At 40.7% G+C, this 144179-nt stretch overlaps 4 protein-coding genes and 2 pseudogenes across 6 annotated transcripts; 3 read left to right on the top strand and 3 right to left on the bottom strand.

The window, feature by feature from the left end:
* Nucleotides 1-12403: 12403 nt before the first annotated feature.
* LOC101830299 (gastrula zinc finger protein XlCGF52.1-like) lies at nucleotides 12404-15593 on the top strand. Its single transcript, XM_013125639.2, has 3 exons — nucleotides 12404-12430; nucleotides 12731-12857; nucleotides 14452-15593. Exons 1-3 carry the CDS (start codon nucleotides 12404-12406, stop codon nucleotides 15591-15593), a joined length of 1296 nt encoding a protein of 431 aa, XP_012981093.2.
* Nucleotides 15594-20663: 5070 nt separating this feature from the next.
* LOC101826327 lies at nucleotides 20664-28910 on the bottom strand (annotated as a pseudogene).
* A 43591-nt stretch (nucleotides 28911-72501) lies between these two features.
* Nucleotides 72502-81591, bottom strand: LOC121135370 (zinc finger protein 54-like). Its single transcript, XM_040734051.1, has 5 exons — nucleotides 80281-81591; nucleotides 79602-80155; nucleotides 78152-78296; nucleotides 77097-77223; nucleotides 72502-75436 (listed from the first exon to the last, which is right to left on the bottom strand). The coding sequence occupies exons 3-5, from the start codon at nucleotides 78155-78157 to the stop codon at nucleotides 73830-73832; spliced, it is 1740 nt and encodes a 579-aa protein (XP_040589985.1). The 5' UTR covers nucleotides 78158-78296; nucleotides 79602-80155; nucleotides 80281-81591; the 3' UTR covers nucleotides 72502-73829.
* A 148-nt stretch (nucleotides 81592-81739) lies between these two features.
* On the top strand, nucleotides 81740-93541 carry LOC110339386 (zinc finger protein 54-like). 3 transcript variants are annotated; one of them, XM_040734053.1, is made up of 5 exons: nucleotides 81740-82005; nucleotides 83642-83726; nucleotides 83821-83933; nucleotides 89061-89187; nucleotides 91762-93541. In XM_040734053.1, exons 4-5 carry the CDS (start codon nucleotides 89064-89066, stop codon nucleotides 93348-93350), a joined length of 1713 nt encoding a protein of 570 aa, XP_040589987.1. In that variant the 5' UTR covers nucleotides 81740-82005; nucleotides 83642-83726; nucleotides 83821-83933; nucleotides 89061-89063; the 3' UTR covers nucleotides 93351-93541. The 3 variants fall into 3 exon arrangements, with proteins under 3 accessions (XP_040589987.1, XP_040589986.1, XP_040589988.1); XM_040734052.1 differs by lacking the exons at nucleotides 83642-83726; nucleotides 83821-83933; XM_040734054.1 differs by lacking the exons at nucleotides 81740-82005; nucleotides 83642-83726; nucleotides 83821-83933 and adding an exon at nucleotides 85386-86183.
* Nucleotides 93542-108662: 15121 nt separating this feature from the next.
* Nucleotides 108663-121413, top strand: LOC110339393 (annotated as a pseudogene).
* Nucleotides 121414-131907: 10494 nt separating this feature from the next.
* On the bottom strand, nucleotides 131908-137208 carry LOC106020734 (zinc finger protein 54-like). The gene is made up of 2 exons (XM_040734050.1): nucleotides 136951-137208; nucleotides 131908-135093 (listed from the first exon to the last, which is right to left on the bottom strand). The coding sequence occupies exons 1-2, from the start codon at nucleotides 137201-137203 to the stop codon at nucleotides 133595-133597; spliced, it is 1752 nt and encodes a 583-aa protein (XP_040589984.1). The 5' UTR covers nucleotides 137204-137208; the 3' UTR covers nucleotides 131908-133594.
* Nucleotides 137209-144179: the final 6971 nt, after the last annotated feature.

Raw genomic sequence — 144179 nt, 5'->3', positions numbered from 1 at the left:
GACTGGTTGGAGAGAGGAATATAAGGCAGAAGGAGACAGGAGCAGTGCAGTGCAGTCTGAGGTTTGGTGGAGAGCATTGCAGTGTGAGTATTCCTTGAGACAGGATTGCCCATTTTGCTGAGATAGAGGTAAGAGCTAAGGGCTGGTCTCTTCAGTTTTCACATACATTACTTGTTTTCTGCATCTGGTAGGGCCACAAGTCTTGGCATTCGTTGAGGGGTTGTTGGGGATAGAGTGTGTGTTGAGGAGGGGGTGTCTAGGCACCTTAGCATCAGCCACAGAAGACAAACATGCTTTAGACTTAGAAAGATGTTAAGACCACCATCTGCTGGTGACAGCAGTACAGTGCAGAATGAACTCAGATCTGGGCTATTAGCAAGGGCTGACCACTGACTTTTAGAGACATGTATTTTGGGAGGGTGGGGGTGGGGGGATGGGTTTGAGGCAGGGTTTCTCTTTGGCTTTGGAGGCTATCCTAAAACAATCTCTTGGAGCTGGTCTCAAACTCACAGATATCTGCCTGTATCTACCTCCCAAGTGTGCACCAGCTTTTTTTCTTTTCTGTTCCTTGTTTTGATTTTTTGAGACAGGGTTACTCTGTTTTACTTTGGAACCTTTCCTGGAACATGCTCTGTAGATCAGGCCGGCTTCAAACTCACCAAGATCCGACTAGTTCTGGAAATGTCTCTCCCCAAGTCACAATTGCAATTCTTGGTTTTGGCTTGTTGGGTTTCTGTTAGAGATGGGATGCTGGCATCAGAAATTAGTTTGTTTTTGATTGATCTGAATTGAAGCTCTAATTTTGACAGTTAAATTGAGGTGAGGTTACCAGATTTTATCTGAAGGGCTCAGACTCACTGTGTGGGACAGATACCTCGATACAGAATCCTACATTCAGTTCTGCTCTAGGCTGGCAGCACGCACATAGATAGGCTGTGTCGAGCCAGTCTCAGGCATCCTGAAATTACCTGTGTGGAAGGCAACCCGAGACAGTGGGAGGGACTGGTGAATGTGACAGGACCACTCAGCTGTAAAGAGAAGTTGGGAGGGGTTATACTTTAGATGTTTGAAGAGAATGACTGCAGATTGGAAGAGTATATCGAGTGAGTGAGGAGTGCAAAGGTGCACTGTGAAGATGAAGAGTTAAGTGTGAAAGTCCATGTCCCAGATAGAACTTCCAGACCTGTGATGTGGGGAATTCCTGGTGCAGGCCTGGGTGCTGGCATCCAGTTATGCAGCACCATTTGGTGAAGATGCTTTCCTTTTTCCTTTAGCTTTTTTGTCAAAAATCAGGTGATCATAGGTGTGTGGATTAATATCCGGGTTTTCAATTAGATCCCATTGTTCTATCTGTCAGTTTTTGTTCCCATACCAAGCTGTTTTCATTACTCTACCTCTGTAGTAGAGCTTGAAGTCAGGGATGGTGATCTCTCGAGAACTTCCTTGATTTCATAGGGTTGTTTTGGCTATCCCAGGCTTTTTGTTTTTCCATATAAAGTTGAGTATTATTCTTTCAAGGTCGGTGAAGAATTGTGCTGGGTTTTGTCGGGAATTGCATGTGTAGATTGCTTTTTGTAATATTTTCATTTTTATTATGTTGATCTTACATATCCAAGAGCATGGGAAACTTTTCCATTTTGTGGTATCTTCTTAAATTTATTTCTTTTGAAGACTCAAAGTTCTTGTCATAAAGGTCTTTCACTTGTTTGATTAGGGTTACTCCAAGATATTTTATGTTGATTTTGGCTATTATGAAGGGTGATATTTCTCTGATTTCTTTCTCAGCCCCTTTATCCTCTATATATAGGAGGATTACTGATTTTATTGAGCTAATCTTGTGTCCTGCCAAGTTGCTAAATGTGTTTATCAGCTGTAGGTGTTTCTGGGTAGCATTTTTTGTGTCTCTTAGGTAAAGAACCATATCATCTGAAAATAGTGAATGGTACCCTTATTACTTTCCAATTTATATTTGATCTAAATTTCTAGTCTTATTGCTTTAGGTAGAAATTCAAGTACAGTATTGAAGAGCTAAGGTAGAAGAGGACATCCTTGTTTTGTTTCCACTTTTAGAAGAATTGCATTGATTTTTCTCTCCATTTAGTATAATGTTGGCAATTAGTTTGCTGTATATTGCTTTTATTATGATGAGATTGATACTGTTAACACTGGTCTCTCCAAGACATTTTTCATGAAGGGATATTGGATTTTGTCGAATGTTTATTCAGCATCTGTTGAGATGATCATGTGATTTTTCTCTGGGATGATTCAACATATCAAAATCTGCAAATGTAATCAACTGTATAAACAATCTGAAAAAGAAAAACTACAAAATATTCTTTTAGAATGACCTAGGAGAATATTTGTATTTATGTGTTGATATTTGCCAACAATTCTGTTGTTTTCCATTAGAAAGGAAAAAGTTCTTCAACTTAACAGTCATCCATGCTCACTTCCATTTTAAACTGCTGTCCTCTTCAAGGGAGTGGCACATAAACCTAGGGATTTGGCATTCCCAATCTCTAAATATAATTGAATCCAAAATTTTGTTTGGGTTCTACACAGAGGGTTTAAACACTGACATTTAAAAGTTAAATTTTTACCCACCATTAATATTCCATCTGAGACATTGGTAGTCTGTTATGTAATTACAGCACTCTAAAAAGTATCTTTGACAGCTTGGGAACAATCACCTTTAACATTGCCACTGCTGAGGGAAAGACAGGTGGATTTCAGTGAGTTGTAGGCGAGGCTGATCTTAGTAGTGTGTTCTATTACAGCCAGTGCTTCATGGTAAAAACTTGTCTCAGACAAAAAAGAAAAAAGAAATGTGTCTTCTCTGGTTAGCCCTTAATTTTGCAACTTAGAGCCTGGAAAAACATAATATGAGGTTTCATGGTATCAGATCACATTCCTTTCACAGTTAGAAACAGCATTACAAAACAGATGGTGTTGACACTAGCCTTTAATCCTATGATTTGGGAAGTAGTGGCAAGTAGATCTTGGAGTTCCTTGCCAGCCTGTTATATAGGAGGAGTTTAAGAATAGCTGTGGCTGGGCGTTGGAGGCACACGCCTTTAATTCCAGCATTTGGGAGGCAGAGACAGGCAGATCTCTGTGAGTTCGAGGCCAGGCTGGACTGACAGCCTCCAAAACAGAGAAACCCTGTCTCGTAAAACCAAAAAAAAAAGTGAAAAAAAAGAATAGCTGTGATTAAATAAAGAAACCATGTCTTCAGGGGTGGGGAAGAAGAAAAAAGGAAAGGGTAATATTAGAAAGCATCTTTTGGATAATTACCATAACTCATGTAGATCGGTAAAAATCTCTACAAGAATCTTGTTTTCTTGTTCCAAATATGTAGTCTATTCATGAACACATGACCAAATTGTTCATTTTGGTTCTTGTGTTTGCTGTGTTTGAGAACTGAACTTGTTGTGTTGCTCTGTCTTGCCCAGGACTCACCATGTAGAACAGGTTGTACTGGACCTCAAGAGTTCCATCTCCCTCAGTCTCCCAAGGACTAAGATTAAAGGTGGGCATCTAAACAACTGTTGAAGTTTGGGGGTTGGCAACTTGTAAGCCATAGAGGCCAGGGAGTGGAGGCCTACACCCTTAACCCCAGCCCAAGGGATGAGAAAAGAAGCAGAGAGCAGTTCAAGGCCACCACGCCTACCAGAGATTTAACAAGTCTCAAAATAGATTTCATAACTTTAATACCAGTACTTAGGGATCTCACACCTTAAATCCCAGCATTAGGGAGGTGGAGACAGGAAGAAATTTGGCTGAGCTGAGAGAGGTATATAAGGCAGGAGCATATGTGAGCTCAAGCCATTCAATCTGAGGACTACTAGAAAATGTATCTTACCATTTTCTCCTGAGGATTCAGTAGAGGTAAGAAGTCTCACTAGTGACTATTTTACTTCTCTAATTTTTCAACATTTGGAGCATTATCTGACTCTGGGTTTACTAAGACTAATGAGATTTCTGGCTGCAATGCCTCAACCCATGGGACATTCAAAGTGAGTCTGAGGGACACCTAGGAGAAAGGTGACAGACAAAAGATATCAGGCAGGACACCTGGACAGGGGGTCTGATCAATGTGACAAGCCCTTTAATCTTTCCAATGGGTATTTAAAGGGCTTGGAGGAGGAAGTGAGGAGAGGATGGAATGGCTTTGATGACCTGAGCTGCAAAGAAGCTGTCAGGGGAAAAAGTCAGTGCAAGAGGTAGCCTCCTGTGTTGTCTGGTAACTTAATCTGCAGGACAAAAATTCAGGGGTAGAACCTCCTGTGTTGCTTGGTAATCTTACTGTAGGTTCTTACTTTATCTTTCTCAATCTTTCCCTATTGCCCAAGCCTATCTCCTGGCAGAATTTGGGGCTTTCTGTTGAGCTAATCTTTAAGTGGCAATTTAGCTACAGGCCTGTTTATGGAATTCAGCAGAGGTAGAAGGGTGGTCCCGAGTCATGTCCTCTCTATAAGGATGAACTCATGTCTTCCCTATGAGGACATGTTGCTGCCACAGCTGGCTTAGGGCTGGAGGCCCCTGACACTGCAAAACATCTTTTGTTCTATTTTGTGGTATGTTGAGATCCAGTGGTGTGACTGTGGGCTTCCAGCAGGAGGAGAGTCAATGCCTGCAGCCTTTTTACAGGGCTTTGTACGGAGAATGGATGCTGCCCATTTGCAGAAGTCTGCTTTCTGTGGGCGTGAATAGATTCCTTGCAGTGTCCCTTGTTCCTCCTCAGAGTTTCTTGGAAAATTGCTCTACAAATGTAATTCTCATTGGCAGTTTTAAGACAGTTATCAAATTTGGTCCATGATAATTCATTAACATATATTTGGATGATTTTGTGATCTCAGTCATTCACTTCCATTTTTGCTCCTAACATTTCACTAACAAGTGACTGAAAATGGCATTCAGGTTTCACTCACAGAAAATGAATTCTAGGTATTTTCAGTATTATGACTCTGCATGACAATATCCAATCATTTGTAGAACCTTTCATCTTTATCTACTGAGTACAATACTGAGTTAGAAATCTAGATGCTTTCTGAATGATGTCTCTTTCAAGTGTAAGATAAATAAATGATCACCCAGACCTACTCACCTGTCGAGCCAAACAAAGAGCCCTGGAAAAGGGAGATTGAGGAGACCATAGCTAAAGATATGGTGAGACAAGAACTCAGTTTTGCCACATTCTCTTTCATGAGAAATAATTCTATAGACTTCCACTGAAAAAGATCTCAGGATTGTCATGCTGTAGCTGTGAGAAAACTTTCTACATGAAAATAGATACTAGAAGGCAAATAAATTTTATGTGGAAATAAATGTGAGTCATGTGTTGCAGGATCCTGCCTGGGTCCCAAAGCTGCTTTAGACCCCAAATAACACACAGGACACTATATTAATTATAAACCTGTTGGCTGTTTGCTTGGTTTCTTACTGGCTAGCTCTGACTTAATTATTTAACCTGTACTTGTTAATTTAAGTAGTTCTCTTACTGGAGAAAAGGCTCTGGACCTTCTACTCTGGCAGCCTACATGGTGTCTGACACTGCCTCTCTTTCACAGAATCCTCCTCGACTCCTAGTCCCACCTATCTTGCTTCCCTATTAGTCAGCAGTGCTTTATTCAACAACCAATAAGAGAGACAGATTTACAGAATCTTCCATAATATCCTCTTTCTGTCTAAATTTAAAAAATGTTTTAACTTTAACATAGTCAAATTATATATAACAAAACAGTTATCAAGTAAGAACTATAGTTAAAAATAGTTCATCAACATTTTGTAAGATCTAAAGAAAATATTATCTATCCTATCTTTGTGAGTCTAAAGTCTTATATGTAATTTATCTTTTATTGAAAACTATAATTATAACTGTCTTCAACTCCATCAAAGACCACAGAAGGATAATATATAAACACTAGAATTGACAGAGTCATCTCGCTACCTGGGCAGTTATCTGAATTTCTTCTGTAACATTGGGGCATCCATCTTCAGCCCACAGGCCATAGTGTGTCTGGAAGACTTCTCAGAAAAGCAGGAAATAGCTGGGCTTTGGTGGCGCACGCCTTTAATCCCAGCACTCGGGAGGCAGAGGCAGGCGGATCTCTGTGAGTTCGAGACCAGCCTGGACTACCAAGGGAGTTCCAGGACAGCCTCCAAAGACACAGAGAAACCCTGTCTCGAAAAACCAAAAAAAAAAAGAAAAGCAGGAAATTTCAAACTATCCATCTGCATCAGCAGTCTGTCAGTCATTTTTCTGTGCCCTGCAGAAAGTCTGGCAGACTCTTCCATGAAGCAGGAACCCTTTAAGACTGTCCAAATTTAGTAGTGACTTTTCTGTGGGTCATGCATGTCCAGATTATACAGCAGCAGTCACACAGTATAGGCCAGAGCAGTTTCTTGCCCAAATGGCTAATCTTGTCATGTTGAAAGCAAACTCCATAATGAGTTTCTTTGATGCCCATCTTCCTCTTAGATGTAATTGGTGCTGCCAGAAACAGATATTTCTCATTTTCAAGAAAAACCCTAAACCATTTTAAATGCCATTTTCTGAAGGTCTTTGAAAGGTTTGAAGACTATCTCAAACATATCTCTAAATCTAGACCTAACTAACCTAACTATAAATTCTACTATAAATAACTACCTATAATCTGTGTTTAATTATGCATTACATTTTGAAAGATCATGTTGAGCACGGTACTTAATCAAGAGGAGAAATATACACGTCACAAAATTGACCTTAAATTTGTATCAATAAATGAAAAACCACACCAATACAAAGTATTCATTTCCATACCATAACCCCCTTTTACCTTACAAAGACATTGGTTGTTGTCATTAACCAATAAGCAGCCCCATTTAAGTGAAAAGAAACATTTATAAACAATATGGGAATCTGGACATTGCTCATTCCAAACTGCTTCCTGCCGATAGGGGGTGCTTTTCATACCACTGGGATCATGACAAAACTCAGAAACCTGGCTAAGTCATTGGTTTTGTAAGGTTGTATCATCTTAGCTGTTTTAGATGTTCAACCACTGCTTTTGGGAGTCTTGGTTTATCAAACTACAGAAGCCTGGAAGGAAGTCACAGCTTTTCATTTTCTGTGGAAACAGAAATAAAATATCTTTTCCAAAGTAACATATCCTTATACTTAAATTTTGAAGTCAAGGAATTTTCAAAATATATACGTTGAATTAATTTAGCAGCATTTATAATCAAGTGTATTTTAGCAGTTGTTCCTTCTTTAGCAATCAAAAAAACTGAAAAACACAATAGCATACAGTATCCAGACTCTCTGTGTATTTTTCATCTTTAGGTGGCTTATTTATTTATCTATTATTATTACTCTATTTATTTTACTTTTATTTATTTGTTTATCTTTTATTTATTTCTCTGAGACAGGGTTTCTGTGGAAGTCTGCCTACCTCTGCCTCTGGAGCAAATCCTACCAGCGTGCGGCACCACAGCCAGCTTCTCAATTTTTTTTTTTTACCATTATCCTGTTTCTTTTTCTCTCTCAAGCCTACAAAATTTTTAAACACATGGTAAACCTTTTAGAGGTTTTACTGCATCTGAATCTGACTTTACTATAAAACATTGTTTTTCTGGCTACGTGTCTTATCTGTTAAAACCATGCTGTTTAAACTGTCGTTTTTCCATGATGGTGGGCATAAGTTTACCATACTGACCATGGAAGTCTCTGTTTGTCTCTAGCAAAACACCCAACCTGAGAAAAATGCTGCTAACAAGAAACTGTGCTTCTCTCTGGTCTTTTGTTTGTAAAATCCCTTTTTAAGCTTTTGTTAAGGTTTAAGTGGAAATTCTTAATCCCCACATTGTCGGTGCCATATTGTTGTGGGATCCTGCCTGGGTTCCATTGCTGCTTTAGACCCCAAAATACACAAAGGACACAATATATATATATTGGTTTTTCGAGACAGGGTTTCTCTGTGGCTTTGGAGGCTGTCCAGGAACTCAATTAGTAGTCCAGGCTGGCCTTGAACTCACAGAGATCCGCCTGCCTCTGCCTCTTGAGTGCTGGGATTCAAGGTGTGCACCACCAACGCCTGGCCAAAGGACACTATATTAATGATAAACCTGTTGGGCGTTTGCTTGGTTTTTTACTGGCTAGCTCTAACTTAGTTATTTAACCTATACTTGTTAATCTAAGTAGTTCTCTTACTGGAGAAAAGGCTCTGGACCTCCTAGTCTGGCAGCCTACATGGTGTCTGACACTGCCTCTCTTTCCCAGAATCCTCCTTAACTCCTAGTTCCACCTATCTTGCTTCCCTATTAGTCAACAGTGCTTTATTCAACAACCAATAAGAAAGATAGATTTACAGAATGACATCTTCCTTCAGGTATGCATATTAGTTTTAGGATCTCCTCCCAGATCTATCTTTTACTAAACCCAGAAAAGGTCTAGGTTGCAGTACAAGGCATGATTTCACTGTTGTTGAGAAGGTCTCAAGTCCAAAATGAAGCTGTTGGTTACCACCAATGTATGTGTGCCACTCTTGTACACTTTGTGTTTTTATGTAGAGTAGTGTAGACCGTTGTTATGGTTCATAATTTTCACAGCTGTGTAGGACTGATGGCTCCCTCCTTTAAAAGCTTGCATGTTGCCTTATGATACCATGAAAGCTAGTAACCAGGAAGGAGGGTTAAAATTCTGGTCCATCTCAAGTCCTCTGGTGGTGAGTGTAGCCCATGGCTTCTCCAGCAGTAGGGCCTCAACTGTGGGAGTCAAATGTGGACAACTCCAGTAGCCTGTATTGTTTTTGGAATGTCAAGGGCAGCTGTGACCAAGAACGTCAAAGCAGACTGCTGTGGGTAGTTTGTTAGAAAATCTATGACACTTGTGAGAAGAATCATAAACTTAGATGGGAAATTTTAATTTATACTCTAAATGAACATGCTTGCAGAGACATGTATATTGTTGGCATTTTCGGTAGATGGTAACAGTAAGATTACTTATGACTTTTTCCTGACATCATTACTTCTATTTTACTCACCTGTGTTTGTGTCTCTCCCTTCTCCATACTTCACACACACACACACACACACACACATACACACACACACACACACACACACACTTTATTACATTTCCCGATTTTTTAGATCATTGTTCCCTATTTTTATTGTGTCTATTAATCCATCTATCTATCTAACCCCACAGTGGTCTCATTTGAGTTTTCTGATTCCTAAAATTACTCCATGTTGTGTACTCACATCTAAAGATTTGGAGCTAAGAACTTCCTATAAGAGAGAAGATGCACTCTCTGACTTTCTGGGTCTGCATTTCTCCATTCAATATGATCTTTTCTTAGTCCATACATTCAGCTGAAAAGCTCATGATTTCAATTTTCTTTGGAGTTGAATAGTATTTCATAGTATATGTGTACCAGATTTTCACCATCCATTTGTCCAATCCTGGGACATTTATAATGTTTCCATTTTACAGCTGTTGTAAATAGAGCAGCAATGAATATAGCTGAACAAGTATCTGTGGAGAAGGATGCTAAGTCCTTTGAGAATATGCCAAGGAATGAAAGGGCAGGGATGACTTGCTGAATTTATTTAAGTTGTAGATATATTTACTTGAGGATTTTCCCTATCAATTCCCAGAGTGGCTAGATTATTGGTCATGGCATTTTTTTCTATGCCTTTCTTTTTAAAGTTGTTGCTGCTTTGACTATTAGCAGTATTTTTCTTCCTTCTGTGTGAGAATTAGTGATTTCCTGTCCAGCCCATGGATGATTACCTCCCAGTTCTCTGGGATTTACAATTCCTCACATGAAATTTATTATTTCCAATATAATAATCTTCTATAAATTTTGCCTCTAATTATTGTCTGCAAAGCTGCTTTAGTGGAATCAATTATCTTAACGTGAGAGGATTTTGAAATGCACTTATGTCTCCATTTGTTTTAAGATAGATGTTTTTCTGGATATAGTAACATAGTTGAGACTTATTTTCATTTCAAGCTTTAAATGTCATTCAGGGTTCTCTGAATTTGGGATTATCATCTGGATACCTGGTATTTTGGTTGCTTGGAATTTTTTCATGTGATTTGACATTTTGTCTAATAGCTACCAGTATTAACTTTTTCTGTTTCTTTTTGATCCCTTATATGAAAGGAGAGCAAGCCAACAGTATTCACATTGTTCCTCAAAGAGAAACTCACAGAAGAAAAACAGAAAGAAATGACTGAATCTACAATAACTATGTCCCAGGTCAGTGGACACATCCACTTTTCTAGAAATATTATATGTTCAGATATTGGAAGTCATTAACTTTTTGCTAGTGGTAATATTTTAAATTTTATTATGAAAATTGTTTAAAATAAACAGACAACAAAAAAATCACACACTGCAATTAACCAGAATATTTATATTTAGAAAGAATATTATTGGGTATAGAAACTCTGCAGGCTTACACAGGAGTTTTACACTTTGGTTATTGAATATATATTTATCAAGTAATCCATTAGAAAAAGAAAATAACTGTGATAGAATTAGATGTAGAATAGCATTTAGATATATATTTGGTTTTATAAGTGGTGTTCATTACTTTTATTCAGCCCTACCTCAACCTTGATATTCAATATTTGTTGTTTGCATTCCTCAGTATTCTGGTGTGCCCTCATGCATATTGTTTCTCATATGCACATATTATTGATCAGTTTCTGTGTATGAGGAAAATTTGATTTCTTTTTCAGACATTATGTGACTTCACTTAATAGTACATATTCTGAGTCCATTTTACAGAAAATTTTATTGGCATTTTCTCTTCAACTAAATGATATTCCATTTTATATGAATAGCATCTTAGTATAATTATGTTGATTCTAATACTTTGTTCTGGTGAATGCAGTAGCAGTGAATAAGGTGTGCAACTATTGTAAGTATTGGGATGTGGAGGTCTCTTGTTATGTTCTCAGGAGTAACATTGATGGGTCTATATTTTCTCTTCAATTTTGCCAATAATTTCCAAACTGATTCCCACAATGACTGTATGAGTTTACACTCCTCTACATATACAAACAGTGTGTGTTTCTTTCTCATCTGACTTTTCTAATATTAGTTTTCTGGTTAGTTGATCACATCCATATTTTAAATCATCTTTTGTTTGTGTTTCCATGATGGCATTTTAGGGATCCTGAGCACTTTTGCAATATTTATTAGCCCCTTGTGTATTTGTCTTTCAAGGGTGTCTATTCAATTATTTTCTCTTTTGTTGTTTGGCAGTTTTAGTTCTTTTTATTTAATTTCTGAAATCCTTTTTCAATTTGATGTATAAGCACATATCTGAAGTATTTCTGGAATATATTCTCTCCTTTCAGCTGGGTGTCTGTGATTACTGATCATTGTTTCCATACAGAAACATGTTATATTCATATACTCCCATCTGTTCTCTTCCTGTGCTGTTGGTGTTCTCTCTAATCCATAAGACCTTGCCCAGCCCAAAATCCTGGTGGGTATTCTCTGTTTTCTATATTCATACGTGTTTCTGGATTTAAATAAAGTTTTTTACTTATTTGAATGTTGTACAAATGAAAGAAGAGAATCTAATTAAATTACCAGAATCATTTGTTGATAAGAACACATTTTTGCACTGTACATTTGCCTCCTTTGTTAAACAATAAATATGCTTAGCTCTCTGATTTTCTTTCTTTTTCCTCTACCATATTGTCTCGTCTTCCTTTTTTATGGCCATACAAGCAGCATTTATAACTACAACTATACAATGTAATTCTGTAAAACCACACTTACAGCACTTTTCTCCATTTAGTCGTTCCCAAACTATTTTTCCCTGGAAGGTAAAATCTCTCCTGATCTTTTGACCTCTAAATTTGAAAATGTTTCCATTTTAACACAAAAAATACATGGATGTAATGCCTATTTGCTGTAGAGGATGGAATATAACTTTATGCATTAGTAACCAGGGCCCCTCTGTTTGGGAGCACCGTCCCATTTTCTTGAATCATGATTATAAAGACCACATATTGAAACACATGGGATAGCTGTCACAACATCCTAGCAATAGGGGCAATTAAGAGAGAAACTTTGCCTTTTCTATCTGCATGTTAGTGACTCAAAAATATGTGTAAAAGTAATAACATAGATTACCTGTTCTTATATGTTAATGTTTAAAGTAACAGTATGCAGTGTTATTACACACATAGTTACTGTGAAAAAAAAGAGAAAATTATTTGCCTGTGAACTGAACCATGAATTATACCTTCCATATCTATGATTTTGCTGTGTAATATAAAGGTAAGGGACAGAAGGTTCAAACACACGAAATGAGCATGTTAGAATAGAATCTTGGAAAATCAAAGAATTCACAGAATTGATTGAAGGGCAGTATATTACCATGATCTACAGGTATGGCAATTAAAACAATTTTCCTTACCGTAAGTACTACTTCTGAACCATGTACACGCTGATCCTATGGGACATAATCATAGCATCCATAACAGATACATAACAATGTCCAAACCTTAAATGTCAGTGGTTTTGTGTTTATTGCTTGTGAGCCTGTTGTGTCACACTGTTATTACAGAGGTAGAACATCAATTATACAAGGTGACTATATTAAAATCATCAGTTTGATACTGTCTTCATCATTTACATCCCTAATTTCCTCAATTCTACATATATACAGGAATGCACTCTGTCTAGTAGCACATGGTCAAACAATTCTCTTGTTTCAGGGTCTGTTGACTTTCAAGGATGTGTCTGTGGACTTCGCCCAAGAGGAGTGGCAATGCCTGGACTCTTCTCAGAGGGCTTTGTACATTGATGTGATGTTGGAGAATTACAACAACCTGGTCTATGTGGGTAAGAATATTTTGCTTGTAGAATTGCTAACTAATCCCTTGTATGTATTGGCACTATTGCTTGTAAATTCTATATCAGGTTGCTTTAGATGCAGCAGGAATCCATGGAAATTTTGAAAGAAGAAAATAAGCTTTTCATGTTATTTCAGTTTTTCTTTCCATTTTCCATGTAAAATGTGTCAACCATATCTCATCTTGATTCCATAATGCATTCAGAAAATTAGTATCATATAGCATTTATATTATATATTAAATCTCTGTGTCTAAAGTTTTACCTGGTATGGTTCAATTCTGAGAAAAATTTCAAGATATGCAAACTTTAAATTCCCCTAAATTTGATGAAGATTCTGATAGAAAAAAGCACCTGGAAAACATCCCCACATTCCTCTGCTTTGTGTTCTCTTCATGTGCTAAGCACAGCATTTTGGTAGATGTCTTTATTCTTTCTAAAAATTGCACATGGGCCATGGGCTACTTCTCAGAAGATGTGGATTATTGTATGCATGGTAGGCCTGGTAACCTTTTGGGAGCATATGAGATTCTCCTGGGATATAGAGAGGAGAGAAAGCAGACTGGGCTTGGGAATGAGCGAGACAACAATAATGGTTTCTGGTAAAGGAGAAATGAAGAGCTGAGAATGTTTTTGTCATATTCAATTATACTTGAAAGGATTACTGATCATTAAATTTAGTAACTACTACAACAAGAGCCTATAATACCTGAATTATGATGAGAATACTGGTGCAAAATGCAATTTGAGTTAATGTTCTTGACATCAGATTAGAATAATTTTACAAATTATAAACCTGATGTTGGTACACGAAAAAGAATTAATCTTTATAGCCTTCCTTGATGTCTGTCTTTATATTTGTCCTTCATTTTCTTACTAGTAAAGGATAGACAGGCTTCCTTCTAGAAAATACTCTTAGGAGCTGGTGTACAGAGTAGACTCAAATAATGCCAAGAATAAAGTTAAGAAACATGGCACCACATGGATCTCAGACAGTGGAGAATACAAATCACCCATAGCTGCCCATGACAGCCCTCCGTCAATTGATCTGAGTCCCTGATATCTGGCAGAATACTGCCTATCCTTGTTCTACTTTTGATGAATCTTTTGTGCTTTTCTAGAGAGAAAAATAAACCCTGTGATACATTTCAGTAAGAATTTAATCTTTTATGGAATTTAGTCTTTGAACACAACTTTTCTTTCATATCCCTTAATAAGAATGAGTAGTGTGAGCTTGGAATAAACTGTTCTTCATCAATTTCTGAGAAGAATTATTTAAACACAGAGACATGTATTATAAATTTAATGAGTCAAAGATCTGAATCCCAAAGCTAATTTTGATTCTTCACTTTCCTGATCCATCTTGTACCATCAGACATTTTTAATAAGGATGATATGTCTGTTATGATTCACAAACATTGCAGACTGTCAGTTTGGTTTTGTGAGAACACATTCAGTTATAGGTAAGAAAAGTAGCTAAGTAGTTGCTGGTTGATTTATTTTAAGAGAAATCATAGACAGTCAGTTATCATGGATGTTTAATTTTGGAACAATCCATACTCATATGAAATTTCTTATTTTCCAGAGAACTATTACATGTGTGATCCTATCCATCAACATGGAAAGACTGAAAAGGAGTCTTGTAAGTGTAATCAGTTTGGCAAAATTCTTCATGATCCCTCCACATGTGCACTTTTTCAAATGAGTGAAACATCAGAAAACTCTAATGACTATACATGCAGTAGTCAGAGGGATGCCTTTCTTGACTTTTCAAACACAGATAAACATGAAAGTATGCACAGTGGAGAAGAACCTTGCAATTCTAAAGACTTTGAAAAACCCTTAAATTTGAGTTCCAGAATGACTGATGATCAGAGACTCTACACTAAAAAGAAAGAACACAGGGAGGGAGAATATGATCAATGTTGTGACACTACAAATACTCTTTTGCCACAACCAAAACACATTGGAGAGAAACAACACCAGTGTGGGATTTGTAAGAAATGCTTCAGTAGTGCCAAATACCTCACTGTACATCAAAGAATTCACACAGGAGAGAAGCCTTACACGTGTAAGTACTGTGACAAATCCTTTATTATGAAGTCAAGTCTTACAAAACATGAGAGAATTCATACTGGCGAGAAGCCTTACACATGTAAGGAATGTAACAAGTCCTTCAATGTGAGCTCAAATCTTTCATTGCATAAGAGAATTCATACAGGAAAGAAACCCTACAAATGTAAGGACTGTGACAAATTGTTCACTACAAGTTCGAGTCTTACACTGCATATCAGAATTCATACAGGAGAAAAGCCTTATACATGTAAGGACTGTGACAAATCCTTCAGTACAAGGTCAAGTCTGACACTGCATCACAGAATTCATACAGGAGAAAAGCCTTACAGATGTAAGGAATGTGACAAATCCTTTACTGTGAGGTCAACTCTTACAGAGCATCAAAGAATTCATACAGGAGAGAAACCATACACATGTAATTACTGTGACAAATCCTTTACTGTGAGGTCAACTCTTACAGTGCATCAGAGAATTCATACAGGAAAGAAGCCTTATAAATGCCAAGAATGTGACAAATATTTTATTACAAGCACATGTCTTAGCAACCATCAGAAAATTCATACTGGAGAGAAATCTTACAAATGTGGAAAATGTGGAAAATCTTTCACTACAAGCACATATCTTAGAAAACATAAGAAAATTCATTCTTGAGAGAAACCTTACAAATGTGGAGAATGTGATATGTCCTTTCACCAGAGTTCAAATCTTAGAAAACATCAGATAATCTATACTGGAGAGAAACCATACACATGTCCGCCACTTGAGAAATCCTTTTCCTCCAAGAAAAGTCTTAGTACACATTAGAGAGTCCATACTGGAAAGAAACTGTAAGAAATACCTGCAATGTGACAAATCCTTTGCCTAGATAAAAAATCTTAGAACATCTCAGAGAGTTCACACTGGAGACAGGTATTACTGATGAAATGAATGTAAGAAGATATTGGTAGCTGCTCATATATTGGAGCACATCAGAAAATTCATATCACAGAGAGAAACTTCACAAAAGTTTTGACTGAAGCATGTATTATATCCACCATTCAAATCCTAGATGCCAACAGAAAGTCCATACTGGACAAACACCATTGTAAATAATGTGACTTAGCATTTATACCATGTTCTTGACTTAAACATCCTAGGTATACACAATGAAAACACAAAGATAAGGAACTTCTGAAAAACTTTATATAAGTTTTAAAACTTATAACACAAAATATATATTGAAATAAAATTCTGCCAAAATAATTGTGTGAATTATTTTTAATATGTGTGGATGCCTGGGCTACAAGAATTTCCGTGCACTACCAGTTGTGTGAAGACTGTGATGGACTCAAGAGGTTATTATATCCCTAAAGCTGTACTTAAACACAGTTGTGAACTATGTATCTTATTCAACATCCAAAAACTGAGAATAATGTCATGCAAGATGATATACGCCTTCAATCCCAGGAATTGGTAAGCCAAGGCAAGAAGATCTCTGAATCTGAGGTCACCATGGTCTACATAGTCAGTTCTAGGGCTGTCAGGACTTCATACTCAGTCATCATCATCATCATAATGACAAAATATAGTAAAACAAAAATGTGGCAAAGACATCTAATTGTGCTGTACATTACACAACTCGTATTTTCAAGAACTACATAAAGTTTTGGCATATATAATACCTATGCATCATTATCCATTAGAAGTTGCACCCATCAAACACATTCAATTAGACAAATCCTTTCCCTAGTGTTCAAATTGCTCACAAAAGCAAATCTCACCCTAAACTAAATGTAAAAAAGTGATCTCATCATTTGCTCACTTCAAAATCTTCATAGTTGAACAAAACTTTCAAATAGAAAGAGGGTGAGTGAGTGTAAAGAGAGAAGCCGTCCATATTCGTCCAGCCATTTCTGATGGGAATGTTGAAAATCATGGATCCAGCCCAGCATCTTTACCAAGGTAAAGCAAACCTTAGTTATATGATGCCCTCAACCTGAATTTATCTATCCCTGTTTAGTGAATTCTATATACACAAAGGATCAGCAAAGTCTAACACAGTCCTCCTTTCCAACCTGTCAAGCAAAGGGGTTGCCCATCCCACAAACAGCATATGACATAACAGGCATGCTTGCAAATGGCTTAGAAATATCCAATGACTTTGGCTCAGTGGTGCACAGTGAAAATCTTTTTCAAAATAAAACAAAACAAAAAAAAACTACTTGACACATGCCAAAAAGTAGATTCCTGTGTGGTTTGTCTTTGCCGTATGAGTATGCAGCCTTTGGTTATATTACTGAGTGGAATTGCTGGGTCTTGAGGTAGATAGATTCAACTGAGAAATCAACATACTGTTTTCCAAAGTGACTGTAAAAGTTTAAATTCCCATCAGCAATGGAGCTGATGGAGCAGAAGCAGAGATTCACACCTAACCACTGAGCTGAACTCCTGGACTCCAGTTGTAGAGAGGGAGAAGTGATGAACAAAGGGGAAACCCACAGAAACAGCTGACCTAAGCAACTGGGTGCTTCAGGACTTTAGACTGACAGCTGGGTAATCTGCAGAACACTGAACTAGGCCCCCTGATTGTGGGTGTCACTTGTGGGAGCTTGGGTAGTCTAGAGCCACTGGCAGGGGAACAAGTATTTATCCCTAGTACATGAACAGGTTTTTGGGAGCATTTTCCCTATGAAGGAATAACTTCCTCAGCCAAGATACAACAGGGAGGGCCTTAGTCCTGCCCCAAATAATGGAACAGATTTGATGATTCCCTCATGAAATGTCTCATTCTCTCTGAGGAATGAATGAGGGTAGGATTGGGAGATGGTGGGGCAATTGGGAGGACTGGAGAGAGAGGGATTTAATATTGGTATGTAAATGGGGGTTTTATAATTGTGAAAAATAATGAAATCCCCATGGACACTTGGCTCAGTGGTGCCTAATGTCCAAATTCTGGAGGCAGAAGCAAGTGGATCACTGAGAGTTCAGCCAGTTTCATAGTCCAAGCTCCAAGTCAACTAGATAGACAGAGAACCTAACCTCATATATCAAAACAATAAAAAACTGAAGAAATACTTCACTTGGAAGTAATGAAAAATGGGGAAGTATTTACTCCACAAACATAATAAATGACATGTTTCATTAACTGCCTATAGACCCTCATGGAGGTAAAGGAGACTTGTGGGACCCTCCCTCAGCCAGAAAGAAATCATAACTGCCCTAGTATTACACAGTTTCTAATTCATAGGACTTCTGAACAGTTATGGGTCTTTACATTATCCACTAAATACTGTAAGAGGAGACATCTTTCACCTAGGATGAGAGTAGTAAAAAGCCATAATTCTAAACATGAGTATTTAGATGATAGATTAACAAAAATATCATTAAATAACAGAAGTAGGTTGTCTCCTCTGACATATAAACTCCAAGATTGAATTTTTGATCATTGCATGAATTTCTGTCTATATGTCAGATGTCTAAACTAATCAAGAGAGAGATTGGTTATACCCATAAACAGTCATGCCAGCATTATTGCACCTGTATAAAGAACTTGCCCAGTAGGAAGGTATTGAATGTGCTGGGTTCAGGGGAAAGTAACACAATTGACAATTTCCCTGCCAACAGCCTTTAAAAGGGAGCCAGGAAGGAGAGTTCCCAGGTATATCCAACATTTCTTCTCTCTCTCTCTCTCTCTCTCTCTCTCTCTCTCTCTCTCTCTCTCTCTCTCTCTCTCTCTCTCGTGTGTGTGTGTGTGTGTGTGTGTGTGTATGCCTGTTTCTCTCCCTCTTTGTCCTGCTGTCTCACTCAGGCATTGCACCAACACACAGAGAAACACATAACCTCTTTGGTGTATTTAGCAACACAATGTACTTAGGGTGTTCAAACAAGAGCACTGGCTGTTTTGTTGGGGATGTCTCTTCCTAGCAATTCTTAGGCAGAGAACCAGTACTTGGTACAGAGAGTTACACTGCATACCATTTTTACTGGGAACCTCATGATTTACCCATGTAGGATTCCTCTGTTCAGTGTTTTAAAAATTGTATTTCCTAATAACTTGAATTAAAGTGTGATTTCATGAGGCTTCTTCATAATTCTTACTCTTGGTTATCCCACTTACTAGTCTTCCTTTTTTCTGGCCCCATTCCCAGTTAAACATCAAGCATACATTAGACAGTTCACACACTTTCATAGCACTTGTGTTCTACTATTCTCCTCCGTGTATCTAGGCTGAGAGAGTATCCCTCCATAGGGGATGTGCTCTGAAAGTCCATTCTTGCACTAAAAATAAATACTGGTTTCACTGTCTGAAGCCCCATAGACTGCCCAAGCCCTTCTAAAGACACCCACTCATGCTCAGTGGGCTTGGTACGGCCTCATGCTGGCTCCCCAACTGTCATTCTGGGTCCATGAACTCCCACTTGCTCAGATCCGCTGTTTCCCCAGTATGGTATTGATTCCTTTGTTCATCACTCCTCCCTCTCTATAGCAGGAATTCTGCTCAGTTATTAACTGTGAATCTCTGCTTCTGCTTCCATCAGCTACTAGATGAAGGCTCTATGATGGCATTCAAAGTAGTCATCAATCTCAGTAGAGGAGAAAGGTATTTAAGGCACCCTCTCCACAATTGCTTGGATTTTTAGTTGGGGTTATCATTGTGGATTCATGAACATTTCCCTAGTGCCTAATTTCTGGTTAAGCACATAACTGTTCCCTCTATTAGGGTACATTTTTCCCTGCTGTCTTTCTCTATTCTTCCTCTAACTCAACCTTCCTGATCCCGCATGTTCTCCTTCCCCCTTCTCCTCTCTTCTTTCTCCTATCTCCCTTCCCACCCAGTTTACGCAGGGACTCAATTTTCCCCTTCTTCATGGGTCCATGTATGTGTCTCCTAAGGTTCTCCTTGTTTCCTAGCTTGTCTGGGTTTGTCAATTGTAGGTTGGTTATCCTTTGTTCTTTGTTTAATATGCAATTATGTGAGAATAAATGTCATGTTTTCTTTCTGAGTCTGGGTTACCTCACTCAGGATGGTTTCTTCTACTTCCATCAATTTGCCTGGGAATTATAAGATTTCATGGTTTTTTTCTGCTGAGGAGTATACCATTGTGTAAGTGAACTATATTATCTTTATCCATTCTTTGGTTGAGGGGCATCTAGGTTGCTTCCAGATTCTGGCTATTACAAATAATGCTGCTATAAACATAGTTGAACAAATGTTCTTGTTGTATATACCTATGAGTGGAATTGCTGAATTTTGAGGCAGACTGATTCCCATTTTCCTGAGAAACTGCCACAATGAATTCCAAAGTGGCTGTACAAGTTTTCATTCCTGCCAGTAATGGAGGAGTGTTCGCCTTTCTTCATATCCTCTCCAACATAAACTGTTGTTGATATTTTTGATTTTAGCCATTCTTACAGGTGCAAGTTTGTGTCTCAGAGCTGTTTTGATTAACATTTCCATGATTGCTAAAGATGTTGAGCAATTTCTTAAGTGCCTTTTAGCCATTTGAGCTTCCTCTATTGAGAGGTCTCCATTTCAATCTCTACACCCTTTTTTATAGTTCTCAAATTTATTTTCATTTGGCTGCCATTTTATGAAGAATTCCTTAGATTGTGTTGCCTGACACCCAAGAGTTAGCAGGCATAGCTTGGTTGCTATAAATACTGCTGCTTGGAAGCAGAGCTGCCATGTTGGAGGTGAGACTCTAGAATTTATTACTGCCATCCTATTCCATCTGCATGGCATCAGAAGGTTCTGAACAGCTGGTTTGGAAGGTAGCCAAGGTGCAGGAAAGATGTCTGTGCTTCCTTTTCAGTGCATGGCCAACTCCTGCACAGCAGGTGGCAAGCTATCCACAAGGCCTTTATAGTTCCTACACTCTCTTGCACGTATGTAACTTTCCCATCAAACTCATCCACAGAACTTTTATATCAGGGCTCAACCTAGGAAATGGTGCAGTTCCAGTGCTGTTCTATCTCAGAAAGCAGCTGCATTTCATGGTACCAGATGGTACAGCAGCCACCTTCTTTGGGCCTCATGTCATACCATCCTTTCCCACAGTTGCTGCACACATGATACCAAAACGTTTCTTTTTCTGCTGTCACCAGGGAAATGGCCAGGCCCATCCTTTCAGCTCACCCCTACTCTGCCAAGCTAGTGCATGTAGCTCTGCTTCTCATCAGGCAGGGTGACATTTATTACATACGAACACAGTGGATGTCATTTCCCCTACAAGCTATATCTGTTCAAACAAAGAATCTTATGTCTCTTTTCTTAAATCTTTCCAAGTTCTGCTTTGACTCATTAGGCTTTCTGTCCCTATGAAGACTCACACATGAGAAATGGTATCCTTTTTATCAGATGCACCTACTTGTTGTATAAAATATTGCTCCAAGCTATCACAGTCAACTTTAGTTCTTTGCTTGCTCCACCTGGTGTTCCTTGATTGCATAGACAGCACAGTCCCTGTTAAGTATTTTAATAGCTTCAGACTATATCCCTGGACTGGTATCACCAGCTCTTCTTGTGCTGTCTTTTGCATGCACACAGTCAGTTTGGATGTGGTTCTTCCCAGGCTGTTTCCAGAACTTGTCAGTTATAGGATTTACAGGGATGATTGCTTGGTGCACAGTACCTGGAACAGAATTTTCCCCTTCCAAATCGACCCACCTGGGAAATTGCATTATCTTCTCAGATAGTTTCTTTACAAAGAAAGAATGCAACGTGACAGAGCAAACAATCACTTGAAGATTTTTCCCATCAGAAGTAATCTGAAGAACTGATGGTACATCCGCTTGATAAAGGCAGAATAACCCCAAGAGACAAGCCCATCTGCTTCATCCAGAACTAAGAATCTAACTTGAGAGGGGACCAGCAGGTCTAGGGGACCATAGGAACCAGTGGTTCTGGCAGGTCTAGCAGGACCAGGTAAAACAGGCCCCATATCCAGGCCTGCATTCCAGTGCCTGGGGATTGTCTGGGCTGTCACAGAGTTTCCCATCCAGGCAGGAGCCACACACCCCAGATACCAGGTCTTTTCTTCCAACAAAGGGAACAGGGGACCAGGTGGGAGACTACACACCCCAAATTCCTGGGTTGTTCTCCACCCACAGGACCAGGATTAGGACCAGGAAGAGAAGAACTACCAGGGTATTGGACTTTCTTGCATGAACCGAATGGGAACTCTGGTCCCCTAACTACCAGACTAGTAAGGGACTCTTTCTGCACCCACTAGAAGAAGAGATGGGAAAGAGATAATACAAAAACACACTCAGCAAGGGAAAACAGATATTACACTGCCATATTGTAGAGATTCCACAGCAGCAAGACTCCAACATGCCAATGCAAATGAAGCAGAAGAAAATGGCCTTAAAAACAACTTCATGAAAATGATAGAGGCCCTAAAAGAGGATATAGAAAACTCCCTCAAAGAAAAGGAAGAAAAAGCAAACCAAAAATTGCAAGAAATGGAAGAAAAAAACAACCAAAATTGCAAGAAATGGAAGAAAATACAAATCAAAAAATGCAAGAATGAAAAGAAAAACAAACCCAAAAATTCATAAAATGAAACAAGTGGATGAAAAGACAAAGCAAAAATTGCAAGGAACAATTCAAACAGTGCAAGGGATGAAAACTGAAATAGACACAATAAAAAACACAATCTGAAAGATGGCTGGAAATAGAAAAGCTGGGCAAATGGTCAGGGACTACAGACACAAGCATTACCAACAGAATACAAGAGATGGAAGAGAGAACCTCAGGTGTTGAAGATACACTAGGAAAAGTTGATTCCTCAACCAAAGAAAATCCTAAGTGCAACAAATCCCTAACAGAAAACATCCAGGAAATATGGCACACCATGAAAAGACCAAACCTAAGAATAATAGGTATAAAAGAAGGTGAAAAAAAGCATCTCAAAGGGACAGAAAACATATTCAACAAAATTATAGAAGAAAACTTTCCCAACCTAAAGAAAGACATGCCAATGAAGGTACAAGCAGCTTACAGAACACCAAATAGAGTGGACCAGAAAAACTAGTCCCCTCATCACATAATAATCAAGACCCCAAATATATAGGATAAAGAAAGACTATTAAGAGCAGTTAAGGAAAAAGGCCAAGTAACATATAAAGGCAAACCTATCAGAATTACACCTGACTTCTGCATGGAAACTCTGAAAGCCAGAAAGTCATGGATAGATATTCTACCTACACTAAGAGACCATGGATGCCAGCCCAGAGTACTATACCTGGCAAAGATCTCAATCACTATAGATGGAGAAAACAAGGTATTCTATGACAAAACTATATTCAAGCAATACATATCCACTAACGAAGCCCTACATAAAGTTCTGTAAGGAAAACTCCAACCCAAGGAAATTAACTAAAACCAGAAAAAGATAAGCATTAGATAATACCACATTACCAACAGCCAAAAGAAAAACGGGGTAGAATTCCACACGTAATTCCACCACCAACAACCATTCCAAATCAAAGAAGAATGAGGAATCAATGGTCATTAATATCCCTCAATATTAATGGCCTTAACTCACCCATAAAAAGGCACAGGCTAACAGAATGGATTTGAACACAGAACCCATCCTCCTGATGCATACAAGAAACATACATCAGCATCAAAGACAGACATTACCTCAGAGTTAAAGGTTGGGAAAAGATTTTCCAATCAAATGGACCCAAGAAACAAGTGGGCGTAGCAAACTTAATATCTAACAAATTACACTTTAAAACAAAATCAATCAAAAGAGATGAAGGGGGTCATTACATACTCATCACAGGAGAAATCCACCAAGATGAAGTTTCAATTCTGAATATCTATGGCCCGAATACAAAGGCACCCACATCTGTAATAGAAACATTACTAAAACTCAAATCACATATAAAGCCCCACAGCCTTATAGTGGGAGACTTCAACACACCACTCTCACCACTAGACAGGAATACCAGACAGAAACTCAACAAAGAAGCAAAGAGGATAATAAAAGTTATGGCCCAATTGGTATATATCTATAGAACATTACATCCAAATAAAAAAGAATATACCTTCTTCTCAGCACCATATGGAACCTTCTGAAAAAATCAACCACATACTTGGCACCATATCAAACCTCAGCAGGTACAAAAAAATTGGAATAAATCCATGCATCTTATCAGACTACCGTGCGTTAAAATTAGAGTTCAACAACAACACAAATTGCAGAACTCCTACAAACTAAAGGAAATTGAATAATTCAAAATTGCACCACTCCTGGGTCACATAAGAAATAAAAAAGGAACTTTAAGTCTTCCTAGAATTCGATGAAAATGAAGACACAAGGTACCCAAACCTATGGGACACTTTGAAAGCAGTGCTGCAGGGGAAGTTCATAGCACTAAGTGCCCACATGAAGAAACTGGAGAATAGTTATAGTAGAGAATTAACAGCACAGCTGAAAGCTCTATAACACAAAGAAGCAAACACACCCAGGAGGAGTAGACACCAGTAAATAATCAAACTGAGGGCTGAAATCAATAAAGTAGAAACTAGAAAAACAATGCACAGAATCAATACAACGAAGAATTGGTTCTTTGAAAAAATCAACAAGATAGACAAACCTTTGTCCAAACTTACCAAACAGCAGAGTGTGAACATGTAAATTAACAAAATCAGAAATGAAAAGGTGGACATAACAATGGACTCTGAGGAAACTCAGAGAATCATCAGGTCATACTTGGAAAACCTGTACTCCACAAAATTAAAAAATTTAAAGGAAATGCAAAATTTTCTGGAGAGCTATCACTTGCCAAAATTAAATCAAGAACAGATAAGCAATTTAAATAGACCTATAAACCCTATGTTATTAGAAGCAGTCATCAAAAGTCTCCCAACCAAAAAAACGCCCAGGACCAGGTGGCCTCAGTGCAGAATTCTACCAGAAATTCAAAGAGCACCTTATACTGATTCTTCTCAAAGTATTCCATCCAATAGAAGCAGAAGAGTCTTTGCCAAACTCTTTCTATGAGGCTTCAATAACCTTGATGTCCAAGCCACACAAAGAAACAACTAAGAAAGAGAACTTGAGACCAATATCCCTCATGAACATTGATGCAAAAATACTCAATAAAATACTGGTAATTCGGGTCCAAGAACACATCAAAACAATCATTCATTACGATCAAGTAGGTTTCATCCCAGGGATGCAAGGATGGTTCAACATATGAAAATCCATCAATGTAATCCACCATATAAACAAGCTGAAAAACAAAAATCACATGATCATCTCATTGGATTCAGAAAAAGCCTTTGACAAAATCCAACTCCCCTTCATGATAAAGGTCTCAGAGTGATCTGGGATAACAGGAACATACCTAAACGTAATAAAAGCTATATACAGCAAACCAACAGCCAACATCAAACTAAATGGACAGAAACTCAATGCGATTCCACGAAAATCAGGAACAAGACAAGGCTGTCCACTCTCTCTATACCTTTTCAATATTGTACTTGAAGTTCTAGCTAGAGCCACACGACAACAAAAGGAGATCAAGGGGATACAAATTGGAAAGGAAGAGGTCAAACTTTCATTATTTGCAGATGATATGATAGTTTACATCAATGACCCAAAGAACTCTACCAGGGAACTCTTACAGCTGATTAACACCTTCAGCAAAGTGGCAGGCTACAAGATCAACTCAAGAAAATCAGTAGCCCTACTATATACAGATGATAAAAGGACTGAGAAGGAAAGCAGAGAAACATCACCCTTTACAATTGCCACAAACAACATAAAATACCTTGGGGGTAATGCTAACCAAACAAGTAAAACACCTGTATCGCAAGAACTTTGAATCTTTAAAGAAAGAAATTAAAGAAGCCGTCAGAAAATGGAAAGATCTCCCATGCTCTTAGATACGTAGGATCAATGTAATAAAAATGGCAATCCTGCCAAAAGCAATCTACAGATTCAATGCAATCTCCATTAAAATACCAGCACAATTCTTCACAGACATTGAAAGAACAATAATCAATTTTGTATGGAACAACAAAAGACCCAGGATAGCGAAAACAACCTTACTCAAAAAAACAACATCTGGTGGCATCACCATCTCTGACCTCAAGCTCTATTATAGAGCTGTAGTCCTGAAAATAGTTTGGTATTGGCACAAAAATAGACAGGTGGACCAATGGAATCGAATTGAACAACTTGATATTAACCCATACATGTATGAACATCTGGTCTTCAACAAACAAGCTAAAAATATGCAATGGAAAAAATGATTTTTTCCCCAATGGTGTTGGCATAACTGGATGCTGACATGTAGAAGAATGCAGATAGATCCATGTCTATTGGCATGCACAAAACTTAAGTCCAAATGGATCAAAGACCTCAACATAAATCCAGACATACTTAAGCTTAGAAGAGAAGTGGGTGGTACCCTTGAACGAATTGGTACAGGAGACAGCTTCCTGAAAATAACACCAGTAACACAGACACTGAGATCAACAATTAATACATGGGACCTCCTGAAACTGAGGACCTTCTGTAAGGCAAAAGACACAGTCAGCAAGACAAAAAGGCAGCTCACAGAATGGGAAAAAATATTCACTAACCCCACATCTGACAGCGGGCTGATCTCCGAAGCTTACAAAGAACTCAAGAAGTAAGTCTCCAAAACACCAAAGGATCCAATTAAAAAGTGAGCTACAGAACTAAATAGAAAATTCTCAATAGAGGAGTATAAAATGGTTGGGAGGCACTTAAGAAAGTGCTCAACATCCTTAGCCATCAGAGAAATGCAAATCAAAACAACTCTGAGATACCATCTTTCTCCTGTCTGAATAGCTAAAATCAAAAACACCAAGAACAATTTATGCTGGAGAGGTGGTGATGAAAGGGTAACACTCCTCCACTGCTGGTGGGAGTGCCAACTTGTACAGCCACTTTGGAATTCAGTAGGGAGATTCCTCAGTAAAATAGGAATAAGCCTACTACAAGACCCAGCAACTCCACTCTTAGGCATATATCCAAAAGATACCCATTCATACAAGGATGTCTGTTCCACTATGTTCATAGCATCATTATTTTAAATAGCCAGAACTTGGAAGCAACCTAGGTGACCCTCAACCAAAGATTGGATAGAGAAAATGTGGTACATTTACACAATAGAGTACTATTCAGCAGAAATAAACAATAGAATCCTGAAATTTGCAGGCAAATGGATGGCACTAGAAGAAACCATCCTGAGTGAGGTAACCCAGTCACAAAAAGAGAAACATGGCATGTACTCTCTCATATTTGGATTTTAGACATAGATCTTGGGAGTGCCAGCCTACAATCCCATGGCCAGAGAGTCTGGGAAACAGAACCTTCATTCAGTGGCTAATGGAAGAAGAGGCACACTACTATGTCTAAGCACTTAGCTGTACTCAAGGAATACAGCGACAGAGAGGGAGGACTGATGACCAAAGGGGTTAAGAGTGGGCTGGTTTAACCCCCAGAAACAGCTGACCTGACAGGGGTTAGCTCTTGAATCCCAGATTGATGCCTGGGAACCCAGAATGGGATTGATCAAGACCTCCTGAATGTGGGTATCAGTGAGGAGGCCTATTTAATCTATTGAGCCTTGGATAGTAGATAAGTATTTATCCTGGGTATACAAATGGACTTTGGGCTCCCATCCAACAATGAGGGATGCACTCTCACCCTGGACTCTTGGGGGATGGTCTAGACCCTGCCCTGGATAAAATGACAGACTATGGACATCCTCATGGAGGGCCTCACCCTCCCTGGGGAAATGAGGGGATATTGGAGGGGTTGGTGAGAGGGCATGTGAGGAGGGGACAAAAAGGGAGAGGGACCTGGGATTGACATGTGAAGCAACCTTGTTTCTAATTTAAATTTAAATTTAAAAATAAAAATAAAAAAGAATCTAACTCAAGGGAAGTTGAGCTTTCCAGTTGATACCAAATAAATTAGTCTTCCTGGAGTATCAACAACGTCAACCCCATTACCCGAAACTGATCCCAAGCTGTGACACCTCCAGCTCCTGTAACTTAGGGCTATCGATATTTTCTTGAACTGCTTGACGTTGTTCAACATTTGTTCAGCTGACTTCCAGGAGGGTTCCACAATGAGAGCTTTGGAGCATCAGGGACAAATTTTGTTTGTGACACCTGTGCAAAACCTGTGTGCTGTGACTTAACGCAGTAACTATCTGGGGCCTTGGAAAGACCAACAAAACCATCTTTTGGTGAAAACTTAAATTCTTCTTCACCAAAGTTTAATTTCAATTCAGCGTTCTTCAAAACACAAGCGGGGGAAAAGGGCTTATTTTTTATATGTGCTGGTATTTCAAATTGCAGACCAAGGTCTTTTCCATTCTTAGAGAACTTCATATGCCCTTTCTCTAAGTAGCAGCCAATGGTGTCACACATAGTGAATTCCTCTCTGTGATTATCAAACTGTTTATTATTGGATTTCTTTCTTGTTCCACCAAAGCCAAATCAAAACTTGTCAGTATGTAGGTTTAAGGAGGCCTGCATGGTCGACCACCCAACTCTGCACAGCCCTTGTTCATGACAGGATATCTCGTAATAGTGTTTCCCTTTCAGCAATCCTGTAGTGGCTCTACACCCATGCCATTGCTTCAATTCTCTGCTCTGACATCACGGGCCTTCTGACCCAATTGCAAAACCAGGATCTCTGTCATATCCGTTCATCTGATGTGTGTTGAGCCCCAAAACACCGGTTTCGATAGTCGTTTTCCCTTTCTTTCCTTCCTGTCGGTCTTTCAGGGTCTCACCCACAATGTGGATAACTGGAATACTAAAGGCACCAGTTTTTCCACTTCCTATTTCTGCTGCCATAAGTACATCTCCTCCTCCTAGGATCAGCTGATAGATTCTCCTTGGATATCAGTTGGCAGAAGCCAATCCATCTCTTCCACAGCTTATGCAATCTCAGGCATAACACTTGTCTCAGAGAAGGCCGCCATCTTAGCTCACTCTTTTGCTGCTCACTTGGTCATTGTACACCCCTTTTCACTGAATTATTTCGTGTTTTGGATCTAGAGTCTTAAATCTTTGCATGTTTTTGAGATCTGCCCTCTGTCAGATGAGGGGTTGGTGAATATCTTTTCCCATTCTGTGGGCTGCCATTTTCTGTTGTTGACTGTGTCCTTTGCCTTACAGAAGCTTCTCAGTTTCAGGAGGTCCAATTTGTTAATTGTCAATACCTGTCTTTTCTACTGGTGTTATATTGAGGAAGTCATTTTCTGTACCAATTTGTTTAAGGGTACTTTCCACTTTCTCTTCTAAGAGGTTCAGCGTGACTGAATTTATGTTGAGGTCTTTGATCCATTCGGACTTAAGTGTTGTGTATGGGTGACAGATATGGATCTATCTGCAATCGAGGACCTGCCCCCACTGGGAGAGATAACTTGGGGATAGAACAAACATCCAGAATCTGCCACCATCGGAGTCTGAGACCCTCACCCACCAGGAGATGTAAATTCCTCTCCTGCTCCCATCCTCCCTCATTGGAGGCCCCTGACCCAGGCACATAGTCCTGTCCTACTCACCAAATCCCTCAGAGTCCTGGGGCAGACCAAATCATTCAGGTTTTGCTGCCATTGGAGTCTTGGACCTGTAACTACTAGGAGAGAAACTTGGGCGAAGTCCAAACCATCCAGCATCTGCTCTGTGTCTTAACATTATATTTTCTAATAAGTTGGATGAGAGTCCAATTTTGTGAGGTTTCTTCACACATTATTCTTTTTGTTCAATGCATCCACTAGTCCTTCTTTACTCAGGTCCCATTCCAGTCAATATCACATGCACATTAGTCAATTCCCATACTTTTGAGGCACTCACTTAGATTGTTTTTTCAGCAGCCCACTCTGTTCTCCATGCCTGTACCACATAACAGAAATATTCAGTCCATGCTCTAATATCATATCACCTGTAATTTGCTATCCATTCTATCTTCCTGCATCTTACCACTACAGGCTTAGTTCCGGCTTCCTGGCATCTACATGTAGTGTTACTTTAACTCAGGCAGAAACAAGTTTGAAGTTGCGACAGATGTATGCATTTACCCATGTGTCGTTGATGGGCATCTAAGTTGATTCTATATCCTAGATACTGTCAATAAAATAGTAATGAACATGATGAGTGTTCTCATTGGTGAGATGAGAAGTCCTTTGAATTCATGCCTAAGAGTATTTACTATGTATCAATTCTCTCTAAGGTTAACCCTCTCATTATGTAGAATGCTCATTAAAACACAGGACAATAAAGAGATTTAAGGGAATGGGATGATCCAAGACACTAGACCTCAACCTTCCTAATGTGATACTTTGATAATGTTCCTCATGTTTTCCTGTTTCCCAACTATAAATGACTCTTGTTCTACTTTATGCCTGGAATGTTGCAACTCTCATGACCATACTGTAAATTTGAGATACACAGATATAAGTTAACACAATGAGTCTGACACAAGAGTTGTGTGCCACTGCTCTATGGGAAGGTGAAATAATACACCCAGCAGAGAATCTATTGAAGCTCAGGAATAGAAAACTTAATGGCTCTATTAAATTACAGCCACTGGAATGATTCACCTGTGCCCTCCTGCCTCAAGCATATCTAATCCATAAGGACTGCTACACTCTCAGAGAATCTGAGCTGTACCTCTATGAAGCAGACACCAATCAAGCAGACCACACAAGACAAGACAAGCAGCATGGAGGAAGTAATTAATGACTTGAAAGTCATTTGCTAACTCCCTTTGTGCTGCCTTCAAGCTGCAGTGATTCTTAGGTGTCTAGATTATTTCCATCACCCTCACAGAATGATGCAGTGATCATTGAGTCCTTTGTGCTTCTATTAGTAACAACGCACACACACACACACACACACACACACACACACACACTGTTGCATGTCACCACAATAAAACACATGAGTCCACATAGCTTTACATATGACTCGGTGGATAAGAGCACTGTCTGCTCTTTTAGAAGACTCACTTTGAATTCCAATTACCCTAGAGGGGACTCAGTCAGCAAACTCAGCTCCTGGGTATCCAGTACCCAGCTGCAGCTATACATGCAAGCAAATCACCACTAAAGAAGAAAGCAAACATGATGCTTATTGGTTCACTAGTGAGGTCATTTTGGTTTTCCACCATTTGTTTGTCTTTGATTTCTTATCTATGTATAATAGACATTTGGCATTGTTTCCACAGGAATAGTGTCACTCATCAATGATTAGCAGAGTAGTTTACTTTCTTTCAATTATCCACTGTTTTGGGAACACTAGAGTGATTTTAAAAGTCACTTCTTTATAAATCCCAGAGTATTGTTTGACCACCTTCCCTCACAGGTATGTAATCATTAGTTATCATTTCTATTCCTGAAAGTCAACATTGTAGCATGGGTAGCATGTTAGCTTAAAGGAGCCCTAGTCTGCATTTCTCTACAAGGTATGTTGTCAGAGACCTCTGGCCATCAACCAGGTATGGCTGCCTCACATACTCATAAGATGTGACTCAACCCTCATAGAAAGTAGATGACTCCGGACCACCCTGCTACCTGCCAAATTCCAGAAACAGACCTGCAGCTAATCTAGGGCATAGGCTTAAACAATAGAAGGTGGAATGTGAAAGATAAAGTTAGAGTCTGCAGTTAGGTTACCAGAGGACACAGGATGCCCTACCCATCCCATTGACCTTCATTCCACCAGGTTCATTGCAGCTATAGCACATCCCCCATTCCTTCCCCTCCTCCCTTCCCCTATATAAATCCCTTTGGGATGAATAAATTTGTCACCTTGATCAGACTCTTGTCTTGGTGTCCGTCCTTGTGTCCCCTGCCCCGTATCTTTTTCCTAGGTGTCCACCAGACCCATGATGAGTGTCCTGCGGGTCAGGACAGTATGTAACTTTTGATAGTTGTTTTGTTTAGTTTGGATTTGTTTCTTGTTTTGTTTTGTTTGATTTGTTTTGTTTTGTTTTTTAAACAGAGTTTCTCTGTATTGTTTTGGAGGCTATCCTGGAACTCGCTCTGTAGACCAGGCTGTCCTCGAACTCACAGAGATCTGCCTGCCTCTGCCTCCAGAGTGCTGGGATTAAAGGAGTGTGCCACCAATGCCTGGGTTCGTTTGGATTTGTTAATGTTGTTTGTTATATTATTTTATTTGCTTTTTAACATTTTTTAATTTTGAATTCAATATATAATTAGAATACTTATACTCTTTCTTTCCTTCTGAAAAATTCTCACATATACCTTTCCTGCTTGATTGAAAATCCAAGAATTTTTTCACTATCTGTTATTATACAGCATATAACTAGGTGTATTGTGAAGGATATTCTTGCTTGTCAATTTGAGTATAACTAGAATGAACTACAATCCAGATACAGAGGGCAAAATTGTGATGCAGAACTTCAGTCAAAACAACTACATGGATTTGATCTGGATTTTTTGGATGGATGATCCCCTTTTAATCTGGGCCACGCCTGGCTTGGAAGCCTATATAAGGACAAGGGAAGATGAAATGGAGTGTGTTTATCCTTTCCCTTCTTGCTTCCGTGTTACCAGAATGTGGAATTCTTGATGGCATTGGGGCCTACTTCTTTGGGATTCCAGCATATACAGAAGCCCAAATGAGACACACAACCTCATGGAATTGAGCACATACTAGATTATTGAACTATGCATTCACAACTAGACTATCTGGACTGAAGCCAATATGTCATTCCAATGAAATCATACATATGTATACATACATACAAATATTTGTGTGTCTATGTATGTATGAATGAATGAGATAAAGAGAGAGGTAATTCATCCCAAATATTGAGTGACTCCAGAGAACCCTAACTAATACAGATGTTGATATCACAGTGGTTCCAGGAAAATGGAAGTACAAGGATGTCACTTTGAAGTATCTGTAACAAGTATTTTGAATTCACCAGCACCTTCAAGCTCACCAGCACCTTCATGTTCTGAAGCCACTCCAATCACTCCCTCTCTTGGGAATTTAGAGGGTACTAAAAGCCCATGGTGCAAACTCTATTTCAAACCAGGGGTGCGATCGGTTTCTCTGCTCTTCATCGGGAAGCTGGCTCCCAAATTCTGATGTGAGTGTCTTCTCTTGGTGTGTTTTAGTTCCCATGGAATAAGCCCATTTTTATTTTTCAAATGATCTTCTGACTGCCAAAATATTCTTGTAAAACTAATCTAATCGAATATTTGAATTACCTGTTGATATTTGCAAGCCCCTTTCTCTTTGCTCTTGAAATTTACAATCATCTATTCTGATTTCCATATACAATTCCATACTGTAGGGAAAAGGAGCTAAGACAGGTGTTTAACATATTGTTTTCATAACCATAGTCAAGTGATGTAGCAGCATTCTTTGATAGTGCGAGGCTTTGCCCATAGTTCTGCACTGCCTTTTGAGCTGGTGTCTTTGAACTGTAGCAGCTTTGCCAAGGAAACCCTCTCCTGCCAGAGCAAAACTGCTACACTGGGCAAACATCCCCAGATGGAAGACCCTGTCCAGCCAGAGTGGAGCTGATACACTGGGGAATCCTTTTCCTGAGGGAGGGCTATAAGCTGCTAAGCTTACTGCAACCTGTGGTGGTCCTTGGCTCCTGAGTTCCAGGATACTTTTCACCTGAGCTGTGTAACATTCAGTATTCTGTGACTCCTGAGTGCCAGAATACCTGACCCATCTGGATCTGCCCGAAATGCCTACAGTGCTGCTAGAAAACGAAGAGGGCATTGTAGCAAGCTGCTGGTGTGTTCACAGCTACAGTGCTACCATACTTCACAACTATCCGAGGCTAAGGGCTAAGGATGAAAATAAAGAAAAAGACAGCGGCTAATTCTTACAAGGAGAATGGCATTTATTTTTACAAGGGTAGAACCTTATATACCAAAGTCAGGTATGGTGGAAAAACGCCAAGGTCAGAAGCCTATGTTCCCTGGGCCCTCCCACAAAGGGGTGGGCCAAAAACAGGAATTAGCATTTATACAATAAACAGGAACTTGCATGCAGGCCTTACGGGGAGGAGAGAATGAGAAGTGTTTTGATAAAAGCCCCTAGTAACAAGCAGTCAACAGACCCCCATGGGGGAAGGGTGCAACAAATCCCCCTTTTATATATAATTTAAAAATGAGCATCTGGCTTAGGTTGCCCAGGACATTAACATCTATCTTACCCGTCAATGAGAAGTCTGTCCAGGCCTCACAAACCCTCTGTCTTAGGTTGGTAGATGTCCCCCAGGATGTACTTGTCATTGATAACTCATTGGTCTTGCTGGCTCAACCAGGCCTGCACTGAGGTGTTTTCTGTTGACAAAGAAATCATGATCTGCTTTGTAAGAAAATGGCACTGGGTTTGTGGCCTTTCCATATGGTAAACTAGGGCTAAAGACTGTGTTGCCCAGGGTCATAATACCGAGGGCTAGGGACCCACTCCATTTCTCAAGTAATAGACCTGTCTATTGCAGTCCCGTTAAGAGGGGGTCTCTCAAAAGGGAGGCATCCTGATCTCAGTTAGAATAGCCAATTAAGTCCATTTGTTAATTAAGATTTAATGTGCACAATTGTAATTAGTATAAATTTGGGAATTTAAGGTAGATGCATCCTCCCCTGGGAGTTTATCCAACATGCCTGCCGTGGCAACTGGCTAAGAGATAGGGAAGCCAAAAACTGCAACAGCTGTGATGTCAAAGTCTCTCCAGTGTCGTGTGAGGATGAGATGGTTCTCTCCTGAGTGTTCCACTGGAATAGGCATGACACCTGGGACACAGACCACCAAGGCTGATCAATAGCTTCTCAAGCGGCATTCTGGAGGAGATAATTAAGCATTTCTCCCAAGGGAGTGTTAATGAATATAGCAAATGTCCAAGCAGGCAAAACCCTCCTGAGGGCTGCCTTTCTGATTATCTGACACTGAAGACCTGCCAGCGTCAGGACAGGCAGGTTCCTCATTAAAGCCTAATGAGTCTATGAGCAGCTGATAAGATCAGCAGGAACAGAGCACACACAATGCTCTGGAACCCAAACTGGGTACTCACCATCTTGTGGGAAAACACAAACAGACCTCTGGGCCCAAACCAAAACTGGATCTGGTCCTTCCCAACAAGATCCATTTAACTAGAGGTTTTTGCTGAATGGCAATCTGCTGTGGAGTTGCCAGAAGCATCCACAATTAAAAAATGTAAGATATAGAGGATAAATGATAGAGTAGAGTAGGTAGGTGGCCCTCAAGATCCCCATTTAGTTTAGCTAAAGAGGCTTTTAGAGTGTGATGAGCATGTTTTACAATAGCCTGTCCTTGGGGATTGTAAGGAATTTTAGTTTTGGGGGAGATATCAAAATCTGGACAAAAGTGATTGAAACCTCTGCTAACATAGGTGGGGCCATTATCAGTCTTAATTTGTTTTGGGACCCCATGTAAGCAAAAGATTGTAAACAGTGGCTCATAACATAACATAGACAAACTGTAATTTAGGCAAGAGTACTCAAGGATTAACACCCAAGTGAGGCTCAGGAAGAAATTTTGCACAAAGAGGGCAAGCCTTGACTATTAGAATTGCCTGTTCTTAGGAAATCCCAGTATGAAAGCTCAAAGAACCTGCACTGAGATGAAAGTGCTTATGTAAGGATAATGTTTTAGTGAGCCCTTGTTAACCACACCAATTTGAGCATACCTGTCAGCCATGTGATTTTCTTCCATGAGGGGCCCTGGCAAAGGGGTGTGGGCCCTAAGATGTCCCACAGCATAGGTTCGCTGCATTGCCATAGCAGACCTTTCACTTGTAATAAACTTTCTTGTATCCTAGAGATGGGAGCGACATAGGCAGCAGTCTGTAAGGGTTGGATAATATGAGCAACATATTGACTATCAGTATAAATGTTTAATGCTTCTGTGAGGAAGAGTTGTAGAGCCAAGGCCAGGGCTGAGAGTTCAGCCATTTGGGCAGAAGTTGCAGGAATTCTGGCTGTCTCAATGATCGGATAAGACATGACTACAGCTGTACCTTTAGAGGAACTATCTGTGAAAACCACTTGCCCCTTAGAACTAGCCTGAGAAACTACAATTTTTGGGAAAATTAAAGAATGCATTTTAAAAAAGGAAATCAAACTACTGGATGGGTAGTGATTAACAAAATAACTATGGGTAGCAGAGAGAAAAATGGCACAGTTATAATTATTATTTTGTAGCCATTTTATTTGTTGACAGGACAAAGGCACAACAACCCTATCTGGCTCCCCACCGTAGGCTCGTGAGGCAATCCTCCATGTTCCAAATAGGAGCACAACTATAGCCTGGGGGTAGGACACCACAGATTTAGAAGGGAAGGCTTGAGAAGGAACCCAAAGATTGGGACTCTCTTGTAAAAAAACTCCCATAGGAGCATGAACAGTTTGTACCTTCTCCAGTGTCACCAGTCAGCCAGCCAATCCCAAGGTGGTCTGAAGATCCCCAAAGGCAGATAGTAATAGCTTTTCTTTTGGCCCAGCCAACAGTGAATCATCCATATAAATTTGACACATGGTAGGGCTGTTAGCCATGCTTTGGGGCAAAACTACCCACTGATTTCTATTATAAGGCTCTCTTAAGTTCAAAGATGGAACACTGAAAGCAAAACACTGACAATCAGCAGGGTGTAAAGGAATATTAAAAAAACAATGCTTTAAATCTATCACAGGCAGGTGCCAGTCTTTAGGGATGGCCACAGGGGTTGGCAGCCCTGGATGGGTGGTACCCATGAGCATCATGATTTTATTAACCTGTCTCAGATCTTGTCTCCAAGTGATAGGAATTGGAGGTATTTGAGGCTGTGGAACAATGGCACCCAGTAAAAATGTCCCAATCCTCTCCAGTCTCTAGGAGATCATTGCACTGAGGGTTTCAGATGCAGGCAGGGGATTGCCATGTATACCTTTTCCAGTACCTTTGCCTGGGCAATAGCCTTGCTCCCTAAGCATATGTTGTACAGGGGATGTGGTCAGTAAGGGCCCCATGAACTTTAGGATATCTCTGCCCGAGAGATTGATTGGGATGTGAGGCAAGAAAAGGGCTGAAATATACCAGAGTGTCCCTCATCATCTTTCTTTGGTCTGGACTCCATAGTGGATAACCAACAAGCCATAGGTCCTGTAGATCCAAACCCTCCTTCTCCTCTTACAGGCTTAAGGAATGGATTATTAGTTGTAAATTTAGGGGATAAATTAATTGAGCAATTCTATCTCCTTGGGGTATAACAGTGACTACCTTGTCAGCTTTTACCATTATTTTGATCTCTCCTTCTGTATCTTTATCAATAACTCCTGGAATGACTCTAACTCCCTTAAGTAGAGCACTGCTCCTTCCTAAAATCAACCCAATTGAGCCCGATGGTAAAGGGCTCTTGACTCCCATGTGCAAAGCTTGGGGTCCCATATGAGGAGTCAAAACTGTTCTGGTGGAGGAACAGAGTTCCAGTTCTGTGTTACCTGGGATACCTCCTACAAGGTCCTGGATACAAAAGGGTTCCTCTGAGGTAGGACCTGAATAGGACAGGGAACAGGTGTATCCAGGGCTCCATACACCTGGGAGTAAGGAGTATGGAGGGGACACTGACTCCTGCTTCCTGAAGGTGGCAGAGGGTAACCCTGTACAACAGTCTTAGATCGACAATTTCCGGCCCAATGATATCCTCTTTTACAGAAGGGGCAAAGACCTGGCTCTGAACGAGGGGGTGCAACAGAGTCCTTAGCAGGACAATTTTTCTGAAAGTGGTCTGCTTGCTTGCATCCGAAGCATGTCTTAGGTCTATGCCCCTCACTGAAATTTCTATTTCCTTGCATAGCAGCAGCGATAACTTGTGCCATAATGTGATATTCATCTATATCTCTACAAATGCGAATATAATCATTGAGGCTCCTGGTTTTGTGAGGCAGTAAAGCATCCTTACAGTATTTATTAGCATTTTCAAAAGCTAATTGTCTTACTAAAGGCATAGCATTATCAGTATCCCCAAATATATGACCTGCAAGTTGCAGGAGCCAGTCCACAAACTCAGAATAGGGTTCAGATGGTCACTGTCGGATCTTAGAAAGTTGGTCTCCTGTAGCCTTATGAGGCAAGGCTTTCCATGCAAGGCCAGCAGCTGCTGAGATCTGTGCATAAACAGCTGGGTCGTAAAGAATTTGCCGGCCTAGAGTTACATAGGCTCCTGTGCTGGCAAGCATTTCTAAATTCGTATCAGGAAAACTGGCAGCCGCATTGCTCTGTGCTGTCTGGTTACACAGTTCTTGGTATTCATCCCTCCAGATCAAATAATCTCCCCCAGACAGCATAGCATGACATAATTGTTGCCAATCACTGGGAGTACAATTTAGGGCTGAAAAGGATTCAAAGATGGCCAGAGTGAAAGGGACATGAGGCCCATTTGCCATAACCACCTCCTTTAACTGTCTTATATCCTTAAAGTTGAGAGGGGAATATTCTCTCTGACTCTGGCCTTGAGGATTAACTGTCTCTATAACTGCAAACATCACTCCGCCCTTCTGCTTTTCAGGAGTGGCTGAAGGAAGATGGAGAGAACTGGAATGTTCGGGATTACTGGCAGGGGGACATGGATCAAGGGAGCATTTTTTAAATTTGTAAACATTGGAAGCTTGAATTAATCTAGCAGACTCAAGGTCTTGAGCCTCTGTGAAGGTATCCCTAGTTTTTCCCACCTGTACCTTCATTACCATATTATCACTAATAAGTGCACCCTTAACAAGACGCCACAGAGAAAAGACAAGTTGGTATGGCTTTTGGCCCTTCTTTATGTAATGTTCTTTGTAGGTCCATTCTAACCTGGTTCCAATCAAGGAAATTAAGATCACCAGAGATCAAAAACCAAGGGCTGACTTTATGTATAGTTTTTAAGAAGTCCTTAACTGTCTTATGTCTGATAATTGTGCCCTGGCATTGTAACAATTGTATCAAATGGTCCTCCAAAACAGGGTAGGAACTAGCAGAACCCATACCTAATATACTCACTCCTAACCTAAAGAAGAATGCTGGCTGGCTTTCTGTGGGGGTGGGCTCTCAGGAACTCCCTGATAATTTTGACACCAATGGGTCATGTCAGGGCTGGAGCCTAATTTTAAACTACCCCTCTACGGGGGCTGACCCACCAACTGGGGCCTAACTTCTTAAATCACCCCTCTGCGGGGGCTGATCCACCTTCTAGGGCCTAACTTTTTAAATCACCCCTCTATGGGGTTGACCCACCTAGTAGGGCCTAACTTTTAAAATCACCCCTTTATGGGGGCTGACCCACCTTCTAGGGCCTAACTTTTTAAATCACCCCTCTATGGGGGTTGACCCACCTTCTGGGGCCTAACTTTTAAAATCACCCTTCTATGGGGGCTGACCCACCTTCTAGAGCCTAACCTTTTAAATCACCCCTCTATGGGGGCTGACCCACCATCTGGGACCTAACTCAATACCCTAAACTTGGTACCCCTATCCAAATACACCCTGCTACCTTACTTCCTGGCCAGCATGCAAGTGTAATTCTTTAGCAGTTTTTCTTCTTTTCCAATCTCGGTGGGACCTCCATCTGTAGCGACCTGCCAGTGTGTTCACACCTACAGTGCTACCATACTTCATAATGATCTGAGGTTAAGGGCTAAGGATGAAAATAAAGACAAAGACAGCAGCTGATTCTTACAAGGAGAATGGCGTTTATTTTTACAAGAGTGCAGCCTTACATACCAAAGTCAGGTATAGTGGAAAACACCAAGTTCAGAAGCCTATGTTCCCAGGACCCTCCCACAAAGGGGTGGGCCAAAACCAGCAATTAGCATTTATACAATAAACAGGAACTTGCATGCAGACCTTACTGGGAGGAGGGAATGAGAAGTGTTTTGCTTAAAACCCCTAGTAACAAGCAGTCAACAGACCCCCCCATGGGGGAGGGGTGCAACAGGACATCCCACAAATGACCCAGAGCTGAAGGCAGTGGCATGAAGGGAAGCTGAGGGCACGAATATGATGAATGGGGAATTCCAAACACTGAGGATGCCCTGTGCCCTCATCTCATTCAGACTTCATTATAAGTAACATTTCTTTAGAGAGGGAAATGGGCTTTAGAAGAAAACAAGTCACTCCCTTCAAGTGGTATGTTTAGTAAATAAGATTAAAACTCAAACCCAAGGCAGTCTGATTCTAAACTGGGGTTTTTAACTTTCACACTATGATTGTCTGTGCAGACGTCCAAAATAATCTATGAATGGAATCACTGAGTTCAGCAAGGTTAGTAGACATAAAGTCCACTTACCTAAAAATGCTTGAATTTTTCCAATTTGCAACAACAGCAAGAAAATAAAATTTCTAAAAGGAAATTCAATGATAGTGTGGCACTCAAAAACTGGAGTAAAATTAAATTAAAAACAAGAACAAAAGTTGAGATCTCAATAGAGAGATGTGTCATGTTCATTGTAAATGTAATGTAAATGGCAATTATAAAACAATGCTATTTCTTCTACATGTGGTCCATAGATTCAATGCAACCCTAACCAAAGTCATACCAGGGTTATTTTTCTTTTTGGAAAAATTGGCAAACTGATCCAGACTTTTTATGACCATGGCAAAGGCTGAGAATAGAAAAGGTGATTGGAGTAGGAGAGTGAACATGTGCATGGCCTTCACACTCTACTCTATGCATGTGATAATTAGACAGTGACGTATCAGAACAGGAAAATAGACAGAGATCACTGAAACAATAGCCCAGGAGACACCAGTTCAAAAGGCACGGCAGAACTGTCGCCGAAGCCTTGCACTATCAAGGAATGCTGCTACATCACTTGACAATGATTATGAAAGCAATATGTTAAATACCCATCTTAGCTCCTTTTCCCTGCAGGTACTCTTAGAGAGTGGCACATTTAACTGGACTTGGATTCCCAGAGAGCTTTTAGATTATAGTCAAGGAACGCCGGAAAATTTGTTTGAATCTAAAAGGTTCTCTCCCCCCCCGCGAGTCCCACAGTGTACTAGTGAACTTAAACTTTTAAAAGCTGACTTTTATCCATCAGTAAATTTCCCTCTGAGACATATGAACCCTGTGATGGATATAAAACATTCTGAAAAGTGTCTTTGCCAGGCCTGGTGGAACAGGCCTTCTTTTTTTTGTTGTTGTTGTTTGGTTGATTGGTTGCTTGGGTTTGTTTTTTTTTTTTTTTAGACAGGTTTTCTCTGTAAAGCCCTGGCTGTCCTGTAACTAATTAGGTAGAACAAGCTGGCATCGAATTCACAGATATCCACCTTGTGGTACCTCGGGAGTGCTTTGATTAAAGGTGTGCACCACCATCACCTGCCTTTAAACTCAACACTCAGAAGGGTGAGGCAGGTCATTGCTGTAAGATTGAGGCTGGTAAGGTGCACATGGTGACTTCCAGGACACTTACCACTACACAGGAAGGCCCTGTTTCAGAGGAAAATAGAAAACAGAAAAAGAAATGTAAATGCATTATAGTATGGAATGATGTTAGACAGCATGGTTTGAATAATTAGTATAACTCATCAATATGAGAAAAAATGTAATATTCATTTGCCTCCTCTGTCCATGGACACAAGATGAAACTGTTATGTTTTGGTTGTTGTGTTTGCTGTGTTGAGAAGTGAACTCAAGTGTTGCTCTGTCTGGCCCATACTCACCAGGTAGACTAGACTGGACTGGAAAACACCAAGTTCTACCACCATCTATCTCCCAAGTGCTAGGATTAAAGCTGTGCACCAGCATGAGCATTCAAACTGTTGTGTTTTCTTTTGTGATCTGTTGACATTCAGTGGTGTGATTATGGCCTTCTCCCTGGAGGTGGAGCAATGCCTGGAGCCTCCCATGAGGGCTTTGTACTGGATGTTGCAGAATTACAGCACAATGGTTTCTGTGGCTAAGAATTGTTTGCTTTTAGGGTCCCTTGTTCCTCCTTAGTATTTCTTGACAAACTAATTGGCAAGTGTGTGAGCTTTGTGTGAATGAGTCGCATATCCAACAGGATAAATGAAATCCTCAAAAGAAAACATTCATGAGATGTTTTCCCTTCTTCCTACATGTCCCTTTGGGGTGTATAAGGATCCATTATTATTGGTCCATATTAAATTCAGAACACAACTAGTGTATAATCTTCTCTACCTAATTATTGAGTACCATTTCTGTCCCTGAGTTTTAACTGAACTGTGATTGGAAGTAGGATTCAAGAGATGCTAACAAAAATGCTTCCCAAATATTACCACTATTGTGACATTGTAGGAGAGATAGGAAATCATTTGTACAATCCTGTATTTAGTGCTCTCTTCACCTACTGAGCACAGTACTGTGTGAGAAATCCAGGGGCTTCCTGCACAATCTCATTCTCATGTGCAGGGCTCACTGAGCACCCAGACCTGCTCACCTGTGCAGCAGAACAAAGGGGCCTGGAAGGAGAGAGGAGACAGATGCTAAGGATGCAGGTGTGGGGGAGGGGTTGGTGAGGGAGAGGAAAGGGGTCACTTGAATATGGAAGTGGGGCAGGAAATTTGTTTTGCTGCATTGTGTTTCACTAGCAATAATTCTGGAGACTTCCACTGAGAATAATCTCCTCAGGATTATGCTAATGTGGGCATAAGAACACTTTCTTCAGAAGAATTAATGCTGGAGTCAAATAAAATCTTATTTGACTATGCATGTGAGTGATGCTGTCCTTACCACTGACCATATTTTCATACCATTTTTGAATAATGTTAATTGAAAACATTTTAATGTATTATAAAATGATTGAAAATTAATACCTTTATGTTTATTTATTGTCTTCAGAATTTTGAACATTTGATATTCTAGCACATTCACCACCTTTAATTTTGTGTGTGTGTGTGTCTCCATTCCTGAAAATATTTCCAACCATTTTGATAAGAATATGAAAGTATATTTACAACCACCTACACTCCATCTATACTGTCACATATTGTCTGTTGAAAATTAGGATGACTATGTTCAGTAAAGTAGTGAAAAATTTACAAGTCCAACTCCTAAAACTTTCACTCAAAGCTCAAAACAAGGGAACTGTAAATAATCGAGGGAGCTAAAATCTGAGGGAAACAGGAATTGACTCACACACAATTGCTCCTTTGCGTGTTCTTTATTCTTCCTCTTTTGTTCTCTTTCTCTTTTGCTCTTCTGTTTCTCTAGTTTTTCTATCTCTCCATTTCTTTGTCTTTCGAATCCTTTGTTTACCCCAGTTCTTGGGGAATATAGGTGTATACATGCTTGCAACAATATGAGGCTTGAGTTTCTCAGGGAAGGCAAGGCAGACAAGATTTACACACAGAGCCATAAACTAAAACTTCTAGGAGAAGCGTTTTGCATCAGTTGCTTAGGGCTGGGGGCTGAGGAGATGGTCTAAGTTTAATTTCCACAAGAAACAAAACTTGGAGCCTTCCAGTACTCAGGCCTCAGTGGTGGCACAGGCCTACAAGGTTTACTTTTCCCTGTGGATGAGCAAATGGGCTGATTACCTTTGTCTTTATCTTCTCAGGGGAAACAGGAAGGAGCAGTAAATCTCTGAGATAAAATCTTGAGTTAACAAAACAAGACTTTTGATAATATTTTGGTGCATCATTAGTTTAGGTTATTGCTGCTCTCTGCTAGTGAGGTAAAGTCAAGGGCATGCTTATTTTTTCTATCCATCTAGGCAGCTATGAGTGTACACATAGCTAGGGAATGTAATCAGTAAAACTCCAAATGCATGGGAGAATTTTATTCCCAGTAAAAGATCACATGGTGCTGAACTGTGGGAAGTAAATCCCAAGTTTTAACAGAAAGGAATAAGCTTCAAAAAGAATCTATTGCAAGACAAAGCCAATTCATTCATGAGATTATAATGCCAGGTACAGCTTTGAACTGATTTCATTAAGAATCCTTAATCCTTCTTAGTTATCTCGTGACTCGAAGGCTGTATAGTTACTGTGTGATCTTGCAGTTTGTAGCAGTACAGTAGTGCTTGTAGGTTTTCCTCGAAGAGCCATGCCTTTCCTAGCCCTGGGGAAATGGGTAGGTTTCCAGTACCAGACACATGTTTTCTCTCGTTGAGAGTGTCGTAGTCCAATTAGAATATGTTGGTTACACTGAGGTATGTGTGCCATCCTCGCACACTTAGGGCTGACATGCAATGCGTTGTTTTGGTCCATAGGTGTCATAGCTGAGGAGGACTGTTGCTTGGCTCTGTCCTTTGGATGGTTGCATGTTGCCTTCAGGTACCATGAAAGGTCATTGCCAGGCAGGAAGCCTTAAAATCAGCTTCATCTCGAGTCCTCTAGGATTTGTGTGGGAATTGTGTTACTTCTTCAACACTAGGGACTCAACTTCTTCCTCTGAGAGGCAACCATGGCTAACAGCCATACCCTGTAATGTTTGGAATTCTCCTGGACAATTGTGTCCAACAAGTTCAAAGCAGGCTTCTTACACCTGGTGTTGGTTGTTTTGGTTGAAATTCTGTGGCTTGTGAGGAGAATCATTGCATTTGGGAAATTATCATTTATTGTCTAACTATAGTTGCTTTCAGAGACTTATATGTATCAAAGGCATTTTTTAGTTGATGTGTGGTGATATGGTTATAATCTTGCTTGTACAAATAAAGCCTGTCTGAAGTTCAAAGAATGGAGCTTGCCACTAGCTTAGCTTAGAGGTCTGTAGGTCTGTAGAGACAGACAGGAAGTAAGGTTGCTGGGTGGAAATGGGATATAAGCAGGGAGAAACAGGAGCTCCCTCTCTTGTCTCCTGAGATGCTAAGAGGTAAGGTGTGGCTGTGGCTTGCTCCTTCTCTCTCATCTGTCAGCATTTTCCTCAAAAAAAGATGGGTGCTGGAAAGATGGTTTAGAGGTTTAGAGCACTGGCTGTTCTTCTAGTGCTGCTGAGTTTAAGTCCCAGTAACTGCATGTGGTTTACAACTATCTATAATGAGATCTGGTGCCCCCTCTGAATAGACGAGATTTTTTTTTCTGAGACAGGGTTTCTCTTAGTAGCCCTGGCTGTCCTGGACCTCGCTCTGCAGATCAGGCTGGCTGCTAACTCAGATATCCATCTGCCTCCCTATTGCTAGGATTAAAAGTGTGCACCACCACCACGTAGCTCCATTCTCTGTCCCTCAGACAGGCTTCATCTCTACAAGCAAGCTATCACCACATTGATGGATAATAGACAACGAATAGTTGGATTCCTTATGGATTTTTTCAGACACCCTTACTGTTATTTTACCCTCATTCTTCTGTGTTTATGTCCATCTGTTCTCCATAATTAAATCCTCTCCCCTGTCTCTCCATTTCCCCTTCAGATCACTTGTTCCCTGTTGCTCCCATCTCTGTCAATCCCTCACACCCCACAATGCTGTCTTGTTACTTTTCTGGTGACTGCAGTCTCTCCAGGTTGTGTACTCACATCTGAAGATTTGGAGGTAGGACCTTACTATGAGAGAGAACATGAATTGTCTGTGTTTCTGGGTCTGGGTTACCTCACTCAGTATCCATGATTTCAATTTTCTTTACAGCTGAATAGAATTCCATAGGGTATATGCATTACACTTTCACTGTCCATTCATCCAGTTCAGGGACATTTAGGTGGTTTCAATTTTGTAACTATTGTGAACAGAGAAGCAGTGAACATGGGTGACTAAGTATCTGTGGAGTTCGATGTCAAGTCCTTTGAGGGTTTGTTTATTTAATTGAGGATTCCTTTTTTTTTTTTTTTGATTTTCAGTGTGGCTCAGTTTTTGTTCATGGCCTTTTTATTTCCTGTGGTTTTGTTTTCATGCTGTTGCTGTTGAATTTTTGGTAGTAGTCATCATCTTTCTTTTTGAGAAATAGTGGTTTTCTCTCTTCTTCAGTTCTCCTGTAATTATTTACTCTTCCAGTGAAACTTATTATTTCCCATGTTCTTATGGAAGATTCCTCTGACTCTCCTGTGTATGTTTTGCCTCTAATTTATTATCTGCAGTGCTGTTTTATTGAAGTCAATTGTGTTGTTGGTGACTAGCTGGTCTCCATCAATTTTAAGAGAGTAGTGTTCTTTGTGCAACAAGATACTTGATGGTGATTTTGTTCTTTAAGGTTCAAATGTCTTTCCGTGCTCTCCTGTCTTTAGGATCATATTCTTCTTCCTGGGTCTTTTCATGTGGTTTGACATTGTTCTCTAACAAGTTTCCGTATTACTTGTACATTCTGACCCTTTATCTTGTAAGGAAGTGAGCCATGTGTTCAGTGTCCTTGAAAGAGAATCTCAAAGAAGAGAAACAGGAAGAAATGGCTATTTCTCCGGTAAATATGTCACAGGTCACTGGTCCTTTCCACTCTCTATGTAAATATGTTGTATTTTCATGGATTAAAAGCTTTTAATTTTTGACTTCTGATGTTTTAAAAAATTTTTACTATTATTATTATCATTCATTATCTGCATTCAGTCTCTGATAATTTAACCTTCCTGTTCTCCATTCTCCAAGTTATAGTGTGTCTACATATACATTGTTTCTGTATACATGTGTGATTGGGTAGATAATGCACATGAGCAAATACATGGTGTCTTCTTTCTAAAAGTGTGTGACTGCAATTAATGTTACACATTTTTGATCTGGCCATCTTCCTGCAAATTTTAGTTTTTTCTCTTTAGCTGAATTATACCCAGTTTTATGCAATTTTCATAATACATTCATCTGTTGATAGATAAAGCTTTGATTCTGGTACTTTCCCTTTTGTATTAAAAATAACATTAAAGATGGGATATATATATATATGTATATATATATCTGTAGTGGGGTGTGCTTTTCTCTGGGTATATGACCAAGAGCAAAAGAGCTGGGTCATATGTGAGTTATGTCTTGAAGTTTTTCAGTAATCTCCAAACTGATTCCCACTATAGCTGTATTAATTTACAGCATCCCCCCATTAACAGTGAATAAGGATTCTTTTATCTCCCTATGCCACCTCGCATTTATTTTCAGTTTAGTTGATGACAGTCATTCTGTCTCAGGTGAGGCAGCATTTTTTCCATATACATATATATATTATTTAAATTAGAAACAATCTTATCTTATATGTCAATCCCAATTCCCTTCCATCCTCCCATACCCCCCCTCAACTACCTTCCCATCCCATCCCCAATCCACTCCTCAGGGAGGGTGAGACCTTCCATGAAGGATTATTAAAATCTGTCAAGTTATTTGGCATAGGGCCTAGGCCTTCCCCTGTGTATCTAGGCTAAGAGAGTATCCCTCCATGGAAAATGAACTCCCGAAGTCCATTTGGGCAATAGGGATACATACTGCATGAGGCCTCATAGACTTACCAGTGCTCCAAACTGGCACACACATTCAAGGGGCCTGGTTTGAACTTGTGTTGCTTCCCCAGATGTCAGAATGGGGTCCATGAGTTTCCTCTTGCTCAAGTCAGGTGTTTCTGTGGGTTTTACCAGCGTGGTCTTGACCCCTTTGTTCATGGCTCTTCCCTCTCTGAAGCTGGATTCCAGGAGCTTGGCTCAGTGCTTGGCTGTGAATCTCTGCTTATACTTCCATCAGCTACTGGATGAAGGCTCTAGGATGGCATGTAAAGCAATTATCGTTCTCACTATAGGAGACGGTCATTTAAGTTAGCCTCTCCACTATTGCTTAGGGTACTAGTTGGGTCATTCTTTTGGATGTCTGCATAATTCCCTAGTGCCAGGTTTCTCTTTAAACATATAGTGGCTCCCTCCATTGATATGTCTCTTTTCTTGCTGTCCTCAATTCCTCTCCCCACTCAATCTTCCTGATCCTCTTCTCCCCTCCTCTTGCTCCTACATCCCTCCTCCTCCCCCATACCCTCCATTTGTTCAGTGGCTCTTGTCCCTCTCTGCTTCATGAGGGGACCATGTATGTCTCTTTTAAGGTCTTCCTTCTTTCCTAGCTTCTCTGGAGGTGTGGATTGTAGGCTGGTTATCTTTTTCACTATGTCGGGAATCCATATATGAGTCAGTACATACCATGTTTGTCTTTCTGTGACTGAGTTACCTCACTTAAGATGATTTCTTCTAGTTCCATCTATTTGCCTGCATATTTCAATATTCCAATGTTTTTTTGTGCTGAGTAGTATTCAATTGTGTAAATGTACCATAATTTCTGTATCCGTTCTTCGGTTGAGGGACATCTAGGTTGATTTCAGGTTCTGGTTATTACAAATATGCTGCTATGAACTTCGGTGAACAGATGTCCTTGTTGTATGTATGTGCAGCCTTTGGATATATGCCTAGGAGTGGAATTTCTGAATCTTGTGGTAGGCTGGGCATAGTAGTCTTGGTTGGCATCTGTGTTCTCTTTTTGCCTGCAAAATATCTCATCATGAACTTCTGGTTTTCAGAGTCTCCATCAAGAAGTCATGTGTGTTTTTCATAGATCTGCTTTTATATGTTATTATATATATGTATATATATATATATACTCTTTACACATATGACTCTCAGTTCTCCTTCCCTCCCCCTCCTCCCCAGGCCCCCCATTCCTTCCAACCCCCCATCCCACTTCATCTCCCCTGCTCCCCTGGAGGGTAAGGCCTTCCAAGAGGGATTTTCAGAGTCTGTCATATAATTCCGGGCAGGGCCTACATACTCCCCGATGTGTCCAGGCTAAGAGAGCATCCCTCCTTGTGGAATGGGTTCCCAGAGTCTATTTGTATAACAGGAATAAATACTGATCCACTCTCCAAGGTCCCACGGATTGCCAAGGCCTCTTCTCTGTCACCCAGGTTCAGAGGGTCTGGATCCATCCCATGCTGGCCTTTCAGGCATCAGACTGGGGTCCATGTGTTCCCCCTTGTTTAGGTCAGCTGCCTCTGTGGGTTTTGCCAGCCTGGTCTTGATTCCTGTGCTCATCATTCCTCTTTGCAACTGGGTTCCAGGAGTTCAGCTCGGTTTTAAGCTGCGAGTATCTGCCTCTGCTTCTGTCAGCCACTGGATGAGGGTTCTAGGATGGCATATAAGGTAGTCATTGATCTTGTTATCAGGGGAGGGCATTTAATGTAGCCTTAATGCCAATTGGTGTCATATTTGCACATCTGTGAAGACCTCACTAGTGCCAGATCTCTCCTCCAACTTAAAATGGCTCCCTCTATTATGATATCTCTCATCCTTCTCTCCACTATTCTTGCCTGGCTCAACCTTCCTTCTCTCCCGTGTCCTCCTCTTCCCTCCTCTTCCCCCCCCCTCTTTCTCCTACCTCCCTCTCCCATCCCCTCCCCCCTGCTTCCAATCCAATTAGGAGATTTCCTCCCATAACCCTTCTCTGGTTTACCATGTATATCTCTCTTAGGGTCCTCTCTGCTTCCCAGGCTCTGGTGGCGGAATTGTAGGCTGGCGATGCCCTGCTCCATGTCTAAAATCCATATATGAGAGAGTACATACCACGTTTGTTTTTTTGTGACTGTGTTACCTCAATCAGGATGGTTTCTTCTACTGCTATCCATTTGCCTGCAAATTTCAAGATTCCATTTTTTTTCTGCTGAGTAGTACTCCATTGTGTAGATGTACCACATTTTCTCTATCCACTGTTCAGCTGAGGGGCATCTAGGTTAATTCCAGGTTCTGGTTATTACAAATAATGCTTCTATGAACTAGTTGAGCACATGTCCTTATTGTATGAGTGTATATTTTTGGGTATATGCCTAAGAGTGGAATTGCTGGATCTTGTGGTAGGCTGATTTCCATTTTCCTGAGGAATCCCCATACCAATCTCCACAGTGGCTGCACAAGTTGGCATTCCCACCAGCAGTAGAGGAATGTTCCCCTTTCTCCACATCCTCTACAGCATACATTGTCATTAGTGCTTTAGATTTTAGCCATTCTGATGGGAGTGAGATGGTATCTCAGAGTTGTTTTAATTTGCATTTCCCTGATGGATAAGGATGTTGAGCACTTTCTTAAATGTCTCAGCCATTTTAGACTCCTCTAGTGAGAATTCTCTATTTAGTTCTGTAGCCCACTTTTTAATTGGATCCTTTGGTGTTTTGGAGAATAGCTTCTTGAGTTCTTTGTAAATTTTGGAGATCATCCCTCTGTCAGATGCGGGGTTGGTAAAGATCTTTTCCCATTCTGTGGGCTGTTGTTTTGTCTTATTGACTATGCCCTCTGCCTTTCAGAAGCTTCTCAGTTTCAGGAGGTCCCATTTATTAATTGTCGATCTCAGTGTCTGTGCTACTGGTGTTATGTTCAGAAAGCGGTCTCCTATACCAATTCGTTCAAGGATACCACCCACTTTGTCTTCTAAGAGGTTCAGTGTGGGTGCATTGATTTTGAGGTCTATGATGCACATCCTCTCCAGCATAATTGTCTTCGGTGTTTTTGATTTTAGCCATTCTGACAGGAGTAAGATGGTATCTCAGAGTTGTTTTGATTTGCATTTCCCTGATGGCTAAGGACGTTGAGCACTTTCTTAAGTGTCTCTTGGTCATTTTAGCCTCCTCTATTGAGAATTCTCTGTTTACTTCTGTACCCCACCTTTTGATTGGATCCTTTGGTGTTTTGTAGACTTGCTTCTTGAGTTCTTTGTAAATTTTGGAGATTAGCCCTCTGTCAGATGTGGGGTCAGTGAATATCTTTTCCCATTCTGTGGACTGCCTTTCTGTCTAGTTGACTGTGTCCTTTGCCTTACAGAAGCTTTTTAGTTCCATGAGGTCCCATTTGTTAATTGTTGATCTCAGTGTCTGTGCCACTGGTGTTATGTTCAGGAATTGGTCTCCTGTAACAACTCGTTGAAGGGTATCTCCCACTTTCTCTTCTAAAAGTTTCAGTGTGGCTGGATTTATGTTGAGATCTTTGATCCATTTGGATGTAAGTTTTGTACAGGGCGATAAACAGGGATCTATCTGCAGTCTTATACATACCAGTACCCACTTATGCCAGCACCATTTGTTGAAGATGCTTTCTTTTTTCCATTGTATAGTTTTAGCTACATTGTCAAAAATCAAGTGTTCACAGGTGTGTGGGTTAATATCAGTGTTTTCAATTTAGTTCCATTGGTCTACCGGCCTATTTTTGTGCCAATACCAAGCTGTTTTCAGGACTATAGCTCTATAATAGAGCTTGAAATCAGATATGGTGATGCCTCCTGAAGTTCCTTTATTGTATAGGGTTGTTTAGGCTATCCTGGGCCTTTTGTTTTTCCATATAAAGTTGATTAATGTTCTTTCCAGGTCTGTGAATAATTGTGCCAGAATTTTGATAGGGATTGCATTGAATCTGTAGACTGCTTTTGACAAGATTGACATTTTTATTATGTTGCTCCTACCAATCCAAGAGCATGGGAGATCTTTCCATTTTCTGGTATCTGGTAAAGACTCAAAGTTCTTGATATACAGGTCTTTCACTTCCTTGGTTAACATTATCCCCAGATATTTGATGCTGTTTATGGCTATTGTAAAGGGGGAGGTATAATCTAATTTCTTTCTCAGTTACTTCATCGTCTGTATATAATAGGGCCACTGATTTTTTTTGAGTTTACTTTGTATCCTGACACTTTGCTGAAGGTGTTTATCAGCTCTAGGAGTTCCCTTGCAGAGTTTTTCAGGTCACTTATGTAAACTATCATATCATCTGCAAATAGTGAAAGCTTGAGTTCTTCTTTTCCTGTTTATATCCCTTTTATCTCCTTTTGTTGTCTTATTGCTGTAGCTAGGACTTCAAGTACAATATTGAAGAGATATGGAGAGAGTGGACACCCTTGTCTTTTTCCTGATTTTAGAGGAATTGCTTTGAGTTTCTCTCCATTTAATTTGATGTTAGCTGTTGGTTTACTGTATATTGCTTTTATTATATTCAGGTATGTTCCTGTTATCCCTGATCTCTCTAGGACCTTTATCATGAAGGGGTGCTGGATTGTGTCAAAGGATTTTTCAGTATCTAGTGAGATGTTCATGTGGTTGTTCTTTCGCAGTTTGTTTATATGGTGGATTACATTGATAGATTTTCTAATGTTGAACCATCCCTGCATTCCTGGGATGAAGCCTACTTGATCATGGTGGATGATTTTTCTGATGTGTACTTGAATCCGGTTTGCGAGTATTTTATTGAGTATTTCTGCATTGATGTTCATGAGGGAAATTGGTCTATAGTTTTCTTTCTTAGTTGTGTCTTTGTGTGGCTTGGGTATCAAGGTAATTGTAGCCTCATAAAAAGAGTTTGGCAGTGAGCCTCCTGCTTCTATTGTGTGGAATACTTTGAGGAGTATTGGAGTTAACTCTTCTTTGAATTTCTGGTAGAAATCTGCACTGAAGACATCTGGGCCTGGGCTTTTTTTGTTTGGGAGACTTTGGATGACTGCTTCTATTTCATTAGGGGTTATAGGTCTGTTTAGATTGTTTATCTGCTCTTGATTTAGTTTTGGCAAGTGACATCTATCCAGGAAATCACCCATTTCCTTTAAATTTTCAAATTTTGTGGAGTACAGATTTTCAAAGTATGCCCTGATGATTCTCTGTATTTCCTCAGAGTCCATTGTTATGTCCCCTTTTTCATTTCTGATTTTGTTAATTAGCATGCTTTCTCTCTGTCTTTTGGTTAGTTTGGACAGAGGTTTGTCTTTTTGTTGATTTTCTCAAAGGACCAACTCTTTGTTTCATTGATTCTTCTGAATGTTCTCCTAGTTTCTACTTGATCAATTTCAGCCCTCAATTTGATTATTTCCTGGCGTCTGATCCTCCTGAGTGAGTTTGCTTCTTTTTGTTCTAGAACGTTCAGCTGTGCTATTAATTCTCTAGTATGAATGTTCTCCAGTTTCTTCATGTGGGCACTTAGTGCTATGAACTTTCCTCTTAGCACTGCTTTCAAAGTGTCCCATAGGTTTGGGTATGTAGTGTCTTCATTCTCAATGAATTTCAGGAAGACTTTAATTTCTTTTTATATTTCTTCCTTTACCCAGGGAAAGGAATTGAGCATTGTCCAATTCCCATGAGTTTGTGGGGTTTCTGTGAATTGTGTTATTTTTGAATTCTAATTTTAATGCATGGTGGTCTGAGAGGATACAGGGGGTTATTCCAATTTTTTTTGTATCTGTGGAGATTTGCTATGTTTCCTATTATGTGGTCAATTTTAAAGAAGGTTCCATGTAGTGCCAAGAAGAAGGTATATCCCTTTGTGTTTGGGTGGAATGTTCTATAGATGTCTGTTAAACCCAGTTGGGTCATAACTTCTATCAGTTCCTTTGTTTCTTGTTAAGTTTCTGTCTGGAGGTCCTGTCTAGCGGTGAGAGCAGAGTGTTGAAGTCTACCACTATTAGTGTGTGCAATTTTATGTGCAATTTGAGCCTTAGTAATGTTGCTTTCACAAATGTAGGTGCCTTTGTATTTGGGGCATAGATGTTTAAAATTGAGAGTTCATCTTGATAGACTTTTCCTTCGATGAATATGAAATGTCCTTCTTCATCTCTTTTGATTGATTTTAATTTGAAGTCTAGTTTGTTAGATATTAGGATTGCTATACCCGCTGGTTTCTTGGGTCTGTTTGATTGGAAAATCTTTTCCCAGCCCTTTACCCTGAGATACCGTCTGTCTTTGATGTTGAGATGTGTTTCTTGTATGCAGCAGAAGGATGGGATTTGTCTTCGTATCCATTCTGCTAGTCTGTGTCTTTTTATAGGCAAGTTGAGGCCGTTGCCTTTGAGGGATATCAATGACCATTGATTGATGATTCTTGTTTGTGCTTGATTTATTGGTGGTGAAGTTATTTTTTGTAGTTTCTCCTCCCTTTTTCTTTTGTTGTTATGTAAAGTGGGATTATATTTTGCCTGTGTCTTTGTGAGTATAGTTATCTTCCTTGGATCTAAGTTTTCCTAGCACTTTCTGTAGAGATGGATTCATGGACACGTATTGTTTAAATCTGGCTTTGTCATGGAATATTTTGTTTTCTCCATTTATGGTAATTGAAAGCTTTGCTGGATATAGTAGTCTGGCCTGACATCCTTGTTCCCTTAGCGTTTGTAGGACATCTGTCCAGGATTTTCTGGCTTTCATCGTTTCCATTGAGAAGTCAGGTGTAATTCAGATAGGTCTGCCTTTATATGTTACTTGGCCTTTTTCTTTAGCTGCTCTTAATATTTTCCCTTTATTCTATAGGTTTGATGTTTTGATTATTATATGGTGAGGTGACTTCTTTTTCTGGTCCAGCCTATTTGGTGTTCTGTAAGATTCTTGTATTTTCATAGGCATAACCTTCTTTAGGTTAGGGAAGTTTTCTTCTATGATTTTGGTGAATATGTTTTCTGTGCCTTTGAGCTGTATTTCTTCGCTTTCTTCTATACCTATTATTTTCAGGTTTGGCTTCTTCATGGTGTCCCATATTTCCTGGATATTTTGTGTTAGGGATTTATTGGTTTTGAGGTTTTCTTTGGTTGACAACTGTATATCCTCTAATGAGTCTTCAACACCTGAGATTCTCTCTTCTATCTCTTGTATTCTATTGGTGATACTTGCATCTGTAGTTCCTGATCGTTTACCCAGCTTTTCCATTTCCAGCATCCCCTCGTTCTGTGTTTTCTTTATTGTTTCTATTTCAGCTTTCAATCCTTCAACTGTTTGAGTTGTTTCCTTCATTTGTTTGCTTGTTTTTTCTTGGTACTCTTTAGATTCTTTGAGAGATTTGTTTATTTCTTGAATTTTCCCCCATTTCATGGATTTTTTGTTTGTTTTTCCCTCTATTTCTTTAAGGGATTTCCTCATTTCTTCTTTGAAGGTCTCTATCATCTTCATAAAATGATTTTTAAGGTCTGTCTCCTCTGCTTCATCTATGTAGTGCTTTTCAGGTCTTGCTGGCATTGGCTCCCTAGATTCTGGTGGAGTCATGTTGGTCTTTTGACTGCTGAGTGAGCTCTTATTCTGTCTTCTTCCCATTTCTTCTTCCAGTGGGTACTGGTGGGGTCTTTCTGTCTCCACTGGTCTCCTTCCTTCCTGAAGCTGACTGGGATTGCCGGAGTTTGGGGCCTGGAAGGGCTGATGTCTTTCCTAGCTGGGATTGCCGGAGATTGGGGCCTGGAAGGGCTGATGTCTTTCCTGGCTGGGATCACTGGAGTTTGGGGCCTGGAAGGGCTGATGTCTTTCCTGTGTGGGTGGGTCTTCTGGATGCCAGGAGCAGCCCAGAATATCAAGCAGATGGGGGTCAGGTGGAGGATGGGGAGAGTCCCTCTGGAGACCCAAGCTCACCTCGCTGGGATAGCCAGAGTTGATCCTACCTATCCAAGAGCATGGGAGATCTTTCCATTTCTGGTATCTTCTTTAATTTCTTTCTTTAAAGACTCAAAGTTATTGTTATACAGGTCTTTCACCTGTTTGGTTAGAGTTACCCGAAGATATTTTACATTGTTTGTGGCTATTCTCTGATTCCTTTCTCAGCCCCTTTATTATCTATATATAGTAGGGCTACGGATATTTTTTTGCATTAATCTCCTTTCCTGCTTTGCTGCAGGTGTTTATGAGCTGTAGGAGTTCACTGGTAGAATTTTTTGGGTCACTTACATAGACTATCATATCATCTGCAAATAGGGAAAGTTTGACTTCTTCCTTTCCAGTTTGTATCCCCTTGATCTCCTTTTGTTGTCTTATTGCTCTAGCAAGAACTTCAAGTACAATGTTGAAGAGATATGGAGAGAGTGGGCAACCTTGTCTTGTTCCTTTTTTAGAGGAATAACATTGAGTTTCTGTCCATTTAGTTTGATGTTGGCTGTTGGTTTGCTGTATATAGCTTTTGTTATGTTTAGGTATGTTCCTATTATCCCTGATCTCTCCAAAACCTTTATCATGAAGGGGTGTTGGATTTTGTCAAAGGCTTTTTCAGCATCTAGTGAGATGTTCATGTGGTTTTTCTTTTTCAGATTGTTTATATGGTGGATTACAGTAATGGATTTTGGTATGTTGAACCATCCCTGCATGCCAGGGATGTAGCCTGCTTGATCATGGTGTATGATTTTTCTGATGTGTTCTTAGACTAGATTTGTGAGCATTTTATTATTTTTGCATCAATGTTCATGAGGAAGATTGGTCTGTAATTCCCTATACTTGTTGTGTCTTTGTGTGTGGTTTGAATAGGTAATTGTAGCCTCGTAAAAAGAATTTGGCAGTGATCCTTCTGCTTCTATTGTGTGAAACAATTTGAAAAGTATTGGTATTAATGCTTCCTTGAATTTTTGGTAGAATTCTGCACTGAAGCCATCTTGCCCTGGTTAGAAGTCTGCTTCTATTTCTTTAGTGGTTACAGGTCTGTTTAAATTGTTTATCTCTTCTTGATTTAATTTTGGTAAGTAATATCTAACCAAAAAATCATCCATTTCCTTAAAATTTTCCAATTTAATGGTGTACAGGTTTTCAAAGTATGACCTGATGATTCTTTGGATTTCCCTCGTGTCTGTTGTTATGTCCAACTTTTCCTTTCTGACTTTATTAATTAGCATGTTCTCTGTCTTTTGGTTAGGTTGGATAAGGGTTTGTCTATCTTGTTGATTTTCTCAAAGAACCAACTCTTTGTTTCATTGATTCTTTTTACTGTTTTCTTTGTTTCTACTTTATTGATTTCAGCTCTCAATTTGATAATTTCCTGGTGTCTACTCCTCCTGGGTGAGTTTGCTTCTTTTTGTTCTAGCAGTTTCACGTGCTCTGTTAATTCTCTAGTATGGCAATTTTCAAGTTTCTTCATGTGGGCACTTAGTGATATGAACTCTTGTCTTAGAACTGCTTTCAGAGTATCCCATAAGTTTGGGTATGTTGTGCCTTCACTTTCATTAAATTCTAGGAAGTCTTTGATTTCTTTCTTTATTTCTTCCTTTACCTGGTGTGATGTGATTGAGCATTGTTCAAATTCCATGAGTTTGTGGGGTTTCTGTAATTTGTGTTGATGTTGAATTCTAATTTTAAGCTGAGGTGGTCTGACAAGATACAGGGGATTATCCCAATTGTTTTGTATCTGTTGAGGTTTGCTTTATTGCCAAGTATATGGTCGATTTGAGAATAGGTTCCATGTGTTGCTGAGAAGAAGGTATATTCTTTTTTGTTTGGATGGGATATATTATAGATATCTGTTAAACCCAATTGGATCATAACTTCTGTTAGTTTCATTGTTTCTTTGTTAAGTTTCTGTCTGGTGGACCTGTACAGTGGTGAGAGTGGGGTGTTGAAGTCTCCCACTGTAAGTTGGTTTAATGTGTGAATTGAGCTCAAGTAATGTTTCTTTTATGAATGTGGGTCCCTTTGTATTTGGGGCATAGATGTTCAGAATTGAGACTTCATCCTGATGGACTTTTCCTGTGATGAACATAGAATGAAATTCTTCATCTCTTTTGATTAATTTTAGTTTGAAGTCTATTTTGTTAGATATTAGGGTTGCTACCCCCTCTTGTTTCTTATCACCATTTGATGGGAAAATCTTTTCCCAACCTTTTACCTTGAGGTAATGTCTGTCTTTGAAATTGAGGTGTGTTTCTTGTATACAGCAGAAAGATGGATTCTGTCCTTGTATCCATTATGGTAGCCTGTGTCTTTTTATAGGCGAGTTAAGAACACTGATATTCAGGGATATTAATGACCACTGATAGTTGATTCTTGTTTGCTTTGGATCAGTTTTTGGTGGTGGTTTTGTGTGTGAGTTTTTACCCTATTTCTGACTTTTGGCAAAATAAGATTATCTATTGCCCATGTTATTTTGAGTGTAGGTAACTTCCTTGCATTGGAGTTTTCCTTCTAGAACTTTCTGTCAGGCTGGTTTTGTGGATGCATATTGTGTAAATCTGTTTTTTCCATGGAATATCTTGTTTTTCCATCTATAGTGATTGAGAGTTTTGCTGGGAATAGTAGTCTGGACTGGAATTTGTGGTCTCTTAGTGTTTGATGCTCTTAATAATCTTTCTTTATTCTATAAGTTTGGTGTTTTGATTATTATGTGGTAAGGGGACTTTTTTTGGCCCAGTCTATTTGTTGTTTGGTAAACTTCTTGTACTTTCAGAGGCATCTCCTTCTTCAGGTTGAGAAAGTTTTCCTCTATGATTTTGTTAAATATGTTTTCTGCAGCATTATGCTGGGCTTCTTTGCCTTCTTCAATACCAATTCTTAGGTTTGGTCTTTTCACGGTGTCCTGTATTTCCTGGATATTTTGTGTTAGGGATTTTTGGACTTAAGATTTTCTTTGATTGATGAATCTGTTTCTATCTTCAATGCATGAGATTCTCTCTTCTACCTCTTGTATTCTGTTGGTTATGTTTGCATCTATAGTTCCTGATTTTTCGATGAATCTTTTTCCTCTAGTTTATCTTCAGTTCATGAGATTCTGTCTTACATCTCTTGTATTCTGTTAGTTATGTTAGTTAGTTATGTGTAGAGTTTCCAGACTCTGATGGTGTCTTACTGGTTCTTCTGTTGTTGGCTGTGTTTCTATATTGCCGTCTTCCCATCCCTTCTTCCAGTGGGAGCTCATGGGATTTCTTTCTCTCCTGATGTGTTTGGGTCTAAGGATCTCTTCCAGTGTGCATTCAAGCAGGTCTAATACTCCAATGGGTCTCACAATGGGTACAGGTAGGTCTGAGAAACTGTCAAGCACAGGCGGGGAACAGAGGAGACTGAAGGCTCAAGCATTAGGCACGGGCTGGAGGGGACTGAAGCGGACATTTTCTTTTGCAGCTCTTTTTTTTTTGGTTTTTTTGCTTGGTTATTTGGTTTTTTTGTGTGTTTGTTTCTTTTTTCGAGACAGGGTTTCTCTCTGGCCTTGAACTACAGAGATCCATCTGTGTCTGCCTCCTCTTTTTCAGCTCTTAATACTCTTTATTTATTCTTTAAGTTTGGTGTTTGGTGATTATGTGGTAACGGGATTTTTCTCCTGTTCTAGTGTATTTGGTGTGTTTTCCTTTTTTTAGCTTTTTGTAAATTCATAGGCTTGTCCTTCTTTAGGTTGGGGAAGTTTTCCTCTTTGATTTTATTGTATACATTTTTGGTGCCTTTCAGCTGGATTTGTTCTCCTTCTTCTATCCCTAACATTCTTATATTTGGTCTTCTCATGGTGTCCAAAAATTCTTAGATGTTTTGTGTGAAGAATTTTTTTTGTATTCAACATCTTTTTTGAGTGATGATTATTTCTTCTATTGTATCTTTAACACATGAGATTCTCTCTATCCCCTCTTGTATTCTGCTGGAAATGCTTGCATCTGTATTTCCTGTTCCCCAACCCAGAATTTCCATTTCCAGAATTCCCTTGGTTTGTGTTTCCTTTTGTCTATCTATTCATGTGTTAAAACATCTCCTTCACCTGTTTGTTTTTTGCTTGAATTTCTTTTATGGATTTGTTGTTTTCTTGTTTCTCTTTTCCTCAATTTCTTTAGGGGAATTATCCATGTCCTCTTTAAAGGCCTCTAACAACTTCATGAAGTACTTGTATCATTGTTTGTAGTACTAATTCTATTTGATTTTCATAATAATAACACAGAGTCAGATATAGAAGTTAATTATTAAAGATCAGAGAAGCAGAGCAGTCAGCCACTAATTCTTACCACTTGTGAATCATAAACCAAAGGGGCAATCCTATTCCTATGAATACACAGACTGAAAGCTCTAAGCTCCTGTCTCCTTTGCCTTATATTCCTCTCTCTGCTATGCTATATCACAACAATTATATCACAAGAATCTTGGCATCCCAACTGAACTTGTCAGGAGGTAAATGTTAAACTCTTAGGGGCTGGAACTTTATCTCAGGCAAAACAGAGGGAGAGATGGCTCAAGTGTACAGGATCGGAAGCACAGAGAGGATTATCAAAGCTATATGATGCTAATATTGCAAAGAATTTATGGAGACATAATTTAATATAGCAATGGAATATTCCCCCCAAATTGGAAACCAAACATAGATTAAGATATGGATCTGGAAAATTTGTGAGATGGTAATGTAAAGAACAAGAAACAACCATTCATGTAGTACAAGAAAGGGACAAAATAACTAACCTTCCAAAGATACCAACTCCAACTACCTTTGAAAATGCTGACAGATGAACCTGTATGAGTTGCACAATGGCTTTTTTTCATCTCTATCTTCCTTTTTTATTTTTTATTTATTTTTCAGTTTAAATTTAGCTAAGAAGCAAGGTTGCTTCACAAGTCAGTTCCACATACCTCTCCCTTTCCCTCCCTTCCTCCCGTGCCCTCCCCCCAAACCCCCATTATCCCCTCATTTCCCCAGGGAGGGTGACGCCCTCCATAGGGGTGTCCATAGTCTGTCATTTCATATAGGGCAGGGCCTAGACCCTTCCCCAAGAGTTCAGGGTGAGAGTGCACCTCACATTGTTGGATGGGAGTCCAAAGTCCGTGTGTATACTCGGGATGGGTACTGATCTGCTGCCCAAGGCTCAATAGATTACCTAGGCCTCCTCACTGACACCCACATTCAGGGGGTCTTGATCAGTACCATGCTGGATTCCCAGGCTGATCCCTGGGATTCAAGAGTTAACCTTTCTCAGGTCAGCTGTTTCTGGGCATTAAACAAGTCCAGTCTTAATCACTTTTGTCATCAGTCCTCCCTCTCTGTTACTGGCTTTCTTGAGCTCAGCTCAGTACTTAACCGAGGGAGTCTGCCTCTTCTTCCATCAGCCACTGAATGAAGTTTCTGTTTCCCAGAGTCTCTGGCCATGGGATTGTAGGCTGGCACTCCCCAGATCTATGTCTAAAATGCATATATGAGAGAGTACATGCCATGTTTCTCTTTTTGTGACTGGGTACCTCACTCAGGATGGTTTCTTCTAGTGTCATCCATTTGCCTGCGAATCTCAGGATTCCATTGTTTTTTTTTTCTGCTGAATAGTACTCCATTGTGTAAATGTACCATATTTTCTCTATCCACTCTTCAGTTGAGGGACATCTAGGTTGCTTCCAAGTTCTGGCTATTACAAATAATGCTGCTGTGAACACAGTAGAACAGACGTCCTTATTGTATGAATATGCCTCTTTTGGATATATGCCTAAGAGTGGAAGTGCTGGGTCTTGTGTTAGACTGATTCCCATTTTCCTGAGGACTCTCCATACAGATTTCCAAAGTGGCTGTAAGAGTTGGCACTCCAACCAGTAGTGGAGGAGTGTTCCCCTCTCTCCACATCCTCTCCAGGATAAACTGTCATTGGTGTTTTTGATTTTAGCTATTCTGAGAGGAGTGAGATGGTATCTCAGAGTTCTTTTGATTTGCATTTCCCGGATGGCTAAGGATGTTGAGCACTTTCTCAAGTGCCTCTCAGCCATTTTAGATTCCTCTATTGAAAATTCTCTATTTAGTTCTGCAGCCCATTTTTTAATTGGGTCCTTTGATGTTTTGGAGACTTGCTTCTTGAATTCTTTGTAAATTTTGGAGATCAACCCTCTGTCAGATGTGGGATTAGTGAATATTTTTCCCATTCTGTAGGATGCCTTTTTGTCTTGCTGACTGTGTCCTTTGCCTTACAGAAGCTTCTCAGTGTCAGGAGGTCCCATTTATTAATTGTTGATCTCACTGTCTGTGCTAGTGGTGTTAAGTTCAGGAAGCTGTCTCCTGTACCAATTCGTTCAAGGGTACCACCCACTTTCTCTTCAAAGAGGTTCAGTGTGGCTGGATTTATGTTGAGGTCTTTGATCCATTTGGACTTACGTTTTGTGCATGGCGATAAACATGGATCGATCTGCATTCTTCTATATGCCAGCCTCCAGTTATGCCAGCACAATTTGCTGAAGATGCTTTCTTTATTACATTGTATATTTTTAGGTTCTTTGTCAAAGATCAGATGTTCATATGTGTGTGGGTTAATATCCGGGTTTTCAATTTGATTCCATTGGTTTACCTGTCTATTTTTGTGCCAATACCAAGCTGTTGTCAGGACTATAGCTCTATAATAAAGCTTGAGGTCAGGGATGGTGATACCTCTGGACATTGCCTTGTTGAACAGGGTTGTTTTGACTATCCTGGGTCTTTTGTTGTTCCATACAAAATTGATTATTGTTCTTTCAAGGTCTGTGAAGAATTGTGCTGGGATTTTAATGGGGATTCCTTTGAATATGTAGATTGCTTTTGGCAGGATTGCCATTTTTACTACATTGATCCTACCTATCCAAGAGCATGGGAGATCTTTCCATTTTCTGACGGCTTCTTTAATTTCTTTCTTTAAAGATTCAAAGTTCTTGTGATACAAGTCTTTCACTTGTTTGGTTAGCATTACCCCAAGGTATTTTATGTTGTTTGTGGCAATTGTAAAGGGTGATGTTTCTCTGATTTCATTTTCAGCCCTTTTATCATCTGTATATAGTAGGGCTACTGATTTTCTTGAGTTGATCTTGTAGCCTGCCACTTTGCTGAAGGTGTTAATCAGCTGTAAGAGTTCCCTGGTAGAGTTCTTTGGGTCATTGATGTAAACTATCATATCATCTGCAAACAGTGAAAGGTTGACCTCTTCCTTCCCAATTTGTATCCCCTTGATCCCCCTTTGTTGTCATATGGCAATGGCTAGAACTTCAAGTACCGTGTTGAAAAGGTATGGAGAGAGTGGACAGCCTTGTTTTGCTCCTGATTTTAGAGGAATTGCATTGAGTTTCTGTCCATTTAGTTTGATGTTGGCTGTTGGTTTACTGTATATAGCTTTTCTTATGTTTAAGTATGTCCCTGTTATCCCAGATCTCTCCAAGACCTTTATCATGAAGGGGTGTTGGATTTTGTCAAAGGCTTTTTCAGCATCTAGTGAGATGATCATGTGATTTTTGTTTTTCAGCTTGTTTATATGGTGGATTACGTTGATGGATTTTCTTATGTTGAACCATCCTTGCATCCCTGGGATGAAACCTACTTGATTGTGAATGATTGTTTTGATGTGTTCTTGGATCCTATTTGCCACTATTTTATTGAGTATTATTGCATCAATGTTCATGAGGGATATTGGTCTCAAGTTCTCTTTCTTAGTTGTGTCTTTGTGTGGCTTGGGGATCATGGTTATTGAAGCCTCATAGAAAGAGTTTGGCAAAGACCCTTCTGCTTCTATTGGATGGAATACTTTGAGAAGAATTGGTATAAGCTGTTCTTTGAATTTCTGGTAGAATTCTGCACTGAGGCCATCTGGACCTGGACTTTTTTTGGTTGGGAGACTTTTGATGACTGTTTCTATTTCCATAGGGGTTATAGGTCTATTTAAATTGCTTATCTGTTCTTGATTTAGTTTTGGCAAGTGATAGCTATCCAGGAAGTCATCCATTTCCTTTAAATTTTCAAAATTTGTGTAGTACAGGTTTTCAAAGTATGACCTGATGATTCTCTGTATTTCCTCAGAGTCCGTTGTTATGTCCCCCTTTTCATCTCTGATTTTGTTACTTTGCATGTTCACTCTCTGCTGTTTGGTAAGTTTGGACAAAGGTTTGTCTATCTTGTTGATTTCTTAAAGAACCGACTCTTCATTGCATTGATTCTTTGTATTGTTTTCCTAGTTTCTACCTTATTGATTTCAGCCCTCAATTTGATTATTTCCTGGTGTCTACTCCTCCTCAGGGAGTTTGCTTCTCTGTGTTCTAGAGCTTTCAGCTGTGCTGCTAATTCTCTTGTATAACTGTTCTCCAGTTTCTTCATGTGGGCACTTAGGGCTATGAACTTCCCCCGTAGAACTGCTTTCAAAGTGTCCCATAGGTTTGAGTATGTTGTGTCTTCATTCTCATTGAATTCGAGGAAGTCTTTAATTTCTTTTGTTATTTCTTCTTTGATACAGGGATGTTGCAGTTGAGCATTATTCAATTTCCATGAGTTTGTGGGTTTTCTGCAATTTGTGTTGTTGTTGAATTCTAATTTTAAAGCATGGTGGTCTGATAAGATGCATGGAGTTATTCCAATTTTTTTGTAACTGCTGAGGTTTGATATGTTGCCAACTATGTGATCGATTTTTGAGAAGGTTCCATGTGGTGGTGAGAAGAAGGTATATTCTTTTTTATGTGGATGAAATGTTCTATAGATGCCTGTTAATCCCAGTTGGGTCATTACTTCTATTAGACCCTTTGCTTCTTTGTTGAGTTTCTGTCTGGTATTCCTGTCTAGTGGTGAGAGTGTTGGTTGAAATCTCCCACTATAACTGTGTGTGGCTTTAGATGTGATTTAAATTCTAATAATGTTTCTTTTACGAATGTGGATGCTTTTGTATTGGGGGCATAGATGTTCAGGATAGACACTTCCTCTTGGTGGGTTCCACCTGTGATGAGTATGTAATGACCCCCTTCATCTCTTTTGATTGATTTTATTTTAAAGTCTAGTTTGTTAGATATTAGGATTGTTACCCCTGCTTGTTTCTTGGGTCCATTTGATTGAAAAAAAATTCCCAACCTTTAACTCTCAGGTAATGTCTGTCTTTGAGGGTGAGGTGTGTTTCTTGTATGCAGCAGAAGGAAGGGTTCTGTCTTCGAATCCATTCTGCTAGCCTGTGTCTTTTTATGGGTGAGTTAAGGCCATTAACGTTGAGGGATATTAATGACCATTGATTGCTCATCCTTCTTCGATTTGCAATGGTTGGTGGTGGTTGAATTATGTGTGGAATTTTACCCCTTTGTTCTTTTGTCTGTTGGTAGAGAGGGATTCTCTAATGCCTATGTTTTTCTGGTTGTAGTTAGCTTCCTTGGGTTGGAGATTTCCTTGCAAAATTTTCTGTAGGGCTGGGTTAGTGGGTATGTATTGCTTGAATCTAGTTTTGCCATGGAATATCTTGTTTTCTCCGTCTACAGTGATTGAGAGCTTTGCCGGGTGTAGTAGTCTGGGTTGGCATCCATGGTCTCTTAGTGTTGGTAGAATGTCTATCCAGGACCTTCTGGCTTTCAGAGTTTCCATGGAGAAGTCAGGTGAAATTCTGATAGGTCTGCCTTTATATGTTACTTTACCTCTTTACTTAGCTGTTCTTAATATTCTTTCTTTATTCTGTATATTTGGGGTCTTCATTATTATGTGGCGAGGGGATTTTTTTGTGGTCCACTCTATTTGGTGTTCTGTAAGCTGCTTGTACCTTCATTGGCATGTCTTTCTTTAGGTTGGGAAAGTTTTCTTGTATGATTTTGTTGAATATGTTTTCTGCCCCTTTGAGGTGGTTTTCTTCACCTTCTTCTATACCTATTATTCTTAGGTTTGTTCTTTTCACAGTGTCCCATATTTCCTGGATGTTTTCTGTTAGGGATTTGCTGGACTTAAGATTTTCTTTGGTTAATGAGTCTATTTCTCCTAGTGTATCTTCACCACCTGACATTCTCTCTTCCATTCTGTTGGTTGTGTTTGCATCTGTAGTACCTGACCATTTGCCCAGTTTTTATTTCAAGCATTCCTTCAGAATGTGTTTTTATTGTCTTCATTTTATCTTTCAATCCTTGCATGATTTGCATTTCTTCTGCAAATTTTTCTTTGTCTTTTCCTCCATTTCTTGCATTTTTTGGTTTGTTTTTTCTTCCATCTCTTTAAGCGATTTTCTCATATCCTCTTTGAGGCCCTTTATCATTTTCATGAAGTTGTTTCTAAGGTCATTCTCTTCTTTATTTGCATTGGAATGTTCAAGTCTTGCTGGTGTAGAGTATCTAGACTCTGGCAAATTCATACTGGTTTTTCTGTTGCTGGGTGTGTTTTTCTATTATCTACTTCCCATCCCTTCTTCCAGTGGGATGGGAATCAAGAATCTAGTCACCAAAACACCAAAGGATCCAATTAAAAAGTGGTGTACCGACCTCAATAGAGAATTCTCAATAGAGGAGTGTGAAATGCCTGAGAGACAATTAAGAAAGTGCTCAACATCCTTAGCCATCCGGGAAATACAAATGAAAACAAACCTGAGATACCATCTTACTCCTGTCAGAATAGCTAAAATCAAAAGCACCAATGACAGTTTATCCTGGAGAGGATGTGGAGAGAGGGGAACACTCCTCCACTACTGGTTGGAGTGCCAACTCTTATAGCCACTTTGGAAATCTGTATGGAGATTCCTCAGGAAAATGGGAATCAGTCTAACACAAGACCCAGCACTTCCACTCTTAGGCATATATCCAAAAGAGGCATATTCATACAATAAGGACGTCTGTTCTACTGTGTTCACAGCAGCATTATTTGTAATAGCCAGAACCTGGAATCAACCTAAATGCCCCTCAACTGAAGAGTGGATAGAGAAAATATGTTACATTTACACAGTGGTATACCATTAAGTGGGAAAAATGGAATCTTGAAATTTGCAGGCAAATGGAAGTCACTAGAAGAAACCATCCTGAGTGAGGTAACCCAGTAACAAAAAGACAAGCATGGTATATACTCATTCATATATGGATTTTAGGCATGCTGCAGAAGATTGCCAATCTACAATCCCACTGCCAGAAAGTCTGGGAAACAGGAAGGACCCTAAGAGAGATATTCATGGACCCCAGAGAATGGGAATGAGACAAGATCTCCTGAGTGGAGGGTATAGGGAGCCAGGTAAAAGAGAGGGGGAAGACACGAGGAGAGGAGGACATGGGCTAACAGGAAGGTTGAGTCTGGGGAAGAATAGAAGTGAACAGGATGAAAGATACCATAATAGGTGGAGTCATTATAGGTTTGAGCAGAGATCTGACACTAGTGATATTTCCAGAGATCTACAAGAATGACACCAACTGGCAATCTAAACAATAGTGGAGAGGCTACCTTAACAGCCCATCCCCAATAAGGAGATTAACAACTCCCTTATACACCATCCTAGAGCCTTCATCCAGTGGCTGATGAAAGCAGAAGCAGCCACCCACAGCTAAACACTGAACTGAACTCCTGGAACCCAATGAGAGAGGGAGGAGTGATGAGCAAGTGGGTCAATACAGGCTGGAGAAACCACAAAGACAGCTAACCTGAATACCGGGGAGATCTTGGACCTCAGACTGATGGCTTGGAGGCCAGCATGGGACTGATCCAGAACCCCTGAATGAGGAGGCTTAGGCAATATATAGGGCCTTGGGTAGTAGATCACTTTTTATCCCTGGCATACAAATGGACTTATGGTACCCATCCCAAATTGAGTGATGCTCTCTCAGCCTGGACAAATGGAGAAGGGCCTAGGTCCCGCCTTGGATAAAATGGCAGACTCTGGAGATCCCTCATGGAGGACCTCACCCTCCCTGGGGAAAGGAGTGGGTATTGGGTGGGGGGATGAGGGGAATGGTGGGGAGGCAGGGGAGGAGGGGAAGGAGAGGAAGCTGTGATTGACATGTGAAGCAAGCTTGTTTCTAATTAAATAAATAAAGGTAATCAGGAAAATGGAGAATGGTAACAGATTTAAGAGCTATTAATGAAGTGATGTAGCCAATGGGGCTTTACAATTTGGAATTCCTTTGCTTTCTGTATTGTCTAAAGGATAGCCTCTCATAGTTATTGATTTAAGAGATTATTTCTTTAGTACACCACTACAAGAAAAACACAGAAAAATTTACCTTCACAATGTCTACTTATAATAATTCTCAGCCTTCTAAGAGCTATCAGTGGAAGGTTCTCCCACAGGAAATGTTAAATAGCCCCACTCTGTGCCAATATTTTGTAAGGCAGCCATTAGAAATATTACTTAAGCAATTTCCTCAATCTATAGTTTAACCATTATATGGTTGACATCTTATCATCTGATTCAACTGTAGATAACTTAGAAGGAATGTTTGAGGAAGTAAAGAAAATTTTGCCTTCTTGCAGATTACAAATTGCTCCTGAAAAAAATATGAAGAAGAGATTCTGTTATGTATTTAGGTTATAAAATAGGTGTATAAAAATTAGACCCCAAAAGGTACAAAGTAAGAAAGATCGATTGGGGACTTTAATGGTTTTCAAAGATTGCTAAGAGACATTTCCCATCTATGGCACATTATTGGAATAAATCGTGATTAACTGATTAATATAAACAAATCCTTACATGGTGACAAGAATTCAAATAGTCTCAGAGAATTAACAGTTGAAGCGGTGAGAGAATTGGCATTAGTGGAAGATGAATTACAGGTTGTACATGTGGATCATATAGATACATAACACAGTAGCATAGACACCTAGATTGATGATTAATAAATGAGACCTCATTAAACTGAAAAAGCTTCTGTAAGGCAAATAACATGGTCAATAAGACAAAACACCAACCTACAGAATTGGAAAATACCTTCACCAATGGCACATAGGGCAGTTGACCAATATCCGAAATATATAAAGTACTCAAGAAACTAGACATCAAAATACCAAATAATCCAATTAAAAAAATGAGATGCAGATCTAAACTGAAGTTTCTCAAAAGAAGAATCTCAAATGGTCAGCATACACAAAAAGAATTGTTCAACATCCTTAGTCATCAGGGAAATGCAAATCAAAACAATTATTAAAGCTGTCAGAATGGCTAAGATAAAAAAAATTGATGATAGCTTATGTTGGAGAGATTGTGGAATAAGGGAAACACTCTTCCACTGCTAGTGGGACTGCAAACTTACTTGTACAGCCACTTTGGAAATCAATATGGTGATTTCTCAGAAAAAAATGGGACTCAATCTACCTCAAGATCCAGCAATATAAATCTAAGGCATTTACCCAAAACATACTCAATCATGCCACAAGGACCCTTGTTCAACTACATTCATAGCAGCATTATTTAGAGTATCCAGAACTTGGAAACACCCTAGATAACCCTAAACCGAAGCATACATATGGACAATATGGTAATTTACACATTAGAGTATTATTCAGCTGTAAAAACCAGTGACCACATGAAGTTTACAGCAAATGGTAGGAACTAGAAAAAAGGCATTCTGAGTGAGGTAATCAGAGCCAGAAAGACAACAAGCATGATATGTACTCATTCATAAGTGGATAGCAGAAGTATAGAATGAATAACAAACAACCCACAGCCCTGAGAGGCTACATAACATAGGAAATCCAAAGAGAGATGTATAGATCTCCCTGGGAAGGGGAAATAGAAGAGATCTCCTTGATAAATTTGGGGTGGGGGATGGGAACTTTAGGGACTGGATTGGATGGGTCAGAATGGGAAGTGTGTTTTGGGGGGAATGGAGAGGGAGAGTAATGAAAGAGAAGTCTCAATGGGTTAGGGAGAAACCTGGTAGCAGGGAAACTCCCAGGAATCCACAAGGATGACCCCAGCTAAGACTCCTAGCAATAGTGAAGAGGGTGCTTGAATTGGCCACTTACTGTAATCAGATTGGTGACTACCCTAATTATCATCAGAGAGCCTACATCCAGTAACTGATGGAAGCAGATGTAGAGATCGCAGTGACGCACTGGAAGGAGCTCAGTGAGTCCTGCTGAAGAAAAGGAGGAGGAATTGTATGAGCCAGATGGGTCAAGGTCATGATGGGGGAAACACAGAGACAGCACATGAACTCTGGACCAACAGCTAGGGAGCTTGCATGGGACCAACCTAGACCATCTGCACCTGTTTGGCACTTGTGTAGCTTGGTCTGTTTGTAAGGCTCCTAGCAGTGAGATAAAGACCTGTCCCTAGGTCTTAGTTGGCTTTAGAGAATCTGTTCCCCATGTTGGATTGTCTTGGTGGAAGGGGAGGAGCTTGGGCCTACCACAAATTGATGTGCCATGGTTTATTCAATCCAATAGGAAGCATGATCCTTTGTGAATGAAGATGGAGGAGGAGTGGATATGGAATAGAGTAGATGGGAGTCCTGGGAGGGAGGCATAGTAAGAGAGGAGGGAGGGAAAATTGTGGTCAGTATGCAAAAGAAATGAAACCTGTTAATCAAATAAAACACTTCTATGTGCTGGTACCCCTCTCATCATTTTGCATCCTCTAGCCCAAGTGGAGAGCTTTTCTTCTGCACATTCTCATTATTGAGAATTAGGTTTTATGCAGCATATGTATCTCTAAGGTGCAATCTTTATTTTGTGTGTTCAAGTAAGAGTACATGTGGTAGCCAGGAATCTAGAAATTGTCTATTACTGGTGAGACAGAGGGAGAGAGGAGAGATAGTAGCATATAGGTGATATAAAATTAGAGAGGGGAATCCTGGGAGTGGAATCATTTAATATGAAATAGAGAGGGGGCAGCTGAAAGATCAACTCAGATGTCTGTGAAGAAGCTACATGGGAACCAAAAAAGTTGCAACCCAAGTATAAAATACAATAAGAGAGGTTTGCAGAATAATGAGTGACAAAGAATGAGTCATTGGATAATGTGTGCTAAATGTTTAACTGGGGATGGGGAAAGGGGGTGGGCTGAAGTGTGTGTGGGTCAACCAAAAGTATAGATTTGTGAGGAAGCCTTATGAAATTCGCCTATGTTACAAATTAATAGTAAATATGATTTTTAAAACTCTGAGCAGATGTTTCCCACAGGGTAATTAATGTTATTCTCAGTCATCAGGGATGTTTAGTGAAACTCTCCTTACCAGGTCATGGTTATCTGCCTACAACTTACTGAAAAGGGAGGCCCCATTGTCATCCTAAACAAAACAGGTCATTGCCAGTGTTCTTGCTTGGCCACCATAAGTACATGGTGTAGCTGAAGACACCAAACACTGTGGTTATAAGATAGAAATATTGAATTTACCAAGCAACTCTCCCTGCTGACGAGTGTTTGTAGCACTGTAAGATCCCATGCGGGCTGCCTTCAGAGAAACAACGTTAATGGTCTTACTTATCCCTGGGACATACATCTTACAATACTGACCTGCAAGCCATCATGTTTGACTGGGGCAAAACTGGAATCACATTTTATGCACATAAACAACCTCTCTCTTGATTGGATTTCAAGCATGCCCCACAGAGAACTCATGCCACGGTAGAAGTAGAAAAGCAAAGGCCAGGTGGATGTGGTGCACACCCTTAATCCCAGTACTCAGAAAGCAGGGGCAGGGAGAGCTCTGTGCATACAAGGCCAGCCTAGTCTACAGTGCAAGACATAAAATTGGCTCCTAGCTCCTGAGAAACACTGTCTTTTTGTTGGTTGGTTTTTCTATTTTGAAGCAAGGTTTCACTGTGTGACAGTCCTGGCTGTTCTGGAACTCACATTGTAGACCAGGCTGGCCTAGAAATCAAAGACATCCATATTCTCTGACCTTCCGGGTCCTGGGAGTAAAAGTTGTGTCCCACCATGGCCCAGCTGAGAAACACAGTCTACTCTTGAAAAACCAAAACCCAAAACAGAGCAAAACACACAATTTGGAAACTACAGGTTGTATAACAGAAACTATTAATGTTTTGATAAAGATGAGTGTTAATCTGACATCTAAATATTCATGTTTAAAATGATCACTTTGTACTACTCTCAACATTGGTGAAAGAAGTCTCCACTTGCCGTAGGAAGTTGGTAATGCATAGAATCATAAGTGTTCAAAACCTACAAAAACAAGCAAATGTGTAAGATTGGGGAAATTATCATTTCATCTTGACTGAGGGTGGGTCCTATAAGTCTTTTACTTTAGTGAAAGTGTACTGGCAGTCAATGGAAGCTGTATCTTATGAAGTTTCAAGTAAATTCTTCCCAAGTTTTATTAAGTACTTCATAATGAATTCTTGCATGCATTCATGGATTGCTTTTTCTTATTGTTTTGGGTTTTCAAGATAGGGTTTCTCTGTGACCATGGCTGACTTGTAATTTGCAGTGTAGACAGTGCTGCCCTAGAACTCACAAGGATAACCCTTGCTCTGCTTCCAGGGAGCTGGGGGTTGAAGATGTGTGTCACCACATTCTTAGCCATTGGGGATTTTTAAGTTTCTGTCATAATTACAGTGATGTCACTTTCACATCTTATCTCTTCACAGTTATTTGCTTTCTTGTTATTTGCTTGGTTTGACTGTAGTGTGAATATTTGAAAGTGGCTAGAAGAACTTATCAGTGTTTCCTTTAACGATGAATTTCTTTACCTCTGCAATTTCAGCACTATGTAAAAGAGTTGTCACATTTGATGTGTATAATTTCCAATGGACAGAAGGCATGGGGAGTATATACAGTCTACATTAACATGTTTTTTTAGAAATATGAATTTTGAGATATATAGCACATTTAGTGGATAAACTAAAGGTTTTGTGATTTTATGTTATTAATTAGGATTGTTTATGCAGTGCTGGCTGTCCTGAAAATCAGTATATAGATGATGATGTCTACCAAGTCTCAGAGATCTTGACTCTGTATCCTCAGAACTGGAATGGAGTGTACCACAACACCTGGGATTATTATGAGTTTTTGGATGTTGAATAAGATGCACGTATTATTACATTTTTGCCCACAGGCTGGAGACACCGATTAGGGGTGAAGTAACTGGTTGCTCTATCAGAGACTTGGATTCAATTCCCAACATGCACAGCAGTCCACAATTGTCTGTAACTCCAGATTCAGGGGATCTGATGACCCTTCTGTTCGCCACCTGTACCAGGCACACATGTAGTACAGTCATAGCTGCCAGCAAAGCACATATACACATTAAAAGAAATGAAACTCTCTTCCCACTATAATATATATATAGAATTTTATTTTATTATACACTCTAGGAAACTTTTTTTTTTTTTGGTTTTTCGAGACAGGGTTTCTCTGTATTGTTTTGGAGGCTGTCCTGGAACTCGCGCGGTAGACCAGGCTGGCCTCGAACTCACAGAGATCCGACTGCCTCTGCCTCCCAAGTGCTGGGATTAAAGGCATGCGCCACCAATGCCCGGCCACTCTAGGAAACTTTTAAAAACATAAACCTTCATAAAGACTTTCACTAGTTTCTTATCTTTATGTTTCTATTTTATTTTCCTAATTAAAATTTTTATTTTTCATGTTACCTAGCAACCCCAGTTACCACTCCCTCACCATCTCTGACCACCCAGCTCTCCATCCCCCATCTACACCACAGAGGAGGGAAGGCCTACTTTGGGGTGTCACCAAAGCCCTTCCCCCTTATATTAAGGCTGAGCAAGGTATCCCACCTTGAAAGGTATCCCATAGGGAATGGGACCGTAAAAGACAATTCATGAACCTGGGATGGGTCCTGGTCCCACTACCAGACCTGCCCCTCTCAACAGATCAGGCCACATAACTGTCACCTATATTCAGAGGGCCTAGTTTAGGCCCTTGCAGTTCCCCAGCTGTCAGTCATAGTCTGGGAACTCCTACTAGCTCGGGTCAGCTGTCTCTGGGTTTTCCCCATCATCATCTTGACCCAACCCCTTGATCATATTATCCCTCCTCCTTCTCATCAACTGAATTCCAGTGGCTCAGTCCAGTGCTTGGCTGTGCTCACTTCATCTGCTTCCATCAGTTACTGGATGTATGTTCAATGATGACATTTAGGGTAGTCACTGATGTGATTAAGGGGAAGGCCCTTTCAGACATCCTCTCCACTATTGCTAGTAGTCTGAGTCGGGGTCACCTGTGTGGGTTCTTGAGAATTTCTCAAGCTCAAGGTTTCTCTCTAAACCCACACTGGCTCCCTCTATGAAGATACTCTTTCATTGATCTTCCCCAGTATTTTGTAAACTGTTGTGATTTGTAAGCACACAGTAGTGGAAAATGCTATATCTCATTATTTAAACAGTTTCTCTCCAGTATGATTTTTCTAGTGTCTCCTAAGATTGGAAATCTGTATAAAGGATGGTTTCTCTTCATTATGGATTTTTTGATGTTTCCATCAAGCAGAAGAGTGGACAAAGGATTTGTCACATTCCTAACATCTGTAAAGTCTGCATCCAGTATGAACTTTTGCATGTCTTCTAAGATTTAAGTCCCGGATAAAGGACTTGGCACATTTCATAAATTTGTAGGGTTTTACCCCAGCATGAACACTGTGAGTCCTTCCAAGATTTGAGCAACTGGATAAGGATTTCTTACATTCCTTACAACTGTAAGGTCAATTCTCCAGTATGCACCTTCTCCAGTATGCACCATCTGATGTCTTCTAAGACCTCAGATATAGGATATGTCACAATCTTCCCGTATATCAAGTATTTCCCCAGTATGAAGTTTCTGATGTCTCCTTAAAAGATAAGATTGGGAAAAAAATTTGTTACAAACCTGACAACTATACGGCCTCTCTCCAGTATGCGTTCTCTGATGTGTTCTAAGATGTGAGACCTGTGGAAAGGACTTGTCACATTCCATACATCTGTAAGGTTTCTCCCCAGTGTGAACTCGCTGATGTTTTCTAAGTAATGAGTATCCGGTAAAGGATTTGTCACATTCCTTACATATGTAAGGTCTCTCTCCAGTATGAACTCTCTGATGTGTTCTAAGATATGAAGAACTACGATAGGATTTGTCACAATCCTTACAATTGTAAGGTCTCTCTCCAGTATGAACTCTCCGATGTTTTCTAAGAGTTGCAAAATCGATAAAGGATTTGTCACAATCTATACATTTAGCAAGTTTCTCTCCAGTATGAATTTTCTGATGTGCTCTAAGATTTGAGCAGCTAGTAAAACATTTGTCACATTCCTTACATCTGTAAAGTTTCTCTCCAGTGTGAACCCTCTGATGTCTTCTAAGATCTGAATTCCAGGAAAAGGATTTGTCACATACCTCACATTTGTGAGGTTTCTCCCCAGTATGAACTTTCTGATGTCTTCTAAGAGTTGCCTCATCAACAAAGAATTTGCCACATTCCTCACATTTGTAAGGTTTCTCCTGTGTATGAACTTTCTGATGTCTTCTAAGGATTGAATTTGAGGTAAAGAATTTGTCACATACCTCACATTTGGAAAGCTTTTCACCAGCATGGGTTCTGTAATAACTTTTAAGGTGTGATAATTGAAGAAAGGATTTACCATGATCTTTGCATTTGTGAAACTCCTCTAGAAAATGAGCTTTCCTATGCATACTCAATGATGAATAGCAACGAAAGGATCTGTCACACTCATTGCACTTATAAGGCTTCTCTCCAGTATGACTTTTCTGATGGCTATTAATTCCTGCCAAGTAACGAAATGACTTTCCACATTCTTTGCACTTGTAAGGTTTCTCCCCAGTATGAACTCTTTGATGAGCTTTACAATTTCCAAGTTGCGTAAAGGATTTTTCACAAACGTTGCACTTGTAGGGTTTAATTCCAGTATGAATTTTCTTATGTACAGTGAGACTTGAGGCACTCCTGAAGAATTTCCCGCATGTGCCACACTGGAGTCGTTTCTCTCCAATATCGATTGGTTGTTGGGAAGGTCTGTATGCAGAGCTGAGACAGTCATCATATTCTCCCTGCCTGTGCTCTTTCTCTGCAGTGTAGACTCTCTGATCTTGAGTAATGCTGGAACACAAATGTAAAGATTTCTCACAGTCTTTAGATGGACAAGGTTCTTCTCCAGTGTGCATGCTTTCATGTCTGTCTGGGTTTGATGAGTCAACAGAGGCATCCCTGTGACTACTGCATGTGTAGTTACTAGAGTTTTCTGTAGATTCACTTGTTCTATGAAGTGCACATGTGGAGGGGTCATGAAGCACTTTGTCAAGCTCATCACACTGACAAGACTCCTTTTCAGTCTTCACAGGGTGATGGACAGGATCACACTTGCAATAGTTCTCTGAAAATGAGTACAGTTCAGATTAATAGTGTTTGTTCCAATAATAAACATGTGATAAATGGCTGTCTCCCTAAGTTGTCATTTAACATAAGTGAACCTAGAACTATTGAGATGACAGAGTTCCCAGTAATGGACAGTTTTCAATCACTGTTAATTGTATGGATTCTCACAAACACACCATGACAGCCTTCAAAGGTCAGTGACTTATAACAGTTATCTCATCTTTCTCAAAAATCTCTTAGAAAAAAATGGAAAAAAATAACTGATGGCCATAAATTAGCTTTCTCTTAGAGCTCACTAAGAGATTACCTTTAGAATACATCTTTAAATATTTCTTCTCAGAAATTAAAGAAGAGGAGTGCAATTTAATCACAGGTTCACAGAATTTATACTAAGTGATAGGCATTAAAGACTACCATTCAGAAAACCTAATTCCTTTAAAGATTAAAGTCTTACTCTAAATCATCACAGGTTTATTTCTTTTTCTAGATTAAAAACAAACAAAAAAACAACTTCTTCAAAAGAAATGGATGCAAAGGCAGTATGATGCCAGGCATCACAGGTTCTAGCTGGTTTGAGGCAGGGATGTCATGGGCAGCTATTGCTTATTTTTTTTCCTCCACTGCCTGAGCTCCACACACTGCCATGTCTCTTAATTGTTCTCATAGGGTTGTTCTCAGACCGCCTCTGTACACTGACTCCCAAAAGTGTGCCTGTGTATTTGCCACTGGCAAAAAGGAAGGTAAAATATGAAGTTATGTATACAGGGAAGCCAAGTGAAGAATAACCATACTTCACAGACTTTTGTTAGACTTAACATTTTGCAAAATACCCCAATCCTACTTCAGATTAATCAAAGAAAACTGAATTTTCTACTAGTATTAAGTCACCATGATTCAGGGATAATAAGACAATGTCTTCTAACAGTTACAACAGACAGGTTGCATCTGTGGGCCAGGACACTACACTTAGTTAAAAGATCAGGAGTAATTTTAAGTGGAATTGAACATCACAGAAACATTCTCAGCTTTGGCTTTCTCCATCACTTGAAGTCTTCACTGTTGTCCTGCTCATTCACTAGTCCACCCTAGCTGTGGTTCTCTCTCCTCTCCACATTCCAGGGCAATCTCATTCTTTCCAGATAGGTGATCATGTCTGCCTTGATACAATAATCCATGTGTTCTTTGAGACAGCAATGAGCCATGACTGAGCTTTTAGAAAGAATACAGAAGTCTAAGTCAATACTCTGCTAAGTACATGAAAACAGAAATCAGAGGAATTTAAACAGGATTCTCCCAGTATTTTTTCTTATCAAATTCTTCAGTATATTTAGTATTTCCAGTTTTTATGTCTTGAATTTTTCTCTCAATTAAAAACATGTGTATTGCAATAAAGGACAGGGAGCTTTAAGATATGAGTGGAAACATTATATCCTGCTGAGTATGCGGAAGAACCTTGGAGCCAAAATGAAGGGTGGATGACAGCACTAAAAATGGAAATTGAAAGAGAAAAGTAAATAGCATGAAAATGTCCTTTCCTACTGCTATACTTTGCCTTGTCTACTATTAGTTTTCACAGGATAGCTTCACAGATTCTACTGCCTATGAAGTGACAACAAACAAAAGATGGGTTAGGAATTATAGAAGCAAAATGTTCTCACCCACAAAGACCAGGTTGTTGTAATTCTCCAACATCACACCAACGTACAAAGTCCTCTGAGCAGAGTCCAGGCATTCCCACTCCTCTTTCGAGAAGTTCACAGACACATCCCTGAATGTCATCAGAACCTGAAACAATAAAGGATGGGTTGACCAAGCTCTAACTAATAGAGCTTTCCTGGCTAAAAGGAGACACAATATGACTCCCAATACAATCATATTCTATCATGAACGTTCTATTTCTGTGTAAACACATTGACACAAGAGTCTTCCAAGCAGTATACATGAAACAAGAAATACATTTATGGTCTGGACATGGTTATCTATATGTGATGGATTCTGTGTTTATGTCCCACAGTGCACATGTCTCAGAAGGCAAATTCATGAGGAAATTTGCTTTAAATGTTGTACCTGTAGATCATGCTAAAACACTGATATTGAGTTAATCCTGTGCGTACTTGGGTCTTACATGACTCTATTCTAACAGGTTCAGTTGGGATGTTTAAACTCTAGGTACAATGCCCCGCCATTAAGTGCCAAATGAGTAGGTATGAAAGACAGAATATAGGACTGATTTTATAGACAAAGAGTTTAGTTTATTTTTTTCAGTGTAGCGGGGATTGTAATAGCACTACATACTGTCAATTTGAATATTGACATATAAGATAAATAGTATATGAAATTAATTTTATGAGAATACTTGGAAAGCCATGAACACATAGTAAAATCTGCATCAGCAATATTTGATATAGCCCAAAATTTTCCTACGAATATACCTAAGACAATGGAGACAAACAGCAATTTCAGCACTTTTGAAGATTATTTCACTTCACTCCCAAAGAATAAAAATCAAGGCAAGTCAAATTTTATTGACACCCTTATCAATTGTTCTGAAGAAAGTTTTCTCCTGCCTACATTAGGATAATCTTGAGGAAATTTTTGCCAGTGAAACACTGCAGAATTCTTTCTAGTGAAACAGGATGTGGTCAAACTGATTTCCTGCCCCACTTCCCATCCCTGACCCCTTCCCATCCCTTCACCAACCCCTCCCCCACACCTGCATCCTTAATGTCTGTCTCCTCTCTCCTTCCAGGACCCTTTGTTCTGCTGCACAGGTGAGCAGGTCTGGGTGGTCAGTGAGCCCTGCACATGAGAAAGAGACTGTTCAGGAAGCCCCTGGATTTCTCACACATTGCTGTGCTCTGTAGATGAAGAGAAAACATTAATTACAGGATTATACAAATGATCCCATAACTGTCATGGAATGTCAAAATATTGGTAATATTTAGAAAGCAATTTTTACTTAGCATCTCTTGAATCCCACGTCCAATCACAGCTCAGGCAAAAATCAAGGATAGAAGTAAACTAATGACTGAGCAGAGAGTATCTTACACTAGTGATGTTCTGAGTTGCTCATGGACCACTAATGATGGAGCCTTTAATTCTCCCATAAGAAGGGAGAGCATTTCATGAAAATTTTCTTTTTTCCTTTGAGGATTTCACCTTATTCTGTGGGATGTGAGACTCATTCACACAAAGCTCACACACTTGCAGATTAGTTTGTCATGAAACACTGAGGAGCAGCACGGGAGACTGCAAGTAAACAGCACTCAGTTACAGAAACCACACTGATGCAACTCTGCAATGTCAGGCTGTACCATGTCTGTGTGGCAGTTGGAATACAAAGGCACTGGAAGACGAAGATCTAAGGTCTATGTGGCAGCAGGAAGACCCCACCTCTCTGATGAACTGAACCCAGGAACAGCCATGCAAAAGTATATTTATTGAAAGTTACACCAAGTATTTCCTCATACAAAGTTCCTCATCTAATTTATATTTGTTGTTGTTGTTTCTGAAATTTTCCCATTTTTTATTTTATTTAAATTAGAAACAAACTTGCTTGACATGTCAATCCCAGCTCTCTCACCCTTCCCTCATCTTCTGCCCCCCTACCAACCTGCCCAGCCCCCCACCCTATTCCCCATCTGCTCCCCAGGGAGAGTGAGGCCCTCCATGGGGATCTTCAAAGTCTGTCATATTATCCCGGACAGGGCCTAGGCCCTCCCCCATGTGACCAGGCTGAGACATCATCCTTCCATGTGGAATGGGCTCCCAAAGTCCATTTGTACACCAGGGCTGAATACTGGTCTACTATCCATGGCCCCATAGATTGCCAAGGCCTCCTCACAAAGAGAGCATCACACGCCCCCAAAACTTAAGTCCTGTGTTATGTATTGTTTGTAATACACACTTCTGAGCCATACAGAGCAACACTGTGAGTTCAGGTCTCAAACACGTCAAACACCAGACTCAAACATAAGTTTGGTCATGTGTCCATGGACAGAGTGCTTTTCTTGGACCAAGGAGACAAAAGACTCTTGCAGACATTTTTCTGATACACATGAGTTATCATAAGTATTCAAAAGATGTTTTCTAATATTATTCTATACTACTATGCATTCAAATTTCTTTTTTCCTTTTCAATTTTCTGTGTAGTGCAGACTGACCTTGAAGTCACTATGTACTCCTTGCAAGCCTCCAAATGACAGCGATCCAACTGCCTCTGCCTTCTGAGTGTTGTGATTTATGGCCTATGCCACCAGGCCTGGCAAAGACATCCCTCAGAATGCTGTATTTGTATTACAGTGTGCATATGTCTCAGGTGGTAAATTAATGGTAAATAAAAGTTTAATTTTAAAAGTTAATGTTTACAAGGATACTGTGGAACTCGCATATATATATATATATGTGTGTGTGTGTGTGTGTGTGTGTGTGTGTTTTCAGATTCAATGGAATTTTGAGGCGTTCCTTGGTTATACTTTAAATGCTCCTGCGAATCCAAGTCTCTGTTTCCATGTGCCACTGTCTTGCATATGGAAGTGAATAACTCGGAAATTAGTATGGATGACTGTAAATTTCAAGAGCTTTGTCGTTTCCACCATAGTAACAGGATCGTAATTGCAAATCTCAAAAGATAAATCTATATTCGATTAGATTATTACAAGAATATTTTGGCAATCCGATGATCAGTTGACGAGAAACCAGTCTTATTCCATGGGATCTAAAATACACCAAGAGAAGACACCCACATCAGAATTAGGGAGCCGGCTTCCCGATGAGCAGCAGAGAAACCGCTCGCACCCCCTTCCCCTCCCTCCCGGGTTCCAGCCCCGCGGCTCCTCTGACCTGGGAGGTTCCAGGGCCGCCGGGCTGCGGTTCCCGCCACTGCGCTGCTGCTGACGCTGACTTTCCCAGGCCGCCCGCCCCGCGCGGACACTGCGGCTCCAGAGTCTCCAGGTCCCCGCGGCGCCCGCCGCGTCCCCCGCACCCGGGTCTGCAGCGCGCGGCTCCCACCGTGAAGGTCAGGGAACAACAAAGGGAATAGAACCTCAACGCACTTGGCCTTACTTCCTCTGTAACTTGCGCTAGCACACAGCCTCGGTGCAAGTCACTTCTCTAGACCCTCCCACTCTCCCCTCTTCCCGTGTGCCCAGGAGATGGTCACGCCCTCCACCCGCAGTTTCCTGTTGACGGTCTCCGCCCCACTGAGACCCGTGCCACCCACCCAGTCCCTGGCTGCCAATTATTAATCTGCTGAGTGCGAGATTGAGTGCGCGTGCGTGAAATACTGCCCATTGTCACCTCCTACCACTCTGTTACCCTGGTCCACAATTCCCAACAGATGTCTTTCGTGTTCATCTCCGTTCATTGTGCATGAGATCCACTGAGATTGACCAGGGCTATCTGTGAAAATTCTGGTTTGGAGCTGTGTGTTGGGTCCTGCTGGGCTCAGCAGAGGACTGCAGCTAAAGACAGAGATTCTCCTTCTACAATCCATCCATAGACAGCATTTGAGAGGTTAAGGGTGGGGCCCTGTGAGCCTTTCCCTTTCCTAGACTGACTGTGTCTAGTGTGAGGTCAGTGCAGGTCAGTACCGTTGTTGTTGGTTACTGATCACAACAGCTGTGTGGAGTCTACAGAGTGACATGTCTGAGGCCGTCCTCCTCCCTTCTTACTCCCTTTCCTCCTGCTCTTCCTCAGTTTTCATAGGGCATGAATCACAAACTTTTTAGTTAGTAAAATGAGACGACCGCCATCTAGTGGTGACAACACGGGATTAACTCAGCCCTGGGCCGTTAGCCATGGACTGACCACTGACTTTGGAGACACCAATTTCTTTTCAGAATCCAAGTTCCTGAAATGTCTCTCCCCGAGGCACAACTGCAGTATTTGGTTTTGTCTTGTGATGTCTGTGTTGGCGATGGGACGCTGGCTTCTGAATTTAGCCTGTTATCGTCTGGTGTGATTTTGCTGCCCTGGAGTCTGGTGGTCAAGTCGAGGTTAGGCTGCCTGTCTTTTCTCTGAAGGTTTCAAAACTCACTGTGGGGTCAGACCCCGGGGTGCAGCGTCCTCCCGGATGCAGCTCTGGTCTAGGCTGCAGCAAGCGTGTGTGGAGTCTGTGAGGAGCGGGTCCAGGGCAGCCTGACAGCTGCAGCCTTGGAGATGGCGGGGGAGACTGAGTGGGAGGGGCGGGGCCGTGGGGCGGGGACACGAAACCGGAAGCAGTGGAGGAGAGCGTGTGGCCCATTGGTTGGGCATAAGTGAAGACCGGAGCGTGGGAGGGATTGCAGGAGTGACGGGAACGGAAGCAGTGACCCAAGTGGAGACTACGGAAGTCGACTGCGGAGCCTCAGCCGGCGGTGACAAGTGTCCCTTCCCTGTCGTTGCCCCGGGTCCCGCACTGTGGGAATCGCGCGCTGCAGACCCGGGTGCGGGGGACACGGCGGACGCCGCGGGGACCTGGAGACTCCGGAGCCGCAGTGTCCGCGCGGGGCGGGCGGCCTGGGAAAGTCAGCGTCAGCAGCAGCGCAGTGGCGGGAACCGCAGCCCGGCGGCCCTGGAACCTCCCAGGTCAGAGGAGCCGCGGGGCTGGGACCCTGGAGGGAGGGGACGGGGTGCGAGCGGTTTCTCTGCTGCTCATCGGGAAGCCGGCTCCCAAATTCTGATGTGGGTGTCTTCCCTTGGTGTGTTTTAGATCCTATGAAATAAGCCTTATTTTTTCAACTGAACTTCTGATTGCCAAAACATTGTTAAAATATTCTAATAGAATATTAGAACTTATCTGTTGAGATTTGCAATCACGGTTCTCTTTGCTATGGTGGCAACGCTCTTTAAATTTACAGTCATCCATGCTAACTTCGGCGTTATACACTTCCCTGTGCAAGATAGTGTGACACATGGACCTGGAGACTTGCTTTCGGTGAGGGCTTTGAGACATTAGTCATGGAAGAAACTCCTGAAATTTCATTGAATCTGAAAGTATCTATTTTTTTGCGAGTTCCACAGTATCCTTGTCACCATTAACTTTTAAAATTAAACTTTTATCCACCATTAATTTACCACGAGACATACACAAATACAGCATTCTGAGGGATGTCTTTGCCAGGCCTGGTGGGATAGGCCATAAATCCCAACCCTCAGAAGGCAGAGGCAGTTGGATCGCTGTCATTTGGAGGCTTGCAAGGGGTACCTAGGGACTTCAAGGTCAGCCAGCACTACAAGGAAAAACTCCCTTTCAGGGGAAAATAGAAAAAGCATAAATAAATTTAAATGCATTGTAGTATGGGATAGTATTTGTAAGCATCTCAAATAATTACAATAACTCACCTATGTCAAAAAAATGTCTGCTATAGTCTTTTTCTCCTTGGTACAAACAAAAGAGCGCTCTGTCTATGAACACATGACCAAACTGTCATTTTTGGTTTTTGTATTTGCTGTGTTTGAGTCTTGAACTTAGTGCATTGCTCTGTCCGTTCCTGAAGTCACTATGTAGACCAGGATGGAGTGGAGAACAGAGTTCCAAGCACAAGTTTCTCCCAAGTGCTAGGATTAAAGGTGTGCACCCACAGGAAGATTCAAAGTAGGTTTTGGGTTTTTTTTTTCTTTTGTGGTCTGTTGACAGCCAGTGGTGTGACTGTGGACTTCTCCCAGGAGGAGTGGCAATGCCTGGACCCTGCCCTGAGGGCTTTGTACTGGGATTGGATGTTGCAGAAATGCACCACAATGGTTTCTTTGTGAATTGATTGCTTGCAATCTCCGATGCTCCTCCTCAGTATTTCTTGACAAACTAATCTGCAAGTATGTGAGCTTTGAGTGAATGAGTCTCACATATCACAGAATAAAGTGAAATCCTCAAAGCAAAAGTAGAAAATTTTCATGAAGTGTTCTCTCTTCTTGTGTGTCCCCTTGGGAGGTGTAAGGATCCATCATTATTGGTCCACGATCAACTCACAACCTCACTAGTGTGTGACACTCTCTTCCTAGTCATTCAGTACCATTTCTGCTCCCAAGTTTTGAGCTATGATTGGACGTGGGATTGAAAAGATGCTAAATAAAAATGCTTTCTAATTTTTATCAGTATGGTGACATTGCATGACATTGGGGAATCATTTGTGTAATCCTATATTTAGTTTCCTCTTCATCTACTGAGCACAGTACTGTGTGAGAGATCCAGGGGCTTCCTGAACAATCTCTTTCTCATGTGCAGGGCTCACTGATCACCCAGACCTGCTCACCTGTGCAGAGAACAAAGGGGCCTGGAAGGAGAAAGGAGACAGATGCTAAGGATGCAGGTGTGGGGGAGGGGTTGGTGAAGGGATGGGAAGGATAATCAAGTGGATGTGTAAGTGGGACAGGAATGAGTTCAGCTACATCATGTTTTTCTAGAAAGAAGTCTGGAGCGTTTCACTGGCAAAAATCTCAGGATTATCCTAACATAGACAGGAGAAGACTGTGTTCAGAACAATTGATAACTGTGTCAATAAGCTTTGACTCTGCATGTGAGTGATTCTGTCCTTATTCAAATCACAGATCATGTTTTCATACCATTATTGAATCATTTTCATTTCTTTGATTTTAATATATAATAAAAATGATAAAAGTTAATACATCTAGTTTAATTACTGTCGTCAGAATTTTGGACCTTTGGTATTCTAGCACATTCTGTACCTTGTAGTGGTTTTGAAAATAATGCTGACAAGAGTTTTGGTCCAAATCAGGAGATATATATACAGTCTGCTACACTCTGCACTGTCTGCTGTTGTCTGTTGGAAATTCGGATAAATATTGAGAATGCAGTAAGGACTTATGCTGACTTAGGAAGCAGTGGCTGTAGGCTCTCCTCCAGGATCCATGCCTTTGCTAGCCCTGGGGAAACTTGACTAGCTTCCCAGTACCAGAAATGTTCTCCATCTTGCTGAGAGGGTCTTCATCCAGTTAGAAGCTGTTGGTCACCGTCACGGTATGTGTGCCACTCTTGCATCTTTAGGGCTGTCATGCAATGCAGATCACTGTTGTGGTTCATGGATGTCATATCTAGGTAGGACTGTTGTTTGACTCCCTCCTTGGAAACTTACACACTCCCTTCTGGTACCATGAAAGCTAGTCCTGAGGAAGGAGGCTTTAATCAGCTCCGTCTCCAGTCCTTTGGTATTTGTGTCTGAAGTGTGTGGCTCCTTCAGCACTAACGACTTACCTCCTGCCTCATCCGGGAGGCAACCACGGGGAACAGCAATACCCTGCAACTTTTGGAAGTCTCTTGGACAACCGTGTCCAAAAAGTTCAAAGCAGGCTTCCTACACCTGCTATAGGTTGTTTTGCTAGAAATTCTATGGCTTTATGAGGAGCATCATTAGTGTAGTTGGGAAATTATCATTTATTCTCTAAATGTATATGCTTACAGAGACCTAAACATATTATTGGCAATTTTTAGGGGGGGAAGGGTAGATAATAGCCAAGGAATAGATGAATTCCTTATGAATTTTCCAAACAACCATACTTGTGTTTAACCCACTTTCTTCTATGATGTGGCATTGTACCTAGAGTTAAATATCTCAGCTGAGCCTGTTACAATAGATTTATATTAGGCCCAAGAAAACATATGCTTGACTGTGTTTTAGCATGCTCTTTAGATACAGCATTTAAAGTACTTCATTTCATCATGAATTTTCCTTCTGAGACATGTTTGCTGTGATCCTGTGTAACATAAACATAGCATCCATAACCGATAGACACCTGTGCCCAGACTTCAAATGTATGTCTTGTTTCATGTATCCCATGACGGTTTGTTTGTTTTGTTTTGTTTTTTCTCAAGACAGAGTTTCCTTGTGTAGCCCTGGCAGTCCTGGAACTTTCTCTGTAGATTAGACTGGCCTCGAACTCACAGAAATCTGCTTACCCCTCCCTCCCCTAATGCAGGGATTAAAGTCATGCACCACCACTACCCAGCTTGTATACTTCTTCTTTTTTTTTACCAACTTAATTCACTTTATTTTTCTTGTATAAAAACCCTTATGTGGTCACCAAAGTTGGAGCCTGGGTCCTCTGAACAGAGACTCTGGTGTGGGCTTTCACAAGATGGTCAGTGAGTTCCTGATAAGGAGACTTGGTGAACACAGTCTCTTTCCAGAGGTCTGTGGTCAGTTAGCTGTAGGTCTTGGAGATGGCACAAAAGGTGGTCTTGACAAAGTTGCCCAGGGTGGCAGTGCAGCCCCTGGCTGATGTGTAGCATAATCAATACCAGCCATCATCAGTAGCTTCTTGAGCCCTGGAGCAGAGATGATGCCAGTGCCTCTGAGGACAGAGATGAGAAGCACCAACACAGAGTCACAGCAGCCTGTCACCTTCCGTGGAACAGCGTGGGGCCTGCCAATCTTGCTTCTCCAGTAGCCTTTCCGCACAGGGTCAATGGGAAGCTTGCCAAGATGACGACTCCTCCTATGGCAGTGGCTACCTCCTTGGAACACTTAATACCCAGACCAACATGACCATTGTATGTAGTCCTCAATAGCGACCAGCCTTATTGGGCAGGGAGAACAGGTAGAGCCCCTCCAGGGACTTGATCTTCTTGTCCTTAACCAGGTGGCCCAGCTTGGTGACAGGGATCCATTCCTTGTCTTCAGCTTTACCTTCACAAGCCCCGAGACTTCGACCTTGCCGAGACTTTGACCTTGCGGCCAGCCTTAGCCCCTGAGACGGCTGCTGAAGTCGCTACAAAAGCCCACCGTGTCCTCCTAATCCTGGGCCCCCAGGTACTCCTGGTCCTCCTGTTGCACCGGCGTCACCTGAAGTAGAAGAGTGGCGCTGTGCGGAGGGGAGATTCTGTAGTGCACCAAGCACCGCGATATCTCCACTGCCGCTTATACACTTCTTTTTTGGGGGGGGGGGGGTATTTGTTTTTTTTTCTTTTATCATTTTTTATTTTAATTTTAAAAAGCTTGTTTTACATGTCAATCCCAGTTCCCTCTCCCTCCCCTCTTCCCACACTCCCCTTCCCCCCCAGCCTCCCACCCTATTGCCAAATCCTTCCACATAGGGGATATCTAGAGTCTGTCATTTCACTCTGGGTAGGGTCCAGGCACTCCCCTATGAGTCCCAGCTGAGAGAGCATCCCTCTTTGTGCTATGGGCACACGATGACTGTTTGTATTCCAGGGATAGACACTGATCCACAGCTCAGGGCCCCATAGGTTGCCCAGGCCTTCTCACTGACTCTCACATTTGGGGGGGGTCCAGATCAGTCCCATGCTGGCCTCCCCGCTGTCAGTCTGGGGTCCAAGAGCTCTCCCCTGTTCAGATCAGCTGTCTCTGCTGGTTTTGCCAGCCCATTCTTTGCCAATTTGCTCATCACTCCTCTCTCTGTCACTGGGTTCCTTGGGTTCAGTTCAGTGCTTAATTGTGTGTTTGCCTCTGCTTCCATTAATCACTGGATGAAGGCTCCCAGATGGTTATAGACATCAAGTTCATTATCAGGAATGGGCATTCAAGGTGGTCTCTCCACTATTGCTTAGCTTGCCAATTGGTGTTATCCCTTTAGATTACTCGAGGTCACTCTGGTGCTAATCTGTCTTCTAACCTATGATTCCCTCTTCCCCCTATCCTACCCCCACCCACTCAACTTCCTGTTCCCCCATGACCTACTCTCTCTTCCTCTTCTCCCCCTCTCTTCTTCCCAGCTCCCACTCCCCCCCCCACCCCTCGCCGTGTTCCCCATCCATTCAGAGGATCTTGTCTCAATCCTCTTCTCTTGGGTACTATGCATATATGCATATCTTTTAGGTTCTTTCCTGTTTCCCAGACTCTCTATCAGTGGAAGTGCAGACTGGCACTATCCTGATCCATGTCTAAAATCCATATATGAGTGAGTACATACCATGTTTGTCTTTTAGCGACTGAGTTACCTCACTGAGGATGGTTTCTTCCAGTGCTTTCCATTTACCTGCAAATTTCAAGATTCCATTGTTTTTTTCTGCTGAGTAATACTCCATTGTGTAAATGTACCACATTTTCTCTATCCACTCTTCAGTTGAGGGGCATCTAGGTTGCTTCCAGGTTCTGGCTATTACAAATAATGGTGCTATGAACATAGTGGAGCAGATAGATGCCCTTGTTGTATGAATTTGCCTCATTTGGATATATGCCTAAGAGTGGAATTGCTGGGTCTTGTGGTAGATTAATTCCCATTTTCCTGAGGAATCTCCATACTGATTTCCAAGGAGGCTATATGAGTCGGCACTCCCACCAGCAGTGGAGGAGTGTTCCCCTCTCTCCACATCCTCTCCAGCATAAATTGTCTTTGGTGTTTTTGATTTTAGCCATTCTGACAGGAGTAAGATGGTATCTCAGAGTTGTTTTGATTTGCATTTCCCTGATGGCTAAGGATGTTGAGCACTTTCTTAAGTGTCTCTTGGCCATTTTAGCTTGCTCTATTGAGAATTCTCTATTTAGTTCTGTACCCCACCTTTTAATTGGATCCTTTGGTGTTTTGGAGACTTGTTTCTTGAGTGCTTTGTAAATTTTGGAGATTAGCCCTCTGTCAGATGTAGGGTTAGTGAATATCTTTTACCATTCTGTGGACTGCCTTTTTATATTGTTGACTGTGTCCTTTGCCTTACAGAAGCTTTTTAGTTTCAGAAGGTCCCATTTGTTAATTGTCAATCTCAGTGCCTGTGCCACTGGTGTTATGTTTAGGAAGTGGTCTCCTGTACCAACTCGTTGAAGAGTATCTCCCACTTTCTTTTCTAAAAGTTTCAGTGTGGCTGGATTTATGTTGAGATCTTTCATCCATTTGGGCTTAAGTTTTGTACAAGGCGATAAACATGGATCTATCTGCAGTCTTCTGCATACCAGTACCCAGTTATGCCAGCACCATTTGTTGAAGATGCTTTCTTTTTTTCCATTGTACAGTTTTAGCTTCTTTGTCAAAAATCAAGTGTTCATTGGTGTGTGGGTTAAAATTAGGGCTTTCAATTCGGTTCCATTGGTCTACCTGCCTATTTTTGTGCCAATACCAAGCTGTTTTCAGGACTATAGCTCTATAATAGAGCTTGAAGTCAGGTATGGTGATGCCTCCTGAAGTTCCTTTATTGTATAGGGTTGTTTTGGCTATACTGGGCCTTTTGTTTTTCCATATAAAGTTGATTAATGTTCTTTCCAGGTCCTTGAAGAATTGTGATGGAATTTTGATAGGGATTGCATTGAATCTGTAGACTGCTTTTGGCAAGATTGCCATTTTTATTATGTTGATCCTACCAATCCAAGAGCATGGGAGATCTTTCCATTTTCTTGTATCTTCTTTGATTTCTTTCTTTAAAGACACAAAGTTCTTGATATACAGGTCTTTCACTTCCTTGGTTAACATTATCCCCAGATATTTGATGCTGTTTTTGGCTATTGTAAAGGGTGATGTTTCTCTGATTTCTTTCTCAGTCACTTCATCATCTGTATATAATAGGGCCACTGATTTTTTTTAGTTTACCTTGTATCCTGCCACATTATGTGTGATACAATATGACTGCATTAGAAATCATCACTTTGAGTAATTGTCTTCATTCATCTACATTCCGTCTCCATATGTCCAAGAAAGCACACCCAGGTAGCAAGTGATCAAACCATATGTTTTTGTTTCAGGGTATGTTGACATTCGGGGATGTAGCTGTGGACTTCCCCCAGGAGGAGTGGGAATGCCTGGACTCTGCTCAGAGGGCTTTGTACATTGATGTGATGTTGGAGAATTACAGCAACCTCCTCTCTGTGGGTGAGAACATTTTCTTTGCAAAATTCATGACCCATCGTTTGTTTGTTCTGACTTAGAAAGGTGTAAAATCTGTTAAGCTGTGCTGAAAAAAAAAAACAAGAGTCAAGGCAAAGTTTAAGTTTTTGGAAAGAACATTTTCATGCTCTTGGCATTTTCCATTTCAGAGGTGTTTCCACCCTTCATTCAGGTTCCAAGATTCATCCCTGAGCTCAGTAGCATAGAATATTTCCATTCATATCTTAAAGCTCCATGTTCATTATTACAGTTAACATAGATTTAATTGTGAGGAAAATTCAAGATACCCAAACTGAAATACTTTATTATACTCAAAAATTTGCCAAACATCAATCAAGAAATCCTATTTAAATTCTTGTTTGTGTTTTCATGTATTGTGCACAGTGTTATCTTACACTTCTGTATTCTTTCTAAAAGTTCAGTCATGGCTCACTGCTGTCTCAAAGAACACATGGATTATTGTATCAAGGCAGACATGATCACCTATCTGGAAAGAATGAGATTGCCCTGGAATGTGGAGAGGAGAGAGAACCACAGCTAGGGTGGACTAGTGAATGAGCAGGACAACAGTGAAGACTTCAAGTGATGGAGAAAGCCAGAGCTGAGAAGAATGTTTTTGATGTTGAAATCCTCTTTTTTTTTTCAATTAGTTACCAAATTTAATTGTAAGAATCAAGCCATGGTTATTGGTCAACCCATCTACTTTGGTAGCTCTGAAGTATACAAACGCAAATTTTAAACAAAGATGACAAATACCAACTCAGCTTTCTTAGCATTTCCAGACATAAACTTGATTCTGCACATATGGCAGAGAGAATGATAGTGCAATCATCAATAATTCATTCAAAGGTGTGATTTTCCAAACAACTTTCAGTAACAAATTATAACTTTTTAAGTGTCTACAACTACACAAAACTCAAAAACAAAAAAAAAAAAAACTTTTTATACTTGAGATCAAAACAAGTTTTCTCTTTCATATCTAAATGTAATTCTTAATATTTGAGGTAAATGGGAATTCTTGTGATACACTGTCAGACTTTCCCCAAAATTTTGAAGCCCTGCTTTAGTGAGGAAATCTCATATTTAACATATATACATATATATATGTACATCTTTAAAATACTAACGGGAGCCGGGCATTGGTGGTGCACGCCTTTAATCCCAGCACTTGGGAGGCAGAGGCAAGCGCATCTCTCTGAGTTCAAGGCCAGCTGGGTCTACAGAGTGAGTGCCAGGATAGGCTCCAAAGCGACATGGAGAAATCCTGTCTCGAAAAACCAAAAAAAAAAAAAAAAATTACTAATGACAACTTCAGGAGGTATATAGGCCTGTAATGGGACCATGATATGACTCATAATTTGAGAATAAAAGGCACTCATTTATATAGAGTTCCTGCATGTACAATATGAAACAGGATCCCAGAACCTATGTACATACACAAATCACTATGGATTCAGAAGTGAGGCTGACTTTAAGAAAATCCACTATATTCTCCTTTGAAGTAGAAACTGCACAGTAGTGATGTAAAACAAAATGCACGAGTAAAAGCTCCCACCTCAGGTATTAGCCTGTTTCGTTTTGTTTCTTTGAAGTTCAATTCTGCTTGAAAGGATTCCTGATCATTTAATTTAATGGAGTATCCTTACCAGGGATGCATCATGCCTGGTGTAATAACTGTCCCTAGGGCTTGTGTCATTTTACACCTTAATTATGGTGACTTAATACTAGTACAAAATGCAGTTTTATTTGACTATGCTGAAATCAGATTGGCATAATTTCACAAAATTGTAAGTCTTAACGTGAGTCCATGATGTAGGATTATTCTGTAATTGCCTTCCTTGTACGCATATCTTCATATTATATCCTTCTTTTTTTCCCAGTTGCAAATACACAAACACCCTTCTGGGAAATAATCTCAGGAGCTGGTTTACAAAAAAAAAAAAGAAGAAGAAGATAAAATGACAAAGAAAAAAACAGTGTGTATAGCCCACAACAGCCCTGCCTCAAATGATCTAGAGCCTCTAGTGTTTGGCACAATGCTATATTTTCATCCATTACTTTTAAAGAATCCAATGTGTTTTTCTAGAGAGTAAAATAAACCCTGTGATGCTACTGAGGAAGACTTTACTCTTTAAAGGAATTAAATCTATCACTTAGTATGAATACTGTGAATCTAGGATTGGATTGAACTCCTCAATATCAATTTCTGAGAAGAAATATTTTAAGATAGAGACATGTATTCTAAATATAGTCACTCAGTGAGCTCTACTCCAAAGCTAATTAACCAAACTAAATTATTTTTTTACTTCCTTTTCCCAGTTAGTGATTTTGGATAAAGATGAGGTATCTGTTGTAACTCCCTGACCTTTGAAGGCTGTCATGCTGTGGTTGTGAGAATCCATACAGTTACAGTCGATGAAATCTGTTGTTGAGTACTGGGAGCTCTAATCTAAATAGTTCAAAGGTTGACTTATCTTAAAAGAACTTAGGGAGGCAGTCATTTATCACATGTTTAGTATTGGAACAAGCCCTATTAATCTGAACTGTACTCATTTTCAGAAAACTATTGCAAGTGTGATCCTGTCCATCACCATGTGAAGACTGAAAAGGAGTCTTGTCAGTATAATGACCTTGACAAAGTGCTTCATGACCCCTCCACATGTGCACTTCATAGAACAAGTGAAACTACAGAAAACTCTAATAACTACACATGCAGTAGTCACAGGGATGCCTCTGTTGACTCATCAAACCCAGACAGACATGAAAGCGTGCACACTGGAGAAGAACCTTGCCAATCTAAAGACTGTGAGAAATCTGTAAATTTGTGTTCCAACATTACTCAAGATCACAGAGTGTACACTGCAAAGAAAGAGCACAGGCAGGGAGAATATGATGACTCTTTCAGCTCTGCATACAGGCTTTTGCAACAACCAATCTACATTGGGGAGACACCACACCGGTGTGAAAAATGTGGGAAATGTTACAGTACTGCCTCATGCCTCACTGTACATGAGAGAATACATATGGGAATTAAACCTTACAAGTGCAATGATTGTGGAAAATCTTTTACCCAGTGGTCCAGTCTTAAAACACATCAAAGACTTCACACTGGGGAGAAACCTTACAAATGCAAAGAATGTGGAAAATCATTTCCTCAGTTGTCAGCATTTAATAGCCATCAGAAGTTGCATACTGGAGAGAAACCTTACAAATGTAAGGAATGTGACAAATCCTTTGCCCACTATTCCAATTTCAGGAGGCATCAGAAAATGCATACTGCTGGGAGACACTATAGATGTCAAGAATGTGGCAAGGTCTTCCATCAGCTTTCACACTTTAAAAGCCATTACAGACTCCATACTGGGGAGAAGCTTTACAAGTGCAATGACTGTGACAGATCCTTTCCTCACTATTCATCATTGAGTAGGCATAGGAAAACTCATTCTCTGGAGAACGTTCATAAATGCAAAGAATGTGGTAAGTCCTTTCTTGAATTGTCACATCTCAACAGACATTACAGAATCCATGGTGGTAAAAAGCCTTACAAATGTGAGGTATGTGACAAATCCTTTACCTGGAACTCAACACTTAGAACACATCAGAAAATTCATACTGGGGAGAAACCTTACAAATGTAAGGAATGTGACAAATCCTTTACCAAACGCTCAGATCTTAGAAGACATCAGAGTGTTCACACTGGAGAGAAACTTTACAGGTGTAAGGAATGTGACAAGTCTTATACTAGCTGCTCATATCTTAGAGCACATCAGAAAATTCATACTGGAGAGAAACTTCACAAATGCAAACAGTGTGACATATCCTATATTCATATTGCAAGTCTTAGAAGACATCAGAGAGTTCATACTGGAGAGAGACCTTACAGTTGTAAGGAATGTGACAAATCCTTTACCAGTTGCTCAAATCTTAGTAGACATCAGAGTGTTCACACTGGGGAAAAACCTTACAAATGTATGGAATGTGACAAGTCATTTACACAGGACTCACATCTTAGAACACATCAGAGAGTTCATACTGGAGAGAGACCTTACCGTTGTCAGGAATGTGACAAATCTTTTGTCCACTCTTCTGGTTTAAGGAGACATCAGAAAATCCATAATGGAGAGAAACCATACAAATGCAAAGACTGACGTATTCAACTTATTGTTGAAATAATGTGACATAGAATTTTCTGGTTCTCTCTGCCTACAAAGCACAACAGTATATAACATAGAAACATAAAGATAAGAAACTTGTAAAAGGCTTTAATGAAATTTTAAATATTAAAAAATATCCTAGAGTTTATATTATAATAAAATTCTGCAGATGTAACAGTGGAAAAGCTGTTTATTCCTTTTAATGTGTATATATGCTGCAAGTATGTCTGCTACATGTGCTGGTGGAGGCCAGAGGTGGTATCAGCTCCCCTGAAGGTGCAGTTATAGACCATTGTGAACTGCTGCACATGTGTTGGAAACTGAACCCTGGTCCTCTAGAATAGCAACCAGTGTTCTTAGCCACTAAGCCGTGTCTCCAGCATCTGATAAAACAGTAATAAAAACAATTATCTTTGGGGGGCAGGGGAGGAGGGAAGGGAGAGGGGAACTGGGATTGACATGTAAAAAAACAAGCTTGTTTATAATTTAAATTCAGAAAAAAATTATCTTGTTCAACATCCAAAAATTCATAATAATGCCAGGTGTGGTGGTGCACTCCTTTATTTCTAGCACTCAGGAATCCCAGGTAAGATCTCTGAGAATGCAGGACATCATCATCTCCATACTGAGTTCCAGGACAGCCAGGACTACATAATCACTTTGTCAAAAACAAAATAATTCTAATAAAATAATATAAAAATATGACAAAATCTTTAGTTTTCCCTCTAATTGTGATGCACATCACAAAATTCATACTTCTGAGAAATCATACAAAGGTATAGAATATATACCCCCCATGCCCTTCTGTCTATTGGAAATTAGACTTCCCCAAATACATTGAATTGACAAATAATTTACATAGTGCTAAAATTGCAGAGATAAAAGAAAACTCATTATTAAAGAAAACACTGATACATTCATACCTTCTATTCACCTTCAGTATCTTCATAGAATAGTCAAACCACCGATTTCTTTTTTTTTTTAATTTTATTTTCCAGTTTAAATTTAGATAAGAAATAAGGTTGCTTCACAAGTCAGTTCCAGGTCCCTCTCCCATTCCCTCCCTTCCTCCCGTGCCCTCCCCCCCCGTTATCCCCTCATTTCTCCAGGGAGGGTGAGGCCCTCCATGGGGGTGTGCATAGTGTGTCATTTCATATAGGGCAGGACCTAGACCCTTCCCCAAGAGTTCAGGGTGAGAGTGCACCTCACATTGTTCTATGGAGTCCAAAGTCCGTGTGTATACTTGGGATGGGTACTGATCTGCTGCCCAAGGCTCAATAGATTACCTAGGCCTCTTCACTGACACCCAGATTCAGGGGGTCTTGATCAGTCCCATGCTGGCTTCCCAGGCTGATGCCTGGGATTCAAGAGTTAACCTTTGTCTGGTCAGCTGTTTCTGGGGGTTAAACCAGCCCAGTCTTAATCCCTTTGATCATCAGTCCTCCCTCTCTGTTACTAGCTTTCTTGAGTTCAGCTCAGTACTTAACCAAGGGAGTCTGCCTCTTCTTCGATCAGCCACTAAATAAAGTTTCTGTTTCCCAGACTCTCTGGCCATAGGATTGTAGGCTGGCACTCCCCAGATCTAAGTCTAAAATCCATATATGAGAGAGTACATGCCATGTTTCTCTTTTTGTGACTGGGTTACCTCACTCAGGATGGTTTCTTCTAGTGTCATCCATTTGCCTGCGAATCTCATGATTCCATTATTTTTTTCTGCTGAATAGTACTCCATTGTGTAGATGTACCACATTTTCTCTATCCACTCTTCAGGTGAGGGACATTTAGGTTGCTTCCAAGTTCTGGCAATTACAAATAAAGCTGCTATGAACATAGTGGAACAGGCATCTTTGTTGTATGAATGGGCATCTTTTGGATATATGCCTAAGAGTGGAGTTGCTGGGTCTTGTGGTAGGTTTATTCCCATTTTTCTGAGGAATCTCCACACTGATTTCCAAAGTGGTTGAACCAGTTGGCACTCCCACCAGCAATGGAGGAGTGTCCCCCTTTCACCACATCCTCTCCAGCATAAATTATCATTGGTGTTTTTGATTTTGGCCATTCTGACAGGGGTGAGATGGTATCTGAGAGTTGTTTTGATTTGCATTTCCCAGATGGCTAAGGATGTTGAGCACTTTCTCAAGTGCCTCTCAGCCATTTTGGACTCCTCTATTGAAAACTCTCTATTTAGTTCTGCAGCCCACTTTTTAATAGGGTCCTTTGGTGTTTTGGAGACTTGCTTCTTGAGTTCTTTGTAAATTTTGGAGATCAACCCTCTGTCAGATGTGGGATTAGTGAATATTTTTTCCCATTCTGTGGGCTGCCTTTTTGTCTTGCTGACTGTGTCCTTTGCCTTACAGAATCTTCTCAGTTTCAGTAGGTCCCATTTATTAATTGTTGATCTTACTGCCTGTGCTACTGGTGTTATGTTCAGGAAGCTGTCTCCTGTACCAATTCGTTCAAGGGTACCACCCACTTTCTCTTCTAAGAGGTTCAGTGTGGCTGGATTTATGTTGAGGTCTTTGATCCATTTGGACTTAAGTTTTGTGCATGGCGATAGACATGGATCGATCTGCATTCTTCTACATGCCAGTCTCCAATTATGCCAGCACCATTTGTTGAAGATGCTTTCTTTATTCCATTGTATATTTTTAGCTTCTTTGTCAAAGATCAGATGTTCGTACGTGTGTGGGTTAATACCCGGATTTTCAATTCGATTCCATTGGTCTACCTGTCTATTTTTGTGCCAATACCAAGCTGTTTTCAGGACTATAGCTCTATAATAGAGCTTGAGGTCAGGGATGGTGATGCCTCCGGACGTTGCCTTGTTGAACAGGGTTGTTTTGGCTATCCTGGGTCTTTTGTTTTTCCATACAAAATTGATTATTGTTCTTTCAAGGTCTGTGAAGAATTGTGCTGGGATTTTAATGGGGATTCCTTTGAATATGTAGATTGCTTTTGGCAGGATTGCCATTTTTACTACATTGATCCTACCTATCCAAGAGCATGGGAGATCTTTCCATTTTCTGAGGGCTTCTTTAATTTCTTTCTTTAAAGATTCAAAGTTCTTACGATACAGGTCTCTCACTTGTTTGGTTACTGTTACCCCAAGGTATTTTATGTTGTTTGTGGCAATTGTAAAGGGTGATGTTTCTCTGATTTCTCTTTCAGCCCTTTTATCATCTGTATATAGTAGGGCTACTGATTTTCTTGAGTTGATCTTGTAGCCTGCCACTTTGCTGAAGGTGTTAATCAGCTGTAAGAGTTCCCTGGTAGAGTTCTTTGGGTCATTGATGTAAACTATCATATCGTCTGCAAACAGTGAAAGTTTGACCTCTTCCTTCCCAATTTGTATCCCCTTGATCCCCCTTTGTTGTCGTATGGCAATAGCTAGAACTTCAAGTACCATGTTGAAAAGGTATGGAGAGAGTGGACAGCCTTGTTTTGTTCCTGATTTTAGAGGAATTGCGTTGAGTTTCTGTCCATTTAGTTTGATGTTGGCTGTTGGTTTACTGTATATAGCTTTTATTATGTTTAAGTATGTCCCTGTTATCCCAGATCTCTCCAAGACCTTTATCATGAAGGGGTGTTGGATTTTGTCAAAGGCTTTTTCAGCATCTAGTGAGATGATCATGTGATTTTTGTTTTTCAGCTTGTTTATATGGTGGATTACGTTGATGAATTTTCGTATGTTGAACCATCCCTGCATTCCTGGGATGAAACCTACTTGATCGTGGTGAATGATTGTTTTGATGCAAACCACCGATTTCAAAATGATAGGCTCCCACGTAGCTTCATGGTCACCTTTGGTTGAGCTTTCAGGAGCCCCCTCTCTTCTCCGCCATTCCTCTCATTATTTGAAACATTCTGCTGCCCCCTCGAATCTCACTTTGAAATTTCTTATCATCTATATTGTACTATCCACCCCCTCTCACTAATGGTCCATTTCTAGATTCCTGGCTTCTACATGTAGTCTTAGTAGAACACACAAAGTTTGTAGCTTAGACACATACGTGAGGGAACATGTGATGCTTGACTTTTGGGTCTTAGGTTGTTTTGTGCATCTGAATGATATGTTGGTTTATATAGATAAGTGTCACTTTTTCAATTACCTGTGTTTCTGTTCATAGACATCTGGTTTGATTCCATCTCCTAGAGTGAATAAAGCAACATGATGGGCTAGTGCTCATTGATAAGATAGTCCTTAGAGTTCGTGCCAGGAATGGTTATTGTGTATTAGTTTCCCCTGAGAGTAAATCCTTCATCTTGGAGGACTCTCCTTCAAACACAGGTAAAGGAATGGGCTGTCCTAAAACAGTGATTCTCAAGTTTCCTGGTGACATAACACTTTAATAAAGTTCCCCATGCTGTGGTGATCCCCATCCATAAAATTACTTTGTTATTTCATAGCAATAATTTTGCTACTGTGATGAATTATAAATATCTCATGAAAGATACGTGATATGAGACCCCCAAAGGGATCATGACACAAGAGTTGGGAGACACTACTCTGAGGGGAGGTGATACCTTCAGACCTGCAGAGAAGCTCCTAAAACTCAGAAATAGAAAACTTAATAGCTTTGGGAAGTCATAGGAACTGGCCACACTCACTAGTGCCCTTCTGCCTCAATCATATGAAATTGATAAGGACTGATAACACTGTCACACAAGCTGAGCTGCACAAAAGATGCTCAGACTGGCCACAACACAGACACCAGTCAAGCTGCCTGGACCACGCAAGACAAGCTGCCTGGAGGAGGTAGTGAGTGGCTTTAAAGTCACTTCCAACCTCCCTTGAGCTGCCTGCAACCTGTGCAGTGATCCCCAGGTTTCCAGCTTCATTAGACATCACCCTCACAGGGTGATGCAGCTGTCAGTGAGTCTTTTGTGATCCTATAAGTAACCCCTCACCCACACCCCTGTAAGTCACCCCAATAAAACCCACTGTTCTGCTGGGCTTCAGAGAATACGTAGTGATTAAAAGCACTTCCTGCTATTTCAGAAGACTCACTTGGATTTCCCAGCACCTTCACATGGGCATGTAGTCTGTCACCTGAGCTCCAGGACATCCAAACCCCTCTTCTGGTTTTAACAGGCACAATATGTTATATGGATGTATATTCAGGAAAAGCTGCCAAAGGCCATGTCATAACAACAGCAGGTGGCAATTAATATTCAAGGTTTCAGCACTCCAGGTAGAAACTCTGATGGGAAAACCAAATTAAGACAGGCCACAAGGCTATAGACTATGGAATATCTTTTCCTTCCGTGTGTAATTTCACATGTGCTATTACAATTTTCCCCTAGTAGTTCTGGGGAGTCCCCAACTGCCTGTGTCTCATGAATACATTCCTAGCTACTGAGCATTTGTGAATTGTCAAGAAGATGACTCCTTAAGCTCTGTTGTCTAAGGCATGTTAATAATGCTAGCTTATACAGAGTTTTGATGAAGAAAAATTAGCACAAAGATATGCTACACAGTCGGAGCTTATAAGTTCCCCCTAGGAGCCTTTCTAGATAACAGATCAGGTTTATATTAGGAAAATAGTTGTATGTCCCTAGTTGCCAAGACAGCTGTATACTATTAGCTGAATAAAGCTTCAAAATTTATTTAGATTAGACCAGATGCCTTGCTAATGGTTTTTAAGATAAACTATTGGCTGAAAGGCATTCTAGCTTACAAGAACATATAACTAAGCTGTCTAAGTTTTTGAGTATTATTGCATGCAGTTTGCTTGCTAGTTCTGGCCAATCACCTAGGACAATAATTAACTCTCTGCACAGATTGCTGACCTCAGTTTTATGATACAGGTATGTAACTGGAAGACTCAGCTAACTAACTTTTTTTTTTTTGTTGGGTCCTGAAATTGCACAGGTTATGAGGAACAGTTAACCAAGTTGTAGAAACAAAAACTGCTTTTGTTCAGATACACTGCAGGAAAAGATATTCTAAATAGCCAGGGCTACAGAAAGTAAGTTGACTTAGCCTGGAGAAAGAGTTGCAAGTTTCTTTTTTATGGTAAAGGGTTGCACACAGGGAAGAAAGTACGTTTTCAGATATAAAGCACTGTACCTTGGGTGTGCTGATTGAGCTGATACTAATAGAGTTACAGTAATATATGCCAAAACTTAAAGTTTATGACACAACTCTCTTTGTAAACAGGACAGTCCAGGTCAGAGAAAGTCCATCATTTTAGGACTGCTGATCACAGAATGTTAGTTTAAAATAATTATACAGTCAGAAGTAGAGTATGTAGTACACAATTTCATTATTTTTCTTAGACTCCTCAGTAGTTTAGTGTTGTAACTCCTTTAAAATCCTTTAGAGGACTATCTCTCTAGAGACAGAACTGGGAAACAACATCTGTCTCCCAAGTGCTAGGATTGAAGATGTGCATCAACATGAGTGTTCAAGCTGTTGTGTTTCTTTTGTGGTCTGTTGACAGCCAGTGGTGTGACTGTGGGCTTCTCCCTGGAGGAGGGGCAATGCCTGGACCCTGCCGTGAGGACTTGGTACTGGGTGTTGCAGAATTGCAGCAATATGGTTTCTGTGGCTAAAAATTGTTTGCTTTTAGTCTCCCTTGCGGCTCCTCAGTATTTCTGGACAAACTAATTGGCAAGTGTGTGAGCTTTGTGTGAATGAGTCTCACATCCCACACAATAAATGAAATCCTCAAAGGAAAAAAAAATGTTTCATGAGATGCTCTCCCTTCTTCCTGTTTGGAACATGTAAGGCTCTATTGTTGTGCCAGGTTTGCGGAATCCCAGAGAATAACCAAGGAGTCCACACTCTGATACAAAAGCAAAAGCTGGCCAGCCGGATCTCTCTCCATGGTAGAGGAAATGAGACACCCACCAGCCAAAAAGAGAAGCTTTTAAAGGGGCAGACCATAAGGCTAAAAGCCACAAATTTCAGTTTCCATGGTTACTTAAGGTCATACAAAGTACAGAGTCAAGCAGTAACTATATATTTTATGCAAGATACATTTGAGTAAGATAAGACAGGGCATGGGCTTGCAGGGTTATGGGGTCATGGGGTCTGTCAGTTATCTCCTGGGCCAGGGGATCTTTACAACTAGCAGGGGACCTTTATGACCAGCAATTAGCAAAGGAATGTTAACAGGAGTGGTGGACAGTTACCTCCCCTTCTCTGAGAGCTCAGGTGTCAGACATGGCACCCCTGATTTAAGGAGTTACATTTTCCTTTATCACATAAGTTCCCTTTCTCTGTATAGATTTAGGGCCCAAGTTTTTAAAATTTTATTAATTTTAATTTTATTAATTTTATTAATTTTTATTTTATTAACTTATTAATTTTTATTTTATTAATTTTAATTTTTAGTCCCTCATTTTCCCCTTTCCATTCTTGGTTTACAAATGGACAATTTAAAAAAACTCTGGGGAAGTTTGGGATACAGGTTAGAAAATTTGTATCTTGTCCCCTATGTATGAGAGTTTCCTTTTGACTTAGCATCTCAACCAGGGAACAGGGGCGATATATTCTTTCCTGTGCTACTTCCTGCTGACTTTTGGAGTGTTGTTGCCAGGGGTCCAGAGATTTGTATGTCTTTATATCCTCAGATCCTTACTTAAGAGCTGTATCAAGGTTGCCTGATGCTGCCAAGATGACAAAGTTATCAATACTATCAGAGATCTGAGAAGGATAAATTCTATGTAACTTTTGAGTATGTTAAAAAGATGTCAGGGTCCAGTCCATATACAGTTAGCCATACCCAGGTCTCCACAGCATTGAAGGCAGAAGTAAATCTTTGCCAGGTCTATAAGGTTAGAGTTTTCTTTTTTTTTTTTCCTGAGGAAGAGGGACATGGAAAAGACTGACCTCATTATGTCTAGGCAAAGGTGGTGCAATCAATTCTCCAGTGTCCTGTAGCCTTTCCACAGTCTGAGCCGGGTCCTGCCTGGCAGCAGGTGTCACATTTGAGCATCTTGCTCACTGGTCAGCATTGTCACAATCTGTGGTGCCCTGTAATCTTGTTTAGAGACTTTGGGTCACTGTCAGGACCTGGGATTCTCTGTTTGATATAAGCTTTTTGTTCAACTTTTTAAATGTCATATTCTGTAGATCTCTGTAGTATTAGAAGTCTGCCTAGGTAAATCTGACAGCTTGTTTTTAGTTACTTGTTTTAAGCTTAACCTTTGAAAACATATACAGGGAACTGAGTAAAGTTTATCCCTGTTATAAATGATTAGCACTTAGCTTGATTATAAACAATGAACTTGTTTATTTATAAGGATGGCTAGTAACTTGTATATCTTAACATCTTACAATAGGTTAGCAGCTTTTATAAAACTATGACTTTATACTGGCAGTTTGCTTTTAAAATTTAATGCTTTGACCTTTTAAAGAAGCTTCCCATGTTATGGTAATCCCTATTACAATTTTTTTTCTGTTATCAATGCAGACATCTGACATGCTGGTGGTCCTAGGCTACCCTTATAGATTGAGCCTTTTTTCCCTTGTTTTAAATTCCCAAAGAATTGAGACCCATAGGTTTAGAAGCTATTTTAAGCCATTTGTTAAACTTAGGCCATTGTCATACTGCACATAAGAAACATCTCAACTTTTGGTTAGCATATGGAACCTATGGCTGTGATCTTAAATTTTAGCTCTTTGATTGAAGTACAAATATAAACAATGCAACACAAGCACAAATATCTTACAACCTTATAAACTTAAACATTTTTAAAACTATTTTTAAAAAGAATTAAATATCCTTTAATGTCTTTTGCAATATCAAAAATAAAGCACCCTTTATGTCTTTAAAACCATTATCACCTGGGTGACTGTTAAATTTGTTATCAATACCCAATGTTACTAGTTTTAACCTTTTAACTAGTTTTAATTTTTGACAGATTTAACTATAAAACAGTTTTAATACCATCTTTATTAAAAAGACAACTGAATTTCTGATAACCTACGTTTAATGACCAGAGCTGAGACAAATTTTGAACTATGTCTATAAATGACTGGCTGCTGTAAGCATTAGACAGCACAAATATTTAAACCAGTGTTGTTTTAGCTCTATCCTTGTAATAAAACTTACATTCATACCAGAAAACACAGACAGACCTTTTTAACAAGTATACATAATTTTCTTTTGAGAAATAAGCAAAACTTTTAAACAGAATCAACCTGGTATGGTCAAAATTTTTAACCCATATTACATTTTTTTAAATTTAGTAATAGCAGATATGAGAGCCCACAGTACAGAGTTTACATCCTCCTCTGACACTTTTATGACTTTTCTTTGACCCTTTTTTTAGACTAAAAGGGGAATTGTAGGGGGAAACTTAGGACTCCGCCATTAGCCATGTGGTGCTCTAAAGACACATCCAGATGTGGTAACGAAAGGGTGGAACCATGCCACTAACCACACCCACTTTGAGCATGAATAGACACAGAGCAGCGGAACTACGTCACTAGCCAGGCCCACTTTTGGGCATGGCAAGGGGCATGGAGGAAGGAATAAAAGACTGAACAGCAGAGTGCTCACTCTCTTTCGGCTTCTGAGAGATCCCAACTCAACATTTTTAGACCCCTAGTGACTAGCCCATCACAGAGTGACTTGCCCTTCTGTCCTCTCCTGAGAAACCGGAGACCTCAAGATAAACTTAAAAGATAACCCTCCCTGATCCAGGAACTAGCTCACCACATTCCTGCACAATGTTTAACTGTACAATGCCTAAAGAATGCTTGCTTGAGATAACCTTCCTGTTAAGACATAAGCTATCATTTAGCTTCCTCATCCTTTATGATGTTTGCCTAACTCCCTGATTCAGTTTTTCCCTTTTAAAAGCCCCCGACTGCAGCTACTAGGGGTCGAACTCCTCTGCCCGTGCGAGGGTCATGAGCTCGGCCCCAGTGCACTGGTTCCCCAAATAAACCTCGTGTACTTGCAACTAGAATGGTCTCTCTAGAATTATTGGGGTGTCAGCTTATCCCAAGACCTGAGTGAGGGTCTCCCCACTCTGGGATCTTTCACTTCTAGTTCGGTGGTGGAAAATTATGACTCATCTGGGTTGCTTGCTTTTCTCTTGTGAGTAATTTCTACAATGAACAGTCACCTATACCCTCAAGTGTGCCACTTATCGTGGCAGCATCATTTATGCACCATCTAATTTTCAGCCTTATTTCTCCACCTCAGTGTTGGCACTGCATTTCCTGCCCCTGACAGGAAAACTTTCTATGGGTCTTATTTTTTATTAACTTTTACCAAAGTTCCCCCTTTTCTGAATTAATAATAATATGTACCAATTTTTTAAAATGATGGCAAATAAATGTAACTCATTAGGTTTAAATGACTAAAACCCATATATATTTTTTCCTGTGGAAGTAAAAGCATCAATTTTTGTAAACATAATGTATCTTTGACTTTTATTTTGATGTCAAAGCTTCCCAAACTATACAGACTGACATAATTTAATGTAATTTGGCTTAGGAAAAAAGGGAGGCAGCCCTGGTGGGCACAAGGTGTCCTTAGCTGCCAGTGTTTCTGAAAAACAATGCTTTATTACCCTAACCAATAATAATTTGTAACCAACCCTTGAATCTGATGACCAGAGCAGTCCTGCTGGAGGGAAGTCTGGCGACAGTGTCATAACAGGGCCCTGGCACCCAGAGGCTGTAACTTTACACTACAAAGCCAAGCCTGTTTGGCTAGGAGTGGGCAACTATCGAGACAGGGTACAGGAATCCCATCTGCTAGTGCAGGAGGGAGCCGAGAGGAGCAAGTGAGCTATTGAGGGCCAACTTTGGGGGACCATGAGTTTCCTACTGGCAGCATGTTCTCTAAAAGTCCACACATGTCCTATTGGCCTCAGGAGAGTGCACGCGTCACCCCTGCTGCAGTCCTGCTTTCTGCACTCAACTGGGCAGCAGCACAGGGGCAACACTGGGCAACACTCCCTGGGTGGCTCAGAGCCACGGATGCTGCCCCTCCCTCCAGCAGTCACAGGCCCTGGGCCCTGCCCGCCTCCAGACACAGTGGGGCCTCAGCTTCCCAGGAAGTGCTGGCCAACTGGGCACTTAGACTTGGAGGCACCCTCCCCTTGGCCAGCCCAGTGCGGCCCGGTGGCCATCTTTCTCCATAGGCTTTGTCACCCGTGCAGCCACCAAGGACAGAGGCAGTGGTGGAGGATGCTTGTGCCCTGTGAGCCCTGGCAGGCTCTTTCCTGCAGGGAGGGAGGGGCGGGGCAAGTCCTGTTCAGCACCAGCTCCCTCTCCAAGCCCAGGGCCAGCCTGCTCTGGCTGCCTGCCCATTCCCAGGCACTTTTGCCTAGCTCAAGGAGCCTCAGTGGCACTCCTCGGCTGCCTGGGGAGGCTAAGGCAGGAGGCTAGCAGAGCAGGCTCCTCTTGGGCCAAGCTTATCTCAGGGCCTCTGCACAGTAAGGAGCCGGGGTACTGTCCCCCACCAGGCTATAACTTACCACCTGGAGCAACTGCAGCAGGAAAGTCTCTGTTTTTCAAAGGGGAGGACATTAGAGTATGTCTTGAGTCAATGTCCATCAAGACAAGAAAAACAGACGAACAAACACAGCACTGAGACAAAGAAGAAAGGACCCATACCTAGATTCCTAGATTTACCCAGACAGTCCTCAAGTGGACCCCTGTTTTACCTAGATTGCAGGTTTGATCCAACTCTTGGTTGAATACTTGCCCTAGAAGGGAAGTTGGGAAGTCTCCTCTCTTCCCCAGGCCTGGCCTTGTAGGCACGTCTGCCAAGCTCTTACATATTACCTGTTTCGCTAGAGTACCTAGATGCATAGAAGTACCTTGATTCCTAGATTAGAAGAACATGCACTTAACAGACAGACATAAAACATGTACTCACCCAGCTAGTTGGGGTTGAAACCCTCAGAGTTGTGAGTCCTGGGAGAGTTCTGCACTTTCTGGTCAGGGAACCAAAAATGTTGTGCCAGCTTCTCAGAATCCCAGAGACTAACCCAAGGAGTCGACTCTCTGATGCAAAAGCAAAGGGTTCCATTTATTGTTCAGCTGGCCAGCTGGATCTCTTTCCATGGTAAAGGAAATGAGATGCTCACCAGCCAAAAAGAGGAGTTTTTAAAGGGGCAGAACATAAGGCTGAAGGCCACAAATTTCAGTTTCCATGGTTACTTAAGGTCATACAAAATACAGAGTAAAGCAGTAACTATATATTTTAGCAAGATACATTTGAGTAATATGAGATAGGGTATGAAGTTGCAGGGTTATGGGGGTCACAGGGTCTCATCTATTCCCTGGGCTGGGGGATCTTTACAACTGGCAGGGGACCTTTATGACCAGCAATTAGCAAAGGAATGTTAACTGGAGTGGTGGACAGTTACCTCCCTCCCTCGGAAAACAAGGGGCTCAGGCGCCAGCCATGACTCTCCTGATTTAAGGAGTTAAATTTTCCCTTTCTCTTTATAGATTATGGCCCTAATGGAGAACACATTTCACACATAGCTGGGGAGTGTAATCAGTAAAACTCCAGGTGCATGGGAGAAATTTGTTCCCAAGGAAAGGAGATGCCAGAATGCTACTCCATTCCTTCTCTGGGAATTGCCAGTCAAGCCTTTCCTGGCACTGGAGGAAGAAAAATAAAAATGATGGTGTCCCACCCCTGGAGGGTTGAATCCTATCCCTTCCTTATGGCCCCTGCCTCAGTCTGGCAAGGATCTGAAGTAAGAGTGTGATCCAGCCCATTCCCCTGACACACATCCCGCCTCTGTGGGAAAAGCGCAGCACAGGTATTTCAGGTATGGAGGATCTCATGTAGACACCACAGCCCCAGTCTGACCTTCAGCAACATTGGATGCAAGCATTCCACTCAACAGGAAGACACCAGTCCTAAATTCCATTCAGCAGGAAGGAACCAGTCCTAAATTCCATGTGTTACTGGAACCAACCTGGGACCTGAGCTATGAGGGCTCTGTGCTGACCCTCTTCCCGAGGAAGGGAACAGACTTTGAAATCTTATGGATTGATTTTCTAGATGTAGATTCAGAATGAGATTTAGATCCCCACGATCTTGACATGTCTGACTTGAGGGGCAGTTTGGGGAGATGAGAGAGAGAGAGAGAGAGAGAGAGAGAGAGAGAGAGAGAGAGAGAGAGAGAGAGAGAGAGAGAGAGAGAGAGAGAGAGAGAGAGAAAGAAAGAAAGAGAGAGAGAGAGAGAATTTGTTCCTGAGTTAAATTCCCAGTAACTACATGGTGGTTTACAACCATCTATAATGAGATTTGGTTCCCCCTCTGAGTAGCGGAGGGAGCCGATGAGCGGGGGACCTCCCAGGCTTTGCTACTCCACTTGATGGGGGAAGGGAACTACCAATACTGGCCCTTTCCTCTGCTGATCTCTACAACTTGAAAACTCATAACCCTTCTTTCTCACAAGACCCCCAGGCCCTAACAGGTCTCATTGAGTCCATCCTCATGGGATGATTTCCAGCAGCTACTACAAACTCTCCTTACAACTGAGGAGAGGCAGAGAGTCCTCCTGGAAGCTAGAAAGAACATCCTGGGGCCAGACGGGAGACCTACCTAGCTTCCTAATGAGATAGAGGCACACTTTCCCTTAACCTGCCCAGAATGGGACTTCAACCCACCACACAGTGGGGAGTGTCACAGTCTCTATTGCCAGACTCTGTTGGCGGATCTCAAAGGGGCAGGGAGACGCCCCACAAATTTGGCCAAGGTAGGTGCAGTAACTCAAGGTAAGGAAGAAACCCCCGCCAGGGTTCTAGAGCGCCTCATGGAGGCTTACAGAATATATACTCCTTTTGACCCCCAGGCCCAGGAGAGGGAAGCTGACATAATCATGTCATTCATCATACAGTCAGTACCCGATACATGCACTAAGTTACAATGCCTTGAGGGGCTGCAGGGATATACCCTGCAGGACTTAGTAAAGGAGGCTGAAAAGATTTTTAACAAAAGGGAGACACAGGAAGAGAAGGAAGAGAGGCTACATAAGTTGCAGGAGGAGAGAGAGAGAACAAGAAAGATAGAAAGCGCAATCAGGAATTAACAAAATTTTGGGAGACGCAGGAAGAGGAGGAGAGGCTATGTAAGTTGCAGGAGGAGAGAGAGAGAGAACAAGAGAGGTAGAAAGCACAATCAGAAATTAACAAAAAATTTGGCCACCGTAGTGCAGGAGTCTAAAAATAGGCCTAGACAGGCGAGAGACCTGGGCGACAAAGCAAGACCAAGCTAATGCAATCGGGTACCCTTAAACCCTGTCATAGTCCTTGGAACACTCCCTTCCTCCCTGTGAAGAAGCCAGATGCGGGGGACTATAGGCCAGTGCAGGACCTCCGGGAAGTGAATCAGAGGACAGAGGACATTCATCCAACAGTACCCAACCCTTACAATTTACTGAGCACGCTGCCTCCAAGCCACATCTGGTATACAGTACTCAACCTTAAAGATGCATTCTTTTGCCTCAGACTGAGCCCTCAGAGTCAGCCCCTATTTGCCTTTGAATGGAAAGATCCCTGTACAGAGTTCTCTGGCTAGCTCATAAGGACGTGACTCCCTCAAGGGTTCAAGAACTCACCAACCCTCTCTGATGAAGTCCTGCACTGAGATTTAGCAGACTTCTGAGTCCACAACCCCAATATAATTTTACTCCAATATGTAGATGATCTCTTTCTGGCCCCAGAATCAGAATATGACTGCTTCCAAGGTACTGGGGCATTATTACAAAGGTTGGGGGAATTGGGATATCGGGCATCAGCAAAAAAGGCTCAGTTCTGTAAGAAGCAAGTCACCTACCTAGGGTATTGGCTTCAGGACAGTCAGCGCTGGCTGATGGAGGGAGGAAAACAGGCCATAGCCCTGATTCCCCCACCCAAAAATTGCATGAGTTTCTGGGTAGTATGGGGTTCTGCTGTCTCTGGAATCCTGGCTCTGCAGAATTAGCAGCCCCACTCTACCCTTTGACTAAAGTTATGGCCCCCTTTGTATGGAAAAAGGAGCACCAGGAGGCCTTTGACAATATCAAATGGGCCTTGCCTACAGCACCTGCCCTGAGTCTCCCCAATATAAACAAGCCCTTCATCCTCTACGTGGATGAAAGGGCAAGACTGGCAAAAGGAGTCCTAACCCAGCAGCTTGGGCCATGAAAGAGGCTGGTAGCATACTTCTCAAAGAAACTGGACAATGTAGTGTCAGGATGGCCCCCATGCCTCCGAATGGTGGCTGTAGTGGCTGTCCTCGCCAAAGATGTACACAAATTGACTTTGGGTCAGCCACTCACAGTGGTGGTCCCCCATGCAATAGAAGCTGTGGCCTGACAGCCGCCCGGTAGATGACTTTCAAATGCACAAATGACCCATTATCAGGTGCTGCTCCTCAACCCCGACAAGTTGCAGTTCGGGGCAGCCACATTCCTAAATCCAGCTTGGGGACCCCTCCTCAATTCGAGGGACCCCAACATCCAAAGAACTCCTACTCCAGTTACACCCATGGACTCACCTCAGACATAAGAAACTCTAAGAGCTCCTACAACGAGAGGAGCAATTTTATTACATCCACAACCTCAACAGCCTCCTTCAACAAATCACCAGTTCCTGTGCTCCCTGCACCAAAGTAAACACAGGGTGGGGCGGCTCAAGCTGCCTGAGGGGATTAGAGTCAGAGAGGAGCCACTAGGAACTAACTGGGAAGTTGACTTCACTGAAATCAAACCTGGAAGCCTTGGAAACAGGTACCTTCTGGTTTTCATAGACACTTTTTCAGGATGGACTGAGGCATTTCCCACCAAGCGTGAGACTGCACAGGTGGTGGTCAAGAAAATCCTTGAAGAGATCTTCCCATGGTTCGGGCTACCCAAGGTAATAGGGTCTTTGTCTCTCAGGTGAGTCAGCTGGTGGCTAAAACATTGGGAATTGATTGGAAACTACATTGTGCATACAGACGCAAAGTTCAGGACAGGTAGAGAGAATGAACAGAACAATTAAAGAGACCTTAACCAAATTGACCATAGAGACTGGCACTAGAGACTGGGTACGACTCCTACCCATGGCACTGTTCCAAGTTCAGAACATCCCTTCAGTGCATGGGCTAACTCCATTTGAGATCCTATTTGGAGGGCCCCCGCCTATCCTGAGTACACTTCCCATAGACCCTAATCATTCCATTGATCCCCATCCATCCAGGCCCGGTTACATGCTCTTCAACTAGTACAGAATCAGATCTGGAAACCACTGGCTGCAGTATACCAGGCCGGAAATTCCACAGTGCCTCACCCGTTCCAGTTCGGGGACTCCGTGTACGTCCAACGCCACCAAGCTAAGACTCTTGAACTCTGCTGGAAAAGCCCTTACACCGTGATCCTGATGACCCCCACGGCTCTCAACGTTGATGGGATTGCAGCATGGATCCATGCCTCTCACGCCAAGAAGGCCGTGGCCAGCGGAGGTTCAGCAGAGGACAGGTAAACAAAATGGAAGTTACAGCGCACTCAAAACCCGCTCAAGCTAAGACTCTCACAAACTGCTTGATTGTCTTGTTATGCTTAATGCTTTTCTGTTACCCCTCCCCAACTGAGGGAACCCCACATGCTCCCCAACAGCTGACCCTCACCCAAGTCTCAGGAAAGGGCACATGCTTGGGAAATGTCCCCAGGTCCCACCAGGACCTCTGTAACCAAACCCTCCTACAACCCAAAACTAACATGGGCTCTATGTACCTGGTACCCAACCAAGGACTATGGTGGGCCTGTAATACTGGGCTCACCCCCTGTCTCCTTAACAGGCTTTTGCAATTTATATGAGAGAGGCTGTCTATTACCCAGGCCCTCGTCCTAACCCAATAATATCAAGCCCCTTAAAAAGTTTTATGATTAAAACTATGCCCTAGAGAAAAGGGAGGAATGAAAGACCACAGAATGGGATGTATGGTTTAGCAACCTTAATTGCAGAAGGGCTGTAAACCCACAAAAGGCCAAATTCCCAGCTGCTGACCACCTGTGACGAACTGACCAGGGCATCAGAGATGGGCAAACAAGATTCATGGGAAACAAGGAGATGATAACCACCATTTACTTAGGGAGAGATGATTAACTCATACCAAGGTTTGGGGAATTTACAATGTGTAGGTCAGGAAGACATCTACTTCCCCTGGTCAGTAGTCACGTACCCCCCCCCACACCACAAGATAGGGACCCCTCCCAAAGGCTTGTGGTTATTGTCTTTAAAAGCTGATTGTAACTGAACCTCAGGACCAATTGGTCTAAAAACTGACAGAGAGGCCCATCTGCAGATGCCTAATTAAAGCCTCTTGCGTGTTGCATCAATTGGCATGTGTACTCTTGATTCTTGGGGCAACGAATACAGCTTGGGGGCCCCCTCTTCAATTCAGGGAACCCCAACACTACAAAGTCTGTTATATCATCTGGGGCAGGGTCTAGGCTCTCCACCATGTGTCCAGGCAGATAGAGTATCCCTCCATGTGGAATGGGCTCCCAAAGTCCATTCGTATGCCAGGGATAAAGATCTAGTACCCGAGGCCTGAAAGATTACCGAGGCCTCCTCACTGATATGCCACATAATAATCAAAACCCCAAACATACAGAATAAAAAAAATAATATTAAGAGCAGCAAAGGAAAAATGACAAGTAACATACAAAGGTATACCTATCAGAATCAAGCCTGACTTCTCCATGGAAAATCTGAAAGCCAGAAGGTCCTATATAGATATTCTACAAACACTAAGAGGATTCTTTATTTTGATTTTCAGTGTGGCTTGTTTTTTTTTTTTTTTTTTTTTTTTTTGTTCATGGCCCTTTTATTTCCTGTGGTTTGGTTTTTATGTTGTTGCTGTTGGATTTTTGGTAGTAGTCATCTTCTTTCCAGTTCTCCGGTATTTATCTACTCTTCACATGAAAGTTATTATTTTCCATGTTCACATGGAGATTCCTCTGACGCTCCTGTGTGTGTTTTGCCTCTAATTTATTTTCTGCAGTGCTGCTTTAGTGAAATCAGTTGTGTTGTTGGTGACTGACTTGGTCTACATCAATTTTAACAGAGCCATGTTCTTTTTGTTACATAGTGCTTAATGGTGATTTTTCTCTTCAAGCTTCAAATGTCTTTCCATGCTCTCCTGTCTTTAGGATCATTGACCAGACCCCTGGTCATATTTTTTTCTTGGGTCTTTTCATGTGGTTTGACATTGTTCTCTAACAGTATTACTCATACATTCTGAACCTTTATTTTATAGGGAAGTGAGCCATGTGTTCAGTGTCCTTGAAAGAGAAACTCAAAGAAGAGAAACAGGAAGAAATGGCTGAGTGTCCGGTATATATGTCACAGGTCAGTGGTCATTTCCACTGTCTATCTAAATATGTTGTACATTTATGGATTAAAAGCTTGTAATTTTTGACTTCTTATAATTTAAAGATTTTTATTATGATCAATTCTGTGACAAGATGACAATAAGCTACACACTGCAATAAGCAGACACAAGACTGTAAAACTCAATGTAGTCTATACAGGTAGAGTCGATGCAGGGCACAGAAGCTCTGGAGCCTCACATGGGATTTCATATTTCACAAGCAAATATATTTTGATTTGCTTATCCACCCCCAAACTCCAGAAACCCTTGACAGAATTAGAACTAGAAGAGCTTAATATTCTTTTCCATAACTGGTGTTCATTTCCTAGCTTCTCTGGAGGTGTGGATTGTAGGCTGGTAATCCTTTTTACTATGTCTGGAATCCATATATACCATATTTGTCTTTTGTGACTGAATTACCTTGCTTAGGATGGTTTCTTCTAGTTCCATCCATTAGCCTCCAAATTTCAAGATTCCTTTGTTTTTTTGTTTTGTTTTGTTTTTTGCTGAGTAGTGCTCCATTGTGTAAATGCACCTCATTTTCTGTAACCATTCTTCCATTGAGTAACATCTAGGTTGCTTCTAGTTTCTGGCTATTAAAAGTAATGCTGCTATGAACATAAGTGAACAGATGTCCTTATTGTTTGAATGTGCAGCCTCTGAGTATAAGCCTAAGAGTGGAATTGCTGGATCTTGAGGTAGACTGGTTCCCGTTTTCCAGAGAAACTGCTATAATGATTTCCAAAGTGGCTGTACAAGTTCGTACTCCCACCAGCAATGGAGAATCATTCCCCTTTCTCCACATCCTCTCCAGCATAAACTGTGGTTGGTGTTTTTGATTTTATTTCTTTTTTTTGTTTGTTTGTTTGTTTGGTTTTTTCGAGACAGGGTTTCTTTGTGGCTTTGGAGGCTGTCCTGGAACTCACTTTGTTGACCAGGCTGGCCTCGAACTCACAGAGATCCACCTGCCTCTGCCTCCCAAGTGCTGGTATTAAAGGCGTGTGCCACCAACGCCCGGCTGGTGTTTTTGATTTTAGCCATACTAACAGATGTAAGATAACATCTTAGAGTTGTTTTGATTTGCATTTCCCTGTTAGCTAATGAATTTGAGCACTTTCTTTAGTGTCTTTTAGCCATTTCAGATTCCCCTATTGAGAATTCTCTGTTTAGTTTGTGCCCCACTTTTTAGTTGAATTATTTGGCGTTTTGAGGACTAGATTCTTGAGTTTTTTTGTATATTTTGGAAATCAACCCTCTGAAGTGAGGATGGCGAAGATCGTCTCCCATTCTAGGGGCTGCTGTTTAATCTAAAGAGAGTATGTCTTTTGCCATACAGAAGCTTTTCAGTTTCATGATGTCGCACTTTTTAATTGTAAATCTCAGCATCTATGCTACTGGAATTACATTCAGGAAGTGGTGTCCGGTGCCAGTTCGTTCAAGGGTGCCTCCCACACTCTCTTCTGAGACATTCAGTGTGACTGGATTTATGTTGAAGTCTTTGATCCATTTGAACTTAAGTTTTGTGCATGGTGATAGATATGGACCTATCTGCAATCTTCTACATGTATGCATCTAGTTATGCCAGCACCATTTATTGAAAATGCTTTCTTTTTTCCATTGTATAATTTTAGCTTCTTTGTCAAAGATCAGGTGTCTGTAGGTGTATGGGTTAATATCAGAATTTTCAATTGGATTCCATTGGTCTACCTGTCTATTTTTGTGCCAATACCAAGCTGTTTTCAGGACTATAGCTCTATAATAGAGATTGAAGTCAGGCATGGTGATTCCTCCAGAAGTTCTGTTATTGTAAAAGGTTGTTGTGGCTATCCTGGGTCATTTGGTTTTCCATATAAAGTTGAGAATAGTCCTTTCAAGGTCTGTGAAGAATTGTGCTGGGATTTTAATGGGGATTGCATTGAATCTGTAGATTGCTTTGGTAAGATTTTTACTATGTTGATCCTACCTATTCAAGAGCATGGGAGATCTTTCCATTTTCTTGTATCTTCTTTAATTTCTTTCTTTAATGACTCAAAGTTCTTGCGATACAGGTCTTTCACTTGTTTGGTTAGCATTTCCCTGAGGTATTTTATGATGTTTGTGGCAATTGTAAAGGGTGATGTTTCTTTTATTTCTTTCTCAGTCCTTTTATTGTCTGTACATAGTAGGGCTACTGATTTTTTTAGTTGATCTCGTACCCTGCCTCTTTGCTGAAGGTGTTAATCAGCTGTAGGAGTTTCCTGGTAGCATTTTTCAGGTCACTCATATAAACTATCATATCATCTGCAAAAAGTGAAAGCTTGACTTCTTCTTTTCCAGTTTTGTATCCCCTTCATCTCCTTTTGTTGTCTTATTGCTTAGCTAGAACTTCAAGTACAATATTGGAGAGGTATGGAGAGAAGGATCAGCCTTATCTTGTTCCTGATTTTAGAGGAATCACCTTGAGTTTTCATCTGTTTACTTTTATGTTGGCTGTTGGTTTGCTGTATATAGCTTTTATTATGATTAGGTAGGTTCCTGTTATCCATGATCTCCTCAACACCTTTATCGTGAATGGGTGTTGGATTTTGTCAAAGGCTTTTACAGCATCTACTGAGATGATCATGTGATTTTTCATTTTCAGATTGTTTATATGATGAATTACATTGATTGATTTCCATATGTTGAACCATTACTCCATGCCTGAAATGAAGTCTACTTGATCATGGTGTATGATTTTTCTCATGTGTTCTTGGATTCAATTTGCAAGTATTCTATTGAGTATTTTGAATCAATGTTCATGAGAGACATTGTTCTGTAGTTCTCTCTCTTAGTTGTGTCTTTTTGCAGTTTGGATACAAGGTAATTGTAGCCTCATAAAAAGAGTTTGGAAATGATCCTTTTGCTTCTATTGTGTGAAACAATTTCAAGAGTATTGGCATTAGCTCTTCTTTGAATTTCTGGTAGAATGCCACACTGAAACCATCTGGCCCTCAACTTTTTTTGGTTGGAAGACTTGATGGCTGCTTCTATTTCGTTAGGGGTTATTTGTCTATTTAAATTGCTTCTCTGTTCTTGATTTAATTTTGGTAAGTGATATCTATCCAAAAATCATCCATTTCCTTTCAGTTTTCCAATTTTGTGGAGTACAGGTTTTCAAAGTATGACATGATAATTCTCTGGATTTTCCCAGTATCTGTTGTTATGTTTCCCTTTTCATTTCCCATGTTATTAACTTGCATGTTCTCTCTCTGCCTTTTGGTTAGGTTGGGTGAAGGTTTGTCTATCTTGATGATTTTTCAAAGAACCATCTCTTTGTTTCATTGATTCTTTATATCTTTTTCTTTGTTTCTACTTTATTGATATCAGCTCTCAATTTGATTATTTCCTTGTATCTACTCCTCCTAGCTGATTTTGCTTCTTTTTTTTCTAGAGCTTTCAGTTGTTCTGTTAATTCTCTAGTGTGACTATTCTCCAGTTTGTTTACATGGGCACTTAGTGGTATGAACTTTCTTCTTAGCACTGCTTTCACAGTGACCCATAAGTTTGGGTATGTTGTGCCTTCATTTTCATTGAATTCTAGGAAGTCTTTGATTTCTTTCTCCATTTCTTCCTTTACCCAGGAGTGATGCAGTTGAGCATTGTTCAGTTTCCATGAGTTTGTAGTGTTTCTGCAATTTGTGTTATTCTTGAATTCTGACTTTAAATCATGGTGATCCAGTAGGATACAGGGTGTTATTCCAATTATTTTGTAGAGGTTTGAGTATGTGGTCAATTTTAGAGCAGGTTCCATGTGGTGCTGAGAATAAGGTATATTCTTTTGTGGTTAGATCGAATGTTCTATAGATGTCTGTTAAACCCAATTGGGTCATAACTTCTGTTAGATCCTTTATTTGTTAAATCTGTCTGGTAGTCCTGTCCAGTGGTAAGAATGGGGTGTTGAAGTCTCCTACTATAAGTATGTGGGGTTTAATGTGTGATTGTGTGATTGGTGTTTACATAATGTTTCCTTTACCAATGTTTGTGCCTTTGTATTTGGTGTACAGATGTTCAGAATTGAGACTTCATCTTGATGTATTTTTCCTATGATGAATATGAAATGCCCTTCTTCATCACTTTTGATTAATTTTAGTTTGAAGTCTAATTTGTAAAATAGGATAGCTATACCCACTTGCTTCATAGGGTCATTTGATTGTAAAATCTTTCACTGACCCTTGACTCTGAGGTAACATCTGTCTTTGAAGATGAGGTGTGTTTCTTGTATGCAACAGAAGCATGGAGTCTATCTTCGTATCCATTCTGTTAGCCTGTGTCTTTTTATAGTTGAGTTAAGACCATTGATATGGAGGTATGTTAATGACTTGATTGTTGATTCTGTTTGTCTTGAATTTGGTTTTGGTGGTGTTATTGTGTGTGAGTTTTCCCCCTAATTCTGGCTTTTGGTAAAGTTAGATTATCTATTGTCTATGTTTTTCTGAGTGTAGTTAACTTCCTTGAGTTGGCATTTTCCTTTCAGAACTTTCTGTAAGGCTGGATTTGTGGGTATGTATTGTGTAAATCTGGTTTTGTTATGGAATATCTTGTTTTCTTCATCTATATTGATTGAGAGTTTTGCTGGGTATAGTAGTCTGGGATGGCATCCATGGTCTCTTAATGTTTGTGGAACATCTATCCAGGGCCTTCTGACTTTCAGAGTTTCCATGGAGAAGTTGGGTGTAATTCTGATAAGTCTGCATTTATATATTACTTGGCCTTTTTCCTTTGCTGCTCTTAATATTCTTTCTTTATTCCACGTATTTGGCATTTTGATTATTATGTGGCTAGGGAACTTTTTTTAGTTCAGTATATTTGGTGTTAGGTTACCTTGTTGTACTTTCATAGGCATGTCCTTCTTCAGGTTGGGAAAGTTTTCTTCTTTGATTTTGTTGAATATGTTTTCTGCACCTTTGAGCTGGGCTTCTACACCTTCTTATATTCCTATTACTCTTAGGTTTGGTCTTTTCACAATATCCCATATTACCTGAATATTTTGTGTTGAGGATTTGTTGGATTTAAGATTTTCTTTGGTCAATGAATCTATTTCCTCTAGTTTGTCTTCAGCACCTGAGATTCTGTCATCCATCTCTTGTACTCTGTTGGTTATGCTTGCATCTGTACTTCCTGATCATTTACCCAGCTTTTCTATTTCCATCATTCCCTCAGTATTTACTTTATTGTCTCTATTTCAGTTTTCAGGTCTTGAACTGTTTGAATTGTTTCCTACATCTGTTTGATTGTTTTTCCTTGGCTTTCCATGCTTTCTTTTAGAGATTTGTTGATTTATTGTGTTTTTTGGTTTGTTTTTTTCTTCCATTTCTTTAAGAGATTTTCTCATGTCCTCTTTGAGGTCCTCTATCATTTTCATGAAATGTTTTTTAAGGTCATTCTCTTCTGTTTCATATGCATTGGGATGTTCAGGTCTTGCTGGTGTAGAGTCCCTAGCCTCTGGTAGTGTCATATATGTCTTTCTGTTGTTGTATGTGTTCCCATCTCTTCTTCAAGTGGGTATAGGTGGGGTCTTTCCCTCTCCTGTTGGGTATGGTTTCAAGGCTCTATCCTCTCTTCTCTTCTAGATTGTGCTGGAATGATTGCCAATGTTGGGTGTCTTGTTCTTCCTCCAGGTCTCTCTCTCTCTCTCTCTCTCTCTCTCTCTCTCTCTCTCTCTCTCTCTGTCTCTGTCTCTGTCTCTCTCTCTCAAGGATTCAGTGGAAGGGAGGGTCTCATGGCAGAATGTCAAGGGACTTGAAGAGGGAGAGCTGGGCTACAACAGCTCTGGCAATCACCTCTCTATTGGGGTGGGGGTGGGGCGGTCAAGACAGGAATGGCGGCCACTGATGCAGCTTGGTTTGTACTGCCTCTAGGTCCCTATGTGGGATTTTTTCACAGGAAGGCTTGAGTCAGTACTTTTAAGTAGTTTCACTTTCCATGGTGGCCTTTTTGTGATCCTGAGCACATTTTTCAATGTTTGTTGGCCATTAGAATTTCTGTCTTTAAAAAGTGTCTGTTTAGCCCATTTGTTGATGTGCAGTTTTATTTCCTTGATATAAAATTAATTTCATATGTGGTAAATTCTTGCTATTAGCCTTATTCAAAGTTTCACTGGTAGGGATTCACTTACCTATGCCTTAAACATTTTTTGATGTATTTCTTGGAGTTCCTTCAGTTTTTATTACTGCTTGTGAGTGAAATGAAATACTCAAAAAAAAACCTTCTGAAATTGTCATTTGTCTCTCTTAGCTTATGCATATTCTTAGGGAGTTTTTTAATTCAATCAAATATTACTGATGCAGATTTTTCTCTATTCATACTGGCCCAAATATTGTCATAAAATTAACTCCATAGGCTGCTTACCTCATATGTCAATGTTAAAATTGACAGTATGTAGTGCTGTTACAATCCTTGCTACTGTGGGAAAAAAACCAAAACTCTTCTCTATAAAATCAGTCATATTCTGCCTTCTATACCTTCCTCTTCCCTAATTAATGGTGTGCCATTGGACTTAGAGTTTAAACATCCCAACTGAGACTGTTAGAATAGTGTCATGTAAGGCACAAATACAGACAGGATGGATATGTGTCAGTGTTTTAGCATGACCTACAGATATAGCATTTAAAGCTGAGACATGTACAATGTGATCCTATGTGACATAAACACCATATCCATAACAGACAGATAACCATGTCTGGGCTGGAGCAATGGCTCAGAATTTAAGAGCCCAGGCTGCTCTTGAAGAGGTCCTGAGTTCAATTCCCAGCAACCACATGGTGGCTCACAGCCATCTATAATGAGCTTTGGTGCCATCTTCTAGCATGCAGGCATACATGCAGGCAGAATGCTGTATACATAATAAATAAATAAATCTAAAGAAGTAAAGAAAAGTCTTAAAAACCCATCATATCCATAACAGATAGATAACCATCCAAGTAGCGCTTGTTCAATCCATACGTTTTATTTCAGGGTGTGTTGACATTCGGAGGAGTGGGAATGCCTGGACTCTGCTCAGTGGGCTTTCTACATTGACATGATGTTAGAAAATTACAGCAGCCTGGTCTTAGTGGGTGAGAACATTTTGCTTGTTGAATTCCAAACCCATCTTTTGTATATTATAACTTAATATGTTGTAAAATCTGTTAAGCTGTCCTGAAAAAAACAAAAAGGAGACAGGGTAAATTTAGTAGTTTGGAAGAATTTCTCATGCTATTTAGGTTTCTCTTTCCAAATTGCATTCCACTTTTTATTTTGGTGGCAAGATTTATCCGTAGACTCAGTAGCATATAACATTTCCACTTATATCTTAAAGCTCCACATCCATTATTGCAATTTCACATTTTTTTTTTTGGTTTTTCGAGACAGGGTTTCTCTATATTGTTTTGGAGCCTGTCCTGGAACTCACTCGGTAGACCGCAATTTCACATTTTTAATTGTGAGAAAAATGCAAGGTAAATAACATGAAAATACTAAATATACTGAGAATTTTGACAAGAAATATGAATCCAGAAAGCTTGGTTAAATTCCTCTGTTTTATGTTTTTATATACTGAGCCCAGTACTGTGTTCGACTTCTGTATTATTTCTAAAAGTTCTAGCATGGGTAATGGGCTGCCTGAAAGAACTGGCGGATTATTGTATGCAAGGTAACCGTGATAACCTGTTTGGAAAGAATGAGGTTGCCCTGGAAGAGGAGAGAAGGGAGTAGCCACAACTAGAGTGGGCTAGTGAATCAGCAAGAGAACAGTGAAGGCTTCAAGTGAAAGAGGAAGCAAGAGCTGAGAATGGGTTTTTTGATATTCAATTCCATTTGATATGATTCCTGGTCACTTAACCTAGTGCAGTGTCCTGGCCCTAGGATGCATCCTCACTGTTGTAATAACTGTTAGAATGCCTTCTGTCTTATTACACCTGTCTTGTAGTGACTTAATACTACTCAAAATAGTTTTATTTGACTGTGTTGAAATTGGACTGGAATAATTTTCCAAACTTTTAAGTCTAACTTGGATCTTTGAAGTAATGTTATGCTGTAATTGCCTTCCTTGTATGCATATCTTCATGGTACATCCTTCAGTTTTTTCCCAGTGATGAATATACAGATGTCCTCTGGGAAATAATATCAGAAGTCAGAGTGGATCTGAGAATAACCCTGTGAGGAAAGTTAAGAAACACAATGGTGTGTGGAACTCTGAGACTAACTGACAGAAGTAAGCAATAACTGCCCATGACAGCCCTGCCTCAAACAAGCTAGAGCCGGTGATATCTAGAATAGTGTCTTTGCATCCATTACTAAGTATAAATGTTGTAAACCTGGGATTGGATTACACTCCTCTTCATCATTTTCTGATAAGAAATTTTTAAAGATGGAGACATGTATTCTAAATATAATCTTTCAGTGAGCTCTATCCTACAGCTAATTCACAGCCATCAGTTATTTTTTGCATAGTTTTCCAGTTAGAGATTTTTGACAAAGATGAAATATCTGTTGTAACTCACTGACCTTTGAAGGCTGTCATGATGTGTTCGTGACAAGCCATACAATTAGAGTGAATGAAAATTGTCCATTACTGGGAATTTTAATCTCAATAGTTCCAGGTTCACTTATGTTAAATGACAACTTAGGAAGATAGTCATATATCATATGTTTATTACTGGAACAAGCCCTATTAATCTGAACTGTACTCATTTTCAGAGAACTATTTCATATGTGATCCTATCCATCACCATGTGAAGACTGAAAAGGAATCTTGTCATTGTGATGAGCTTGACAAACTGCTTCATGACCCTCAACATGTGTACTAAATAGAACAAGTGAATCTACAGAAAACTCTAATAAGTACACATGCAGTAGTCACAGGGATGCCTCTGTTGACTCATCAAACCCAGACAGACATGAAAGCATGCACACTGGAGAAGAACCTTGTCAATCTAAAGACTGTGAGGTATCTTTAAATTTGTGTTCCAGCATCACTCAAGATCAGAGAGTCTACACTGCAGAGAAAGAGCACAGGCAGGGAGACTATGATGACTCTTTGAGCTCTGCATACAGGCTTTTGCAACAACCAATCTACATAGAAGAAAATCCACAGCAGTGTGAAAAATGCAAGAAATGCTTCAGGACTGGGTCCTACCTCAATGATCATGAGAGAATTCATACTGGAATTAAGCCCTACCAGTGCAACATTAATAAAAAATCCTTTACACAGCATTCTAGTTGGAAAATACACCAAAGCCTTCATACTATGGAGAAACCTTACACATGTATGGAATATGAAAAATCCTCTACTTGGAACTCACAATTTAGAATGCATCAGAGGGTTCACACTGAGGAGAAACCTTACAAATCTAACAAATGTGACAAGTTCTTTACACAGGACTCACATCTTAGAAGACATTAGAGAGTTCATACTGGAGAGAGACCTTACAGTTGCAAGCAATGTGGCAAGTCCTTTACCTGGAACTCACAATTTAGAAGACATCAGAGTTTGTACTGGAGAAAAAAGTCACAAATATAAGCAATGTGATAAGTTCTTTACCTGGTACTCACAACTTAGAAGACATCAGAGTTCACATTAGGAGAAACCCTACACATGTATTGAATTGGACAAGTCCTTTACCAAGATGTCACATTTTGTAAGACATCAGAGGGTAAATACTGAGGAGAGACCTTGGAGTTGTATGGAATATGACAAATCTTTTCCTAGATCTTAGAACATATCAGAATATTCATACTGAAAAGAAACCTTACAAATGCCAAGACTGACATATCCTTAAAGTTACAAGTCTTAACAGATGGACAGACAAACAAAATTATAAATAGTGTAACAAGCCGGGCGTTGGTGGCACACACCTTTAATCCCAGCACTTGGGAGGCAAAGGCAGGTGGATATCTGTGAGTTCGAGGCCAGCCTGGTCTACAAGAGCTAGTTCCAAGACAGGTTCCAAAGCCACAGAGAGACCCTGTCTTGAAAAACCAAAAATAAAAAATAAAAAGATAAATAGTGTAACATACTATTTTCTGATATTCTCTGCTTACAAACAACAACCGTATATATAATTGAAATACAAATATAAGAAACTTGTGAAAACCTTTAAGAGGTTTAAAATTAGAAAATATCACAGAGTTTATGACAAATTAAAATTCTCCCAATGTTACTGCACTAAAAGCTTTTTGTTTCTTTTACTATATATGTGTGTTTTCCCTGCTTTTTTTTTATTGTGCACTCCATGAAGTCCTGGTACAGGTGGAGGACAGACTCCCCAATGCTGGAGTTTCAGGCAATAGTGAACTGCTGTGTGTGTGCTGGGAATCAAACCCATGTCCTCTGAAAGAGCAGCCAGCATTCTTAACCACTAAGTGATATCTCCAGCCCCTGGGAAAAGCTGTCATAAAACATTTATCTTTTGTTCAAAATTCAAGGATTCATAACAGTGTCAGGCATGATAGTACAAGCCTTTAATGCCATACTCAGGAGACAGGGTCAGGGGGTTGGCTGAGTTTGAGGACTTCCTGATGTACAGAGTGAGTTCCAAGACAACAAGGATTGCATTGACCCTGTCTCTAAACAAGAAATCATTTTGCAGACAAAATTTAATTTTGTCTCTGATTTTGCTGTGCATCACAAATTCATACTTCTGACCAGCCATATAAAAACATAGTCTTGTAATTCCTGCTTTCTTATTTATTGGATTTTATCTCCCTGAAATGCATTTAATCTGAAAGTTCCTTTACCTAGTTCCAAAATTGGGCACACATAAAAATTCAAGGGTGGCTTAGCTCATAACCCATCCCATCCCTCTCCACTATCTCAATTTTAAAAAGCAGCACTCAAGAGAAGAACCCAAGAAACAGCATATGTTTAGGGATTTTTATTAGGAGAAAGTGAAGGAGGAGTTAGAGGGAAGCATCCTGTGGGAACAGGAGCTGCAGAAGAGAAGATAGATGTGGAGAGAGATAGAGACAGAGACAGGCCAAGAAGCAGAGGGAAATATCAGAAGCAGACCAGGCCCATTTTAAAGGGAAATTAGTGAATTTGCACAGATGGTGCTTTTGGTGATTGCAGCTACAGGCATATCCAGTCAGAACCCCAAGGGCAGGACTGTACAGATGCCGGAATATAAACACCTGCCTAGGGACTTAGTTCCCATTCTGGTGGGAATTTTGGGGTGTGGGGTTTGGGAGGGGTGACTAGGGGCAGGTGGCATAGTGGGGCATCCAGCCCAGCTGGAATCCCTAGGTCTAAACAAACAAAAAAGTGTTTTGAAGAGACTGTAGTACTGGCAAACAGTGCATTCTACGATCTACAACTTTGACCCAAGGGGCCCCCAGAGATCCAAAACAGTAGACATTTAGTGCTACAAAATTTTCTTTTGGCGCTGTTTGCATAGTGTCCTATAGATTTGGGTATGTTGTGACTTAATTGTCATTAAAATTAAGGAATTCTTTAATATCTTTCTTCCTTCTGACCCAAGGGTAATTCAATTGAGCATTGTTCAGTTTCCATGAGTGTCTAGGTTTTCTGCAGTTTGTGTTGTTGCTGAATTCTAACTTTAACACCTGGGTGATCTGATGAGATACAGGAGGTTTTTCCAACTTTTTGAATCTGGTGAGATTTGCTTTGTGACAAGGCAGTTGGTCAATTTAGAGATGGTTATATTAAGTGCTGAGAAGAAGATGTATTCTTTCATGTTTGGGTGAAATGTTCTGTAGATGTCTGTTAAGTCCATATGAGTCACAACATCTATTAGTTCCCGTATTTCTGTTAAGTTTCTGTCTTTCAAACCTGTCTATTGTTGAGAGTGGGGTGCTGAAGCCTCCCAGCATTAATGTGTGTGCTTTGATGTGTGATTTAAACTTTTGTTATATTTCTTTAACACATGTGGGTGCCCTTGTATTTGAGGCATAAGTGTTCGAAATTGAGACTTGATGTATTTTTCCTGTGATGAATATGTAATATCCTTCTCAATCTCTTTTGATTAATTTTAGTTTGAAGTCTACTTTGTTAGATATTAGGATAGCTACATCAGTGTGCTTCTTATGTTCATTTGATTGGATAGTCTTTTCCCAACCCTATAATCTGTATGTAAAAGAAATGAAAACTGTTAATCAAATAAAACACTTCAATTTGCTGTTCCCCATGTCACCATTTTGCAGCTTCTAGCCCGAGTGGAGAGCTTTTCTCCTGCACCTTCTCATTATTGAGAATTGCATTTTGCACAGCACACCCTCACTAGCATTGGAATTTCCCTGAGCCCTAAAATCCCTTCTTTAGCCCTAAGTCAAGCGATATCAGGCATCTCTCACTCCCTTTCAGTAGGCTGTCTTTGACAAATGCTTTAGATAATCATTCAAATAAACTTTTCTCACTTTTTTTAATTGTGTGACCGTCCATATTAAACCAAGAATTTCCACTCAGAAGGATATCAATACATCCAGTCTAATCTGTTTTTATGTTCCTTCCACCATTAAAACCCATTCCCACACATATCCTCAGACGTATTCTAGAATTATTTTTAAGAAAAGCATTAAGTCCTTTAGTACCAGAGCATGCCTCCACCTGGACTATATTTTCTAGTGCCCTTCTAAGTGTCTGCTTTGCTGTAAGTTAGGTTGCAGTTCTAGAGGCAAGTCTGTGGGCCTTTCCTTCAGAGAAAGATACTTCTGGTTTACCAGAAAAATGAAGGATCTGTTTCCTCTGTCAAATGTGGAAAAGGCAATGTTTCAAAGGATGGTGTAGCATAAATTCTAATAGGTCTTAATAATAAAAACATAGAGTCATTTATCAGGGGTGAAAGACGATGAGTCAGAGAAGCCCCTAGAGTTCTTACTTCTGTCTATGTCAGACCAAAGGTCTGATCCCGTCTCTAGAAATCCTCAACTGCCTGCTGTCTCTGTGAATCCTCAGACTGCATCCTCAGATTGCTTCCTTCTCTAGAATCCTCAGACTGCTTCAGACTCACTACCTCACACTGGTGCTCCTCAGACTGCTTTGAGGCCGTTTCCTCCTGCCTGATGTTCCTCTCACCAGCCAGTCATATCACTCCTGTATTTACCTCCCTAATGTAGGGATTAAAGGCTTGTGATCCCAAATGCTGGGATCAACTTAGTGGTACCTGTTTCTCTTTGAGACTAGGTCAATTTATTGTAGCTCAGGCCTTGAATTCACAGAGATCCATCTGCCTCAGCTTTAATAGGGTCCTCCCAACATCCCCACTCCAAGTTGTATGATCCCATCCATCACCGATTAATTCCCTTATTTCAGCTGCCTACACTGAGGCTAGGACTAGAATTTTTGCTATAGTTCAACCTACCTTATAATGAGGGCTTCAGCTTGATTTTCTGCAACTTCAGCTTTGTGGTTGCTGGAGAGGGGATTCTTTTACAGGGCACACTTAGAAGAATTTAGGCTGTTTATTTGCAGCTGAAGCCAGTTAATTTTATCACTAGCTTCTTCATTGTTCACAGCATTCTGAAATACTAGAAGTCGCATAGTTTTATCACAGAACTTTTCCCTGTCCTGTATCAATTTATCCAGGATTGCTAAGAGTAAACAACCAGTGGCATAATTTCCCTTATTTTCTTATAAATCATCCAAAATTTCATATACAGGATTCCCAAATATATTGCTACACATAAATAGTCAATTAGGATTCTAAAATGCGTTTATCTCCTAGCTTTGCAATATAATTCACACCAAGGTCTTTTAGTGTTCTCCAAGCTCTCCAAAGATGGAATGACTGGAGAGGCTTTGGTACATGAAGGTCTTGGTAAATTGAGTGTTTTGTGTGGGGGGGGGTTCCTCTGTGAATCCCTGGCTGTCCTGGAACTCACTCTGCAGACCAGGCTGGCCTTGAACTCACAGAGATCTACCTGCCCCTGCCTCCCGAGTGCTGGGATTAAATGCACGTGCTACCACCACCTGGCTCAGTCCTGGAAAATTGAAAAACATGTTCCAGATTCTTAAAGGATTCATTCTTGTACTTCTATTGTTCTAGAGTTACTTCTGGTACCAAAATCTGTGTAGTTGTAGTTCTTTAGAGTAACAGAACTTATAGAATGAATCTCTCTTCCAATAAATATATATGGAATTTATTGGAATGACTTACAGGCTTCTGTCCAGCTAATACATCAATGATGAGCTGTGAACAGAAAATCCAAAAATCCAGTCATTGATCCATTCAAAATTCTGGATGTCTTGATAGGTTTTTGCTATATGCCGGCATCCCAAAGAAGTAGGCTTCAACACCATTGAAGGAATGAATGTGGTAGCAAGGAAATGAGCTGAGAAGCAGGCAAAGAGCAAAAGTTTCATTCTTCCCTGACCTTTTATAGATTTCCTGGTGAAGGTGTGGCCTTGATTAAAGGTGAAATTTCCAGCCACAAGATCATTTTCGAAGGTGTATTATCTCAGGCAGCAAAGGTCCCAACTACAAGTGGATTAACCCAGTTTAACCAGCAAAACTAATCTCTCAGAGGTGTCCCCTCCATTTCTGAATTGTAGTTCATTCCCGAAACAGTCAATTTGACAACCAAGAGTAGCTATCACACCTAGCAATGCCAGAAACTACATCTGTAAATTCTCACTAACATGCCCACACAGTATGAACAAAGCAATGACTAGCATAACAGACATGCCAAAGTAGATGGGGAAAAAACCCACAAGGCCTCAACCCTACACAGAGAACTACAGGCAACTGGGAATCCTAGGAGCAGGAGACATGGTCTCCCCTCAGGAAGAGCACACCAACTGATTATCAAGTATCATGGCTTGAAAACATACAGACAGGAAATATGATATGGACAGAGAAAGTGATGTTTAGGAACATGTATTTTTTTTCTTTCTTGGCTTCTTTTTTTCTTTGTTTTACAGACAGTCCTGCATTATCCAGGCTGTCGTTTAACTTGGTTTATAGCCCAGGCTTGTCTTGGACTCAGAAATCTACCTGTATTGCGCCCAAGGGCTGGGATAAAGGTGTGTGCCACAAGAGATCAACAACAATATATATGTATATGTATGTAAATACACATATATGTATGCAATAACAGTTACTGAAATAAATGGTCATGAATTTACTTGCTTATTTTTGGCCATGAATTTAAAGGGGAGCAGGGAAGGGTATAGCGGAGGATTTGGAAGTAGGAAAGGAAAAATAGACAGGTTATAATTATATTATAAACTCAAATTATAAACAGGAAAACAAGGTAGCCTCTCGACTATTGTTTAGCTTGTTATTCGGAGTCTTTAGGAGCCCCCTCCACTTGGAGGGATGCTCTCTTGACCTGAATGTATGGGGGAGAGTCTGGACCCTGCTCAAGATGATGTGACAGACTTTGAATTTCCCCCATGGAGGGCCTCACCCTCCCTGGGGAGTGGAGGAGGTAGGGGTGGAGGGGTCGGTGTTGACCAGGGGAGAAGGGAAATGAGAGGGAGCTGGGATTGACATGTAGAACAGGCTTGTTTCTGATTAAAAAAAAGAGGGGGAGCAAAAAATAAATAAAATAAAGGAACAAGCAACAGGAAACCCAAAGTAAAACTAAGAAACACCAAAAAAAGATGATATACCTATCAAGAAAAATGCAAGCTCGGATTCCTTTAAGCCTCCATGTACCCTATCCACAGTATCAATCATGAGAAATAGACATGAGAGCTTAGGTTGGCATCAGTGTGGGGGAAGGAGGCCATACACTGCTGTGTGAGTGAAAATTAGAGAAGTTCCAGGTGGTGGTGGCACACGCCTTTAATCCTACCACTTGGGAGGAAGAGGCAGGCGGATCTCTGTGAGTTTGAGGCCAGCCTGCTCTACAGATTGAATGCCAGGATAGGCTCCAAAGCTATACAAAGAAATCCTGTCTCAAAAAAAAAAAGCAAAAAGAAAAGAAAACTGTTAATTAACTTTTGAAATGACTGTGTATGTTCTCAAATAATTGAATAATTAAAATGAAAGAAAAAAACAACATACAACTCCTGTGTGACCCAATTACACAACTGATTGCACTACTCCTGTGGGGGGAAAAAGTAATGAACATCTACTTACCAAAGAACAGGAAATGACAAATCAACATTGGAAAAAAAATGAAGTTGAACTTGATGAACCAGTGAGGTTTTATAAAACATGTTTTTTCTTAACATATGTCTGGATGCCATGTGTTTCCGTGTGCCCGATGAGGCAAGAAGAGGCCATTAAATGCACTGGACTTGAGGGTACACATTGAGTGTCCATGTGAGGAGCCTGGGGGAATTGAAAGTGAGTTTTCAGAAAGAGCAGACAGTGCTCTTAACCACTGAGTCATCTCTAAAGTCAAGTGGACCAGTGAATTTTTAGGAGGTCACTTAGGAGAGTGTGTGTAATGGGTTACTCGTAGAAGCACAAGGGACTCAATGACAGCTGCATCACCCAGTGAGGGTGATGGCTAATGAAACTGGGGATCACTGCACAGCTTGCAAGCAGCTCAAGGGAGGTGGGAAGTGTCTTTAAGCCAATTAATACCTCCTCCAGGTAGCTTGTCTTGTCTTGTCTGTCCATGCAGCTTGATTGGTGTCTGCCAAAGGCTGGTCTGAGCATCTTTTGTGCAGTTCAGCATGTCTAATAGTGTCAGCAGACCTTACCGATTATATATGCTTGAGGTAGGAGCACACTAATGAGTTTTGCCAGTTCCCGCAACATCACGAAGCAATTAAGCTATTTCTGAGTTTTAAGAGTTTTTCTGCAGGACTAAATGTATCACCTCCCCTTAAAGTAGTGTCTCTCAACCCTTGTGTCATGATCCCTTTGTGGATCTTATAAGAGGTATCTTGCATGAGATATCTGCAATTCATCACAGTAGTAAAATTACTACTATAAAGTAACAAAATAATTTTACGGATGGGAATCACCACAACATGAGGAACACATTAAATGGTTGCAATGTCAGGATGCTTGAGAACCACTGCCTTACAGCTTCTCATTCCTTTATCTCTCTTTTCATACCCTGTGTTTTAAAGTGAGTCCTCCAAGATGGAAGGATTTACTCTCAGAGGAAACTGATACACAATACCCACTCCTGGGCACCAACTCTAAGGACTTGCCACCTTGCCAATGAGCACTTCCCATAATGATCACAGATGCTCTTTGACAGCATCTAGGAATGGAATCCCATTAGTGTCAATGAACTGAACCATTGGGCAAATAGAAAAGTGACACTCACTTTCACTCTTCAGGTATAAATAAAAGTGAAAGTGTGAAAGCTATGTGTACATGTAGGTGCCTGGAAATTATGATGAATTCACATACGTAGGCCCCAAAAGTTAAATATCACATGTTTTCTCATATATGTGTCTCTAAGGTGCAATCTTTGTTTTGCGTGTTCAAGTAACAGTACATGTGGAAGCCAGGAATGTAGAAATAGTTGATTACTGGTGAGACAGAGGAAGAGAGGATAGATAGTAGCATATAAGTGATATAAAATTAGAGAGGGGGAACCCTGGGGCAGAATCATTTAATATGAAGTAGAGGGGGCAGCTGAAAGATCAACTCAGATGTCTGTGAAGAAGTTACATGGGAACCAAAAAAATTTTGCAACCCAAGTAAAACATACAATAAGAGAGGATGGTAGAATGGTATTTGAGAAAAGAACGAGTCATTGGATAATGTGTGCTAAATGTTTAACTGGGGATGGGACAGGGAGATGGGCTGAAGTGTAGGTGGGTCAACAAAAAGTAAAGACTTGTGAGGAAGCCTTATGAAATCCCCCTATGTTACAAATTAATAATCAATATGATTTTAAAAACTTTGAACAGAGGTGTCCCACAAGAGTAATTAATGCTGCTCCTAGTCATCAGGGACATTTAGTGAAACTCTCCTTACCAGGTCATGGTTATCTGCCTACAACTTACTGGTCAGAGTAGTCCCATTGTCACCCTATACAAAACAGGTCATTGCCAGCGTTTTTGCTTGGCCACCATGCTGAAGACACCAAACACTGTGGTTGTAAGACAGAGAGCACTATTGAACTTCCCAGGCAACTCTCCCTGCTGACCAGTGTTTGTGGCACTGTAAGGTCCCATTCAGGTTGCTTTCAGAGAAATGATGTCAGTGGTCTTACTTACTTATGGAGCATGTATCTTACAATACCAGCCTGCTAGTCAGGATGTTTGTACTGTGGCAAAACTGGCAACACATTTTATGCACATAAACATAGAATTTATGCCATGGTAATGTTGGGGTATCCCGAATTGAGGAGGGGTCCCCAAGCTGGATTCATCACCCCAAGAATCAAGAGTCCATGTGCCAATTGATGCAACACGCAAGAGGCTTTAATTAGGCATCTGCAGATGGGCCTCTCGGTCAGCTTTTAGGCCGATTGGCCCCAAAGTTCAGTTACAATCAGCTTTTAAAGACAAAAGCCACAAGCTTTTGGGAGGGGTCCCTATCTTGTGATGGGGGAAGGGGGTACATGACTCCTGTCCCGGGGAAGTAGATGTCTTCCTGACCTTCATGTTGTAAATTCCTCAAACCTTGGCATGAGTTAATTATCTCTAAGTAAATAGTGTTATCTCCTTGTTTCCCACTAGTCTTGTTTGCCCATCTCTGACGCCCTGGTCAGTTCTTCACAGATGGTCGGCAGCCCGTAATTGGCCTTTTGTGGATTTACAGCCCTTCTGCAATTAAGGTTGCTAAACCATACATTCCATTCTGTGGTATGGCCGGTTCCTGGGATGGGGTCCTTTGTTCACTTCCCAAGTTCTCTAGTGGGGTGCCCTCCCTGTTTAAGCTTATATTTTATTTCTATAAATTCGGGGTCTTTCAGTAAAAACCAAAGGCCAGATGGCTGTGGTGCACACCCTTAATCCCAGTACTCAGAAAGCAGGGCCAGGGAGAGCTCTGTGGGTACAAGGCCAGCCTGGTCTACAGTGAAAGACCTAAGACCGGCTCCATAGCTCTGAGAAACACTGTCTATCTGTTTGCTTTTTGTTTTTTTATGGCAAGATTTCATGGGTGACACTTCTGGCTGTCCTGGAACTCACATGGTAGATGAGGCTGGCCTAGAAATCATACATGCACCTGCTCTGACTCCGGGGTGCTCAGCTTGAAGTCGTGGCCCACCGTGCCCAAGCTGCAAAGCTCAGTCTGCCCTTGAAAAACCAAAAACCAAAGCAAAGCAAAACACACAATTTGGGAACTATGGGTTTTAGAACAGAAACTATTAATGGTTTGATAAAGATGAGTGTTAATCTGGCATCTAAATATTCATGTTTAAAATGATCACTTTGTACTACTCTCAATATTGGTGAAAGAAGTCTCCACTTGCAGTAGGTAGTTGGGAATGAATAGAAACATCATAACTCTTCAAAACCTACTAAGAACAAGCAAGTGTGTAAGATTGGGGAAATTATCATTTGGTGTTGGCTGAGGATGGGTCCTATAAGTCTTTTACCCTAGTGAAAGTGTACAGGCAGTCAATGGAAGCTGCATCTTATGCAGTTTCAAGTAAATTCTTCCCAAGTTTTCTTAAATACATGTAAATGAATTCTTGCATGCATTCAGGGAATGCTGTGTCTTATTGATTTGGTTTTTCTAGACAGGGTTTCTCTTTGTAACCATGACTGACTTGTAATTTGCAGGGTAGACAATGCTGGCCTAGAACTCACAGAGATACCCCTTCCTCTGCCTCCAGAGAGCTGGGACTAAAGGTATGTGTTACCACATTCTTAGCCATTGAGGATTTTTAAGTTTCTATCATAATTCCTGTGATGTCACTTTCACAGCTTATCTCTTCACAGTTGTTTACTTTCTTGCTATTAGTTTGGTTTGACTGTAGTATGAAGAATTTGAAGGTGGATAGAAGAACTTATCAGCATTTTAATGATAAATTTCTTTATCTCTGTAATTTCAGCACTATGTAAAGGAGTTGTCACATTCAATGCATTTGGTGGGCATAATTTTCAATGAGCAGTAGGCATGGGGAGTATATACTCTCTACCTTAATATGGTTTCTGTGAAGTATGAATTTTGAGATATACAGCACATTTAGAGGATAAACTAAAGGTTTTGTAATTTCATGTTATTTATTAGGATTGTTTTTTGACAAAGAGTTTCTGTATTCCTGGCTGTCCTGGAAGTCAGTATGTAGATGGTGATGTCTACCCAGTCTCAGAGATCTTCTTGTCTCTGTGTCCTCAGAGCTGGAAGGGCATGCACCACCACACCTGGGATTATTATGAGTTTTTGGATGTTGAATAAGATCCATGTTTTTTATTACATTTTTTTACCATGGGCTGGAGACATGGCTTAAGGGTGAAGTCACTGGTTGCTCTATCAGAGACTTGGATTCAATTCCCAACATGCATGTCAGTTCACAATTGTCTGTAACTCCAGATTAAGGGGATCTGATGACCCTTCTGGCCTCCACCTGTACCAGGCACACATGTAGTACACAGACATAGTTGCCAGCAAAGCACGTATGCACATTAAAAGAAATGAAAAGCTCTTCCCACTATTATATATGCAGAATTTTATTTTAATATATACTCTAGGAAATCTTTAAAAACAAAAATCTTCATAAAGACTTTCACTAGTTTCTTACCTTTATGTTTCTAGTTTGTTTTATTTAAAAATTTTATTTTTCATCTTACCTAGCAACTCCAGTTACCACTCCCTCACCATCTCCTACCCTCCAACTCCCCATCCCCCACTTACACCACGGAGGAGGGAAGGCCTACCTTGGGGTGTCAACAAAGCCTTTCCCCCTTATATTGAGGCTAAGCAAGGTATCTCACCTTGAAAGGTATTCCATAGGGAATGGGACCGTAAAAGACAATTCATGAATCTGGGATAGGTGCTGGTCTCACTACCAGACCTGTCCCTCTCAACAGATCAGGCCACATAACTGTCACCTATATTCAGAGGGCCTAGTTTAGTCCCTTGCAGTTCCCCAGCTGTCAGTCATAGTCTGGGAACTCCTACTAAGCTCAGGTCAGCTGTCTGTGGGGTTTTCTCCATCATCATCTTGACCCAACCCCTTGATCATATTATCCCTCCTCCTTCTCATCAACTGAATTCCAGTGGCTCAGTCCAGTGCTTGGCTGTGGCTCACTTCATCTGCTTCCATCAGTTACTGGATGTATGTTCTATGATGACATTTAGGGTAGTCACTGATCTGATTAAGGGGAAGGCCCTTTCAGACATCCTCTCCACTATTGGGGTCACCTATGTGGATTCTTGAGAATTTCTCAAGCTCAAGCATTCTCTCTAAACCCACACTGGCTCCCTCTACGAAGATACTCTTTCATTGATCTTACCCAGTATTTTGTAAACTGTTGCGATTTGTAAGCACACAGTAATGGAAAATGCTATATCCCATTATTTAAACAGTTTCTCTCCAGTATGATTTTTCTAGTGTCTCCTAAGATTGGAAATCTGTATAAAGGATGGTTTCTCTTCATTATGGATGTTCTGATGTTTCCATCAAGCAGAAGAGTGGACAAAGGATTTGTCACATTCCTAACATCTGTAAAGTCTGCATCCAGTATGAACTTTTGCATGTCTTCTAAGATTTAAGTCCCGGATAAAGGACTTGGCACATTCCATACATTTGTAGGTTTTTTGGTTTTGTTTTGTTTTGTTTTTGTTTTTGTTTTTACGAGACAAGGTTTCTCTGTGTTGTTTTGGAGGCTGTCGGTCCAGCCTAGCCTCGAACTCACAGAGATCCGCCTGCCTCTGCCTCCCGAGTGCTGGGATTAAAGGCATGCACCACCACCGCCCCGCGCATTTGTAGGGTTTTACCCCAGCATGAACACTGTGAGTCCTTCCAAGATTTGAGCAACTGGATAAGGATTTCTTACATTCCATACAACTGTAAGGTCAATTCTCCAGTATGCACCATCTGATGTCTTCTAAGACCTCAGATATAGGATATGTCACAATTTTACCACATGTCAAGTATCTCCCCAGTATGAAGTTTCTGATGTCTCCTTAAACGATAAGATCGGGAAAAAAAATTGTCACAAACCTGACAACTATAGGGCCTCTCTCCAGTATGCACTCTCTGATGTGTTCTAAGATGTGAGACCTGTGTAAAGGACTTGTCACATTCCATACATCTGTAAGGTCTCTCTCCAGTATGAACTCTCCGATGTTTTCTAAGAGTTGCAAAATCAGTAAAGGATTTATCACAATCTATACATTTAGCAAGTTTCTCTCCAGTATGAATTCTCTGATGTATTCTAAGATTTGAGCAGCTAGTATAAGATTTGTCACATTCCTTACATGTGTAAAGTTTCTCTTCAGTGTGAACACTTTGATGTCTTCTAAGTTCTGAATTCCAGGTAAAGGACTTGTCACATACTTCACATTTGTGAGGTTTCTCCCTAGAATGAACTTTTTGATGTCTTCTAAGAGTTGCCTCATCGACAAAGAATTTGTCACATACCTCACATTTGTAAGGTTTCTCCTGTGTATGAAGTTTCTGATGTACTCTAAGGATTGAATTCGAGGTGAAGGATTTGTTGCATTCCTCACATTTGTAAGGTTTCTCCTGTGTATGAACTTTCTGATGTCTTCTAAGGATTGAATTCGAGGTAAATGATTTGTCACATACCTCACATTTATAAGGCTTTTCACCAGCATGAATTCTGTAATGAAGTTTAAGGTGTGGTAATTGGAGAAAGCACTTACCACAGTCTTTGCATTTGTGAAACTCCTCTAGAGAATGAGTTTTCCTATGCATCCTCAATGATGAATAGTGGGGAAAGGATCTGTCACACTCATTGCACTTGTAAGGCTTCTCTCCACTATGACTTTTCTGATGGCTATGAATTCCTGCCAAGAACCGAAATGACTTTCCACATTCTCTGCACTTGTAAGGTTTCTCCCCAGTATGAATTCTTTGATGTGTTTTACAGTTTGAAAGTTGCGTGAAGGATTTTTCACAAACGTTGCATTTGTAGGGTTTAATTCCAGTATGAATTTTCTTATGTACACTGAGGCTTGAGGCACGACTGAAGCATTTCCCGCATGTGCCACACTGGAGTCGTTTCTCTCCAGTATTGATTGGTTGTTGTGAAGGTCTGTATGCAGAGCTGAGACAGTCATCATATTCTCCCTGCCTGTGCTCTTTCTCTGCAGTGTAGACTCTCTGATCTTGAATGATGTTGGAACACAAATTTACAGATTTCTCACAGTCTTGAGATTGGCAAGGTTCTTCTCCAGTGCGCATGCTTTCATGTCTGTCTGGGTTTGATGAGTCAACAGAGGCATCCCTGTGACTACTGCATGTGTAGTCATTAGAGTTTTCTGGAGTTTCACTTGTTCTATGAAGTGCACATGTGGAGGGGTCATGAAGCACTTTGTCAAGCTCATCACACTGACAAGACTCCTTTTCAGTCTTCACATGGTGATGGACAGGATCACACTTGCAATAGTTCTCTGAAAATGAGTACACTTCAGATTAATACAGCTTGTTCCAATAATAAACATGACAGTCTCCCTAAGTTCTCATTTATCACAAGTGAACCTGGAACTATTGAGATTACAGATCCCAGTAACGGACAATTTTCATTCACTGCAATTGTATGGATTCTCACAAACACAGCATGGTAGCCTTCAGAGGTCAGTGAGTTATAACAGATATCTTTCTCAAAAATATCTAAGTAGAAAAAGATGGAAAAATAACTGATGGTCATAAATTAGCTTTCTGTTAGAGCTCACTAAGTGATTATATTTGGAATACATTTCTCTATCTTTAAATTTTCTTCTCAGAAATTGAAAAAGAGGAATTTAATCCAATCACAGGTTCACATTATTTATACTAAGTGATAGGCAATAAAGACTACCATTCAGAAAACCTAATTCCTGTAAAGATTAAAGTCTTACTCAAAAGCATCACAGGCTTATTTCTTTCTCTATAAAAAAATCCCATCAGCTTCTGGAAAAGTAATGGATGCAAATGCAGTATGATGTCAGACATCACAGGCTCCACCTGGATTGAGGCAGGGATGTCATGGGCAGCTTTTGCTTATTTCTTTCCTCCCCTGTCTGACCTAAACACGCTGTGTTCTTAACTTTCCTCATATGGTTGTTCCCAGATCCCCTCTGTACATTGACTCCTGGGACTAATTCCCAAAAGTGTGCCTGTGTATTTGCCACTGGCAAAAAGGAAGGTAAAATATGAAGGTATGTATACAGGGAAGGCAATTAAAGAATAAGCATACTTCATGACTAATGTTAGACTTAAAATTTTGCAAAATATCCCAATCCTACTTCAGATTAATCAAAGAAAACTGAATTTTCTACTAGTATTAAGTCATCATGATTCAGGTGTAATAAGACAATGCCTTCTAACAGTTACAACAGACAGGTTGCATCTGTGGGCCAGGACAGTACACTTAGTTAAAAGATCAGGAGTAATTTTAAGTGGAATTGAACATCACAGAAACATTCTCAGCTTTGGCTTTCTCCATCACTTGAAGTCTTCACTGTTGTCCTGCTCATTTACTAGTCCACCCTAGCTGTGGTTCTCTCTCCTCTCCAAATTCCAGGGCAATCTCATTCTTTCCAGATAGGTGATCATGCCTGCCTTGATACAATAATCCATGTGTTCTTTGAGACAGCAATGAGCCAGGACTGAACTTTTAGAAAGAATACAGAAGTCTACGACTGTACTGGGCTCAGTACATGAAAACAGAAAGCAGAGGGTTTTTTTCTTGTTTTTGTTTTTTTGTTTTGTTTTGTTTTGGTTTTTGGTTTTTTGAGACAGGGTTTCTCTGTGGCTTTGGAAGCTGTCTTGTAACTAGCTCTTGTAGACCAGGCTGGTCTCGAACTCACAGAGATCTTCCTGCCTCTTCCTCCCGAGTGCTGGGATTTAAGGAGTGCGCCACCACTGCCTGGCTAAAAGCAGAGGAATTTAAACAGGATTGTCCCAGTGATACTTCTTAACAAATTCTTCAGTATATTTTGCATTTCCAGCTTGTATATCTTGAATTTTTCTCACAATTAAAAACATGTCTATTGCAATAAAGGACAAGGAGCTTTAAGATATGAGTGGAAACATTATTTGCTGCTGAGTCTGCGGAAGAACCTTGGAGCCAAAATGAAGGATGGATGACAGCGCTAAAAATGGAAATTGAAAGAGGAAAGTAAATAGCATGAAAATGTCCTTTCCTACTGCTATACTTTGCCTTGTCTACTATTAGTTTTCACAGGATAGCTTCACAGATTCTACTGCCTATGAAGTGACAACAAACAAAAGACGGGTTAGGAATTATAGAAGCAAAATGTTCTCACCCACAAAGACCAGGTTGTTGTAATTCTCCAACATCACATCAACGTACAAAGTCCTCTGAGCAGAGTCCAGGCATTCCCACTCCTCTTTTGAGAAGTTCACAGTCACATCCCTGAATGTCATCAGAACCTGCAACAAAAAAGGATGGGTTGACCAAGCTTTAACTAATAGAGCTTTCCTGGCTAAAAGGAGACACAATACAAAAAAAAAAAAAAAAAGGAGACTCCTAATACAATCATATTCTATCATGAACATTCTATATCTGTGTAAACACATTGACACAAGAGTCTCCCAAGCAGTATACATGAAACAAGAAATACATTTATGATCTGGACATGGTTATATATTCATGAGGATATATACTTTAAATGCTGTGCCTGGCCAGTGCCCTTGCGGGACCACCTGAGGCTTGGGGACTGTACACTGTGAATCCCATCACTACAGGGTCCAGCCTGCCCCACAGACTTCCAGAGTCTAGTCCATTTCTCCCCACAAAGGACAGGCAATGTAAGCATGGGACTGTGTCAGGCCCACCTTCCTGTGTCCTGCACCAAACCAGCTGAGGCCTGGGAACTGAGCACTGTGGGTCACATTTCAGCTGGATTTAACCCTCCCAGAGACTGCCAGCATCCTAGTCCCTTTTGGCACCCAAATGACTAGGTAACCATGGGCCAGTTTCAGGAGCACTTTCTAGTGACCTACTTGGAGCAAGCTGAGGCCTGGGTACTGTGTGTGCACTGTGGATCCAAACACAAAAGAATATACCTTCTTCTCAGCTCCACATGGGACCTTCTCTAAAATCAACCACATAGCAAAACCTATCGGAAACATAGCAAACCTCCACAGATACAAAAAAAAGTGGAATAACCCCCTGTATCTTATCAGACTACCATCCTTTAAAATCAGAATTCAACAACAACTCAAATCACAGAAATCATACAAACTCATATGATAGGAAATGTGATTCTATAAATGTCTCTCTTATTGGTTGTTGAATAAAGCACTGTTGGCCAATAGGGAAACAAGATAGGTGGGACTAGGAGTCTAGGAGGATTCTGGGAAATGTAGTGAAGGGAGTCATGGAGATGTGATCCCTGGAGGAGAGAATGCAAGTCTGGTGTTCTTGGAAAGATAAGTCTGTGTGTGTGTGTGTGTGTGTGTGTGTGTGTGTGTGTGTGTGTGTGTTGGTGATTATTGGTCAATGATTAAGTCAGAGCTAGTGGATTAGAAACCATAGTAAACAGCCAACAGCTTCATAATTAATATAGTGTCTTGTGTATTATTTGGGGGCTGCAACTATGGCAGGGCCCAGGCGGCTGGCAGGGAAGACTACATGTTACACTCATGGACATTGAACAATGTGTAATTGCACCATCTCTGGGTCAAGGAAGAAATAAAAAAGAAATTAAAGACTTCCTGGAATTCAATGGGAGTGAAGACACCACATACTCAAACTTATGGGAAAACTCTGAAACCAGTGCTGAGAGGAAAGTTTACAGCACTAAGTGCCCACATGAAGAGAATTAACAGCACAACTGAAAACTCTAGAACAAAAATAAGCAAACTCACCCAGGAGGAGTAGATGCAAGGAAATAATCAAATTGAGGGTTGAAATCAATAAAGCAGAAACCAGGAAAACATTGTAAAGAATCAATGAAACAAAGATCTGGTTCTTTGAGAAAAATCAACAAGATAGATAAACCTTTATCCAAACTAACCAAAAGTCAAAGACAGAGCATGCTAATTAACAAAATCAGAAATGAAAAGGGGGACATAACAACGGAAACTGAGGAAATCCAGAGAATCATCAGGTCACACATTGACAACCTGTACTCCACAAAATGGAAAATTTAAAGGAAATGGAAAAATTTTTTGGGTAGATATGACTTAGCAAAATTAAATCAATATTTAAACAGACCTATAACCCCTAATGAAATAGAAACAGTTATCAAAATCTCCCAACCAAAAAGAGCCCAGGGCCAGATGGATTCAGCGCAGAATTCTACCAGAAACTCAAAGAAGAGCTAATACCATTATTCCTCAAACTGTTCCATGCAATAGAAGCAGAAGTGGCATTGCCAAACTCTTTTTGTGAGGCTGCAATTACCTTGGTACCCAAGCTCCACAAAGACACAACTAAGAAAGAGAACTACAGACCAATATCCATCATGAACATTGATGCTAATGGAAGCAGAAGCAAACACCCACAGCTAAACACTGAGCTGAACTCTGGAGTCCAGTTGCAGACAGGGAGGAATGATGAGCAAAGGGGTCAAGACCAGGCTGGCGAAATCCACAGAAACAGCTGAGCTGAACAAGGAGTTGCTCATGGACCCCAGACTGATAGCTGGGAAACCAGTATAGGACTGTTCCAGACCTCCTAAACAAGGATGTCAGTTTGGAGATCTGGTTAATCTATGTGGTCTCTGGTAGTGGATCAGTATTTATCCCTAGTATTTATTCCTAGTACAGGAATGGACTTAGGAGCCCTAGACTTTGGGTCTAGGCCCTGCTCCAAATGATATGACAGTCTTTGAAGATGCCCCATGGAAGGCTTCACCCTCCCTGGGGAGCAGAAAGAGGAAGGGATAATGGGTTGGTAGAGGGGCAGGGGAGGAGGGGAGGGAGAGGGAACTGGGATTGACATGTAAAAGAAGCTTGTTGCTAATTTAAATTAAAAAATGGGGGAAAAGAAATGATTAAAATATCTTAACAAGTTGAATTAAAAAATGTTCTACCTGTACATCATGCTAAAACACTTACACTGAATTAATCCTATGGGTACTTGGGCCTTACATGACTCTATTCTAACAGGTTCAGTTGGGTTGTTTAAACTCTAGGTACAATGGCCCACGGTTAAGTAGCAAATGAGTAGGCATGGAAGACAGAATATAGGACTGATTTCATAGGCAAAGAGTTTTGTTGTTTGTTTTTGTTTTTGTTTTTTGGAGTAGCAGGGATTGTAATAGCACTACATACTGTCAATTTTAACATTGACATATAAAATAAGTAGTATATGGAATTAATTTTATGAGAATACTTGGGCCACCATGAACACGTAGTAAAATCAGCAGCAGCAATATTTGACATAATCCAAAATTTTCCTAAGAATATGCCTAAGACAATAGAGACAAATAGCAGTTTCAGCACTTTTGAAGATTATTCACTTCACTCCCAAAGAAGAATAAAAATCGAGGGAAGTCAAATTTTATTGACACTGTTATCAATTGTTCTGAAGAAAGTTTTCTCCTGCCTACATTAGGATAATCTTGAGAAGATTTTTGCCAGTGAAACGCTCCAGAATTCTTTCTAGTGAAACAGGATGTGGTCAAACTGATTTCCTGTCCCATTTCCACATCACCTGACCCCTTCCCATCCCTTCACCAACCCCTCCCCCACACCTGCATCCTTAGTGTCTGTCTCCTCTCTCCTTCCAGGACCCTTTGTTCTGCTGCACAGGTGAGCAGGTCTGGGTGGTCAGTGAGCCCTGCACATGAGAAAGAGATTGTTCAGGAAGCCCCTGGATTTCTCACACATTGCTGTGCTCTGTAGATGAAGAGAACACTAAATACAGGATTACACAAATGATGCCCTAACTGTCGTGCAATGTCAAAATACTGGTAATATTTAGAAAGCAATTTTACTTAGCATCTCTTGAATCCCACGTCCAATCACAGCTCAGGCAAAACACAGGGGTAGAAATAAACTAATGACTGAGCAGAGAGTATCTTACACTAGTGATGTTCTGAGTTGCTCATGGACCAATAATGATGGAACCTTACATCCCCCATGGGGACATAAGAAGAGGGAAGAACATTTCATGAAAATTTCCTTTTTTGCCTTTGAGGATTTCACCTTATTCTGCAGGATGTGAGACTCATTCACACAAAGCTCACACACTTGCAGATTAGTTTGTTATGAATCGCTGAGGTGCAGCACGGGAGACTGTAAGTGAACAGCACTCAGTCACAGAAACCACACTGATGCAACTCTACAATGTCAGGCTGCACCATGTCTGTGTGGCAGTTGGAGTATGAAGGCACTGGAAGACAAAGATCTAAGGTCTATGTGGCAGCAGGAAGACCCTACCTCTCTGATGAACTAAACCCAGGAAGTGCCATGCAAAGGTATATTTATTGAAAGTTACACAAAGTATTTCCTCATACAAAGTTCCTCATATAATTTATGTTTCTTACTAAAGCAGAGCATCATATACCCCCAAGGCTTCAGTCCTTTGTTATGTATTGTTTGTAATACACAATAATACAAGACCAAAGTCATGGAAGGGCTACAATGTCCCTTCCATCAAGCAATTCTACAGATCATGTGAAACAACCACTGTTTTACACACAGAGTGTTCAAGGTCAAAGAACTTCTAAAATACCTATTGTTCAATCTAATGTCTACCCCGATTCAGTGACTCTGCCCAGTTCCTATAACACTGCAACATCCAGGTTCTGTACAAAGCCCTCAGGGAAGAGTACAGGCATAGACACTCCTGGGAGAAATCAACAGTCACATACCACTTGACTTTCAACAGACCACAAAAGAAAAACCAGCAGTTAGAATGGTCCTGTGGGTGCACACCTTTAATCCTAGCACTTGGGAGAAACAGGTGTGTGGAACTCTGTGTTTTAGGGTCTAGCCTGGTCTACCAGGTGAGTTCTGAGCCAGACAGACCAACACTGTAAGTTCAGGTCTCAAACACATCAAACACCAGACTCAAAAGTAAGTTTGGTCATGTGTCCATGGACAGAGAGCTTTTCTTGGACCAAGGAGACAAAAGATTCTTGCAGACATATTTTTGATACACATGAGTTATCATAAGTATTCAAAAGATGCTTTCTAATATTATTCTAAATTATGATGCATTCAAATATCTTTTTTTCCTTTTCTATTTTCCAGTGAAACAGGGTTTTATTCTGTGTAGTGTTACGTTGTGCCAGGTTCATGGAGCCCAGAGACTAACCCAAGGAGTCAACACTCTGATGCAAAAGCAAAAGGTTTCATTGATCGTTCAGCTGGCCAGCTGGATCTCTTTTCATGGTGGAGGAAATGAGATGCCCACCAGCCAAAAAGAGAAGTTTTTAAAGGGGTAGACCATAAGGCTGAAGGCCACAAATTTCAGTTTCCATGGTTACTTAAGGTCATACAAAGTACAGAGTAAAACAGTAACTATATATTTTAAGCAAGATACATTTGAGTAAGACAAGACAGGGCATGAGGTTGCAGGGCTACAGGGGTCACAGAGTCTGTCTTTTATTCCTTGGGCTGGGGGATCATTACAACTGGCAGGGTACCTTTATGTCCAGCAATTAGCAAAGGAATGTTAACAGGACTGGTGAAAAGTTACCTCCCCTTCTCTGAGAGCAGGGGCTCAGGCACCAGCCATGACACTCCTGATTTAAGGAGTTACACATTTTCCTTTACCATTAGAAGTTACTTTCTCTGTATAGATTTAGGGCCCAAGTTTTTAAACTTATTAATTTTAATTTTTGGTCCCTCATTACTTATCGCTGAAGTCACTATGTACCCCTTGCCAGCCTCCAATGCACTGAGATGGACCTGATTTTGCCTTCTGAGTGTTGGGATTAAAGGCCTACACAGGCCTGGCAAAAACACTTTTTAGAATGCTGTATTTCAGCCACCACGTGCATATGTCTGAGATGGAAAATTAATGAGGGATAAAATCATACTATTAAAAATAATTTTTACAAGTATACTGTGGAACTCGCAAAACAATATACATTCAGATTCATGACATTTGCAGGCACCCCTTTTATGACTATAATGTAAAAGCTCGCTGCAAATGCAAGTCTCCGTTTCCATGTGCCACTTTCTTGAATATGAAAGCGTATAGCGTGGAAATTAGCATGGATTATTGTAAACTTCAAGAGATTTGCCGTTTCCACTACAGCAAAGAGAATCGTGCTTGCAAATCCTCAGATAAATTCAAATATTCTATTAGATTATTTTTACACGAATATTTTGGCAATCAGAAGATGAACTGAAAAAAACAACAGTTTTATTCCATAGGATCTAAAATACACCAAGGGAAGACACCCACATCAGAATTAGGGAGCCGGCTTCCCGATGAAGAGCAGAGAAACCGCTTGCACCCTGTCCCCTCCCTCCCGGGTCCCAGCCCCGCGGCTCCTCTGACCTGGGAGGTTCCAGGGCCACCGGGCTGCGGTTCCCGCCACTGCGCTGCTGCTGACGCTGACTTTCCCAGGCCGCCCGCCCCGCGCGGACACTGCGGCTCCGGAGTCTCCAGGTCCCCGCGGCGCCCGCCGCGTCCCCCGCACCCGGGTCTGCAGCGCGCGGTTCCCACCGTGAAGGTCAGGGAACAACAAAAGGAACAGAACCTCAGCATAGTTGGCCTAACTTCCTCTGTAACTTCCCCGCGCTCACAGCTTCGGCGCAAGTCACTTCTCTAATAACCCTCCTACTCTCCCCTCTTCCCCATCTCAGCCAATGGTCACACTCTCCCAAAGGCTGTTTCAGGGTTATTGTCCCGGTCCCACTGACTCGCCCCTCCCACTTGGTCCCCCCCTTCCCCACAGCTGCAGCTGTCAGGCTGCCCTGGACCGGCTCTGCACAGTGATGACTGGTTTGAGCAACTTCTGTGCAGCTTAACTTGTCTGACAGTGTCAGCAGTCCTTACCGATTATATATTCTTAAGGCGATTATATATGCTTAAGGCAGGAGAGCACTAGTGAGTCTTGCCAGTTTCTGTGACTTTCTGAACATATAAAGTTGCCTATTTTTGAGCTTTATGAGCTCTTCTGTTGAATGTACTGTTTCAACTCAGTTCATCCCATTCTTTGACCTCTCTTTTAACGTCCTGGGTTTTCAGGGAGTTTCCTCGACATTTAAGGGGTTTGTGTAAGAGGAAGGTGTTACACAATTATTTCTGGGAATGAACTCCAAGGACTTTTCCATCTTATCACTGAGCATCTGCCCATGATGTTCATTGCTCCTGTATTGACAGTATCTAAGATATAGAATCAGCCTAGATGCCCATCAAGAAATAAGGGTAATTGAATATGTGGGCGCTCCTTTTACTTTTTTGTGTGTGTTTACAGAAAACTGTGTGCAGATATCAGTGGGAAGATGAAAGAAGAGTGGGTGGATAGCAGAAAATAGGTGATATGAAATAAGAGAGTGGGAATCCCGGGAGTAGAATTGTTCAAATACATAGTGCAATGGAGGGGAATAGAGTGGACTGCTG

This window comes from Mesocricetus auratus, unplaced genomic scaffold (assembly GCF_017639785.1).
Source record: "Mesocricetus auratus isolate SY011 unplaced genomic scaffold, BCM_Maur_2.0 Super-Scaffold_100037, whole genome shotgun sequence".
NCBI classification, from domain to species: Eukaryota; Metazoa; Chordata; class Mammalia; order Rodentia; family Cricetidae; genus Mesocricetus; species Mesocricetus auratus.
This window is presented reverse-complemented; position numbering and strand designations above follow the sequence as displayed.

Excerpts from the sequence above, each read along its gene's own strand:
- LOC106020734 (XM_040734050.1), bottom strand. The coding sequence starts at position 137,203 with ATGTTCATGATAGAATATGATTGTATTAGGAGTCTCCTTTTTTTTTTT. Across the intron at positions 135,094-136,950 it reads CAACAACCTGGTCTTTGTGG|AGAACTATTGCAAGTGTGAT; the intron begins GTGAGAACATTT and ends ACTCATTTTCAG.
- LOC110339386 (XM_040734052.1), top strand. The coding sequence starts at position 89,064 with ATGTTGACATTCGGGGATGTAGCTGTGGACTTCCCCCAGGAGGAGTGG. Across the intron at positions 89,188-91,761 it reads CAGCAACCTCCTCTCTGTGG|AAAACTATTGCAAGTGTGAT; the intron begins GTGAGAACATTT and ends ACTCATTTTCAG.
- LOC101830299 (XM_013125639.2), top strand. The coding sequence starts at position 12,404 with ATGGCAATTAAAACAATTTTCCTTACC. Across the intron at positions 12,431-12,730 it reads TTAAAACAATTTTCCTTACC|GGTCTGTTGACTTTCAAGGA; the intron begins GTAAGTACTACT and ends CTCTTGTTTCAG. Across the intron at positions 12,858-14,451 it reads CAACAACCTGGTCTATGTGG|AGAACTATTACATGTGTGAT; the intron begins GTAAGAATATTT and ends CTTATTTTCCAG.
- LOC121135370 (XM_040734051.1), bottom strand. Across the intron at positions 75,437-77,096 it reads CAACAACCTGGTCTTTGTGG|AGAACTATTGCAAGTGTGAT; the intron begins GTGAGAACATTT and ends ACTCATTTTCAG.